Source organism: Anastrepha ludens, chromosome 6, assembly GCF_028408465.1.
Source record: "Anastrepha ludens isolate Willacy chromosome 6, idAnaLude1.1, whole genome shotgun sequence".
Taxonomy (NCBI): domain Eukaryota; kingdom Metazoa; phylum Arthropoda; class Insecta; order Diptera; family Tephritidae; genus Anastrepha; species Anastrepha ludens.
Window position 1 is genome coordinate 88,719,677 of NC_071502.1, and position 144,179 is coordinate 88,863,855.

The 144,179-nt window shown below is 36.7% G+C and overlaps 7 protein-coding genes across 13 annotated transcripts; 3 read left to right on the forward strand and 4 right to left on the reverse strand.

Annotated features, from left to right (window-relative positions):
* Positions 1-5,052: 5,052 nt before the first annotated feature.
* On the reverse strand, positions 5,053-11,785 carry LOC128866814 (serine protease grass-like). The gene is made up of 6 exons (XM_054107803.1): positions 11,608-11,785; positions 11,412-11,545; positions 10,939-11,348; positions 7,310-7,491; positions 5,572-5,676; positions 5,053-5,507 (listed from the first exon to the last, which is right to left on the reverse strand). Exons 1-6 carry the CDS (start codon positions 11,681-11,683, stop codon positions 5,173-5,175), a joined length of 1,242 nt encoding a protein of 413 aa, XP_053963778.1. The 5' UTR covers positions 11,684-11,785; the 3' UTR covers positions 5,053-5,172.
* An 11,583-nt stretch (positions 11,786-23,368) lies between these two features.
* On the reverse strand, positions 23,369-25,399 carry LOC128866536 (perlucin-like). The gene is made up of 3 exons (XM_054107352.1): positions 25,113-25,399; positions 24,878-24,986; positions 23,369-23,751 (listed from the first exon to the last, which is right to left on the reverse strand). Exons 1-3 carry the CDS (start codon positions 25,308-25,310, stop codon positions 23,483-23,485), a joined length of 576 nt encoding a protein of 191 aa, XP_053963327.1. The 5' UTR covers positions 25,311-25,399; the 3' UTR covers positions 23,369-23,482.
* Positions 25,400-31,691: 6,292 nt separating this feature from the next.
* Positions 31,692-33,543, forward strand: LOC128866162 (probable phenylalanine--tRNA ligase, mitochondrial). The gene is made up of 2 exons (XM_054106683.1): positions 31,692-33,038; positions 33,104-33,543. Exons 1-2 carry the CDS (start codon positions 31,776-31,778, stop codon positions 33,269-33,271), a joined length of 1,431 nt encoding a protein of 476 aa, XP_053962658.1. The 5' UTR covers positions 31,692-31,775; the 3' UTR covers positions 33,272-33,543.
* Positions 33,544-34,211: 668 nt separating this feature from the next.
* On the forward strand, positions 34,212-36,637 carry LOC128866163 (GPI mannosyltransferase 2). Of its 2 annotated transcripts, none has more exons than XM_054106684.1 (3): positions 34,212-34,340; positions 34,466-36,056; positions 36,135-36,637. In XM_054106684.1, exon 2 carries the CDS (start codon positions 34,608-34,610, stop codon positions 35,988-35,990), a length of 1,383 nt encoding a protein of 460 aa, XP_053962659.1. In that variant the 5' UTR covers positions 34,212-34,340; positions 34,466-34,607; the 3' UTR covers positions 35,991-36,056; positions 36,135-36,637. The 2 variants fall into 2 exon arrangements, with proteins under 2 accessions (XP_053962659.1, XP_053962660.1); XM_054106685.1 differs by having other exon boundaries at positions 34,469-36,056.
* Positions 36,638-47,331: 10,694 nt separating this feature from the next.
* Positions 47,332-87,205, reverse strand: LOC128868648 (cathepsin L). The gene is made up of 5 exons (XM_054110961.1): positions 86,921-87,205; positions 84,128-84,233; positions 51,035-51,249; positions 48,309-48,418; positions 47,332-48,228 (listed from the first exon to the last, which is right to left on the reverse strand). Exons 2-5 carry the CDS (start codon positions 84,218-84,220, stop codon positions 47,630-47,632), a joined length of 1,017 nt encoding a protein of 338 aa, XP_053966936.1. The 5' UTR covers positions 84,221-84,233; positions 86,921-87,205; the 3' UTR covers positions 47,332-47,629.
* Positions 87,206-92,214: 5,009 nt separating this feature from the next.
* On the forward strand, positions 92,215-113,304 carry LOC128868928 (uncharacterized). 6 transcript variants are annotated; one of them, XM_054111546.1, is made up of 5 exons: positions 92,215-92,374; positions 100,725-101,308; positions 108,761-108,931; positions 109,053-110,179; positions 111,753-113,304. In XM_054111546.1, exons 2-4 carry the CDS (start codon positions 101,251-101,253, stop codon positions 109,331-109,333), a joined length of 510 nt encoding a protein of 169 aa, XP_053967521.1. In that variant the 5' UTR covers positions 92,215-92,374; positions 100,725-101,250; the 3' UTR covers positions 109,334-110,179; positions 111,753-113,304. The 6 variants fall into 6 exon arrangements, with proteins under 6 accessions (XP_053967521.1, XP_053967525.1, XP_053967526.1 ...); XM_054111550.1 differs by having other exon boundaries at positions 92,215-92,344; XM_054111551.1 differs by lacking the exon at positions 92,215-92,374 and adding an exon at positions 92,401-92,654.
* An 11,847-nt stretch (positions 113,305-125,151) lies between these two features.
* Positions 125,152-133,538, reverse strand: LOC128867911 (uncharacterized). The gene is made up of 2 exons (XM_054109524.1): positions 133,321-133,538; positions 125,152-126,202 (listed from the first exon to the last, which is right to left on the reverse strand). The coding sequence occupies exons 1-2, from the start codon at positions 133,441-133,443 to the stop codon at positions 125,282-125,284; spliced, it is 1,044 nt and encodes a 347-aa protein (XP_053965499.1). The 5' UTR covers positions 133,444-133,538; the 3' UTR covers positions 125,152-125,281.
* Between the last annotated feature and the right edge of the window lie 10,641 nt (positions 133,539-144,179).

The window sequence follows — 144,179 nt, forward strand, 5'->3', positions numbered from 1 at the left end:
GGTGAGTGATTGATAGTTAAAATGCGATTTCTAGTCAACAAATCAGTCACAAGAGTGCACCGATGAGATGGTACATTATCATGCCATAAGCACCAGCTTCCTTCTTCGCGGTATTCAGGGCGAATTCGACGAATGCGATGATGCAAAAAACACTTCGAAACGCCAAGATAGAAAATTACATTGACGGTTTGACCCGTTGGCAGGAATTCCTTGTGGACAATTCCCTTGGCATCGAAAAAACAAATGAGCATCGACTTGATTTTTGACTTCTCCAAACGCGATTATTTGGGTGGTGGCTCGTCTGGGACCTTCCATTCGGCACTTTGACGCTTAGTTTCACGTTCCTGTTAGAAACACCACAGTTACAATATTGTAAAGCAAGTTCTCGTCTTTTCTCGCCTCTTTAATGAGGTCTTTCGAATGTTGAATTTTGAGCAAGTTTTGGTTCTCAGTTAACTTGTGCGGAATGAAACGTGTACAGACCTTTAGCAACCCCAAATGATGAGTTAAAATGCGATAAATCGATGTTTTGGAGATATTCAACTCCAATTCCATGAATTTCAACAAAGATTTCGGTTCATGTTTGATAATTTTCAGAAGATTTTCTATGGAGTTTTCGGTGATTACTGATTTTGGGCGGCCCGTATGTTTATTGCCATTTATGTCCTCACAACCATCTCTGAAGCATGTAAACCACTCATGAAGAGAGATAGACGAGATAGACAATCATCGCCATAAACTTTTTTCATCAATTCAAATGTTTCAGATTTTAAAACAAAATTTGATATTAGTTCTTTGTTCGAAACCCATATTTCTACCGATGACACAAGCACACTCACACTTTAGTCACAATAACTTCACTTCCACTAAGCCGAATGTCACCAAGCTTTCACTGGAAGTCAGCTAAGGATGTAACTTCCAACGCACTAACCCATTAAACAGATGGCGACATCAAAAACATTTTTATGACGGCAGTCTTTTTTATTTTGGACTTCACCTTGTAACGCTTGCATTGAAGAAAGAAAATTACGATCTATGAGGAATTTTTTGGAATGTTATACAATAGAAAACTGCACAGTTTCTTTGAAATAAATTTTCTTAATACATTATACTCGTATTACAGTTTTAACTAATAGAGAAAATAAAAATAATACAAAAACACATAATAATCAAGATCAAGAGGTTTCTGGAATGTATTCAGACATTTCAAAATACAAGTTTATTCCTCAAAAGTTATTTGATCGCCTTCGAAGTACTCCCCACTATCTGTAACGCACTTATACCAGCGGTTGATCCAGCTCTGGAAACATTTCTGCTACTCTATTTTCAGGATAGCCATCAGACTTTTGCTCGTCTCAAATCTAGCAATAAATTGGGTGAACTTAAACAATTCTCTTCCATGCAGAAGATAAATATTATATTAGTATTATTTTTTTTTTTTTTAATTTTTTTTTTTTTTTTCTTCATACTTTTAATAACAATGTGTATAAAGGTATGATTACCGCTCTAAATTTTAGAGCATTGACCATAAAATAATTCTGTTCGATTTATTAAAAAGTTAGCCTAACCTAACTTAATTTTATTTAGTCATTCAGCAGACAAAAATCTAATAAATATAACATTTTTTATTAAAAGAAAATAATTATTTTACTGTTCTTGTGGATTAAATACCCAATAAACTTAAATTTTATTTCATATTTGATGTATTTTTTGATTGAAGTAATAATTAGTTCCTTTGAATACTTTTTCGCAAGAACGGAAAAACCTTTTCCCTCTATCTTAATCCTTCGTAAATGCAACTCTTTATAAGGGAGTGTCAAAGTTCCCTTGTCATTATTTACCTAACCTTCTATAACACTGTGGAACAAATTCAGGTTAGCAAAAATTAGGTCCATTCTGAGAGTGGCGGGTGAAAATAGAGGCGAAATTAGAAGACCCGTATCGCGCCGTTTTTTTATGTTAGTTCGAATTTTTTTTTAATCGGCCTTCGAAGTTCGAAATCGGAGCAAAATTGTTTATATGGTTTTTTGGCTATAACTCGTCGACTAATTGATATTTTTTCAATCTGTAAAAGCCAAATTATTGCTAGAGACCTGTGCAACAATTACAATTTTTGAAAAAATTGATTTCGAAAATTTTTGTGGTACTTATGAAACAATATACTGAAAATCGGCATTTGACTGCAAACTTCGAAGGCCGATTAAAAAAAAATTCGAACTAATACGGGTCTTCTAATTTCGCCTCTATTTTCACCCGCCACTCTCAGAATGGACCTAATTTTTGCTAACCTGAATTTGTTCCACAGTGTAATTGAAGTTTTTTTATTTTCATCCCAAGAATGATAGAAACAAGATGGCGCCCATTAGAAAGTGCGTGACGTAACGTTTGCCGAGTTGTGCATTGTTGCCAATCATTTGCTCTTCGCAATAAATTTAGTGCTTTTTTATACCCAAGGTGCGAAAATTTTTAAATGGGTGTTTCTTTCTTTTTTTTAATTCAAAGCTACCGAAACTATAAGTTAAAATAAAACTGGATTATTAAACAAAAGAAGATTAAAAAAGGCCACTCTGAGAAGATTTTAGTCATAATGAAAATTTGTTGATTCTTATAAAATTTGATATTTTGAAAGTGCAAATTTAATTTTTTTCTTCTTTTAAGGTTATGCAAGAATATTAAATCTTCTTCTCTCAACTCTTCTTAACATTGAAAACCTTTTTATACATTTTGAAAAGCGTTTGAATTTACTGAATGCGAATTAAGACCACATAGAGGTGTAATCGTTTCGTGCGGTCCTCAATCCTTAGTGGTGGATAGGGCATCAAGAGGTGCATTCACAGTGAAAATAAGCAAAAAATACCAGAAAATACTAAAGAAACCATAACGACATTTTTACAAAAAGAGTGCCGTATTTTGTTACATAACCTGACATATAGCAAATAAGTAATTCCCTTAACAAAAGAGTTTCTTTTAACGAAAAACTCATAAATTAAATTGTACATAACCATAAGACATTTATTAAAAAAGGCCCACATTTTAAAGACAATTCATTACGCATACAAAGTTGTTTAAGTAATTCAATAAAAATTTGGTGTTTTATTTTACTTAAATGGGCAGTTTACTGCTGAGACCAGAAGAACACCAACAACAACTGCAATCGCGGGCAATGCGACCAGATGTTAAAAAAAGTAAAGCTAAATAAAACTGAGTGAATTATTGAACTAATTTAAAAAAAATATATATATATTTTACAAAATTATAAACATTACATTTCAATTAGAACAGGCTAGAAAAATGTCATGAAGAAAGAACTAAAACTCCGAGACTAAATAACAAAAAAAATGCTAAATCAAGTTACGAAAAGGGTTATCTAGCCATACTGGTGCTAAACCACGTAAACCAAGATTGGTCTTGTAAGAGAACACAGTGTTGAGTTCAGGGTTACGATTAGGAGAATTAAAAAGTATTAGGTCAAGTAAGAGGTGGCACTTGATATTATTCCTAGCTATGACTCTTACCGATGATATTATTCTTCCCATTTCTGGAAATACTAATACAAGACATCTACTTTTATATGCAGACGAACTACAAGGCCAACGAAGTTAACGTGAAACGTTTCTAAACCTTCCCAAATCTTAATGAGAAATCCATAAATTCGTTCATAGCGTTCTTATATTTTCTTTTATTTTACAACGATTTCTTTGCTGTTGGGCAAAGTGTAAAAATTCATTAGAACTCTTCGATAGAACTCTTTCTGTTCCACAAATCTATGTTATTGTATTTTTGAATTATTTAATTTTGTAATAGTTTTGAGGCTTAGAAATGCAATACCCAGGAGGCAAAAATCAACATTTTCGACACCTGCACTTCTTTGCTTTTCAACGAGGTCAAAAAGCTGCCAAAGTAGGCCGGGACATTTGCAACGTGCAGGGAGAAGGTATCATAGGCGAGTCCAAGGCATGGAAATGGTTTGCAAAGATCAAAAATGGCGACTTTGACATGTCCCTCAGCGGAAGGCTTTCTGAATTCGATGAAGAACGTCTCTAATCACTTTCGAAAGTGAACGGTCACCAAATGAAAAAATGAACTGTTATCATAAAACATTTTTCAATCACCTTCATTCAATGGGATTCACAGAAAAATTGGGGGCCCGGGTGCCTCACGAGCTCAACGAAAAAAAAAGAAAGTCGTCTTCAAATTGCGCCTCAGCATCTCGCCCGCCATCGAGCAGCCGGCGGTCATAAACACTGCCTTTTGTATCGAATCGTCACGGGAGATGATAAAAGTTGTCTATACATCAATATGAAGCAAAGAAAGGAGTGGTTGGTCAGATCTTCATCCACCCGAAGATCATGATATGTGTTTGGTGGGACTGGGAGGGTATGGTGCACTGAGAAATGCTCGGAAAGAATGTCACGGTCAACAAAAAGCTCTGTTCAGCTACACCGCGTCAATGAGGCTATTCAACTGAAAAGACCTGCTCGGCATGGTCAAACCATACTCCTTCACGACAACGCCAGGGCCCATATTGCACAAGGCGTCAAAACTGTACTCTAAGAGCTCAAATGGGAGGTCCTTCAGCATCCGCCGTATTCTCCGGACCTTAGACCGACGATTACCAGCTTTTCCGCTCCCTTTCCATCCATATAGAGGACATTACCTTCGATTACAAAGAAGTTACTGAAAACTGGATCAAAAACTTCTTTGACACCAGACCAGGCGATTTCTGCCGGAACGGCATCAGCAAATTGGTCCAGAGGTAGGAAGAGGTTGTTAACAGCAAAGGCAAATATATAATTGATGAACTTATTAACATAATTATTGTTTTTTATTTAAATAAAAGTCTTCGGTAAAAATGATAATTTCCCAATCTTACAGAATGGATCCGAGATAGTGCTGCAATAGTCGAGGCTTGATCTAACAAGAGAAAAATACAAATTCTTCAGAGTAGTAAGATCCAGGAGTTCCTCTGAATTCCGTACTACAAAGCCGAGCATAAACCTAGAATTGGCAATCATACAAATTTTTGTATTCTTTTTACATCTTCTTTAGAAATATGAAGCAGCTATGATGAAAATTATTTTATTAAAATACTATTAAATTATAAAATTATTTTTCTAAAATACTTTTAAATTTCAACATTTTTAGTTTTGATAGCTTTTTCGAAAGCCCCTTTCAGTTCAAAATTGTGTGTGTTATCCATGCCATGGAGTTTGCGACACTCTCAAACATAAACGGCACATTAGTGAGAGAACCACACTCGTGCATATAACCAAAGGAAACTAAACCAATTTGCGTGTAACGTTCTCTATAATAGCCCCGAATCGTGCGGTGTCGGGCTTTCCAAAACAGTGGACCACCAGAATCACCGCCACAGGAAACGGAGTTGTTTACACCGGCACGGGTGCAAATTTTTGAATCATCAACCGAATACCTCGAATATATCGCCTTACAAACATTCAGTGCCTCGGGTTTCAGTAGGCCCTTCTGTAGAATATCAGCTGATTCATCTGAATATATGGAATGGAAGTGTATTTTAAATAAAATATTCAATGGAACGTAAGCAACACTTACTGTTTTCTTTTAGCCCCCAGCCAGCAATGGTTAAATCGCTATTCGGCAGTATTTCAAATGCCTCTGGTTGCGTTGGCAAGCAAATAGGTTTGATGTTGACGGTAGCTTTGGAAATAAAACAAAAAATAAAACATATAAAAACAGTTTAGAGATAATAAGTAAGACACGTGGATATCGTGGGTAATGAGACCTCTGACTCCTTAGCTAAGATGGGCTCTGAGGCCAACTTTTTTGGCCCAGAGCCCGTTTTGCCACTCCCTTCTGCGAATCAGGTTTGAGGTCTTTGGCACTGATGTGTTAAGAAGCGACCATCGTGGCTCCTTGGCACCACAAGATCTATTCAGATTTCTTCGGTAGATTTACAGAAAATTAAAAAGGAATCCAAGTGTAGTACAATGGACTTGATTTTTTTGTCTGAGTGCTGCACTTGCTAGTTGTCCCGACAAAAAAAAAAAATTGTAAATAGAAATCAAAAACATGTACATACTTAAAATTTCATCAGAATTATATATATATATATAATTGACGCGTACACCCTTTTTGGGTGTTTGACCGAGCTCCTCCTCCTATTTGTGGTGTGCGTCTTGATGTTGTTCCACAAATGGAAGGACCTACAGTTTCAAGTCGACTCCGAACGGCAGATATTTTTATAAGGAGCTGTTTCATGGCAGAAATACACTCGGAGGTTTGCCATTGCCTGCCGAGGGGCGACCGCTTTTAGAAAAATGTTTTTCTTAATTTTGGTGTTTCACCGAGATTCGAACCTACGTTCTCTCTGCGAACTCCGAATGGTAGTCACGCAAGTCTGGGGATCTCCCTCAGTTTTCAGCTCCCCATCTACTGTAGTGTCTTTCAGGCTGAACTGATGGCAATAATGAAAGCTGCGACACTGATACAGTGTGATGCGATATCCGTAAATGATATCTACATTTTCACTGATAGCCAGGTGGCGATGTAATCCCTCACAGAGCGGTCGACAACCTCCAAGGCAGCCACGAAATGCCGCACATCTCTTAACGAGATGGCTAAGTCATTCAACCTCAAGGTAACATGGATTCCTGGCCATCGCGACATTGAGGGTAACTGGAGAGCCGATGAACTAGCGAGACTTGACACCAAATGGACCGACGAGTACATAGACAGTAACATAGCCATACCCTTACAAACATGTAAGCTACTCATCCTTGAAGAAATTGTAAAGAAAGCAAACGAAAGATGGCGTAATGAAGCCCCCTGCAAAATCGCCCGTCAACTGTGGCCGACAGAACCCACAGAATCTCTGCTAAGCCAAAATAAGCACAGTCATAGCGCACTGATCTCAGTCATAACGGGGCGCTGCCTAATAGGTAGACACGCCTAAAAGATGGGTGTGCAAACATATGTCTTCTGCAGAACTTGTCTAGATGAGAACGAGGAAGCGAGAATCTCGCACCGACTGTGCCACTGTCCTGCTCTATCCAGACGCAGGTTTACTATTCTGGGTAAACAATTTTTTAATGCGATGGAAGATCTCAGTTCTACAAAAATCAGAGTTATTCTAAACTTTTTGAAAAGCACACACTGGTTTTAGCAGAGTTAGGGACAAGCTCCCCATGCGGCATAACAACGGGCTATGAGCCTGAGTGTGTGCCACAGGACAACCGCTTCAACCTCACCTAACTTAGTATAGTCAAAAATATAATTTGTGCAAAAGTATTTTAAAGTCTTCTAAACTTTACGATATTTATAATTTACTTACCTGCAAATGTAACAGTTCCATTAAGTTTGATCAAAGCGATATCTTTGATGTTTTCCATATAATTGTAGTTTGGATGCTTGAAGGCTTTTTCGATGCCAAATTCCTTGTATGTGACACACAATCCATCCGCTATGCAATCGCTTTCAGTGGACACTGTGTGTTCTCCCAAGCGCACGATTTGTCTAAATATTTTAATAAATAAAAAATAAATAAATAATATTAAATGAAATTTCGTTAAAAAACGCATTTTTGAGTACCTAATAATATTTTGTGTTGGTAAGAAAGTAATTTCCCTATAAACATTTTGGTTCGATCGCAAGTTGAGAAGGATTTGATAACTAACCATTTTCTCAAATCTCAAATGTTAGTTCTCAAACGTTTCTAAATTTACCGTTCAAGGCGTTCTCAATTTTTAATAGGGCACTTCTCAGTTTTAATAGGGCAGTTTCATTAGTTCACAAATTGAAAAAGTACAACTCAAACACGAACGGAATGGAAGCGATTGTTCTCATATTTACTTAGTATTTGCAGCCACAAGCGCCGATCGAGAAAGAATTAGAAAACAGAAAATCTAGTCCAGGGAAATGAATGTATCGACCTGATCCATGCCAAGACTAATTGGAGATGATCTCCATATGAGAACCTTCCGTCGCTCAACGTGAAGAAAATTAGGCTCGCGGTCAACGGCTATGAAAATATTTTTGATGGGATGATTTTCACAGATGAGAAAATTTTCACTTTTGAAGAAATTTTTAATAAGCAAAACGACTAAATCTATGCTAAAACTTCTAAAGACGCCTCTAATGTTGTTCCAATGGTTCAGCCGCCAACCAGTCTGCGTAAGGGTTTGGTGGGCAGTGTCTTATAAAGGCATTACATCTCTTCATTGCCCCGAAAAAGGGGTTAAGACCGAGGCAAAAGTATTCCAGGATAATCTCTTAGAAAGCGTGAGAATTGGAGGACAAAGTCTGTCGAAGACGTCACAGAAATTTGGAGAGTCTCAACAGTCTTTGGTTCGAGCAGCTGAATGGCCTAATCGTTTGAAGGCCTGTGTAAAATCAGATAGCGACCATTTCGAAAGAAAATTTAAAATGTTGTTTTTAATATTTACATAACTGAATAAAACTAACTTCATTAAAAAAAGTATTACAATTTCATATCTACATTCTGTCAAAAAAAGTACCGGGAATTGTTCAATAAACCGCAAAATAATTGTTTAGTCATCAAAATGTATTTTGTCGCCTTCAAAATAGGCTCCATTCGAAGCAATACACATATGCCAATGATTGGTCCAGTCCTCAAAGCGCTTTTTAAATGCGTTTGAAGAGATCTTCTTCAGGTCCTTAAGAGAATTCTCCTTAATGGCCCCTATCGACGAAAAGGAAAAAGTCACAGGTGGCTAAATCGGGTGAATACGGTGGTTGTTCGATGATATTTGTCGAGTTTTTGGTCAAAAAAGTGTGCCTATATATGCCTTGTGAGACGGTGCGTTATCATGGGGCAAGATCCACGAGTTTTCTTTCCACAAATTGAGCCGTTTTCTACGCACATTCTCTCTCAAACGTCGCGTAATTTCCAAGTAATATTCTTTATTAACCGCAGAACCATTTGGAATGAATTCCGAGGGCACAACACCATGACAATCAAAGAAACCGAGTAGGATGACTTTCACTTTTAACCGACTTTGACGTGGTTTTTTGAATTGGGGCTCATATAGATAGCGCTATTCAGCCGCCTGTTGACTGGTTTGCATGTCAAACTCATATACCCATATCTCATCACCTGTTATGATGCGCTGAATAAACGTTCGGCATGTTTTCAGCCACCTTCTTCTGATGAATTTTTTGACGTGATAACGTCTTATAATTCGTTTTAACAGGCTGCACGCACGAAAAAATGTGTCGTTACCTTGCTCATTAGTGTTACCTTGCTCATTGCCGTTACCTTGCTCATTTGTCGTTACCTTGCTCATTGCCGTTACCTTGAATGAACTGCAAGCGAAAGCGGAACGAACGACAAAGCAAACGAACGGCAACGTTCGACATCTTGCTCTCTCCTACTTAAGTGAGCGTATATATGTATGTATATGCGCATATGTACATATATAAAATCAGGTATTTGTATTTGCATATGCCTTCTTATTGATTATTATTAATTTGATTTACTTGAAGAATTTAAAATAAAACCAAGTTTGTTAATAATACCTGTTGTTTTAATGTTATTATTATTTGTTGACGTGATAACGTCTTATAATTCTATGTAGCCGGCTGCACGCAAAAAAAAAATGCGTCGTTATCTTGCTCATGCGTCGTTACCTTGCTTGAACAGCATGCTATGTTATGTTATGATATGTTATGTTATGTTATGTTATGTTATGTTATGTTATGTTATGTTATGTTATGTTATGTTATGTTATGTTATGTTATGTTATGTTATGATATGTTATGTTATGTTATGTTATGTTATGTTATGTTATGTTATGTTATGTTATGTTATGTTATGTTATGTTATGTTATGTTATGTTATGTTATGTTATGTTATGTTATGTTATGTTATGTTATGTTATGTTATGTTATGTTATGTTATGTTATGTTATGTTATGTTAGGTTAGGTTATGTTATGTTATGTTATGTTATGTTATGTTATGTTATGTTATGTTATGTTATGTTATGCTATGTTATGTTATGTTATGTTATGTTATGTTATGTTATGTTATGTTATGTTATGTTATGTTATGTTATGTTATGTTAAAGTATATTATGTTATGTTAATGTTAACTCATTCTCTATATCCATACAAAATATCTATCAAACAAATAAAATTAAAATTTTCTTTTGAAAAATGCAACCATTCAATCAGTATTTTCTTATGACGTTATCACGTTAAACTATCGTCAGTAAACCGACTTTACAGACAACCTCTTTTTTTACAAAAATTCAACTCTCTTGGAACGAGTCGAGCAGCCACGCGTCTCATGCCCAATTGGTGGTGTAAAATGTTGCGAGGTGATTTGTGAGACACTCAAACTTAAGTGATGATTTTCCAGCACCATTTCCTTGACTTTGTCCATGTTTTCATCCGTTGAAAACGTTGATGGGCGACCAGATTGGGGCAAATCTTCACGACTTCTCGGCCCTCAGCAATAGACTTATACCACTCATAGACCCTTATTTGTGATTAATCACACTCGCCATAGGCTTTCTGCAACATTTTCAACGATTCGGCATACGAAATCCCGTTCAAAGCACAAAATTTAAGACAAATTCTTTGTTCGATATTTTTATCCATAGTGAAAATCGCAGAGCACACCTGCGGTTGACTGATATAATTAAATGCCAAAAACAAGCTAGTTGACAGATCAGGCTCAAACTCTGCGACACTATAGAGGACAGTTGTACCAACATCCGGCAAAAAAAATGTGTACTTATGTGTAACGCGCGCTTTTTAAATGAATTATTCCCGATATTTTTTTAACAGAATGTATATGGGATTTTTTAAACAACTTGTCATACTTTTAATATAAAAATGAATATTCACAAAAATCACAAAATAAGATAGTCAAAATTAGCCAAAATGTTTATGGACTATTATTTCGCACTGAGTTGTATAACTTTAAGGCCAATACTCACAGATCATCCTTAATGCAATGCGCCGCTGTTAAAACAAAACGTTCCGTTATTACTGAACCACCACATCGAGGTTTCTTGTTGGCATAGAGTAACATTGCGACCCATGGAAATTCATCTAAAGCAACACTCGTACCAAATGCTACGCGATCGGTCAGGACTCTTCCACATTTTTGCTTATTCAGTAATGCCAAGCCGTCAGGATGAAAATTAAGCAATTCTGAACTCGGGGTATTGGGTGTAGCTATGGGTAGGCCAAAGCGTGAAGGCAACGCAGCTGCTGTTGGTTTTGCTGTTATTGTAGTTGTAGTGGTAGGTGTAGTTGTAGTGGCAGGTGTAGTTGTAGTTCTACCGGTAGTTGTACGGCGTCTACTTTCAGTTTTGCTGCGCGGACAACAGACAACTACACCAATCTATGCAACAAATTATCAGTTACTCTTTAAGTCCTTTTAAACTTTAAATAAGAAATTTCTTACAAGTCCCGAATTTGCACAGTCCTGATTATTCAGCAAATCCATATATAACATAGTATCTCGTAGCGCTGGACAGTTTTCAAACAAGTCACAGTGACCGATCGTTCTTGCTGCAGTTCTGCATCGAATCCTGCTAGCTTGAGAGTATTTCTTATATGAGTTAACGCGTTTTATTAATTTCAAAATGCACACAACTTACCAACTATTATATTGCTCCAATTACAACAACAAATTACTACGAAAAATATATACAAAGTAATATTAAGTCGCGCCATTGCACTGCCGCTTAATTCAAGTACTCAATTGCAACTGCGTTTATTTGCTATTTAAGCAGCCACCTAACGTAATCCACTGAAAGGCAGATCCCCAAAATCCACAATTCGCGTAAAATACAAATAACGAGTGTAAAACGGCTGGCATGCACTTTATATACCCAGCGCAAGTTTTAGTGAAATGCCATTCAGGGAACTGATTAAGATTGACGAAGCTGATACCACAACTAAGGCGTTACTCACTTAGTTTAAGTACGAGAGCGGTTCAATAAGCACCCGTGTTTGAGAACAGTGGGCGTTCCTGAGGAAAGTTGGTGTTGGCATCGTGTGGTGTCATCTATCAAACGACGGCAAAACAAATTTCAGACTGATTAATAGGTTAGTTTGGATTTGGCAGCTATTCGAGCAAGACATGTTTTGTGATTTTCGCTAAGATGGAAAAAGAGCAGAATCGTTCCGTAATTCGCTTTTTGTTTTTAGATGGGAATAAATGCGAGGAGATAAAAGCAAAGTTGGATGCTGTCTATGAGGATGAGGAATGCCCAGGATCCCCGGCAGACGTGGTTACCGAGGAAATCATTCAAAAAATCTACGACATGATCGACGAACGAAAGTGCGCGAAATAACAAAGGGCATAGGCGTGTCGATCGAAACGCAATTAATATGTATATTACATGATAGGTGAGGTTGGAATGGTTTCCCAAGGAATGAGCACACTTGGACGAAGGTAAACGGACTCGTCCTTTGTGATACCATTTGAAAGAGGTGAGGTGAAAGAGAAAGCCGATGCGATGAAAGCAGAGGGCGGGGAGAGGTGGTGGTGAGATGTTTAGGAGGATGGGTGGATTATGAACGATGACTGTGCAGCGTTTGCGTCAACCGCTTAGTGCTGCTGAACAAATTCATCAAATTTTTAATGTCAACGCCAGCTATATCAGCAGGCAAAGATGAAAGAGCCAAGATGCCTAGATCTTAACCCCGCCAGAGCAAGGCAGCTAAAGAGAAGGTGCTGAGATGATTCCTCTATACGCAAAAGGGACTCGAGATAATTCGAAGCCTCACAGCATGCATTCCTCGCGCATAGTGTCCTGTAAGAAAACCCACGAGATTCGAGAGCTGATATTTTGTCAACCTCAGAATCTCGAGTGCCCCCGATCTACACGTGGCCAGAAGGATTTCGCGACCTTACAAGTTTGTGTACTTGCCCAACGCTCGCCGAGTTGGCGTGAAGCCCATATTTCCAGGAGCAGACCGCAGGTAGTCAGGGGGATCCCAATTCTCTCCCTTCGCGGGAAATCACCTCACATGTCCCTTGTCTGGTCTCATCGTCTCAAAGTTTCCTGCAATGTCGCTGTGACAGGAACCCAGATGAGGCTTATGTCAAAGAATTCGGACGCAGTCGCAAGTGAGCCCAGGCATTCCCTGACCAGTTTCGAATGCACCGTCATTGACCCGAGGGTCCTTATTGTCGCTTGACTGCCGGTGTAAACATTTACTTCCTTAACTGTTAGTACGTATGTGAGCAGCCAATCAGCTGTCTCCTTGATTGCGGCATTTTGCATGATAAGTTGGCGATGAAGAAATTGTTGAGCCGATGGGTGCCGCTATTGCTCATAAACAACAACAAGCGGATGCGGCTGTTAATTTCGATGCGGTGATTGGAGCAATTTAACCGAGATCCGAAGTAATTTTTCGTCAGTTGTCACCGGTGAATCTGCTCCACAGAAGACGAAGATATCGCCATCGGCCGGAAAGGTCATGGCGAGGATTTTTTGGGATACGAACGGCGTCATCCTCATGGATTTTTTAGAAAAAGGAAGAACGATCACTGGGCAATACTACAGTGAGTTATTGGAACGCTTTTACAAAAAATTGAACGAGACACGGCCGCATTTGGCGATAACGCACCAGCACATTCATCCGGAGTTGTCGCCGCCAAACTCCCGGTATTGCCTTATGAATTGCTGCCGCACCATCCGTATTCACCCGATCTGGGTCCCTGGGACTTTTTCTTGTTCCCCAACTTGAAGAAATGGCTCACGGGGAAAAAATTAATTCGAACGAGGAAGTCGTCGCCGAGACAGAGTCGTATTATGGAGAGTTTGACAAATCGTATTTAAAAAGGCTTTAATAATATGACCGGAGCCTTGCGAGAAGTGTATCTTTCTAAAAATAAACTTTTTTTTCATTTCTAACGCGGGGACTTATTGAACCCTCCTCGTACATGTAATTCTGACGTAATGAGTGATCACGGCGCAATGCCTCTATAACATCTACCTCAGCGAGAGATGTGTGTCTCATGTCAGTTCCTATACTATTACTTCCTTAAATGTTTTAACACCCTGTATATGCCTACACACAGTTATATCGATTAAAAAGTTTATGTGAACAATTTCGTAGGTATGAAATCGTTTGGGTATAAAAATGAAACTTTCTCAGAAGAGATAAAGCATTTTCTCAACCCGTCAGGAGTATGCATACTTCATGTTGTAGAAATGTGTATTAATTTACGCTGAAATATAAATACCGAGTGGTAATACCCGCGTAATCTTTACTAAACTTGCACTCCTCATGGAATAATAGAGATAAGCAGATTTGAACTGTGAAAGCCACACTTGCATCAGTTTGCTTCCATTTTAGGATTCTATGTGCATCATTTCGCCTGCAATTGGAACAGCTTAGCCCATGAAAAATTATAAAACTCATCGATCAATTCTAGAGCCTCATTTATTTAACCTCTGAAGCATTAAAATTCTTCGGCTAACTAAACAACTATCGATGCCACCGTCTGCAATGCACCTTGCGATCTAGTAAGCGATCTTCTCCAGAGCCAGTTTTCTCCTCCCTACACCTGGTCTTCTTACAATACCTAAATTTTTTCCCAAAAAAACAAATTCTCGGAATTTAATTGCCCCACCTCGCGCTTATCAGAGTAGCGCTCATAAATAAAATACTGTCTTCGGAAAGCTTATCAGCCCCAATACGCCGAAATATGTAGATAGGACGAATGCATTTGAATTTCGTGCATAAAAACTTAATTACGTTTAAAAAGAATTTACTTCTGGTTACATCTGAAAAAAAAATAAAAACAAAAAAAAAAAAAAAATATAAAAGTAAATAAATTAATTCTTTAATAAACAGTCCCTGTAAGCATGCCCAGCAAAATTCAAACTTAGAGTTCCGTTGTGCAAAAACATTAAATATTGCTAAATATCCCTAGTCTAGCATAAATGCACTAGCCTGCCATCCCACAGGTTGTGGGTTCGAATCCCACGTAAAGCACGGTCCTCGCACTTTTTCAAACTTACCTACTTTCCCTGTTTCTAAAAAAAAAAACAAAAAACAATCATTCCTCAAACTCTTAAACCCAAAAACGTATCCTAGTCGGCGTATTATTTGCATTGTGGCTGATAAAACAAGCAAAAAACAAACAAAGAAAAACACACAGTTACACATTGCATCAGTGACGCCAGCAAGAGGAAGCGGGCAGCCGCGGTAATAGCGCAGACACATCACTTTAGCGAAGTCCTCAACCATTTGTGTGATCCTTCCGGTAGAAAAATTTGACACTCAGATGGCGCTCCGAGCAGCAAGAAGGCGTTGTTCCTAAGCAACGACAGGTGAATATTCCCCCTACTTAGGACTGATAGCGGCAGCGGAAAAAAAATATTCCTTATGATGCTTATCCATTTCGCAATACGCGTTGTGGAATTTTTTAGCGTACATTTACAAAATGAGTTCCGCGTATGAAAAACGATTTGAAGCTGTGCTCTTGACACAACCTAAAGATCCAAAAATTTCAGTTTCATCTGCAGCAAAATATTTAAAGAAGTCGATGGAGATGGAGTTCTTAAATAAATGAATGCGACGGTACAAATAAATAAATATAAATAATTGATGTGCGTTTTGATGTTTTTCCACAAATGGACGGACCTACAGTTTTAAGCCGACTCCGAACGGCAAATGGCTTTTTACGTGGAGCTTTTTCATGGCAGAAATACACTCGAAGGTTTGCCATTGCCTGCCAAGGGGCGACGGCTATGAGAAACAATATTTTCTATCATTTTGTTGTTTCACGCACGCAGATTCGAATCTACGCACTTCCGAATGGTAGTAACGCACGAACCCATTTGGTTACGAGGGCCACAACGGGTGCAACGGTATACTGAAGTTAAAAACCTTAACGACTTTCTCGGATGCAGGCCATCAGAAAATTCCTCTTCAAAGTAAGATAAGAAGGTCATTGATTCATTTGTGACAAAGCCGACTTATCATTACGTGGAGCTGAATCAATTTAAGGAAGAGTGAAATTAATGTATCCAAAAAAACGAATCGAGGACGTTTACCTGCAAAAGACCGCAAGTTTCGAAGCACATTAAAAAAAGACTTGCATAAGCTAAGTCAAATTCTGAACAGGATTGAAGAAACGTAAGATTCAAGAATGAATCTTCCTGGTGTACTACTGACAATCGAAAACTTCAATGAACTGTTAAGCATCCAGTTAAGGTTCATGTTTTTGGCTGTTTCTCCAAAAAGGGATTTGACCATTTATTTGTGTTTACCGAAAATTCGAATGCATTTCTGATAAATAAAGTTTACCGGAAAGTCGCCTGATGCTAACACTAGTGAAAATGTTTCGGCATAAATGTTTGCGTTAAGCAAAAGCTCAAAGAATAACAAGTATGGATGGCCAAACAGTTATCATGGCAAATATAGTTTATTAGAATCAAATTGGTGATCTCAGCTCAGCTGTGGGCACTTTTTGCGGCTTATGAATCTTTAAAATATTTGTACTAATGTTTATGTACAATGACATCTGACTAAATTCTTTAAAACCTGTGTTTTGGACACATTTTTTTATTTTTGTTTTTGTAATAGGAACCTGAAAAACACGTTTGGTTGTCTGTTTTTATAAATAAATCATAAGGAAATGTTAGCAAATTATTTTCTTCTTGCTTAAGGGGTTATATACAGTTAGAAGGCCGAAAAAAAGCGAATTTTCCAGAATTTTTTCTGAGAAAAATTTTAAATTTATTGATCTAAAAATTTGTACACATATTATGTTATCTCTTAACTGTATTTTAAGACTTAGTATTAGTAAAAATATTTATTTGGAAAGGAGCTACAGCTGATCTCCGGGAGCTTCTCTCAAAAAAGACGTTTTGCGGTGACCACTATATCTCTGAACTGGATCCTCTGAAATTAAAAAAACAAACAAATTTCGTGAAAGTAATGTTAAATCTAGTAAATAATCGAAGGAATAAGCAAAATAAATTTTTTTGATAAAATGGCGGTTTCTCAAAAACAAAAAAAAAATCAATTTTTGACCAAAATTTCGGCCTTAGAGCACTCTGAAACGCCTTTTCAAATTTGCGTGTAACTTCGAAAACATTCACCGGAATGATATTAACTTTTCTGTGTGTATTCTTAAATATATGTACATTAAGAAAAAAAAAAAAAAATATAAAAAGTCGATTTTTTGAAAATTTCCACTTAAGTGTTCATAACTTTACATTTTCTATCCAATTTTGATCAGTAAACTCACTTGACGTCCATAAAAGACCTGTAAGTAAAGGCATTATTTTATTAGGTGCGCAACTAAGTTCCCGCTGTTTGTCAATAGATGCCGCCAGCAGTGTGTGCTAGTCGATTCTAACATAACCTAAACGTCATAAACCAAGCTTAGACATATGGTAAACAAACTGTTTCGACACATTAGTGATTTTGTTTTAGAATCATAAACTTTTGCTTATTTGAAAATGTCTGATTTTGTGCCGAATAATCGTCATTTGTGGGAAGTGTTGATTCGGAAAAACCGGTGGCTGAAGCGCATCGAGAGCTACAAAAAGTTAATGGAGATGCTGCTTTAAGTGAAACAACGTGCCGAGTTTGGTTCCGTCGCTTCAAATACGGTGATTTTAATGTTGACGACCGTCCGCGTGAAGGAAGACCAAAAACCTTCGAAAACACTGAATTGGAGGCATTGCTCACTGAGGATCCGCCCTGAGGAACGCAGGAAGATCTTGCTTCCGTATTAGGAGTTACCCGCCAATCCATTTCCAAGCGATTGCATGTTTTGGGAATGATTCAAAAATAGAGGCTTTGGGTTCCTTATGAGTTAAAACCAAGGGATGTTGAACGTGGTTTTTTCGCCTGTGAACAACTGCTCCCGCAGCAAAAAAGGAAGGGTTTTCTTCATCGCATCGTGACGGGTGATGGAAAATGGATTCATTACAGCAATCCAAAGAAAAGAAAGCCATGGGGACTGCCCGGTCATGCTTCTACGTCGGCGCCTCGGCAGAATATTCACGTTGCGAAGGTTATGCTATATATTTGGTGGGACCAAGTTGGTGTTATTTATTATTAACTGTTAAAACCAAGCGAAACCATCACTGAGAATCGGTATCGACTTCAATTGATGCTATTGAGCCGAGCACTGCGCTAGAAGCGGCCGCAATCCGCAATACACGGAGAGGCATGAAAAAGTGATTCTACAGCATGACAACGCTCGGCTTCACGTTGCCAAATGGGAAATCCCACCCGCCATATTCTCCAGATATTGCGACGTCCGATTATCACCTGTTTCGATCGATGGCACATGGTCTAGCTGACCAGCAGTTCCATTCATATGAAGACATCAAAAAATGGCTTGATCCACGGATATTCTCAAAAGATGAACAGTTTTACCGCGACGGTATACAAGATCCACCAGAAAAATGGGAAAAAGTAGTAGTCAGCGATGGGCAATACTTTCAATGATTCACTTGTAACAGCTTTTTTTGAATAAAGTTGTGTTTTCATAAAAAAAAACAGCGAGAACTTAGTTGCGCACTTAATAATACAACCTTAATTTGTTGAAACTAATGAAAAAAGTCTCTGTAAATTCATAAATTCATCAGAGGAACATCATTGTTGTTGTCGTTCTAGTGTAGTAGTTCACTTCGGTTGTATGCAATCTCATATATAGGGTTTTTCAGTAAGAGCGCTTCAACTTTTGAACTTTTTTGAATAAAACACAAACGGTTTGACTTTTTTAACTAATTTTTTTTTATTATCGAGTTTGAACATATACATTTAAGTATGAAATTCGATCTTTTGCATGACCACCGCGTGCACGTTTTACGAAGTCCAATCGTTGAACCCAATTTTCGACCACTCTTTTGCATAAATCGGCCGAAATTCCAGCAATTTCGCGTTCAATATTGGCTCTGAGCTCACAAATCGTCGCCGGCTTGTTACTGTAGACCAATGACTTCACATAACCCCAAAACGGGACGGCCTGTTAAATGGACCGTAAAATGGCCGTAATGCTCTTAAAGTAGCAGCAACAGAACGATTATTTTCATAAAAAATTTGCACGATCTGCAATCGTTGCTCAAGTGTGTAGCGTTCCATGATGAAATGTATACTAATGAAGTTTACAAATGACAAGCGAAAAATAAAAAATATTGCGTCGTTCGCCCTCCCTATCGGAAAAAAGTTGAAGCGCACCTATTGAACAACCCTATACTTCATTGCTGGTACATATTTGAGAAAACGATTGATTTTAAGTAGCAGTATCTTTATAAAAAAACTTTGTGAAATAGGTCAACAAGTTCAAGTTTACGTTTCATATATTCCATTTTTCCAGGTTTCTTGCCGAAGGCAAATTGTAACAGATTTTGTCGAAATAATTGTATCGAAAGCCTTTTTTAGAAACAACGCTACTAGAACAGTCCTCTCGCAGGGTCGGTTTTGGTTAAGTCTGCGGATTACCTGGGTGTTAATGACGGTGAATGCCGTGGTGGTGCTAAGCACTCTTCGGAAGCTATGCTGGTGGCAGGCTGGGGTCAGGTGGCCATAGACAAATTGAAGACCGTCAGGGCCAATGGCTTTAGATGGTTTCATATGGTTGATGGCCCCTTGAATTTACGGTTACGTTATACTAGACAGGGTTAGTTTACTGGGGTGGCAGCCCAGAAAAACCCGAGTCATTCCGGTAACGTAGAACCGCCAACGATCGCCTGGTCTGGTGTCAAAGAGGTTGATGAGCCAGTTTTAACGATATCTTTGTTATCGAAGGTAACGGGAGGAGCCTTCATATGGTTTGACAGAGAGCGGAAAAGATGGTAATCAGGCGGTGTATGGTCCGGAGAATACATCGGATGCTGAGGGACCTCCCATTCGAATTCTTGGCTTTGACAACTTGTGCAATATGGGGCTTGGCATTCGGGTGAAGGAGTATGATTGACCATGTCGATCATGTCCTTTCAGGGGAACAGCCCTCTGTAGCTGGGCAATGTAGAGCTCCTTGTTGACCGCGGCATTCCTTTCGAGCATTTCCCAGTGCACCATGCCCTCCCAGTCCCACCAAACCCATATCCCATGATCTTCGGATGGATGAAAATCCAGCTTGACTCTTGACTTTCACGTATCTCCTGAAGCCACCCACTCCTTTCTTTGTTTCATATTGATGTATAGCTACCATTTCTCATCTCCTGTGACAATTCAGTACAAAAAGCGAGACGCATTTTGAAGGCGACTTTCTTTGTTTTCTCCGTTGAGTTCGTGAGGCATACAGGCTCCCATTTTTTCGGTGAATCGGTAAATCCCATTAAATGAAGGTGATTTAGAATCGTTTTATGATCGCAGTTCATTTTTTTTTTGCCAATTCACGACTGTTTTGGCGACCGTTCCCCTTCAAAAGTGATTTGAGATGTTCTTCATCGAATTCAGAAGGCCTCCCGCTGCGGGAATGAATGCGAAATATTATGGGGGGAGTATTCTGGAGGTTGCTTTGAATCCGTGGGCAGACAAACATTTCGATGGCAGACCATGGACGTTTCAACAGGACTCGGCACCGTCTCAAAAAGCTCGAGTGAACCAAGAATAGTTAAAAAACAACATTCCGAACTTCTTAACGTCCACACAATGGCTCTCAAATTCACCAAATGCGAATCCGATGGATTATTCTCTTTGGGCAATTTTGGAGAGCAGGGTCCGAACTAGAAGATCCATCAGTCTCGAAGCGCTGAAAAAAGCCATTGCCCGCGAGTGGGCCAAAATACCTGCAAGTCACATTCGGGCAGCTTGCGATTCGTTTCTGGACCGTCTCACTAAATTGGTTCTTAATTTATATTATTTTCACACGTTTTTTACTTTGAATTTAATAAAAGTACTTTTCCAAACTAAATTTATGGCCTTTTTAATTGGTTACACTTCTACTGCCGGACCCTGTTAAGAAACACATAAAAACGCTATGAACTTATTCCCCAAACCTATATGTATATATGTATGCAGTGTTATCAAATTCTGTTTCACAAAATTACATTTTTTTATAAATTGAGCCGCAGTTAATATCCAAAATTTCTTGGTTCTCTACAAAAATATGGTATAATCGCAACTATTTATAACTACGTAACTTAAATTTCTGCTTTATTCGCAATTTTTATCCCACAAACTTCCCACTTCTACGAAATCATTCAGTGCAGCGCTAAGTATGCGTTAAGTTTTCGCTTAAGTCCAGTAAACGTCAAACGATGTTTGCGTAATCGTTTCGTTGCTTTGTCTATTTAATATAATGTAAGTGGATGGCATTGTCCGTGCACTGCTTGGCAGAAGAAAGCATAAAAATATATAAGAGAAAGGACATCAAAAAAAAAGAAAACAAGACTAAGTTACAATACTACAAAGCACTCGAACATGTGTATGTACGCGCAAGCTGTCGGAAAATGTACAACAATTTTATTAAGTGCGTGTAACCAACTTGAACAAATGGCTGTCATCAAGCGAGTCCCATGCAAGAGTATATATGTATATAAGTTCATATAAAAAGGCGGAATAAGGAGTTAGCATATTATTTTAATATCCACCTACAAATTCAAATAGATCATGGGTCTTGGTCTTGCTATTGAGTCCATTGGAATGTTTATTTCCTACCCGAATAAGTGAATCATAAGAAGTATGGCAGTTCGCCCTTAAGATCTCTTGTACCCCTTTACCTAACTAAACCCAGAATTAAGCTGGGTTCGGCTCAGCGTATGTGCCTCTCCAAGCCGAGAAGTCTATTCCTTCATCTCGTTAAGGTTTCGAAATCGAAAAGTGGGCTCAATGGAGTTTCTAGAGATTGATCGCATGAGCGACAGGAGTCTGTGGACCCAATCCCTGTGCAAATAGCTGCGCAATCTGCAGTGACTTGTGAGAATGCAAGTGAATATTCTAAGTTTGCCCTTAGGGAGGCTTTTTAAAAGCTTAACAAACATAGCATAACAAAATCCTGCCCTAGTATAGAGGTGATTAAGGATTCAATCAAGAAGCTGAAGCTCAACAAAGACCCATGCGAAGATAGCATACAGCCAGAACTACTGATCGCACATTTTAGCAAAAATGTTGCATCCCTACATCAGAGTCATCTGGGGCAATGAAAAGCTGCCTTCGTCCTGGACAAAAGGCATCATCGTGAAGCTGCACAGGAAAGGCGTTTTGCGTGACTGCGGCAAATGGCCAGTAGTAACCCTGCTCAACGCCACCTACACAATTCTGGCAACGTTCATACAAGGCAGACTCCAATGTATCGAACGCTCCCTAAGGGATGAACAAGTTGGTTTTCGCTCTCACCGAAGCCGTGTTGACCAAGCCAACACTCTTCGCATCATAGTAGAACAAACAATCAGTTAAGTGCCAAGTTATGAGCCAATTGACCCTGCACAGAAGAGGCATCGTATGGAGTTCCACCAGACATCTTGAGGACCTGGACTCTTACCTCATCTCTCACAAATTCACTGACATGCAAGCGAAGGCGAACAGACTAGTCGGACTGGAGGTCAACATCGCCAAGACAAAGGTCTCATAGCCATAGTCAATCACAATAAAACAAAAGCTATAATAGTTGACGGGTGTCCGGTGGAATTTGTCGAAAGCTTCTGCTAGCTCGACTGCATTATCACGACAAGCGGCGGAGCAGATGAAGATGTCAACTGCAGGCTAAACAAAACAAGTTCGGGTGAATGCATACGGTATGAGTGAGTTCGAGAATCTCCAGGCGCACTAAACACCGAATATTCAGCTCAGGTGTGAAGTTTGTATTGTTGTACGGAAGTGAAACATGGCTGGTCCCCAACACCATCACACAGAGGCTACAATCTTTCGTCAACAAATGCATCCGCATCATCAGTAAAATATTCTGACCGAACACCATCAGCAATGACGCGCTGTGGAGATCAACGAATGAGGAGCCCATCCTATGGTAAATGGATAGGTCACACGCTTAGAAAACCGCCAGATAGCATCACGAGAATGGCACTGGACTGGAACCCGCAAGGGAGAAGAGGTCGCGGTAGGCCAAATATGACTTGCGCGCGTTAGCAGATGCCGACATTACATAGAACGGCGAAAAAACAACAGCCCAGAACCGCCAACGATGGAAGAGTCTTGTTGAGGTCATATGCTCCCGAGCGGAGCACACAAGGATGTAAAGAACAACTGCTTAGAAGAATGCGGAGAGAGCTTCTGAGAAACATTCCTTTTTTCCATGGAGGGAAAGATTTTCTTGTTCAGTTGCCTTCGGAGTCCAAATTCGTCTAGGCACAATTCCGATAGGTTCTTCCTGATTATAACATTTGCTTAGATCCATTGTGAGCTTTAGGTATATAAAACGATATTTTTTTAACTTTATTAATTAGTTCAACAAAACTTCCCAGCATCAGAAACTTCATTGAATGACTTTAATAGTTCGAACTTAGCTTACGATACAAATTAATAAAAAAGTACTTCAACTATTTAAATAAGAATACGTGGTATAAAACTCGTATTATCACCAACTCTTCATTTTCGAGTATAAATCGACGAATCATAACTTGTTAATGTACAGCGCGTTTCGCAAATGAAGAAAGTTTCGAATGTGCAACTCCTATCATTCCATCGACCATCGGGTTGAAACGTGATACAGTTTTCCTGACCTCCCGCATTATTAGGTTCACCTATACGCCAATTAAAATAGGAGATTGGACGACCTGTATTGAACCAAACCCAACGGTTGTTATCGGCAAGTCTAGAACCGGCAGTCCAAAAGATCTCCCCATTCGCATTGAGCCCTGAACGTTGGAAGAGAGTTAAGAAAGAATAAATGATGTAGAATAGAAGGTAATATATAGAATATATTTATACAAGGTGGAGTAAAATTAAACACCCTATCGGAAGGTTTATAATTATTGCAAATGGCGTCGTACGTCAGTTATCACTTTGTCGTATGCCAGTCATATTTGACACCTGGGAACTAGACAGCTATGATTTCGAGGTTGTAAAAGGCTTCGTTTAGTTAGGAACCAGCATTAACACCGATAGCAATGTCAGCGTAGAAATCCAACGGGGAATCTCTCTTGCCAACAAGTGCAACCTTGGACTAAGTAGGCAAATGAGTAGGAAAGTTCTCTCTCGACGAACAAATCTAACACTCTACAAGGCTCTTATCAAGCCCGTCCTAAAGTATGGCTCAGAAGCGTGGACAATGCAATATCCGATGAAGCGACGTTTGGAGTGTTTGAGCGAAAGATTCTGCGCAAGATTTTTGGGCCTTTGCAGGTTGGAAACGGTGAATATCGCAGGCGATGGAACGATGAGCTGTATGAGCTTTACGACGACATAGACATAGCGCAGCGAATAAAGATCCAGTGGCTACGTTGGTTGGGTCACGTCGTTCGAATGGAAACAAACGCTCCGGCTCTGAAAGTATTTGTTGCGGTACCAGCTGGTGGTAGCAGAGGAAGAGGAAGGCCTCCTCTGCGTTGGAAAGATCAGGTGGAGAAGGACTTGACTTTACTTGGTATGTCCAACTGCCGCCGGTTAGCACGAGAAAGGAACGCGCGTTTTTAAATTTTGTTAAAAGAAGAAGGACAAGCAGTGGGGCGCGTAAAGATTTCTATCACTCAAAATATATTTTTTTATAGAGTTCCAAGAAAAAAAACTTATATAACGAGCTCCTATTCACAAATGGGGGGACTTACAAGTTTAAGCCACCTCCGAATGGCAAATGGGTTTTATAAGCAGGTTTTTCATGTCAGAAATGTACTCGAAAGTATGCTGTCGCCTGCCGAGAGGCGGCTGCTATTAGTAAAAAACCTTTTTAGTGTTTCATGTCCACATGCCCGGGTCCTACCAAATTAAAGTCACTCCCAAACCCAAATTAAAGACAATCTAATGGCATAAAAAATTAACTCTTACCAGTTCGTGTTAAATAACTTAGCAGCGCATCATTCTCTGCTTTGGAATTTATGCTGGCCAACGAGAGTCCTTGATAGCCACATATCTCCTGAGCTTTAAACCAGTTAGCCTTGAAAAGATATACGATTTTAGTAAGAGACCACAGAAAGGCGTGGAATTTTTTATGTCCCGATTAAATTTTTGGTTTCCTTTTATGTTACAACAACAACTCAAATGGTGTTCACAAACTACTCACTGTTGTATAAGCCAACACTACGAACATTTTCTCATTTTGTTGTGCTGGGAACGCGCGATAGTTGGACTCATCCAATGCCTGAATGGAGAAGTTCGGAAATATTAAATCCGAATTCGAGATTTCGGAGTCATTTTCTGCTTGTAAATTATGCCATGAGAAACACATAAAAAATACTACAAACAAAGCGTCTTTCAACATTTTTTTGTTTTGTAAAATTTAAAACTTTTAATTTTCGTGAATAAACCCTCGCTGCTAAGGTGTAAAGTTAAACTGCTTACTTTCCAAAGACTTGAGCGGCTTTTAATATACCAGGGTCCAAGTTTGCTCGATGTTAATCAACGTGTCACATGCGACATCACTCATTGCAATGGAGCTGCTTTCAATAACTTATCAGCAGCATTCTGAAAAAGCTGCCGGAAAACTCATTAGTAAAAGTGGTAATCAATGAAATAATTAGTAAAATTAGCTTCATTAAATCTAGTCACGTGTAAACTACAACAACAAATCACAGAAGAAGAAATCTATACAAACAAAAAATAATGTAAACTAAATATTATTAGCTTGGGCTGAAGAAAAGGTGATTTAAGTTCCGAAGTTTTGAGAAAGACGAGTAAAAACAAATATTTATAAAAAGAAAATGGCCTTAATGCCCGTTCACAAAATATAATTTGTGAAGCTCGCTGCACCTTTCCACATGATTGAGTAAAATTTCCAAGTACTTTTGCACTCTATTTGAGATAACTCCAAACTTTGTCGTTCGAAAGCTTCAATGATCTCACATTTGTTTTTTTTTTTTTCAATTTTTTCTTTAATGTAGGCTATAAAACTGCAATTTTTTTTTTAAATTCTGATTGGAAAATTGAACGATTTGTTGAATTTTTTTTAATGTGTAAAATTTTTGAGAATTTCGTGTAACGTTTGGAAATTTGCTTTACAAGTTTTTTTATTTTTACAATGAACTATAGGCAAAAAAAGATTGAACGGCTTATTAAAACTCGCGAAGACATGCAATAAGAATTACATAAAATAATATCTTCGACCCCCAATTACATAGCAGTGACAAAACACTGGACCCTAGAGATTTAAGTGAGATCTTTTTACAGGGCTACCTACCTTTTTACGATACTACCTATCCTAACCTATAGATAGGCAGGTGAAGTGGTTGAAGTACCACTCTGGTACTCCCCAAGTAGCCTAAGTAGCACTAGAGCGCCATTTTGATACCATTATGAGACCTCCAACAGCCAGATATTCATAGCCAGCCCGGGCATCAACAGATGTAAGATGGGATTTAGGTTGGTGCACTGCCCCAGGCTATCGAATAATCGAGCACCCAGTGACCTTAATCGTCTGGCTACCAAACCAGAACGTTTACAGAGAAAGTGCTCAATAGCTACGAGTTTGGAAATTGAATGGCGTGGAGTCGCCAATACTTTCTGAGTCCTGCGTCTGTTGCACTGTAGCTAAAAGGTTTTCGAAAAAGCACATGAAGAAATGGAGCTCCATCTTTTCTGCGCTTTCTTCAGAAATAATTTCTGCCCTTTAACAACTGTCAGGAGAACGCCGACGACCGGGTAGGAAGTCTCTGAGGCCAATTCAGTCCCTTAGGATTGACTATGACTACTATGTGGACGACACAGGGCGTATATACGCGCAATACAGAGTGTTCTTCCAACTCCATAGCCTCCACTAAGCCAAGGCTGTTAGTGCGTGATAAAGAATCACATCCACCTATAGGACGGTGCATCCTCGTCCGGCTCTATACGTAGCTCTATAGAGAGCCTGTTGCTGGGTGAAAATGAGCTTGGCTCAGTGGAACCAACGAGGGTAATGGAGATGCAGGTGACCCCTGCAAACCCTTTAGCTGATCCTGGGGAGCCTGCACTAGCTCATTTACGTCTCAGTGCTGTGACGCTTTCCTCTACGGACGGAAATAATGTGGTTAATTTGGATGCAAATCCAATAGGTACCATTGCAATAACGGCTATAAAAAAAGCGTCTGATTCGGGAGGCAATTTGGAGGGCGCAGACGTGATCGCAAATCCTCACATAATATTAATTCAAGAACCGTGGGTGTCTAAAGGACAAATACAGGGTTTGGGTGATATAAAGTGGGGGGCTATCCTTTATAAGGAGGGAGAGGTCCGTCCGCGTACGTGTATTATCATGGCGAAAGCGGTTGAGCGCACTTTGTTAAGACAATTCTGCTGTCAAGACTTAGTTGCAGTCAAAATAAAGCATGGATTAGAGGGGAAAAAAGTAGAGACAATTGTCGTCCCGGCCTATATTCCTTGCGACTCCATTCTCCCTCCCCTTACGAGGGAGTTTATGGAAGTTGTAAGATATGCTGAATCCATGGGATTAGGTCTAATTGTGGGTTGTAACGCAAATTCACAGAATACACTCTGCGGTAGCACAAAATGTTACTTCAGGTGGCATTAACTCGTGGACTTCATTCTGTCATCTCGCTTGGTTATACAGAACGTTGGCACCAGCCCGACTTTTGTGACCAGCAGAAGGCAGGAAGTGATTGATATGACATTATCCAACGATAAAATATCAGATCATATCACTGGTTGGAAAGTACTCAATAAAGATTCCCTGTCGGACCATAGTTATATAGAGTTCAGGCTTGCGGCTAAGACAATCTCGACCCCAGCAGGCCGGAATCCTCGAAAAGCGGATTGGACACGATATGAGGATCTCACTAAAGAGAAAATCTTTAATGTTCCGAAACTCCGAACAATAACTGCGATTGAAGAAGCCATAAACTCATTGGGGCGAACTTTGATCGAGTGTTATAATAAGGTGTGCCCAGAACGTAGGAGAAGAGAGGGTAAGACAGTCCCTTGGTGAAACGCCGAACTCTCGAAACTCCGGAAAACTTCCAGGAAACTTCTTAACAGAGCTCTTAAAACTCAGTTGGAAGGAGATTGGACTGCCTACCGAAAACTGAGGAAGGAATATAAAAAGAAAATTAGATCATCCAAATTGGAATCTTGTAGAACCTTCTACAGTGAACTGGAGAACGGAAAAGTTCAGCGAGGCTATGCAAAGACCTCCAAAGAGACCGGAAGGCTAGGCTAGACTGACTGCTCAAACCAGATGGTAGTTATACGGACTCAAAATCAGAAGTGTACGATGTTCTCTTTTCAACACATTTCCCTGGCTCCACGAATGTTGTTGGTCAAAGCTCTATCGATCAATCTGATCATGTCAATATAATTACCAGCAGACGTGATTGGTTTATTGCATCCACGATAGTTAACGATAAGGTTCGCCTTCTTGTCATTCGAAAACTTTAAGTCCCCAGGACCCGATGGCATTTACCCAATCATCCTCAAGCGGGGCGGAGAACAACTAATGAAGGCTTTGAAAAGAATCTTTACGACATGTCTTGCGCACGCTTATGTTCCACAATTGTGGCGTTTGGTGAAAGTTGTATTCGTCTCAAAGCCAGGCAAGGACAGGTACGCTTTACCAAAAAGTTTCACACCTATAAGCCTGACATCGTTTATGCTTAAGGATCTGGAACGTACGGTGGAGAAACACATTAGGAAGAAGGTTCTAAGTCGAAACCCTCTCAACGTCAGACAGAATGCTTACCAAAGTGGGAAATCTTGCGGATCGGTTCTGCACGAGTGCGTTAGCATAATCAAGAAAGAGCTGAAAACAAGAGGGTACACTCTTGGTATATTTGTGGACATTGAAGTAGCTCTCGACAATGCTAGCTTTGACTCTATGTGCTCTTCTATCAGAAGTTCTAGAGTAGAAGAAATCATTGTCAGATGGATCCACTCAATGTTACCCAAAAGACTGCTTACCATGAATAGAGCAAGCGTTGAAGGTGTCAGGGTTGAGGTTAATAGGGGTTGCCCACAAGGCGGTGTACTCTCTCCTCTTCTCTGGGGCTTCGTGGTGGACTCTCTTCTTAATGGTCTGCAGGAAATTGGACACATCCAAGCCAAGGCAGACGATGTGTGCGTATTAATCTCAGGACGATCACTTGAAGTTATATGCAATAAAATGCAGGTAGCTCTAAATAAGATTGAGCATTGGTGCGAATGGCATGGACTTTCGGTGAATCCTATAAAAAGTACCTTAGTGCTTTTCACTAGGAAACGCAGTATGGAAGGTCTGTCCCTACCTACATTGAAAGGAGTAACACTGCAACTGTCTTCTGAGATTAAATACTTAAGAGTAATCCTAGATAGTAAGCTTACCTGGAAGAAGCACGTCGAGCAGAAGGTCTCTCGAACAGTAAAAGTCTTCTGACAGTGTAAGAGAACCTTTGGCAAGACATGGGGTCTAAGACCGGCGATAGTACACTGGCTGTACATCACCCTGATTAGACCCATTATTACATACGCCTCTGCAGTATGGTAGAAGGCTACAATGGTTAATTCCCGAGTAAAACCCCTAAACAGGCTACAGAGAAGTGTGTGCTTGGGTATCACAGGTGCCATGAGTACGACATTTGGTGATGCCCTTAATGTCTTTCTGAACTTGCACCCTCTAGATCTTCCAATTCGAAAGGAAGCAATGAAGGCGGCTTACAGGCTCAAGTTAAATGGAGTCTGAGGAAATGAAGAAAGCACTGCCCACTGTTAGATATACCACCAGTTGTGGGAGCGGTGCACACTGTTCTCGTTGTCAGGGTACAATCGGGTGTCTATCGTTAGCTTCGGTAGGAAGTATGATATTTTGCGCCTAGATAGAGATCAATGGTTAAGTCCAGAGAACCTATTAACGGGATATCAGCACACTTTCTACTCCGAGGGATCCAAAGCCTGTAATGGTAGCGGATCTGGATGGTACTTAGATGAAGGCATCAAGTACTGCTGCAAAGGAAGTCTATGCCTACATACTGGCTGATTGATAAAGTCAGTCAAGCTGCACTAAGAGCCATTGCTAACCCACAATTCTCTTCATAATTAGTCGGCGAGTGTAAGACAAAACTGAACAGTGTTGTAAAACACAGCAAAGTTAGTCTTATTTGGGTGCCTGGGCATTGTGGTAAAGGGTTTTTCAATAAGGGCGGGTAGATGTTGAAATGGAGTAAAATGGCGTTTGATGTGTGGCACGTAGCGCCGTCCTGCTGGAACCACATGTCGTCTAGGTCCATATGGTTCAATATGGGCCATAAGAAATTGGAAGGGCCACCACGTCTACCGAAAAATGGGCGCAATGCGCGCAACGTTTGCGTTAATGAACACTCATTTTGATAATAAAGTTTTATCATTTGAACGTGCTGTTCAATCGTGTAACTTGCCATGATGATTTGGCATAAACAACTGAATAATAAACAAAAGATTTGACAGATATCACCAAAACAAAATGTTTTATTACAGAGAACGAGTTGGCTGATAAACTGGCTAATGAAGGATCTGAAAGTATGCCACTGGGCTCTAAACCCTTTCTAGGTGTCAATTATGCATCATGAGGTTTACCCATAGAGGATGTTGGTCTGGGTTAAACTCGTGCAGAGTTGCCAAGTGCTTTGTAAAAGAATCAAACAGGAAAATAGCGACCTTGCTCCTGAAACTTATTAGGAAGGGCTTGTGGGTGTAATCACAGGGCACAACGCCTGTGGTCAGCATATGGCTACCATGGGAATCATCGACGACCCGATATGCCTATCCTGTCTTGAGGATGACGACACTGCAGAGCATTTTCTCTGTAGCTGTCCGGCTGACCTTGAATGAGTCAGCATGTTGAGAACTCGAGATAGAGGTTAAAAAAGCTATGTTGAAATAAAAATGTCAGGCGCAAATATCGAATTTCCACTGCTAAAACATCTATGTCGGACTTGAAATGTCAACACTGCTGTGTAAATCTGAACTGTCATTCCATAGGTAGAAATGTCAGTGGTAGAAAGAAAAGCTCCTCGCACATGGTTCGTTATTTAAAAAAGAGTCTCTGTAAATTTGTAAAGTAAAAATAAAACTTTATTTATTAGACCCGTTGTTATTAGCAGCCAGTTTTTGTTTTGATTAGCAACTAACCGACAGCTCATTTTCCTTTGATTAGCACATTCCATTTTATAAGAAGTAAGTCAGCCAGACTGAGTAAACATACGTTAACCACACATTAAGAATTCACTTTTTTCGTTCCCTCCCAACAGTCGGTTCTACGTTACCAGAACAACCCACATTTACTATATATCCGGCCTAGGACTGTCACTCCAGCAGTTATAGCAACAACAACAGCAACAATTCACTTTTTTAACCATCTACCGATTAAGTTCGTTCTAAGCGCTTTATCCAGTGACAACATATCCGCTATGAGCTCATGAAGAAATTAATTGTTTCCTGATAAATGTCAATACTCTAGTCCGCAACAGAAAATAAGGAAGACATAAGTAAAATTACTTTTATTTAAATTACACTTAATTATGGCAAATTGCAAATTCTTTAATTAAAAATAACGGAATATGAATTAAAATTGGTGTACCCATGAATTATCAAAAGCATTTACGCATCTACTAAAATCCACTCATTTGCTCTCAAAAACTCCTCAATATGCCTTTCACATCTGAGTACATCGCAGGCAACAGCTGATTAGATTTGTCAAACAGATGACACACAGAGCAAAACAAAAAAGATAATTTGTGAATGGTGGCGTTCATTCTTTTATAATAATTCGTTGTACGTAATTTTCGCTATGTTAATTTTACGCCAATGGCGCCAAGTGATTGGAGGAGTTTCAACCGTATCCAACATACGCTCTTGTATGCCGGCAGGTCAACAGATCTGTAAAGTTGACATATGCCGGCCTCGACATAATCACACCCGACATATAGCCACCAGTATTGGCGCGGCAGACATTAAAGATGGCATAGAAATCAACGGCAAAACTTATCCCACTGACAACTGGACAAATGTGACGCCAAAAATACTTTCGTACCTGGGTGCTAACAAACATTTACAAACTAACCATCCACTTTCTATTATCCGACAAAGGATTGTTAATTATTTCTATAGCACCTACAGAAACTCTCACGGCAATCCGCTATTTTCCGTATACGATCGACTGAGTCCTATTGTGACAGTGGAACAAAATTTTGATAACCTACTGTTTCCTGCTGATCACGTCAGTAGAGCGAAGGCAGATTGTTATTACATCAATCAAACCCAACTACTACGTGCCCACACCACTGCACATCAAGCGGAGTTGATAGCATGTGGATTGGATAACTTTCTGATAACAGGTGAAGTTTATCGTCGTGATGAAATTGATTCGACACACTATCCAGTATTCCATCAGTTGGATGCTGTGCGACTGGTAACGAAAAGCACGCTTTTCGGGCGTAATCAAGATTTGGATATTTTCGAAAAGGATTGGCAACTAAAAGATAAAAACTCTGCGGCACCATTAACATCCTCAAAGTGTTTGGATGAAACGAAACAAACGTGTCATACTCTTGAAGCGGTAAAATTAATGGAGCACGAAATGAAAGATGTATTGGTGGGACTTGCCCGCGATTTATTCGGCACACAATTAGAATATCGTTGGGTGGACACATACTTTCCTTTTACACAACCTTCTTGGGAGTTGGAAGTCCTGCACAAAGGTAAATGGCTTGAAGTACTGGGTTGCGGCATTATGCGGCACGAAATTCTGCAGAGATCAGGCGCACATAATAATATAGGCTATGCCTTCGGATTGGGATTGGAACGGTTGGCAATGGTGCTTTTCGACATACCCGATATAAGGTTGTTTTGGTCAAATGACAGTGGTTTTTTAAATCAATTCAACGAGGAAAATCTGTGCAAGTTGCCTAAGTATAAGCCTATTTCTGTGTACCCGCAGTGCACGAATGATCTGTCATTCTGGTTGCCACAGGGTACGGAAGTGGACGCTGGTTTCGCTTGCAACGATTTCTACGATCTTGTGCGTTCAGTAGCAGGTGATGTGGTTGAACAAGTGAGTGCTGGAATTTAGTTTGAAGTTTACTTTATTTTATTGAGCTATTCACATATTTTATTTAGATCAGCCTAGTCGACCGTTTTAAGAACAATAAAACAGGTAAATCAAGCGTCTGCTTCCGCATTGTCTACAGGCACATGGAGCGCACTCTGACGCAAGCAGAGGTCAACAAGATACATAAACAGATAGCAGACGCTTGTGTGCAGGCGTTTCATGTGGAGATTCGTTAAAATGGATGTATGGAAAATGCTGCAAAACGTTGTTCTTAATTGTTGACAAAAAATAGATTTGGTCTAAGAAAATTTGTTTTGGTTGCGCATACATATGCGACCAAGGGTGCTGGCGCTATGGTTGATGATTTATCATGGCCCATAGTCGTAGTTAAAGCGGGTTTTAAACATTGTTAAAAAGGCTATATACAGCTTTTAGTTTGTTCATGTTGCAGTTACTGAATTAGTTTCAAATCTAAAATTAAAGAGTGTTCCAGCAATTTACAAAGTAATATTTTTTTTAATATTGGTTGCCTAACAATTGGCTGGAAAATTGAATGACCCCTAGAACTGCAATAAACCAAACATTTTTGAAAAAAGTTGTTTCTATTTGACTAACCAATCACTGACATTTTTTGTCTGAATCCCCACACAGTTTTGATTCACTTGAAACGCTTGTATTTAGCTGATTACTAAACCTTCGAAGCAATAACAAGACCGCGGATATGCCCAAGGAAAAAAATGTCGCCTGTGTAATCGTGTGCCATTATGATGGTCCTGGAAAGTTTTGACTCTCTATATAACCCTCATCTTGCACATTTGGAAACATCTTCAGGAACTCTTGTCAGATAAATAAAAGCAATAATTTACTTTGTTGTTAATACGGACGGAATTGAGCCTAGAAAATAAAAATATCTTAAATAAATATTTGTTTAAATCTCTAAATAGTTTATATCATTTTCATTTAAAATTTTTACAAAAGAGCCTAGAAAATAAAAATATCTTAAATAAATATTTGTTTAAATCTCTAAATAGTTTATATCATTTTCATTTAAAATTTTTACAAAAGAGAAGAGGAATTACCGTGGAATATTAAAAATATTGAAATATTTCAAATAATAAGGTGGCAAAGCCAAACTTTTCGTGGATGAGGTGAGGCGCAAACGTCACTTGCTGAAAACCGGCTGAGACATTTGTTGTGGCACCATCCATGAAAAGGATATTTGTAAATTATTAATTAAATATACGACGGAGACTTGTTAGATCCAAATAAGGATCTCCACTTCAACGCCAATCGTTCAGGGGCCAGGTATGTACTTTACACGGCACTACCAAAAGCTGGTACTCTCAGCTTATCGCCACAAAAAAAAAACCTCGACCAGCTGACCGGCTTCATTGTAATACTAAATTTCTACGAATTTTGTGCATTTTCAGTAGCTTCAATATATTTGGGCCTCAGTGCAACGCAACGACCATAACCTTAAATGAACCGCAACGAAGAACTGAAAAAGTAATAACGTCATCAGCAGTATCGCACAGTAATCGCTTTATCATAGCAATAGGCCACATTGCTAGTATGACTGAGAAAATAACAAAGTTAGCTCTAGCTAGCCGTGTGATTATTTTAGCACTACAGCTGCTTGCCAACCACCTGCTGCCCGATCACAAGCCAGATGTATTTCGTGCACCGATTGCACAACAAAATCTACAACATACAACAAATCTAGATACAAACGAATTTAGCACAGCTAATGCCACCAACACTTCATGGCTTGATCGCACGTTTCAATTCTGCCTTGGTGGTATGCGTCACTGGGATGGAGAATATTTCCTACACATTGCTGAATACTCATACTCTTACGAAAATACGCTCGCCTTTTATCCACTTTTTCCGTTAGTAGTGCGTGCCGGTGCAAATGCACTTTACGCCCTCAATATGGGTGTATCGTTGCGCAGCTGGTGCTTGGTGATAGCGGTGCTGGTCAATGTTTTCTGTTTCTGTAAGGCCGCCAATGCTCTTTACGCACTCACACAGCGTATATTCAAGGATCCGAATAAGAGTTGGAATGCGGCATTGCTATTTTGCTTCAATCCGGCTTCGATATTCTTTACGGCCGCTTATTCGGAGGCACTTTTTTGTTGGCTATCGTTGCATGTGATGTTGGAATGTGTTTCCGAGTTTCGTTTTGTGCGCACAACTATTGCTCTCGCACTTTCAATAGTTAGCCGTTCGAATGGTCTGCTAAACGCCGGTTATCCCATTTACTTCATGCTCCGGCACAGCATACTTAGGTCATATCATCGCTGTTTTGCCACATTAAAGCTATCGTTTTGTCTAATCGGTGCACTGTTGCCACTCACCTTCTTCTACTTCTATGCATTCGAGCAATTCTGTACGCCAGATCGCACAGTGGCTCATATGCCTGCGGTGCTGGATTATGCGCGCAAGAAAAATTATGTATTGGCTGGTCATCGATTGGCGGAGAATTCGCCGTGGTGTGACAAAACATTTCCACTCCCCTACTCGTACATACAATCACACTACTGGAATGTGGGTTTCCTACGATACTACGAACTTAAGCAATTGCCAAACTTTTTGTTGGCGTTGCCGGTGCTAGCGTTCCTGCTCTACCACTGCTTCAAATACTTCAAACATTTTCTACGCACACTACTGCCACATTACCCTATTGTGCAGCTACTGAAGGAATATAAATCTCTACCATTCGTCCTGCATGCACTGCTGCTCACATTGTTTTGCACTTTTTTCGTGCATATACAAGTATCAACGCGCTTATTATGCTCGGCCACACCATGTCTCTATTGGTTTGCAGCCGATCAGTTCCCAAAGACATTTGATCAGATCAAGCTGCGATCGAAAGCCGGCTCTATTCTAGTTTGGTTCACCAGTTACTATTTAATTGGCACAGCACTCTTTTGCAATAACCTGCCGTGGACGTAAGGTAACAGGTGTATAATAAAACTGAAGCGTGCTGCTAGGAAATAATTAGATGGCAGTGAACAGGGTGTAAGTAAGAAAATGCATGCATAAATATGTATGTACAATATGAGGGATAATTGTAATAATTGTATTTGTATATTGCAGATTGAACTTTGTAGTTGGATAGCTTAAGTGACGGATATACTCGGCGCTCGACATCTTCATTTCATCATTGGCACAATTTGTGGCACATATATATATACATCGCTTGACACATAGCTGCGCCGTTAAACCAAAAAGCAATTAATACAAAAATTACCTATCAATCAAATTGTCTAATCAAATTAGCGATTATTTCTACGTTTATCTTAATTAATTTATTATATTTTAAACTGCATTGTACGTGCGTGGCCTTACAATAATGTGAATGTATGTATCTAAAAATAATTCGTTTCCAACGAAATTTGACTAGCAAGACTGCGTACAAATGTACATGAAACGCCAAAAAGGAGCTTTTCAGCGCAAATAAGTTTAGAATTGAAGATGTGCAAGATAAATCTTTGAGATTCCTTGAAGTGTACGAGTATAGTGAATTTTCTACACATTTGAAATGGCCAAGTAATATTTTTTTTGTCACTTTTTTACGAATAGAATTGGTTTTGATTAAATTGTCTGAAGAGTTTTCATTTATTATGGTGTTTCAGAGAACATATCGTCCCATTCCCATTGGCTTAAACTATTAGATTTAAATGAGGTTTTAGTCGCGTAGTTTTTAATAAAAGTTTACTGAAATATGTATACATGTATGAATATTTAAATTCTTAAAAAAATAAAAAAAAAATTGAAAATTTTATGAAATCTATTTGTATAAATGACGCATTTGTTAATATACAAAATAAAACATGGAATAAACTTGTTCATAGTAGATGAGTGGTAATTATACCACACTGTCTCGTCCTCGATATCAATACTTGTAGTAACGTCAGTTGCCAGATCTAATCACAACATTTCACAATTCTAAAAGAATTTTTCAAAATTTCGCGCCAGATGGCCCCCCTGTATTCAACCGCCCTCATGTTTCTCTTCATTACGTTTTGTTGTGCAGATCAGATCACACGTGCTTTTTTTTATTACTCAAGTGATAATTAAAACTTTATTAAATTTTTCATAAAAAAATTGTTTGTGGAAAAGAAAATGGATGCTTCACAAGCAATTTTAGATGATGCTCTGCGTAGAATTGCGCAATTAGAGAGAGACGTGGAAAGTCGTAGAAACGATTTCCATGAAAAGCGTCGAAGCCATCAAACGAAGCGGCAAAATCGGCGTTCCGTTATTCGAGACTACAGTTCAAGCAGTCGCTATACGATGCAGCAGGCAAGCCGAGATTCTCGGTATAGAGGCTATGTACGTAGGCGTTATTCATCATCATCCTCTAGCACGGATACTACCCGTTCTTCACGTTCAAGAAGTGGCGAAAAGTCTATTAGAAATTCTGAGCATAATGACGGTGAGCGTATCGCGAGACGAACGACACGTCAAGAAACTAATCCCGGCGAGCGTCACCCGCGAGGTACGACACGGGAGTCAGGCAACTCACCTGACAATATTAATAAAAGCTCAAATTTACCGAACGAGTCACCAAGCGGCGCAGGCGTACAGCACGGATACTCGGGTACATCGCCAATGTCTCCAGGCCCAGAAGAAGGGTTCCCTGATTCTATGTTAGCGTACATTGGGCCAAACATTACAGCACTTAGTCAAGGGTTAAAAATAGGTCAACCAATTGCTGATAATTGGCTGGCGCTTGCAAGATCAGGACTGTCAAAAGAAGACGTTGATGAACTTTTAGGAAAATATCCAATACCAGAGAACTGTCCTGGTTTGGGCGGTCCAGCATTGAATCCGGAACTGAAATTAACCTTGGCGGCTCAGGCTATCAAAAAAGATAGCTATCAATTAGCGCTTCAAAATCAACTGGGGGCAGCATTGAGTGCTTTGGGTCAAGCATTTTCGAAAACATTGAAACAAAACCCAGAAGACGAAACAAGCAAAGCCATCAATGCAGCTCTTGGAGACACTGGCAGAATTTTAACGGATTTACATTATAAATTATCCACAACCAGACGCTCCTTTATCTTACCTGGCCTAAATTTGCTATCAAAAAACGTTGCAGCAGAGGGTCCAGTTGACACGCTACTATTTGGCGAATCGTTTACTGAACGAGTCAAGACAGCGTCAACGTTAGAGAAGGCAGGCAAAGATATGCTAAGACCGGCTTCAGGTAGCACAAAATCAGTAGTTCCGAAAGCAGCGTCGGGGTATACTCAGAAGCAATATTTAAACTCGAAACCCCCTGTCAAGAAGTACAACCAGAAGAAGAGTTACCAGACAGGGGGCAATTTGCCTCGGAACAAACTAAGTTACCATCAGGACAGCAAACACCGCAGCAATCACCCGCGCTAGATAAGGTAAGCAATACGGCAGGACGACTTAGATTTTTTATAAACCAATGGAGGCAACTCACCTCAGACGAGGCGATACTCCAAGTCATAGCTGGATATAAAATTCCATTCTCCTCACCAGTAAAACAAGAACAGGCACCCAAAGTACCTGATGTTAAGAGTGAGGAAATTTCTGACTATGAAGCAGAAATTAAACGTCTTCTTAAAAAAAAGGCAATAAGTGAGTGTATTCCAAGTGAAGGCCAATTTGTTTCACCGTATTTTTTAATTGCAAAACCAAACGGGGGAAAAGGTTTATTTTAAACTTGAAAAAGCTGAATGAATTTATGGTTGCTCCTCATTTTAAGCTTGAGGACTGGAAAACGGTAACACAGATAGTATCAAGAAATGCCTTTTTAGCTTCAGTCGACCTTGAAGATGCATATTTTCTGATACCGATTCATAAAGATTTCCGTAAATTTTTGAGATTTATTTTCGCAGGGCGACTGTTCGAATTCAATTGTTTGCCATTTGGCTTATCAGTGGCTCCTTATATATTTACCATGGTGATGAAGCCAGTCGTCAAAGAATTACGATCGAGAGGTTGGCAGTCAGTAGTGTATCTCGATGATATGCTGCTGTTAGGTAATTCAGAGGTGCACTGTAGGGACAACATTGCAGAGACGACATCACTCTTGCAGTGGTTAGGTTTCAAAATAAATTGGCAAAAATCTCAATTGACACCGTCCCCAACCTGCAAATTTTTAGGCTTTATAGTAAATGCAGGCAACTTTTGTATGAGTCTTCCACTGGAAAAGCGTGAGAAAATCAAAAAGGCAGCGGAAAAATTAAAAATGATGCCTAAGGTGAAAATTCAATTTCTGGCCCAGTTTGTAGGTTATCTTGTTGCAGCTTGTCCTGCAGTTCAGTATGGAATGCTTTATACCAAACAGATGGAGAGACAAAAATTTTTGGCGCTCAGAAAAAGCGGTGGAGATTACCACCATGAGGTGCATATTGATTCGTATATACAAGTAGACCTAGATTGGTGGATGAAGAGTATTGATACAGCTTATAATCCTATCAGAGAAGGAAAGTTTGCCTTAGAAATTTTCTCCGATGCGTCGCTTTCTGGCTGGGGAATCGCGTGCGGAGGAAAACGTTCACATGGTTGGTGGAATGGCAGGGAAAAAGAAAGCCACATTAACCTGCTTGAGTTAAGGGCTGCCTTCTACGGGTTAAAATGTTTCGCAAAGGAGAGCCGGTCCGCTGAAATATTACTCAGAGTAGACAATTCAACAGCGATAAGTTATATAAATAAGATGGGTAGTATACAATACCCAAAGCTCTCGGCACTTAGTAAGGAAATCTGGCAGTGGTGTGAAGAAAGAAGGTTGTGGATCCAAGCAACGTACATAAAGTCATCGCAAAATGTTGAGGCAGATGAAGAGTCGCGCATAAAGTCAGATGAAACAGAATGGGAGCTTGCGGATTATGCCTTTAATGAAATTGTATTGAGGTTGGGTCAGCCAAGGGTCGATTTATTCGCAACTAATGTTAACACCAAATGTTCAAATTTTTTTTCATGGTTTCCAGACCCGGAGGCTTCCAAGATAGATGCCTTTACAGTAGATTGGGCTAATCTTGAATTTTATGCGTTTCCTCCGTTTGCGCTAATTCTACGAGTCATTAGAAAAATAATTAACGACAAAGCTGAGGGTATCTTGGTAGTACCAAATTGGCCATCACGACCGTGGTTTCCACTTTTCAATGAGTTGATTATAAAAGAACCTATCTGCTTTGAAAGAAAGATTAATCTTCTACGTTCTCCTTTCAGGGAATACCATCCCTCGTGGAAATCACTAAACCTAATTGCAGGCAGATTATCAGGGAAGCTTTTATCAAAAAACAAGCACCAATAGAGTCTTTATCATATATTTTAGCATCGCTGTCTGAAGGCACTCTGAAGCAATACAATAAACCAATACTAGCATGGTATGAATTTTGTCAAGTTTAAAACGTTTCCCCTTTTGACCCAACTGTGGCGGCTGTGTTGGAATTTTTATCACCGCTTGCAACAGGGGAGAAAAAATATGGAACTCTTAATAGCTATAGATCGGCTATCTCATTATTGTCAACGTGGGATATTGGCAAAGATCCTACAATAAAAAGGTTTTTCAAAGGGCTATCAGTGCTCAAACCGCAACGTCTCAAATACAATCAGACTTGGGATCCTAATATTGTTTTAAAGCGCTTAACAAGTATGGGACTAAATGAGGAGTTGGACCTTGAAAATCTATCAAAGAAGCTGGCTATCTTGTTCGCATTAGTGACAGCACAAAGAGTTCAAACCTTATCAAAAATAAAAATTTCCAATATAAATGTTAAAACTGGTTTATTAGAGATAAAGATTCCAGATAGAATTAAAACCTCGTCGGTTGGCAGCATGCAACCTAATTTAGTCATTCCGTCGTTCACAGAAAATGAGAAAATATGCCCGGTAAGGACTCTGCAAACATACCTAGGAAAAACTAAGAGCTTGAGAAGTCATGGTGAAGATAGCCTGTTCATAACGTTTAAAAAACCTCATCGGGAGGCATCATCGCAAACAATTAGTAGGTGGATAAAACAGGTTATGCGAGAGAGCGGGCTGGACATAAATCAGTTTACGGCGCATAGCACACGTCATGCAGCTACTTCGGCAGCATTAAGAAATGGTGTAGATGTGGAAACCATACGTAAAGCTGCAGGATGGACGAAGGACTCGGAGACTTTTGCCCGTTTTTATCAGCGACCAATAGTGGAGGAAGCTAACTTTGCATTTTCCATTGTTAATGTAAAAATGAATAGCTAGTTTGGAGTTTAATAAAAAAAAAAAAAAAGCTAAGACAAATCGCTAGTGTTTGTAAATAACTACAAGTATTGATATCGAGGACGAGACAGTGTGGTATAATTGTACGATCAAACGAACTTACCTGAGTGAAGTTCGATCGTAATTATACTAGCTGTCTCGTCCGAAGATATCAAACCCTCCCTCCCTAAAATTCGTAACGAGGAAATGTTACTCCTTTATAATTTTAGTAAGTCCCTGGTCGATTTGTCGTAAATTGTAAAATTAATGAAGAGAAACATGAGGGCGGTTGAATACAGGGCGGCCATCTGGCGCGAAATTTTGAAAAATTCTTTTAGAATTGTGAAATGTTGTGATTAGATCTGGCAACTGACGTTACTACAAGTATTGATATCTTCGGACGAGACAGCTAGTATAATTACGATCGAACTTCACTCAGGTAAGTTCGTTTGATCGTACAAATATATCTACAACATTTACCTTGCAGTTATACCATCCATGCTATTGATCCCGGCCTGGTATGGCTAAAGAAATGCGCGTACGCTCGGCGCAACCCGGTTATGCTTCCCGACAGTCAACAAATTAAGGAAGCTAGGCGTATACCCGAATACGTCTCACCAATATTACTACTGCTACTAATTCTTAACGCCACCAAAGCGAGTTTATTAAAGGTGGTGGCACTATGTCAACAACAACATTTTGTGCATTAGAATGCCATGTCAAAGTAGGAAAAAAGGAGGAATCTATTTGTGAAGGTAAAATAGAAACCCACAGCCAATTTATTTCTCGTGCTTAAATTGTTTTAAAATGTTCATAATAAATTTATAGATATCCACATTTTTTTTTTGTTTTGGCGGTGAGGTTGGGTTAAAAATGCCTTCGCACTATATAGTAACCGACGTGTGTGGTGATTCCACTCAAAATATCCCTCCTCTTCTCTTGTATTTTTCCCTCCACCCCGGGACTGCTTCCGCATTGCTTCGAGGTAGATGGCCAAGACGGCGTCCTAATAATGCCACTTACTTACTCACCCTGCGTCCAGGGTCGTCTGTTGTGAGAACCCTATTCCCAATGCTCTTCAGCATAAGCTTCCATTTCACGTTTCTTTTTTCGGATAATATCCGCCACGAAATTTGCGAAGGCATTCCATTTATCTTCGTCTATCGTCATTTTCTCGATTATTTCTTCAGGTGTAAATACACCAATAGCTCGTTGCAGAGCTGTTCTCTTTATATTCCACTTCTCGCATTTAAAGAAGGCTCACTTTTCGCATTCGCCACAAATACTTGCGAAAGGACCCATGTACGGACAAAAACTGTGTGAGGTAATAGTTAACTTCACCGCGCTTTCTTTCCACGTACTTTATGGATCGGGTGTTGGCAAAATAGAAACCTTTGTCATCGGGAATATTTGACAAGAGGACGAACTATGTTCCACAGCCGGTGTGCAGTTAGAGTTGGAACCAGACGATGATGGAACGGCTTTTGTCAGTAATTTGGGCTTTATACCTGAACATACCACATCTGCACGTGAAAAGTGGTCACAGTAAATGAAATCATTGCCTTCAAGTTGTGTTCGGTATGTTGCTGTTGTTGTAGCACCATAAACATTCTCCATACACTCCATACATATACGCGGAATGCTGCTGAGGTGGCAATCATTGGCCGGATATAAATCCGGGTCGTTCCGGTTACGTAGAACCGACTGACGTGGGCATGTTGTGTTCGGCATGATTTGGACCACTTCAACCGTAAAAAAAAGACGAGGGCTGGACGTCTTTTTTAGGACAAAATGCGCACTCTCGCATTATTTTATTTGTTTATAAAAATCCCTTTAAACTTAAATTCATTGCAAAATTTGAATTATCAAATGACATCTTTGAATGTAAATAATCCGTTTCGTGTTTGAATTTTGTTTTGACAGCTGAATATAGACGGCGCAAGAAAAAAAAAAACAAATCAGCTGAACTGCTCAAGGCGAATTTATTATTATTTATTAAGGGTTTATATACAGTTAGAAGGCCGGAAAAAAGCGAATTTTCCAGAATTTTTTCTGACAAAACTTTTAAATTTATTGCTCTAAAAATTTGTGCAAATATTATGTTATCTTTTAACTGTATTTTAAGACTTAGTATTTATTTTGTAAAATGTATTTATTTGTAAAATGTGATACAGCTGATCTCCGGGAGCTCCTCTCAAAAAAGACGTTTTGCGGTGACCACTATATCTGTGAACTGGATCCTCTGAAATTAAAAAACCAAACAGATTTCGTTAAAGTAATATTAAATCTAGTAATTAATCGAAGGAATAAGCAAAATAAATTTTGTTGACAAAATGGGGGTTTCTCAAAAAAAAAAAATAGATTTTTGACCAAAATTTCGGCCTTAAATTGTTTATAAAAAAAATATTTTTAACGATGAGAAAAAATCTTCGATTAATTACTAAAAAATACATTTAAGAAGCTCTTGTTAAAATTTGAGACTAATCGGTTTAACCGTTTTCGAGTAATGTTGGTCACCGACTTTGAAAATACCATTTTGAGAAAAACGCTTTTCAAGTTTGCCGTATACTTTCAAACACTTTGAAACGGCTTTTCAACTTCTGTGTGTATTCTTAAATATAGGTACATATGTACATTAAGAAAAAAAATCGAGTTTTTGAAAATTCTTACTGTATATAACCCCTTAATAAATGCACCTTGGCCCTGCTGCTACCACCTTCAATAAATTCGCCTTGACGCAAACCCTCACAAAATCCTGAATTGAATAAAAATGCAAAAAAAAAAAAAACGGTTGAGTGATCAATGACAAAATTAAATTCATTATTTTCATTATTAAGAATTTTAGCATTCTTATTCGAAGCCCTACCTATACTAAACCATAGTGTAGTATGGAGAAGGGGGGAATTAAATTTTTATACAGATGGTTTCAAGCTAGACGATAAGGTTGGTTATGGAGTTTTCTCGAAGGAATTAGGACTGGAACTATCCCTTCGACTACCAGACTACTGCAGCGTCTATCAGATAGAAGCTCTGTAAAATAAGTGGCTACATATCTAAATACGCATGCCGCAACAAAAACGACTATAAATATATTATCGGATAGTAAAGCGGCCACCAAATCAATAAATGCGATTATGTTATACTCCGATCGAAGGTTGCACAGGAATGTCGGCCAACCCTAAATGATATTAGTGTCGTATTCAAGGCCAGCTTTATTTGGGTTCCGGAGCACAGAGATATTGAGGAAAACTGTAAAGCTGATGAGCTAGCCACTCTAGTCTTCTTCTGAGCTGAAAAGCTAGCCACTCTCTACTACTCTTCAGCTGCTCAGTGATAGAAGTACCATTTTATTACCTATGGCCACGTTCAAGTTAATAATTAAGAATAACATCAGCCAAGAGGCCAACAGGGCATGGAGAGATGAAGATACATGTGTAACAGCTAGGCTACTATGGCCGCAAATAAACAAGAAAAGGACAAAGGAATTGCTTAGTCTCTTAAAAAGAGACAATATCTCGAAGGTCGTGGCTTGTTTAACCGGTCATTGGCTTTTTGGCAGGCATTCCTCAAGACTAGGAGTTGTCTCCCATGAATATTACAGAAGTTGCAGTGATGAGGAAGAGGAAGAAACAGTTGAGCACTTCCTTTGCAATTGTCCAGTCCTAGCTAAAATCAGAGCAGGTTGTCTCGCTAAATACTTTTTTAATTCTCTTACAGAGCAGCTGGCGTGGGGCTGGGATCAATTCTACGTTTCATAAGAGTCACAAAATGGTTCCACGAATGAAGGTAAATGGGATTCCCGTTGTTGTTGTTGTTGTTTTAACAGTAATAGAAGCCCCGTCAGTGTAGGGTATATCACCGGTCGTTTTCGTCTGGCTCATCTAAAGGTAGGCCCAGGAAACATGCTGTTTCGACGGGTTGGGTCCGGACGGAGAGGTGTGTTAGATGAGTCGGTTTTAGAGGGCATGTGAAAAGGTGGTTAGTGTCGTGCCGGGTGCCTTCACATGCCGGATATATGTTTGGTATGTCGGGGTCAATTCTGAATAAGTAGGAGTTTAACCTGCTACAATATCCAGAACGTAATTGTGCCAGTGTTACACGTGTCTTACGGGGAAGTTGGAGCTCTTCATTTGCTATAGGTGGTGGTTGGACTCCGATTACGGCATTCACAGGACGGGAGCTTAAGAAGGTGGTATCGTTTATTGACTGTCTAAACACTGTCTGGTCCAGTGGATTTCTGTCAGTTTTATCCTGGAATGGGGTTCCCGTGCACCACAGTGGTATCACAACGGACCTGTAAGGTCTAAGTGAGCTGGTCGTGCAGACCGACTACCACCATAACCTAACCTAACCTAGGGTTTATAAAACTTGCGTTCGAACACTAATGACGCATATGGGTATGTTCAACAATGCATTATAATGCGCAACATACCATTTCAGAGTGAGCAGTGCGTTCAAAAATGCAAATATGGCAGTACTGCAAATGCAACGCGTTCTTAGACGTCATTTTTGTATCAAAAGTCGTGCATTATTTGCAGCAAAAATTTTCACACTGCCAATAAATACGCTAGTACAATGTCTGATGAAAAGTGGGTATTTAATTATTTATTTTAGCTTTTAATACAAAAATTGATGAAAAATACGATATTTAAACTTTATTTTGGGGTGGGTATTTAATTATTTATTTTAGCTTTTAATACAAAAATTGATGAAAAATACGATATTTAAACTTTATTTTATTATACTTTTCTTGGTTTTAGTGATTACTTTAGTACATCGGAGATAAAATTACTGCTCAGAGTCCGACTGAGCATGGAGAACGAGTTCACATCGGGAAGGAGGAAAAAGAGCGTGCTCTGGGCTAAGGTCGTAGATGAAGTAAAAAAAAGTTAATAAAGATTTAAAAAAAGATAGCAACATCGCCCAGCGAAAATTTTCTAATTTACTCATCACATATAAGCGAATAAAAAAAAGATATTAAACTTTTGATATTAAACTTTTGACAAGATATGTCCTTCTTTTAAGATTTACACGGTTTTTTTTCTTTCTTAAATTTAATAAAAGACTATCGTTTTTTTCTTCACATACATCGTCCATGACCAAACTTAGTAAAAATTCCATTTTACTGCACAGCGCGTTCATAAATGCAACAAATCTATTTGCAATTTTTCAACAAATCTATCAGTTGCATGAATTGTCACATTGACAGTGCTTCCAGCGCTGCAAGTACTGCGCATTATAATGCGTTTCTGAACATAGCCTATCATTGAGACACGCTACAGAACATCTTATCTCAGCTATCAAAATGCGAACACTTAGAGCTATAACCGGTCATACTCTACGAGATCTTATGATGAATGAGGAAAGCATAAGAGAAATGTGTGCAATACTCGATATATATTAGTAAAATGGAGCTACAAAAGGAAAGCAAAAGCTTAATTTTTTCATTTAATACGAGGTAGCTCAACTGAAAAAATTTTAATTTATATGATTTTACTGCCAACAATTTAATCAGCTGTTCTTAAAATTTGCAAATTGTTACTGGATTTTCATTCATGTGCCTTCTTTGATATTTTTCTCTTTGAGAGCGAATTCTCTGCAGAGCTTTCAATTTGACGTCCATTCGAGCGGTAATGCTCTTCGGTTAGTTGACGAATTTTTTATTTGGTTGCTAAGGTTTCCCTATTTCCCCATTTTATCCAGCGCTAGGTTGTGCAGTTCATGGAAATTTATGTCTTTCATTTGCTGATCGGAGACGATTCGACGTCAACCTCAGGCTCGTGTGCTAATATATTTATAGTAGGGTTGTCAATAGTAGAATTAGGTGGCATTTTAGATTGCCGGCCTCCAGCTGGTTTATTAAATTCTTCTTAGTCAAGCACTTCCAATGTCCAATCTTCGACGTAACTATCCTCATTATGACTAACGTTATTCCGTTCATTAACCGCTGCTAGTCAGCCTACAAACGTGCGATATTGCACTCAGCGAACGTTAGTATCGAATGTGTTAATTTTGAATTGAACCCATAAAAACCGTAACTTAAAAATTTATTATAAAGAGTCAAACTCAATCAAGATTATTTTTTTTGGATTTTTTATTTATACATTTTTACACAACTATTATATAGTACGATTCATACATTCATATACTCGTATATACTATTGTATATTGATGGCGGTGAAGGTGGTGTATGTTTTGTTATATATATAAGTCCACATATTCAACAAAAAATAAAAACTCTTAAAAAGTGACAAGTTCATTTTTGAATACAAAAAAAGTAATTAGCATACTATAAATCTTATATATACATATTTTAGAATTTAATTTGAATTTGGTTCCTGTGATGTTAGAGGGAGATGGCCTACGACCTAAACCATTGGGTAGCTAGAAGCGGAAGCAATACCGCATTGATTTTTCTTGTTGCGCGCCATCTTAATGTAACCCTTGTCGCCCCAGGTGGTGCCCCAAGAATTCTTCACCAGCCAGTAGTCCTGACCGCTGGGATCGGTACCATAGCCAACCACCAACACACCATGATCCAATTGTTCTGCATCGCACAAGGGCTCCACGTAAACACCTTCCGAATAGAATTGGAATGACTCATGCGACGCATCGATGGCTACCGAAATTGGACCAATGGTGGCAACAGCTTGCTTCATTTTCTCCTCATCACCGGCAGGTATGTCGACGAAACCGCGATCGGTAGCGCCCACAGTCGATGGATTGTAATGGCAGGAGTCATCAATGCCCTCATAGGGATAGGACTTCTCGGTATCAATACCACCATTGTCCTTAATGTAGCGGAAAGCGTTGTCCATCAGACCACCATTGCAGCCATTGTTACCATATTTGCTAGAGCAGTCGACCAAATTTTGCTCGGAGAGTGAGATCAGCGTATTTGTTTTGCGGAAGTGTTGACCCTCGAGTGCGCCAGTGGTGGAGAAGGCCCAGCAGGAACCGCAGTGACCTAATGGATTGAAAATCCGTATGTTAGCATTTTAGAAAAAAAAAAATAAAATATTTGTTTAGCCAAATAGTTTGCAATACCTTGATCCTTAATATCGGTAACAGCGCCGTTATCTCGCCAGTCTACAGATTTAGGTACAGTGACGTGGGCAGGTGAAATGAAAGTGGCGCCGCTGAATTTACTAATGCCGCTGCGAAAAAAAAAATTAAAAAAATAATAATATTAGGCAAATCAAGTTAAAAATTATAAAAAATACGTTTGAAAGAAATAAAAAACAAAAAATACATATAAGAGCAGTTCATAATTGAGCGGAAACAGCCTGGCATCATGGCATGGCAGTGAATTACCATAGCATTACCATAGAACAACAAACACGCATACGTATGTACAGTGACGAGCAAAACTGAGTACACGATGATGTTTTTTATATTTAAATTTAATTTTTCGAAAAAATTTTTTTTTTATTAATTTTTTTACATTTTTTTTTAAATCATTTTTTTTTATTTATTACCTATGTAAATCAAATTTTCAAAGTTTATAAAGAATTTACAATGATTCAAAAAAATTGTAAATTTTGAACTTTTTAATAGGACTTTGTTTTTTTGAAAATTTCGAGTATGCAGTTTTGTAAGAGTTTTATAAAAAAGAGCAAGTTTTAAGCGGCTAAAGAATTGTGTTGATTTTAAAACAATTTTTTTTTTTGGTAACAGCTCTTACGGTTTTATTTTTCATAGTTGAATCTTCTTAATGATTTTTTTTTGCAAACGGTTTGCGCATTCATCTTCCACAAGAAATAAATTCTTATATGAAATGAAGTGTGCAAGTCCATCAGAAAAAAATATCAACAAAAATTCAAGCGGTTTAAAACTTGCACTTCATGACCCATATTGAATGAATGAATGTCTGAGAATAGGATTTGCTCTTCGGCCGCACTGTTGTTGTTGAAGCAGCTAACTGGGACCTGGCAGTGCGGTGTAGTCGCCGCTCGTCATCATCTAACTCATCTAACGGTAGGCGCTCTAAACGTGTTTTTTCGACCTCATGGTCTTCATGGAGCCCTCAACTCGTCATAGCACCTCAACCAAATTCAAACCCAGTAACCTTGAAATTTAAATTTGAAAAGTCGAGCCAAGAAGCACTGAGAAATTTGGTAACTCCTAAAACACTCAGGTCCATAATATTTAGAGATCTGGAAAGTAAAAGAGTAGATAGTCAAAGGGGAAAAGAGAGATGGAAAAAGATAGGATAGAATAGAGAAATAGAGGTAGTTACATCCGTGAGAATTTTCCAGATGCTTTGGTAAATCTGAAAATATCCTCCAGTTTGAGAGAACAAATTTACTCGTTCTCATGACATCGAAATCCAAAATTCAAAGCCTTGCTCTGGCAAATGCGGGACACCCACAGAGAAAATGATCAGTGCCATCCGCCTTCTCTAAGCAAGATAGGCAGCAAATCGGGTCCTCAATGATTTCAATGGTGATCATATGCTGACTCCATTGATTGTTTCCTGTAACAATACCGACCATCAACCGAACGTTTTTTCTTCCAAGTTTTAGAAGAAAGTCCGACAGTTTTCTCTTCGAGCTTGTCACAAAACACTTTGCAGTTCTGCAACGTTCTGGACCTGACCATCGCGCTTTATGTCTTGCAACAGAATTGAGCTTCTTCTTACATTCTCGAACAATCGTTGAGGTTTCCTTTGCATTCTCCAGAGCCTTTAGTGCAGCCTGACTGCCACTAAAGACTCCAATCTGTTTCCGGCTCCATCTCTTCTCAATAATCCATTCTGCTACTTTCAGAATAGCAAAAAATTTCCGTTTAGAAAATAGTTGCCGTTCCTCTCATAGCGTAATGATATTTATATATTACTACTTAACCTTAACCTTAGTGACCGATGTTACTGCATACCCGAAATTTTTCTAAAAATTTCAATTTAAAATGTTAAAGCGTAGATGAAAATTTGCTAGACTTTCCTAAATGTTGTATACAGCTTGAAAGTTTAATTTATCTATATGGTTTTGGTTAAAAAAAATGTGTTTTCTATATAGAAAAAAAAATTAAAAAAAAACAATGTATAACAAAAAAAAAAACTAAAATTATAAAAAAAGAAAACAAACTTAATATATAAAAAAGGGGGGAAAAAATGTATACCAAAAAAAAAAAAATTAAAAAGGAAACAAAAAACAAAAATTATAAAAAAGAGAAAAAATTAAAAAAAGGGGAAAAATGTATAATAAAAAGAAGAACAAAATTATAAAAAAAGAAACACAAGAAACAAAAGAAAACCAAAAGAGGAAACAAAATTTAAAAAAAGAGAAAAAATTTATAACAAAAAGAAAAACAAAATTATAAGAAAAGAAAAAAAAAAACAAAAATTAAAAAAAAAAGTATAAAACAAGAAAAAAAATTTATAACAAAAAGAAAAACAAAATTATAAAAATAGGAAAAAATAAATAAAAAATTAATAAATATTACAAAAAAAAATTAAAAAAAGAGAAAAAACAAAAATTATAAAAAAGAGAAAAAAGTTATAAAAAAGAAGAAAAAAATTACAAAAAAAAAAAACACAAAAAAAAGAAAAAAAATTACCAAAAAAAGTTATAAAATATTATTAAAAACATCATCATGCACTCAGTTACGCTCGCCACTGTATATCGTATTTCTACATAATTTGTAAATGTCACGATGCCAGGACATTTGCACTAAATTCAAGCATTTTTATTAAACACAAAATTTTTTTTTGTATCAAATTTTACCAAGCACACAATCGTCTTTTGATTTTAACACTCCTGCTTTGTACTTACAGCATCTGCTTTCTCAATGTGTTGTTGAAGCCGTTCATGGTCTCACGGAACTCAGTGTGCAACATGTCGGAATATTTGTTTACTCCCATTTTGAATGGAACTTTGCCGGCAGCATACAATTGATTATGTTTGGCGATCTTCAATTTGTTCTCATTGAAAATTTTAAGACGGAAACGCTCCTCCACTTCATTGGAATAGCGCTTATTGTGCTCCATCTAAAAGTGAAAAAAAGAAAACAAAAAAATGATTCAATTAAAAAAATAAAGTTCAAAAATGAATATACGACTTTTTTTGTTTAAGACATTTTTCGGTAAAATTTAAAAAAGATATGCATTAAATCAACACTCCAGTTGATTAAACAAAAATAAAATAAAAAATTGGGAAAATCGGGAATAGGGCTTAAAAAATTTAATAAAAGCCCTTTTCGTACGTTCTCGCGCAGAGAATCAATAAAATTGTGCACATAATTTGGGTATCCGCTTAGAGTAGACGCTTCCGCACCTTATTGTGATTGCTCTTTTTCTTACGAGTACAACAACATAAGACCTTTTTTATAAAATTTCGGTGACGGGCCCGAAGTGGCAGTCTTTGGCGGCTATAAATAAATCCGGGTTGTTCCCGTGGCGTTAGGCTTACTACCGCACGAACGAACCTTATTATTATTGTTGTTGTAGCAGTTAACTAGGTACTGCCAGTGCGGTATAGTCACCGATCGTTACCGTCTAACTCATCTAACGGTAGGCCACGCACCATACTATTGTTCTTCTTATTGTTATTTTTATAAAGTGCAATTCATGTTTGTCTTTATTAAGTGATGCATTCGACGTCGTTTAATAGCGAATCTCGGAAACGTGTTTTATTGCTGTTGTTGTCATTGTACTGTAAATCACCGGTCGTCTTCGTCTAGCGGGGGTCGGCAGCTTAAAAAGATGGTGAGAGTCTCCCAATGAATGCCATTTATTGTCTGTCTAAACACTGTCCGGTCCAGTAGTTGTGGATTCGTTTTGCCCTGGATCTCGTCGGCATAGTTGAAGAGGTGCCTCCTGACGTGCTTGGGGCTCCGGCTTAAGCAGGTATCTGCATGGGTGGGAACTGCGGTAGCACCCTAGCAGAAACTGTTTGCTAATGAGTTTGGTGTGCTCCTTTACAGGAAGCAGCTGTGCCACGTTGTGTAGGTGTTGTAGAGGGGATATCTGGAGGCATGCCCTCGCTGTCCGAATAGCAGTGTTTTGACAAGTCTATAGCTTAATCCACTGCGTGTCACTAGTTCCAGGCGACCAGACAGACGCAGCATAGTTTAGAACCGGCCGGCCAATTGCTTTAAATGTCGCCAGCAACATTTGAGCACCTTGTTGCGATTTTGGACGTTAGTGGCGATTGCGGTTGTGTGCGCAGAGAACGAGAGCAAACTGTCAAAGGTTACATCCAAAATTTTGGGATCGTCAACAGTCGGAATTGGTGTGTCATCGACTCTGACCTTGAGTTGCAATTTGACCTCTTTTGCCCAGGTGGTAAAGAGGGACGCCGTGGACTTTGTGCGGGAAAGTTGTAGATTCCGCGCAGTGAAAAAGCGAGAAAGATTGGTGAGGTAATCGTTCACATTGGCGCACAGGCCATCATTGCCCGACGCCATTATTGTGCAATCGTCAGCTTAGGAAGCCAAGGAGACTCCCTCTGGTGGCTGGTGGAGCTTCGATATATAGAAGTTGAACAGTAAAGGTGAAAGGACACCACCCTGCGGAACAAACCTTGTAATGTAGCATCCTTGAATAAAATCAACGAAGCTGGCAAAAATCACTTTTTTTTATTTACAGGGGCAAGTTATCTTTTTGGCCTATTATTCGACCGCCTTAGCCGGATGGGTTTCTGTGTGGCTACCATTGGGTAGAGCCCACAAAATGTTTTTCCTAATATCTAATCTACATATTTTAGTATGATATGCACACACACACACACAACTCGATCCAAAAAGTAAGTACAAGTGGTAAAAGTTATCACAGGATCAATAAAATATTTGGAGAAACAAAAGAGAGGTCAGAATTTCAAACCATTTGCTATCGACTGGCATTTTCAAGTGTTGTTGCTACTTTTAGCTGAAAATAAATAGACTCCGTACTTCTGCTATATTTTTCCTTTGCATCGCAGATAAGCAGAGACCACCTGCAGCTTTACGTTCGAGCGATTGCTCCTAATCAAGAATTCTGCACACCCATATATTCTAATCTCTCGCTGCCAATAGGCATCGTAAATACGCCAATTCAGTAAAGAAGACAAAGTGTGTTGGAATTTCATCAATCAAGATTAAACGGCACACGAGAGTACGTAGAGCAATTCACAACTGCAGCCATAAATGCAAATATCGCAGGGGTACCGATTTGGGGATTTCGTAGCAAATTTCGACAGCTTTAGATGCACATTTGCACGTAGCAACAAAGCATTTTGAGTTTGCAAAAATACTTCCGACTTGTTTTAATTCATAGTGCCACCATTTTCGATACAAAATCCAAATCAAAAGCATAAGTGCTGTGATTAAAGCAATAACTGCACAAGTCGAAAATCATGTTGTCGAAAAGTAGAGCACTTTTATATGCGTACACACCTCGGTTATTATATAACGAGACTAAAGCTGCAATAGAAAAAGTGCGCATGCGTCTACGACAAACGCAAAGGCGTATAGCGTGAAACCTACGCTTTCGAAAGGTTTCATTTCTGTAAACAAGTCGTTGAGTTGATTTTTCGTTTTGCCGAAAAAATTTCAAGTGTACATACTTATAAATATACATAGTAGTAGTACATAGCTTGTACAATATTATTTCATTTTTAATAAAAAAAAACCCAAAATTGTTTTCAATTCTGCAAATATTATAAGAAAAATTGTTTAGTCCTCTGAAGCGATTAAAATAATTTTACTCATAATCTAACATCAATTTGATGAAGAGAAATCTAGCATAGCAACTACTTCCAAAGTAGCTAGTTGCAAACTGGTCCATTTTAACCTACTGTAAAAGCACTACTTTTAAAGTAATTAGTTGCAAACTGGTATATTTTAACCTACCTTAGAAGCATTTTTTATAAAAAAAAAATCGTTTTAAATTCTGCAAATATTATGAAAAAAATGTTTAGTCCTCTGAAGCGATTAAAATAATTCAGCCCTACGATTTTACTCACAATCCTACATGAATTTGACGAAGAGAAATCTAGCTTAGCAACTACTTCTAAAGTAACTAGTTGCTAACTGTCCATTTTAACCTACTTTAGAAGCACTTTTTATAAAAAGTAAAATCGTTTTCAATTCTGCAAATATTATAGCAAAAAATGTTTAGTTCTCTGAAGCGATCAAAATAAACTAGTCTTATAATTTTATTCACTATTTTTAAAGTAACTAGTGCAAACTGGTCCATTTTAACCTACTTTAGAAGCACTTTATATAACAAAAAATTGTTTTCAATTCTGCAAATATTATGAAAAAAATGTTTAGTCCTCTGAAGCGATTAAAATAATCCAGCCCTACGATTTTACTCACAATCCAACATGAATTTAACGAAGAGAAATCTAGCTTAGCAACTACTTCTAAAGTAACTAGTTGCTAACTGACCATTTTAACCTACTTTAGAAGCACTTTTTATAAAAAATAAAATCGTTTTCAATTCTGCAAATATTATGGAAAAAATCTTTAGTTCTCTGAAGCGATCAAAATAAACTAGCCTTATAACTTTATTCACTACTTTCAAAACAACTAGTTGCAAACTGGTTTATTTCAACCTACCTTAGAAACACTTGTTATAACCAATATTTAAACTAGTTGCAAATGGATGCATGACGATTTCCTCTAAACGCGATTTTTATAACCAGTACTTAAGCAACTTGTTGTAAATTGGTTCATGACAACTTAACATAGAAACATTTCTTATTGCCAGTGTTTGAACTGCTATGTACGAGGAAAGGCACAGCAACAGCTGATTCGATTGATTTTTTAAGCAACAACAAACTACACATCATTATGGTTTTTGCTCTACTGCTATGATCCCTTGTAAATATGCCTTGATAAAAATAAAATAATTAATTGGCGCTTAAATCCATTTTAGATGTTTGGCCGAGCTCCTCCTCCTATTTGTGGTGTGCGTCTTTATGCTGTTCCACAAATGGCGAGGCATACAATTTTAAACCGACTCCGAACGGCAGATATTTTTTGAGTTGCTTTTTCATGGCAGAAATACACTCGGAGATTTGCCATTGCCTGCCGAGGGCGACGGCTATGAGAAAAACATTTTTCTATCAATTTACTGTTTCATGCATGGAGATTCGAACCTCTGCATTGCCGAATGGTAATCACGCACCAACTCATGCGGTTACGGCTACTTGATATGAGGTGTAAATATAGGGGGTTTCAATAGATATTTTTTATATAATATTTTTTTCTCTTAAATTAATTAAATAGCTTTAAATAAAAGAAATGTTTAAAAAACAGATCGCAATAAAGAAATGTACTTGGAAAAAAAGAAGAAAATAATAGAAACTTAAGATAACTTCTGCACATCTCAATCGGAGAAGTTGCAGCGCTTCAAATCATCTAGAGGCTTTCGATTCTGGGACAACCCGGATTTATATCTGACCAAAAACTGGCACTCCCGCGGCATTCCCAAAACACTTATGAGAAACTTACAACAACAACAAGGTTTATTTATTCAGTTTATTAAATCTTGTAGAGACCTAAGTCAAAATCTGTATCTATGGAAAACTCGCCAGATGGCCCGCTTCTCATTCCCTAAAAAAGAAAAGGATTGAAGCAAGTTTTTACGCATGTTTACGCGAGTAAAAGAGGCAAAGAGAGAATACGCGGATTATTACTCTTGTGATCGTGACATTAAATAAATAAGTATGCAAATTGAATTTGTTTCATTTCCACGAAAATTCATAAATATTCATAAGAGCATCACCATACTGAATGTGCCCCTATAGTCACGGTTTACAATTGATATCTATCAGAATTTACATATTGCTTCATTTAACTGATTTTTTCACTTCTGCAATGCTGTTCTAGTTTGCTGATCCATTCGAAGAATAGGATTTGTCCAAGTCTGAAAAATAACCGTTCATTTCTGCAATCACCTCCTCGTTTGAATAAAACCTTTTTCTTGCCAGACATTTCTACAAATTGGGGAACAAATAGTAGTCCGAAGTATCCGAGCGAGACGAGTCTGTAAAATAGAGAGGATGTAAAACGACTTCGAATCCTATTTCCATTCATTTTGCGACTACAACTACTGAGGCGTGAGCTGATACGTTGTCGTGATGGAAAAGGAAAATCACTCGACTTCCTCGATGCAAACGAAGGCCAAGCACAAAAAGATATACCGATCTGGTTGAAATATCGTGTGTGTTCGTCGTCTAAGAGATGCTACTAACTGTTTCTGTTTAACTTTCGATACGCGCCAGTTTTTTTTTTGTTTCCTTGTTTACTTCACTCGGGAGCATAGAGCCTCGACAATACTCTTCCATCGTGAAATTCTAGAATTCCCGTTACATTCTGGTATTGACTGGGCATAGAAGAAATTAAGTGTACGTTTGTAGCTTCAAAGTTGTTATGTGCCTATTTAAAACCCGTTATTTATATGCCAGGTAGTGCAATTTATTGACGGCTAATTAAAAAATAAGCCAATTCTTGGAAAAACGAGCAAATAAGTAATCAATAATCATCTACATATAAAAGCTTTTCCTACAGGTACTGTACTTATACCTGATTATCTAGCATGACTTATCGTGTAAATGTTATTACGTTAATAAAACGCGCATTTGTTGCAGATATGCACTTTAATTAGTAGGCGACTGATGAATTTAGCGACTTGTGTGTGACGAAGGACCAACAACAACGCCATTGCGCACTTGGAACGAAAAATACTAGCAAGCGTAAAGAACTGAAAGCTCACATACACCCATCACTCCCTCCCTCCTCCTTCGCTATTCCTTTCCTGCCCGACTCTAGACTCGCCTTGCTAGCCTGCCACGCTTAATTCAATTTAAAACAATTTGATTATTTCAGTGCCGAGAACGCAAAAGAGCGTTCGTGTTCGTCTTTGTGTATGTGTATTGTGCATGTATGTGTGTATGCGTTTAACACAAAGTTTATCAAGTAGTTGAGTGATTAATATTGCTAATGCAAGTAGTGACACCAAACAAGTCAATCGATTGAAGTGATTTTTCCACTTCACAGCAATGGATACTTGAAACGCTGAGTGCAGACAGTCGATTAAAGTGCAGTGCAAAGTATTTTTTACAAAGTTACGTGGTTATATGCTCAGGATTAGCATTTTCGAGATCGGTATGGCAAGTAAAAGTGTGGAAAGTGTCGTACGTAACGCGTGAAATCTGCATACAGACACACATGCATACCTGCTCTGTATGATTATCAGTGAGCGCGCCTTATCAAGATTGAGTAGGCGACGGTTTTATTTGTACTTAGCTTTGTAATAAAAATTCTAGCCTTTTAAATTACTAAGGCAAAAAACAAAGCACGACACTATCGTGCTTGTTCATTTTTGAATGGTCAAGAGATTAGATTAACACAATTAATGAAAGATTACAGGTTAATGCAGGGTGGCCCATCTAGCGTTTGGAGTTTAATTCGGTAATACGAGTATATAAAGGATGCGTGCATATTTTTCTCCTGACCATTTTTTTATTTTCTTTTATTGGAAAGAGTAAAACCTGCCATCAAGCATGATACGCAATTTCAAGACTGGTTTTAAATGATTTTTCAATTCATTTTCGCAAGATTTCAATTTTCAATTGTTAAATTGTCTTCGATAATGGGCGTAGCATTTATCCTCAAAGCCGTCCCACATAAAATATTCTAAATTTAAGTCGCAGCTTCCAGACGGCCAATTGACGTCACCATTTCGGTTGATTATTCGATTTGCGAAGACAATACGCAAAAGATCAAAGGTAAGGTTGGCTGTAGCCCAGACCTGTTGAAACCATTTTTGTTGTTGTTGTAACAGCATAAACGTTTCCCATAAATATTAAGGGAAATCTGCTGGAACAACAGTTCTGGGCTGGATATAAATCCGGGGCGTTCGAGTAACGTAGAATCGACTGTCGTAAAATTCTTCAGTTTGATGGGGAACTTTTTTGTTCGTTAGCATGGGACCATAGACGATAGGCTGTAATGACGGTTTCGTACTAGTTTACAAACAAAAAATTACAAAATAAGATTAAAAAGCAAAAACGAAAAAAAAAACAAATAAAAAAACATATAAAAGCAAAAACCACAAATGAAAAAAATAAACAAAAACAACAAGCACAAAAAAAAAACAAAAGCCATACGCCAAAAAACAGAAACACAAATTAACAAAAAAAAAAAAAAAAAAGCAAATAAAAGAAAAAAAAACGAAAAAAAAGCAAATAAACAAAACACAAAAATGAAAACCAAACACAAATGAAAAACAAATGAAGAAAAACACATATGAAAAAGAAAAAACACAAATGACAAAGAAAAAAGAAAATGAAAAACAAAAAAAATAAAACAAACGAAAAAAAACAAATTAAAAAAAATAAAAATAAACACAACTGAAAAATCAAAAACCAAAAAAATATGAAAATAAATTCTCAATGCCACTCGTCCAAAATCTGCAGTAAGCAATCGCTGGATGTTAATGTATCTGCTTCTCCATGCACTTCCCTCCCTAAATACTATGATTATGTTCTGTATGAGCCCTTAATAACCCGGAAGTATTTCCAGTTTACTTCCCACCAGCACCAGTCTATTTTTCACACTGAATTTTCTTTTAAAATATAGAAAAGAAGTATGTAGGGTATGTAGGGCCTTTCTAAGCATTTTCACGTTCTCGAAACAGAAAAAACGACGGCAAAAGATTACGGAATAAAGTTCGTTGAAACCAAATTTACGGATGTGAACTAGTACAAACAATGCAGAGTCATAATAATAACAACAATAAGAGTCATAAAAATAATAAACCAATATTTCACGCCATATAGGCGGTTTAGGCTTAAGATCCGATAACATGAGCTGCACCTGAAAATATGACTTTCAGTAAAAATTACCACTCTTTAGTCCAACTTTGTGCCCTTTATTTTAGTAATTGTAACGCTATATGGACCACCCTGTATAAGGAAGTCGGTGTTAACGAGTTTATTTACATTGATTTATAACAGATTAACAGCTTCTACTACTGTTGTGCTACTTTGATAATGATTCGATTAAAGAATAGTAAATATTTAAGCCAACACCTGTGAATCGACTTACGAAAGGCTCACATGATTGTCTGAACTATAGATTTACTACTTAAACTCCACAAATATACGTTTATCAATAAATATTAAATACAAACAATAGCCAGCATTACGACACGAAGGGAATTTTGCTATGTAAAAGCTCCTCATAAAAATATCTGCAGTTCGGAGTCGGCTTGAAAATGTAAAACATTTTTGGAACAACATCAATACGCACGTCACAAGGAGAAGGAGATTTCGCCAAACACCCAAAAAGTGGTGTAAACGCCAATTATGGTATATATACGAGTATATTACGTTGCGTTACGTTTATCTTAGAGCTTTCCTACAAAATTATCAATTCATTGGTTACAGGAGGAAATACCCACAATTAAAGCCGGATTCGAACAATAAAATGAATTCTCGAATTCAAGCCTTTTCTTGCCGTTTTCAGAACCAAAATGGTGACTTGCTTTCATGCCTGAGATAAAAATCCAAGATTGTGATTCGAAGTATGAAAGGGTGAAAATGTTTTAAAAATTGTCTATATATTATTAATGCAGTAGTAGCAGATCAGAGCTTTAATACCGATATAATTTTTTGAGCCAAAAACTTTGCAAGGAGAATGCTTTTTAGTAAGCGTGTCAATTTAAAGAAGCAGTCAGTCATTTCCCAAAAATTGTATTGCAGTTATTTTTCTGAAACCAATTTTTTTTTTTAGTTTTGGCTTAAATTGAACTGCGACTGAATGATGCATTTGTTGTTGCTTTGCATTTGTCATTCGTTAGGCACACCCATAATTTGTACAATGATTGAGATGAAATGAATTGCAGCTACAATAGAAATTATGTAAATAGAAAATTAGTAGGCAAAGTTCACTACCATAGATTTGCGATTTGAAAACGATAATTTTTATTGAAAATTTCTGCTCATTATTCTTTGGAGCAACACAATTGTGTATGCTGCTCTCAGCATAGAAGAGAGAATTTCATCGATCATTTTATTTGCCTAAAACTTGAAGAGTCCTACTTACTATTCAAAATTACTGCCCAGTTAGACGAATCGACGGTAAGAGAAACTAAAATAGGCTAAAACGGTTAAGCTGGAATTCGTCACTAAGCTCTCAAGCTGTTGTAGCCTTCAGCGTTTTAATCAGCTAATAGATCCTAAGGTGAATAAAAGGTTGCAGCAGTCAATGTCTCAATAGTATTAATAGTATTTTTGGTCGGAAATGCATAGCTTTAGCATTAGTAATAAGTACCAGCCGTAGCCGAATGGCTTGGTGAGTGACTTCCATTCGGCAGTACGTAGGTCCGAATATCCGTGCATGAAAAAGTTTTTTTTCAATAGCGTTCGCCCCTCGGCGACTCTCCTAGTACAATGAAAGAACCATTTGCCGTTCGGAGTCGGCTTAAAAACTGTGGAATAACATCAAGACGCACCACACAAATAGCAGGAGGAGGTCGGCCAAATATCCAACAGAAGTGTACGCGCCAATTATTTACGTTTTTTTAAATACAATATAATATATACCAGCAAGATGGTACCACATTCCACATAGCTGAGCGTGATCTATGAAAATCGACATTCGGCAAAAGTATAATCTCTTAGAAAGGGGTCTGGTCTGGTGTGGCCTAATGGCATCCTACAATTTTATGCGATTTAAAGCTGTTGGATTTATTTTTATGGGATTATATCTCATTGGTTGTAGATGAATATTAGTGGGGTTTAGGAACAATATCAACGTTCCGGCCTATAGGTGTGAAAGAGTAATGTAAAACGGGTTCCAAAGCATCACACGCTGGAAACGTATATGCGACCCCGATCAGTATGAATGAATGAGATATTCTGCGTTTTATTTAAATACAAAATGGTTTTTGTTAGTGTTGAGAAATCCGTTATATTTCACACTCTTTTATTAGAGAAAAATTGTTTAAGCCATATTACCCCCTACTTAGCAATACTCTCTAGGGAAAGAAAACAGAAAAGAACGAAAAAAAAATTCAAACTTACCGTGAATTTCCATGTGAGTAAATATTCCCAAATTGCAATACAATACAAGAAAAAAATTTCCCCCTCTTTTTTCTGTTTTAATTTTTTTTGTATATGGAAATTCACGATAAGGTCGATTGGTTCTGCAATGTGGGGAACCATTTCTTTGAACCTTTTTTTTAAACGCTTCATAACTTAAGTCGCTTAAACCAAACATTTTAGATTTTTTTCATAAACCCAAAAACACACTTTTCTGAAAAAGGAATATTTCTGAAGTGTTTTTCTTTTCGTTTAGAGATGAATGTTACAGATGTTTCAACTTATGTAGTTAAGTACGCATGAATCTTAAGTGGTGCCTATGTATGTGTGTATGTACATATATTCTTATAAAGGGTATTTCAAAAGCGAGGTCTAGATGTCAGTAGCGAATAATTCCTACACGATACCTTTTTTATGCCATCTTTAACATTTGTCAAGTAAAAATTCATGCGATTAACAACGCGTTAAAATTATTGTAACTTATTACTATAGAATTAGTCGATTTTTAAGATAAAAATATTGCAAAATTTGTGAATTCGACAATTCGAAGGTTGGTGAACAGATTACAAGAAACTGTTTCTGTCGAGTATAGCATAAAACTGGCAGACCAAAAACTGGGTTTCTGTTGCTGCTGTAGCGCAAAGTGTTGCTGAACAACCTTCAACATCGATATCTCGAAGTTATCAACAATTAGGCATTCATGAATCGATTTTTTGGCGTATTTTACCTGGTGGACATTCAAATGATGTCGCTTTTCACATATATTTGTTAAGAGCCGTATTTTGAATAAAACTAGTGAAAACTGAAAGAATCTAAATTACGTTTTATTAAAAAAAATATCTAGGCGCATTTTTTGAAAGACCCTTTACATGTTTACATATATTTAGGCGTATCACCAAAAAAAGCAACCGTTTTTCCTACTGCATCACAAAAAATATTTCATTACTTCCATAAAAAAAAATTTTTTTTTTCTTTCAACTCAGGATTATTCGAGAGCTGAGCCGCGTTCAAAATGCATTCGAAAATCAAGCTTTCCATAAAAAAATATATAAATATTTTTATATTAGGAGAATTCTTTATTAGGTGTAAATATTCTGGCATTATAACACTTAAAATGATGCAAATATATAGATTTTGTTGTTGCGTTGTCATGACAGGTCGATTATCAGAGCACAGTCTTATTATCAGCACTGAGGACTAATTCTCTGTTGAGTTAAAATATTTTGATGCAAGTCATGAAGAAATATACCAAATTTTATGGATCCTAAAGCACTCTAATTACATATAGTAGCGATCAAAATAATAGAAGCGCGATATATTGCCCAGTTTTGTTTATTTAGTTTTTCTTATAAAAAAATATAGTTTATCCTACAACAAAAACCATACAATTGAAAGATTACAACTTTGGAAAAAAATTAAAAATATTTTCAATAAAATTTAAAACTTTTTAGTGAGAATATTTAGAAAAATTCTGCTACAACATTGTGCAAGTTAAATTTCAAGTGTCTCAAAATTCATGTTTGTGTTTTTTTTTTGTTGTCCGTGCTACAGAATTTTTTCCGTATAACAAATGTGGGAAGCTTTTCTAAATTTTATTTACATTGCTTGTTAAAACCCAGTTCATACACGGCACCTTTGCTGCTTCAACTTGAAACTTGTTGGAGTGGAGGCGATTAGGAAAGTTGAAGAGCACCGAATTGCTTGTGCTCGGGGGCCGCGCTTTCTGTCTAAGCAAAATCTAGGAATAGTTTACTGCTCCGTTATTGGAACGGTCTGAACTTGTATATCCGGCAACATTCTCCAAAAATGTAAATGGAATGTTTTATGTTGCTACCACAACAACAAATGGCTAATAGTTCAAAATTGCATTGGAAGCCTTCAATTTTAGTGCTCGATTGGTAGCGAGTGCTACATCGACTTAAAAAAGTGTTTATCGAAAATCCACAATATCCAACCAAGAACTGTCATTCCAGCAGAATTCGCCGTACATGTAAGTGCCCATTTACACGATGTCTCCTCTGGAAGGGAAACATTTTGTTCGGGGGTGAAGGACGGCCGCGGAAGAGAGAAGGGAATTTGTCTCCTGTACTGGCGACACGCTTTGTGCTTCTTATTCGTATTTCCAATCTTAAAGCAATTTTTGACAGTTGCTTCATTCGTTTTCTTCTTTCGTGGAAGAAAATTCTAAGTTATGTGTTGGTTTTCAAGCAAACGGAAGATAACAACGATGACAAACATACGAACGCTGCTTGGGAAATGCACAATTATTTTTGCTAGTAAAGTAATATAGTATAATTTAAAATAGTTATGGGACATGTTTATGTTGATTTCTAATTTTTCCCTGCATTTCTAGATACTCAGTTTAATTTTAAGTTAATTATTTACATATGAAGTATTTTTAGGGAGAGGTACTAAATTCTGCTTTTCAAAATTCTTTTGGATGAAAATTCTGTAAAAATCAAAAAAAAAATTCTGTCCAGCCTAAATTCTTTTGGTTCAATATTCCGTATTTAAAATTCTGTATGAACAAAATGATGGAGAACTTAAATTCTGTATATTAAAATTCTGGAATCAAAATTATTTTCGATCAAAATGCTGTAAAAATATAACCAAATAAGCAGATAACCTGATAAGCACGCTTACCTGAATAGCTCATTTATTTTATGAATAATGGAACTCTGATTTTATAGAAACAATGGTATATATACATACGTCAATTAAAGAAAAATTCAAGAATTCATTCAAAACAAAAGTTATTACAATATAATGGCGAAACAATTATAATATTATTAAATTTTTAGCAATTCACTTTAGAAAAGAAACATGTCTTAATAGAAGCCTTTTTTTGTTATTCTTTTAATTCTGTTGTTTGCTTTTACAGCCTTCTTCGTTTGACTAATTTTGTGACCATTTTGAATTTTAGCTACATAGTTGTTGGCCTGCCACTATCAATAGAACTAATCGAAACTCTCTTTGTAAACTTATTTGACCTGCTGTAAACGAGAAGCAAAAACAAAGGACCGCTGGGTTTGGTTCAGTCGTTGTCGTATTGTGTTTCTATAAATTTTACAAAAAACAAACGTACAATGAAGGAGTGGGAATTGATTAAAACAGTTAGGTATTTGAACGAAGTATACAGAAAGTATTGCAATTATTCTACAATATTTTTTAGCACGGTTGCTCGAATTTCATTCACATTGTTTCTGAAGCTATAAATACATACAAACATATGTGCATTTGCTTTATGTAAATCTGTTTTGATAATATAGGAAACCATATGGGTCAAGCCAAGTCCTGTATTGTCAAAATTCTTCATTGCAAAATTCTGTATTGAAAAATCGGAAGAGCATATGGAAAAATAAAGAAAGTGCGCACTTTTTTTATTTATCCATATGCTCTTCCGATTTTTCAATACAGAATTTTGCAATGCAGAATTTTGACAATACATAATTTTGATTTACAAAATTTTAAATTACAGTGTTCCGCAATACAGAATTTTCACATTACAGAATTTTGCATTACAGATTTTTGAATACAGAATATTGAATACAGAATTTTAAATACAGAATTTTGAACCAAAATCATATTGTACCCAACCCGTATTTTTAATTTAATTTTTTTTATTCAAGTATAAGAATTTATAAATATATTTCAATAAAAAAAACAACAAATTATTTATTATTTAACCAGTTTGCATTTTTCATTCATATATTTAAGAAACTGTTGTCGAACGCTCTCTGCTTTACATGTAAGCGCGTGCTAGAATACATCCGAACCAGACGATGCTAAAGTATTAAATGTCAAAATGTCGCCGAAAACAATTTTGCCCGTGTGTCCGCGAATGAGACATGAAAAGAGAATTTCCAGTGTCTCCATTCCAGATGTCTCCGTGTGTAAATGGGGTGTAAGGGAATGTTTATACTGCTACAGTAACAACAATAACAACACTAACAGCAACGCCTGCATTAACAACAACACCTACATTAACAACAGCAACAATTACATTAACAATAATAACTACACTAACAACAACTACACTAGCTACAATACTAACAACAACAACACCAACTACACTAACGAAAACAACAACTATACTAACAAAAACAACAACAGCTATACTAACAACAACTACTACTTCACTAACAACAACAACAACAACAACAACAACTTTGCTAACAACAACAACAACAATTCGGTCTACTACTTCACTAACAACAATAATAATAATAGCAACAACAACACCAACAACTACACTAACAACAACAACAACATATACGCTAACAACAAGAATAACAACCAAAACTACTACAAAGCAACAATATATGAAAATCCAGAGTTTACAATTAATTTTAGCTATACAAAATTCGGATTCAAATTTGTTGCTGCCACTACATTCGCTGCTGGCGTTACGTTTTCTCAATATTTTTACACAAATTTTCCTATCCAGCTATTAGTCAACTTATGGAGACTTTCCACTCAGCGCAGATTATGCAGTAAATTTACTTCCACGTCACAGCGAAAGCGACATGAATGTCCCAAAATAGCTGCCAAGCATTTCACGCTATGAAGTGAGACATAAAGAGCTTTTTTGAAATAAACAGAAAATAAATATAAATAAAAACAAAGAATACAACGTAATTTTTTATGCTTGTCAACTCAAGCGCATGCGATAATTTTGTTCCAGCTAACCAAAAACACGTGCAATTTGATATTTCTCCGTAGAAAAAAACCGAAGAAAATTTAAGAATTAAAAATTCAAAAAACAAAAACCTGACAGTTGTTTTACATGAGCGGTTGTGCACTACTGGCACACATTTAAACAATTGTATAAATATACATATGTAGATACACGCGCCCATGTGCTAGCAGCGAGCAACCCTCGGTGCTTTGTGGCACAAAAACAGCATACATATGAACATATTCATTCCATAGTACACACGTTATCGATTTTCCGCCAAACAAAAGTATCACAACCGGTCGTCCAACCCAATCACACTGCTATGCTAATCAATCCTTTGCGTTCACAATGAAATTACTTTGAACAATTTTCTTTTTTAATAACCTAAATAAATTGATTTATTTGCTATTAATTTAATCTCCAAGTATGTACAATATATGAAAAAATAGAAAACGTTGGGTGTAAATGCAGCTTGGTGTGTCCATCTGAGTTGCAGCCTTTGCCGTTTTATTGTTTCTTAGTTACTTTTAGGACTGTTCTGTAGTTATTTGTGTACTTCACTTTAGTTTAGATTTGTTGTATTGCATGCAGCATTCGCAATAATTTCATTTGTAGCAGTTTGTTGTTGAGCTCCCGTAATGCACCTGGAGTTTCGCTTACACACTAATCGAAAATCATTATTTGTCTTAACACAAGTGGCGTATTTGATTTACTAATACAAATTTATTTATTTTAATAGCTTTGAACGATTTTCTGAGTTCAGTTCTGGAGCCATCTACTGCTTGAGCTGCTCCATTTCCAGCGTGACAAAACCTTGTGGTGTCGTCGCCGTGCCCGTCGCCTCAGCTGCTGTGTCTGCATCTAGGCACGCTTGGTATATGCTCGGATCTTCCCACACAACACTCTTGCGTTTGTGCATGATGAAGGCGAAGAGAATAGCATTCGCGACGAACATGACCAACAGGAATATGCCGGGTATGACAACGTCCCGCAACATCTGATTGTCATCGACTCCACTATCCGACATCCTGCCTGTTATTTTGTCCTTATATAATTGAGCTACGTGCTTTTTGTGCGCTCCACACTGCCTACGGTGGTGATGTGATGCTGCGTTGTTTTACGTTTGTGCTGTGGTCACTTTCCGCACATTAGCTTTCGTCAATTTCGTGAGTCAACATAGAAAAGAAAATTTGCTTATTTCACAGATCCGCTGTGGTTGGCCTCATCATCGCACTCATTACACACTCACTATTCGCGTGCAACTGTTGTGTGCTATGGCCGTCGAAATACCCGCACGAATAAGCAAACTGCCGGAGCTGCTTCCAACGACGCAGTCGCCTTTCTACTCACTACCACTGCTACCCTGTTGTTGTCGTACCGCTCTCGCTGTCACTCTGCAGCTGCGACGCCGAACGCCTCTCTGCGCACGCTAATCAAATGTGGTTAATTTTTAAAGTAGTTCGACAGCAAACTGATAAACTGATCACACCAGGCGGCACAAACATTTGTTGTAATGTATTTATGTGCATGCATACGTACGCATACACACATATGTGTGCAAGTAATCGCATGCTGCTTTTAGCCGTTGAATCGCCTCTGCAACGAATACCCACTGGCATGTCTGTTCCATTTCCGCTTACTGGATCTGCCGCCACCCTGTTATTACTGCGGCGTTCTTGTGGATCTGCGTGTGTGTGTGTGTGTGTGTATGCATGTATGAATGCGCATGCTAAATATTTGTTTTGTTCATTTACTGTGCTTTTTTGTCATTAATAAATTGTGTTTATCGTTGTTTTCCACCCTTGACCTTTGCTCTTCATGCTGACGATACCACACAGTCAAATTATCTACACTTTATTGTTGTTATTCTGTTTTTATTTCAAAATGGCACTTTTTCCATTATTTCTCAGAATAATCTGAATTTGTGTTGTGATTTTCTTTTATGCTGGAATTCCGCACCAAATTGGCGCTCCGTCGAATTAAGTGCACAGTTGCACACAAACACTGCCGCCACGGACTGGGGGACTGGCCTGAACAAACTCAAGCAATTTCCAGCGCAGCAAATACGAGTAATCATTTTCGGTTGTTGGACAGGTTGCAAATTTATGCTACAGGTTGGAAGGAGTGCCTACATAGGTGCATACCATACAGACATCGGCAACCAAACGGAGCAAAGGCTGTTGAATTTGCACTTTGGACCGACGATGCTGCGATTTGGCAGCTGCTGTTGGCTTTAAAATATTGGATTTATCTCTTTGCCACTTATTTGCCTTCCAGTTGATTTGCCAGCGCAGTGATATGTTAATGCACAAAGTCAATTCGCTACTCGGCTGAAGTTAAAGGCCGTTTGCGCTCTTTCAAAAAGTGTTCTGCTTCAAATAAAAAATGCTGCATTATTCGACTCGATAATATGTAGGAGACTTTCTGCAAAGAATGTCAGCCAAAATTATGCGGGTCTCAACTTTTCTTTTCAGTTTTTATCTCAACTAACGATAGGCTCAGGAAAGGAACTATTTCGACGGATATGGAAAGGGATTTTAAATGAATGTTTTAAGCGCGCATGTCAAGAAGTGGTTAGTGTAATACTGGGTACCTTCACATGCTGAAAAATTAGTTAAATTAATATTTTCGTTAGTTTTAGGAAAAGTTCCCAGTGATGCAACCATTCCTCAACTTTTGCTTTTTAGCTCATGAGATCTATTGTTGATGCCCTCTTAAATCTGTTAAAGGAAATGGGTTGGTGGTAATTTCTGTAAATAATGCGTTTTAGTGCGATTGAAGTCTTATATTGTGTGATGAGACCTGCTTTTGGATTTGTTCACCTATTGTGGGAACTTTGAGATCACGGTAAACTTGGGCATTTGTGATCATTCTGAGAGATTTCATTTGCAATCTTTGGAGTTTTGCGATGTTTCAGTTAGTTGCGGTGCCTCAGAGTTGTACGCCATATGTCCATACTCGTTTTAGGATAGCTGAGTACAGTGAGCGCTTATTCTCGAGGGATGCAAAGGAATTGTGATTTGACAGACAATAAATAAAGACTTCAGAGTTTGATTCCTAGTGCCTTGCGTTTAGTAAAAAATGGGGTTTCCATTTAAGCTTGCAGTCATTCATGAGACATTTTTGTAACATTTGAGATATTTTGTAACATTACTTTGGGGTATGATTGTGTTATTGAGTTAAACGAGTGGGCAAGTGCTTCGTTTAAGGCGTTAGGGCTAGTCAGAATTTTCAAAAAGTGGTATTTTTTGCATTTGCTTAAAGTATAATATCTTAAAAATAATATGTGAAAATTTGAAGCGAATCCGACAAATACTTTTCGAGTTATTCAACAATTAACAAAGGGCGCTTGGGCGCTGCGGTGCCGATAGCAAAACTTTAAATATGTTTTTCTCAAAACTATGTTTTTGAACTGGCGATCACTGTAACTTAAAAACCGCTTGGTGGACTTCAATACAATTGATACTGCTTTTGAAAAACATAAAACACTCGTGCCTGATCGAAGGATTTTTTTTTTTCAAAAGTTAAAATTGGTTTTTTTCAAAAATTTCGATTTTTTTATCAAAAATTTCGATTTTTTTATCAAAAACTTCGATTTTTTTACCAAAAAATTTTTTTTTTTTTTTTTTTCAAAATATTGATTTTTTTTTAACAATTAATTGCCGGAAACAAAGGCTTCGATCAGGCACAAGATTATCTATTAACAAAACTAATTTCTCTTGTCCGACTGATGGACAAGATGAATCTATGAATCTCCAAAGACTTGTGAGGATCACCGCAAGGGACTTCTGAAGAAACGGGCTCCACACAAACAGCGATAACTTTTACAATTATTAATTTTTGTTTTGAATTTTGGTAAAGTCAAGTCGAAACATGACGTATTAATGCTATGCTATTACTAGCAAAAAAAAAAAAAAATTATGGAAAATCATAATTTTTTCAGGCCTCTGACTACCCCTAACCCATTAAGTGTAAAGATTGTGCCTCATTTGATTTCATTTTTTCAGTCTTTGAGCCATTGAGTTATTTCATCAAGCCCTTTTTGGAGGAGGCAGTCAATTGCGAGTAAAGCGGCGTCATCTGCAAAAGTTTCCTCAGTATTTGTTATATCGTGATTGTAAAGCAAATATAAGATGGGACCCATAACACTGCCTTGGGGTACACCAGTTAAACTTTCGCAGAGCTGAGATTGTTCTTCATTTTGCTTGACAAAAAAGTGCCGATTTTTTAGGTAGGATTTGATAAAGATATACTATTGTAATTTGGGGGTAGAGTAGCCTTTATTTTACAAACTAAACCGTCAGTCATGCCAGATACGGTCGAAGGCTTGAGAGTTTTCTGGCAAGTTTCCTGGGCCTAACGCTAGATGAGATAGACGAAGACGGCCGGTGATTTACACTACACTGGCAGGGCAAAGCACACTGCTACAACAACAAGGCTTGAGATATATCGAGAAATGCAGCCGTTCATTACATTTTAATAGTGCGATGAATTTGAGTTAGGATCATCTACAAATACAGCAATTTTGTGGCCTATTGTCAAATTCCAGCTAAAGGAAGATGAAAGAAAACAAGAACAAATACTCAAACTTTGACAAGCAGACACAGCCACCAATCAGCTGATACGCCTACTAGAAGCATGCGATTATCAGAATAAATATTTATCTTCTTAAAACACGTTTTCCATGCAAGTTAATTCTCTGAGACGCACTAGCCGATAAGCCTGAATTCCGCACTGAAAATGGCTATATCAGCTCGCACAATTCGCCACTAATGAAACCCGAAATCATAAACAAATACGGATGCAAATGTAGGACGACGTACGCTTATATCGCGAAGTTAAAGATAACGAAGCCGAGCGTGACTCCCTATCAGTCCAAGTTTGAAACGGTTCGGAGCGACTGTGATATTACCTGAAGAGCCATTTCTTGTTTACGGTTTTTAATGGAATTACCCCTTCAATGTACAAAAGCACTCTGAATAACTCATCTAATAGCATTTACTTTAAGTGCTCATTTATTTAACTTTCTTGCCTTTTCGGGCGCTGCGGTCTATGAATAGGCGACGAATTGAGTTTTCTATTTATTTATTTCTTCGTTTATTTCTCAGTTACATCGTTAAGGCTTCAACATCAGCAGGCGTAATTTGCCATTGAAGATTCAGGCGGTTGTGCTCATATGTGTAGAATTGTGTCTATAGATGAGTGCGGGACAGATAATTGATGTCGATCCCGTAAATACCGAAAGTTACGATTTTTCGATACCAAATCTACTTTTTATGTTGTTTTAGTGGATTTCGTTTTTCTTGTAACCAACATTAGCTGGCTTTTAGCTTAGAAGAAGAAGAACAAAGTCCTTTTTTTCGTTTTGAAGTCAAGCGTCCTTTTCTCAGTGCCTAATTTAACGATTAAGCAGAACTTAATCGACAGATGGGTACAATTTTTTTCTCACTGAATGATTTCTGAAAAATGCTTGACAGAACAAGCCAGATAAAACCACGAGCAATGAATATTGTAACAAAAATCAGCTGATATGCAGTTTTTGCGTAGGTGGGTGAAATGGTTGAAGTGCCAGTCTAGCACTAAAGCGTGGTTTTGATACCATTATGGGACCTTCAATAGGCAGATATCTACAGCCAGCCAGAGCTGTTGATATAATGGAGAAAATTGATGGGATTTAGGTTGGCGCACTGCGCCAGGTTGTCGAAGAAAGGAGCACCCAGTGATCTTAATCGTCTAGCTAGCTGCCACATCCGCACATTTACGGAGAAAGTGCTCAACAGTCTCTCTCTCTCTCTCTCTGAAAGGTCCCCACACCTCTTCTGCAATGGGGGTGAAACGGGGGCTTTTCCGCGTAAGTGCCGATCGTCCAGTGACCGGTAAACACAACTACAAATTTGGAAATTGAATGGCGAGGAGTCCAATGGCTTTCTGAGTCCTTCGTATATTGTACTGGGGCCAAAGGGTTTTCGAAATAGCAGGCGAAGAAATGGAGCTCCATCTTTTCTACGCTTTCCCGAGAAATAATTTGTGTAGTTCCCCTTTAATAACTGTCTGTGGGATGCCGACGAGCGGGTAGGAGGTCTCTGAGGCCAATTCAGTACCCTTCCTGGCAAGCTCATAAGCAATTTCATTTCCCCCTATGTTCCTATGTCCTGGAACCCAGATCAAAGAAATATTACCTGTACACTCAAGATATCTGATCCTCCTTATAGGAGTTTACTAATTTCGTTCTGCATCATGGCGTCGTCAGAGCATTGATCGCGGCTTGGAACAAAAAGCTTAAGCAAGGGCTCAAATCTATTAGAAACATTCAATAATGAGCGCGCGGTCAAGTACAATAGAAAACATTCAACTCTCCGTTGGGCACCGGGTCTGGCTCTTTCGACTTTGGACGTGAGTTTAACATATTTCTATGATAGCTAACGACTTGAGCTTCCACTTGGCTTCCTAAAATTTAATTTTCTATCGATTTTTGGATAGAACCTTTTAAAAAGGATCCACGAACGGAACGAAAAAAAGTTCAAATCCAGGTGCCCAACTAAAGATTTTAAAAAAGGTGTCCAACGGAGAGTTAAAGGTTGCAGTGCACTATGGTCCAAACATAATAGCAATAATATTAACCCTGGTAGCATAAATATTTGCAATTTCTGACTTCCAAAAGCTAACTACTTATATTGTCTGTGATGCGTTTGCTCACGATTTAACAGTTGTAGATAAAATATTCGCCTTGATTCAACGCCAACAAAGCACCTTATATGTGTGTATGTGTGTGTATGTGAATGCGGGTCGCACAGATAAGTTTGTTTACTGCAAGCAATTCTATTTCCTCATGCGCCTAAAAGTATGCTAAGTAATTGTGCAGCTACATGCAGTTATTATTTTCATGCTCAACTGTAGTAAAGTTTTACAGAGCAGTAGTTTAACAACAACAACAAGAGCTGCTGTGTTGAATTTGGCTCTGCAAAACGTGGATGATTGTTGGATGAGCGGAAAATTATTAACGAAGTAATTGTCTATGCGATGGGTATGTAAAAAAATGGTTGTATGTAAATATTTGGGATTTGCAAGTTCGCCACAATAGCGAACTGCAAAATGGCAAGCTTGACAGGTTGAAAGACAATAAGCAGCCAGTTGTTGCCAAACTTACTTGCCAGCCAGAAGGTCGATGTTAGCGCTGACATGCCATGCCACAAGTTTGTTTTGCTTGCGTTTTAGCAATGACATTTGGGAGTATTTCAAATTGTGTTGCATCTATCTATATCATACCAACAGATATTTCAATTGCTCAATAAGTTGGATGAAATTATGAGAAAAAAATTGCGCTTTTAAGGAAACATAACCCCAGAAAAGTAAGGTTATCCGACTTTTGATAACGAATTTGTAAACATGTATTTAAACAAAAAAATATGGAGCATTTATATGGTTTTTGCCATAATATCTGAAAATTCCATATAAAATGAGAATCGATAAATTTGAGGTGGTATAAAAAAAAATTAAAAAAAAAATAAAAATTTAAAACAAATACAAAAATAAATATTACAAAAAAAAAATTCAAAAAAAAAAATTTAAAAAAAACAAATACACAAAAATATATATAAAGGGTTTTTCGCGCGGGTCGATTTTGGCGCCCTGTGGCAGCCATTTTGTTTTGGTGACATCTGTCAAATCTTTTGTTCATTATTCAGTTGTTTATGCCAAATCATCATGGCAAGTTACACGATTGAACAGCACGTTCAAATGATAAAACTTTATTATCAAAATGAGTGTTTATTAAAGCAAACGTTGCGCGCATTGCGCTCATTTTTCGGTAGACGTGGTGGCCCTTCCAATTTCTTATGGCCCATATTGAACCATATGGACACACAGCAAACGCCATTTTATTCCATTTCAGCATCTACCCGCCCTTATTGAAAAACCCTATACATAAACTGAAACAAATATTTGCTAAAATATGTGTTTTTTTACTTTCCTATCAGACTTCTTGCGTCTTTTTACTAACCTATCATTGCTAACCTTGCGTCTTTCTATTAACCTACCTGAGGGACTAAATTTGTTTTCCATTTTGACCGAGGTTAAGGGACACTAAATTTATGCGAAATTGCTGTTTGGTAGTAAAAACAAAACGGAAAAGTTCAAATTTTAAGATTTATTTCGATTTAATTTTTCGCAAAACGGCTTAATCGAATCGATGCATTTTCTTGAAGGGAATAGGGCACTGTGGCGATAAGGCCTACTTGGCCTATTAAAAAAAAAAAAGACAAAAATGTAAATGCTCAAAATTACGAAGGAAATGACTGAATGTCTAAAGTATGTTTGATAAAATGATAAAAAAAGTAATGATTGGCCTTCAGTTAGACTTTGTACTTAGGCCTGCCATAAGTTCTGTTACAAGTTAAGTCCGTTATAGATATGAAATTTTAATACTTTTTCAATGAAGTTAATTTTATTTAATCATGTAAATATTATGAAAAGAAAAAATATTAAAATATTCATTCGAAACGGTCACCATTTGCTTTTACACAAGCCTTCAAAGGATTAGGCCATTCAGCTGCTCGAACCAAATATTGTTTGAGACTCTCAAAATTTCTGTGAGGTCTTCGACAGGCCATGTTCGCCAATTCTGACCACAAACTGTGTAGTCAAATGGATTCAGATCTGGACCTCCACCAAATGGCCAATCTTCTGCGGCTATGAACCCAGGAATATTGTTTTTTAACCAATGTTGGGTATTTTTGCCTTATGGAGTGGAGCGGAATTTTGTTGGAAGATCCAACGCTCTCCATAGAGAGTTTTAAGAAGTTGAATGTGCCTTGGGAAAACGATTGATGGTGCGGTAAACAAACATTCTCGAAATATTAAGTTTTTTCAACAATTTGTAAATCCCACTTCCGCTTTTTCCAAATTTGCCACGAAACTAAGTATAATTTATGAGTAGACAATGCATACGAACAAAAGCAAAAATAACGGAACTTTTTCTGCGAATTTGTTCTCGCGGTATGCATTGTGAAATTTGTCACAGAATTTATGGCAAGACTAAGTACAATCAGCTAAGGGATTTTATTTATAAATAAAATTATATTCGCGAAATTCCACAATGCACAAGATGTCAACGCTACGGGCATACAAAGCACTTTTGCAATCGTAGTCCAAGATGCGTTAAATGCGTTGGTAATCACTTAACCATTGACTGTCCAAAAAGGGGTATTTCAAAGGAAGTTAAATGCGTGCTATGTGATGGTAACCATCCCGCTAATTACAAGGGTTGCACTATTTACAAAGACCTGCAACGAAGAACGTACCCAACGCTGCGAAAAAAAGAGCTGCCAAATGTTGTGCCTAACTCCGAAATCTCGCAACCCGCAATAACAAAAAACACGCTGTCCTACGCGGAAGCTCTGAAAATCAATAATGGAGCACAAGAAAAACCACAACCAACTACTGAAAAAGGTACTGTTCAGAAAGAAACTAATAATGAAATAGAAGAACTGAAAAGAATGGTCAGAACTCTAGTCGAACAGATGGGTACTGTACTCAATCTGCTTACAGCCATGCTTCCGAATGTTCCAAAATGAATAGGCCGCTGCTGCTTGCAATTTGGAATGCCAATGGGCTCATCCAACACCGCTATGAAGTGGAAGTATTTCTAGCAGATAAAAATATTGACATAATGTTAATATCTGAAACACACTTGACAGACAAATGTTACGTAAAAATTCCAAAATATGATTTATACCACACAAATCATCCTGCTGGTACAGCAAGAGGAGGCACAGCCATCTTAATCAAAAATAATATTGCGCATATGGTTCATGGAAACACTAAAAATTACAATCTACAGTCGACTGCTATAACAGTCACAGATGGAAAGAGCTCTCTTGTGATTGCTTCTGTGTACTGCACTCCAAATCAATCAATAAAAAGCGTTGAATACCAAAGGTATTTCAAATCGTTGGGACCTAGATTTATAGCAGGTGGCGACTACAATGCGAAACATCCGCAATGGGGCTCACGCTTAATAACTCCAAGAGGGCGCGAACTCCTCAAAGCAATGCAGGTCAATAAATTATTCCACGTCTCAACAGGACAACCCACTTACTGGCCTAGTGACCCAAATAAAACACCGGATCTTATAGATTTTTGCATATGCAAAGGTGTATCTAAAAATCAGGTCTCCATAGACACATGTTTAGATCTCTCATCAGACCACTCACCTTTGCTGTTAACAATAAACTCTTGTTTTCAAAAAAAGGAAATGACACCAAAGCTACACAATAAAATGACAAACTGGGAATACTTTAAAGAACTAGTCGAGGATACACTGTGCCTAAATATTCCACTAAAATCCAACTCTGATCTGGACACGGCCGTTGAGATTTTCAACAACTGCATTCAAAGAGCTGCGTGGACCGCTACGCCGGAAATTAAGCACACTCACGCTGAAGCGCACATTAACGATCACGTCAAAATTTTAATATCAGAAAAACGCAAGCTTCGGCGCATATGGCAAAGCACCAGAAACAGAAACGACAAAAAAAAACTAAATAAGCTCACAAAACAATTAAAAAACACTATAAGAGACGCAAAAAATTCAGAACTGCATGAATACTTATCCAACTTGTCACCCACGGAAGCTACTGACTACTCACTCTGGAAGGCAACGAAAAAGATCTCACAACCAACGCCTCACAACGCAGCGATAAAAACGTGTAGTGGAGATTGGGCAAAAACTGATAAACAAAAAGCAATAGAGTTTGCCAAACACCTATCAAATGTTTTCCAACCATTTCCGTGTCAAAGTGTGGAGGTAGACTCAGAAGTTAACGAATTTCTCTCAGCTCCGTTTCAAATGGATTTTCCGACTGTACGATTTACCTGGAAAGAAGTTAGATACGCAGCAACCAAAACTCTCAAAACCAAAAAGGCGCCAGGTTACGATCTAATAACTAGTAAGGTTTTAAAAGAACTGCCCAAATGTGGATACAAATTCCTCACCATTATATTTAACGCGATGATAAAACAAGAGTATTTCCCAACTCAATGGAAAGTTGCTGAAATCATCCTTATACAAAAGCCAGGGAAGACCCCGAGCGTGGTATCCAATTACAGGCCAATAAGTCTATTGCCTGTTGCCTCCAAGCTCTTCGAAAAGCTGCTTTTAAAAAGGATAAATCCAATAATTGCGCAAAGAAATCTCATTCCAGCCCACCAATTTGGTTTTCGTAAGTATCACTCCACCATAGAGCAAGTTAATTGTGTGTATGATTTCGCTAGACAAGCACTTGAGAGGCGGCAATTCTGTACAGCGGCATTTTTAGATATAACGCAAGCCTTCGATAAAGTCTGGCATGAAGGCCTGCTATACAAGCTTAAGCAGGGCTTACCGCACAACTGTTATATGCTCATAAAGTCATATTTGCAAAATAGACATTTTCTTGTTAAAGTAAACAACGAAACCACTAACCTTCACGCAATCAGAGCAGGTGTACCACAAGGAAGTGTTCTAGGCCCCGTCTTGTACACTTTGTTCACGGCAGATCTTCCACTATCAAAGAACACATATACAGCCACGTATGCAGATGATACAGTCGTCATGGCCAGGAGTACCCTTCCCTCAATTGCTTCTGATTACCTACAAGAAAACCTTAACAGTGTTAGCGGCTGGATGAAAAAATGGCGCATAAAAGCTAACGAAAGCAAATCGACGCAGATAACATTCACTCTTCGAAATGGCTCATGTCCTGCCGTATCTCTTAACAGCGTTCCAATACCAGAAACAGATAATGCCAAATATTTAGGTATTCTATTAGACCGGCGTCTTACTTGGCGATCGCATATATTTTTAAAGCGAAAGCAACTTGGACTGAAATTGCGATCACTACACTGGTTAATCGGCTACAATTCAGCACTTACACTAGACAATAAGGTGCTTATCTACAAAGCTATTCTGAAACCGATATGGACGTATGGCGTTCAATTATGGGGCTCAGCAGCAAAATCAAATCTAGAAATCATGCAAAGATTTCAGTCAAAGGTGCTCCGCATGTGTGCCAATGCGCCATGGTTTGTACGAAACGAGATATTGCACCGTGACCTAAAAGTTACGACAGTTTTCGAAGAAATAAACAACCTCAGCCAGAGATACAACAACCGACTTGCCACTCATCCGAATAATCGAGCAAATAACCTTTCCAAGATAAGCTACTCCTCAAGATTAAAAAAATGTCAGCCTAACGATTTAATGCAAAGATTTAAACCGTAATATACGTAAATGCAAAAGTTGTAAAATTGTATAATATATGTATATGTTATATGTTGCTCATTATTAAGTAACGAATTCCACTGGGAATTCTTACTCTAAGCTATTCTTATTTAAATTGTAGGTAAAAATAGTACTTATTGTTATTGTTATGACAGATTGTATGGAATAAATGGAGTTCGAAAAAAAAAATTCGCTTGTTGCGACCTTGATCTAGACCTACCATTCATTATCAACATTTCAACCTTACTAAAAACGTTCAATCGAATCTGAATCCCAGTGACGTTGTTGGCGTGAAAAAATTTTCGCCCTATAAAACTTTAATGGTTTGTCTACTGAGGATAGATATTAATAATAATGCATACATATGTATATACTCAAAATATTTCCTACAATACCCATGCTAAATTCGTAAGAGGAAATTAGGTGGTAGTGAGCCTTTTTCCCCCTTCTTTTGATCATATTGAAGTAAGATGTTTTCTTGTTCATGATGAATAAACACTGACGGACCTGCAAGCTCTAAGTTAGTTGGTTATTCAAAGCCGACTGCCACAAAAACTTAACCTAACCTATGCGCGAGTGCTTTGTAATGTTTTAGAAACCACGTAAGGGATGATTCTAAATAATGTAAATATTTTAAACCTGGGCAGATAAAAATGAAATACTCGGTACGTAAGTATTTTTATAAAGGTGCATTGGGCCCAGCTCCACTCGACCTTAAAATACTGCAATTGCTCTTATTTGTGCACAGACTCGGAGCCACTATGCACTTGTGGCCGATAAGCTAATTTTAGTACCGACACAAAAAGGTGTATAGACTTTATAGCTGATAAAACAAATACTTTTAAGCACCGTATTTGTATATAAATTGACACCAATAAATAATAGATTACAGAAGTGAAATTTTTGTTTAGTTTTATTTTTGCAACTGATTGGCTGACCCATTTGAATGAGTAGAACTACAACGCAGTTGCAAAACTTTGTAAATAAAAATAAAATTCTTAATGAAAGCTGTCAAGTGCTAACGAAAAGATCTATTCAAAACTGGTTCCACTATTATTGGTGATTAGTAAAACCATTTTTTTTTTTTCGTATTCGTAACATTTTGTGATAAGAAAATGCTAGACTGTAGTATAAAAACAAGCAAAATAAGAAGACTGATTAAAACCCGCTGCATGGATGAATGCATTTAGGCTTATCCCAGCTGTCATATCAGTCTATGTGACCGGACCGTGTGATCTCTCCGGCGCGTGTTGTCACATTGCAACTACGCAGCAACTAATAAGCGGCGTATAGCTTCTTTAATCCAACAACAATTTGAAGAAAAGTGAGTAGTGTTCCAAAGAAGTGTTGGAAAACAATTATCGAAAGAATTCACATATGTACGCACAAATGTATGTATATATCTGCATCTGCTTATATAATATTTGTACATAGCAAATAATCGCTTGAGTGACTAACTATTGTAGAAACAGAAAATAAAAACAGAGAAGTTTGTTATCTCATTTGAGGGCAATGAATTCAATAAATTAATACGAGAAAAAATTTATTTTGTCATATTTTTTATAATTACATATATATATAATTTATATAAAAAAGGCAGAACTACACTCGGAAGTTTGTCATTGCCTGCCGAGGGGCGAAAGCTATTAGAAATAACTGTTTTTTTTTTCATTTCGGAGATTTGAACCTACGTACTCCGAGTGGTGGTAGTCACGCACCAACCCACTCGGCTACGGCGGCCGTCAATTACTTTGACAAAAATTAAAACAAATACAATAATGGGTTCTATTTGCATATATTATACTTAGTTATGGAAATAGAGATATACGAGTACACTTCGATCTTAAGATCTATCGCATGACAGTTGGAGCTCAGAATACACAAAAATTGGCAACTTTCTACTTTTGCCGTACGGCAAGTGCGGCGAATATGACAACTGTTTGAAGAACAATTTAGTATAGCGGGAATTTTTAACGGTGATTTTTTTTTATTATATCAAATTAAATGCAAAAAATAAATGGAATTTAAATTAAGGGGTAGTCCATGACAGTCCGTTAGGGGCGGTCAGAATTTTCAAAAAATTTGATTTTTTTGTATGCATTTTTTTTTAAATATTGTGTGAAAGGGCGATCCATAAATCGATAACAAAACTTTTAAATGCGTTTTTCTCAAAACTGTGTTTTTTGAATTGGTGATCACTATAACTTAAAAACTGCTTGGTATATTTCATTAAATTTATACTGCTTTTGAAAAACATAAAAAACTCGTGTGAGGTCGAAGAATTTTTTTTTCAAAAATTTCGACTTTTTTTAAACAATCGGTTTTTTTCTCGAAAATCTGAAAAATATTGCCTGATGCCGCCATATTGTTAATTTTGAAAAAAAAAAGCTTCGATCAGGCACAAGATTATCTATTATTGTAGTAAAACTAATTTCTCTTGTACGATTGAGCTTAGATGAATGTCCAGGACCTTGTGATGATCACCAAGGGACTTCTGGAGAAACGAGCTCCACGCAAACAGCGATAACTTTTACAATTATTCATTTTTTTTTTAATTTTGCTAAAGTCAAGTTGAAACATAATGGATTACCCAAGTAGCCCTGATGAATGTGCGTTCTGATCTCAAAGTGATGGTCGCACACACAGTCTACGACTACCATACATTCTTTTAAAACCCCCTTTCGCTTCACTAAGCATTCATTTTATAATATATTTTACAACCAATAAAAACCGAAATATAATATTTGCTTTCACAACAAGAACATCGTTTGCTTTTAATTTGTTTATATGCGGCAATGCTTTCATAGCGGCACCAAGGTACGTTTTACACGACACGTCAGTCAAATGCGTTGCCGCAATAGACGGAACAGACCCATCGTGACATCCCTATTATATCCGGTCAAGGACTGCCATATATGGGGAATGTTTATGCTACTACAACAACGCTTAAAATCTATTATAGTCTCTACTATACGCAACACCTCGTCCGGATCCTTGCCTCTGGGGGCAAGTCACAGAACAGACAGGAACAATTAGTCTATATCCCGAACCTTTGCAGATGACTTCGCAGCCTCTGTTGCCCATGACAGTCCGTTCTACGTCATCGGAGCGACACGGATATATATCCGACCAAGTACTGTTCCCAAATATTTATTTATGGGAAATGTTATGATGTCTAAAAATTAACATCACTAAAACAAAGATAATGTGCGTCAATACCACAGGAGGTCAACTTTTGCAATTATGCGGTACGAAAACCAAAGAAGTAGAAAAATGGTGTTATCTCGGTAGTCTCATCAATAAAGACGACTGACCGGCAGCTCATATACGCAGTCGATTATCGAAAGGTCATGTGGTATTTGGTATGTTGCCCAGCAATTTGGCGTCGGGAGTGGAAATGGGTGGGCCATATTTCACGGAAACCCAATGAATGCATCTGCAAAGCAGTTCTAGACTGGAAAGCAGAAGAAAATCGCAAATGCGGCAGACCAACCAACACGTGGAGGCGACTAGGCGAAGCAGAAGCGTTACAAACAGACCGCTCTTGGCGTCACGTGAAGTTCCTAAATTTATTATTGAGGCTCTATGTTTCAAAAAAAAAATATATATATACGATGTTAAGTAGGGAGGTAGGTAGGTTTGTTTGTTAACAGTAATAGAAGCCCCGCCAGTGTAGGGCATATCACCGGTCGTCTTCGCCTAGCTCATCTAAAGGTGGGCCCAGGAAACATGCTGTTTCGACGGGTTGGGTCCTGAGCAGTTTGTTAAGCTCCATTACAGGGAGCATTTGTGCCTCGTTGTGAAGGTGTTGAACAGGGATAGGGTGGTAGGTAGGTGAAAGGGTTGAAGTACCATTGCCATCACTAAGTAGTACTAAAGATATCTACTGCCAGTCAGAGCTGTTGATGTAATGGGAAAGATTGATGATATTACAACAGCAACAACTTCGCAGTCTGCAGGAGCCAGTAAGAATATCTGTGCGCGTTCGCAGTTTATTCTTATGGAGGGTTTTGAAATATTTAAATCTTCTTCACCCTCCACATAAAGGCTTGCTTTGGCGCGGGCACACGATCTGGTGCCAGCTTAAGTTCTATAACCTCTCCTCTTCACCTATGAGCGCTTCGCTTCCATTATGGTGTGTTGTCAAATCGCCAGGAAAGGCGCAGATAAAAATGCGTCTCAACATTCTCAACAATGTGTAAAAAGGAATTATTTAATTATTTATTATGTTAATTTGTTTGTCAACGAATCGCCATTTAATTTATTGTATTGAATGATTCAACAAAGAAAGTCGTCAAAAGTATACTTTTTTTTTTTGCATTCAATGAAAACTAATAAAAAGAAAATTTAGCAATTTACAACATTTGAGGTGTCAACATTTTTTGGCGTCTGCATTTACGATTAACACGCAGTAGTAAACAGTCCATTCACGTGCATATTGCACACGTACATACATACATATGTATATATAGTTTTGAAACATTGTATGGCAACGCATGCTATAAAACCGTGTAAGAATCGTGCAATCCAGAAGCAACAATTCTATTGACGCCGCAAATTAGTCATTCCACGCAAGCCGTGCCAGTCATTGTTACACCAGTCTGAGTTCGCAATAATTCTTAGCACGTAGTGCCGGCCAACAACAATGCGCAAAAGCAGTGGTCAGTGCATACTGCCAATTATAAAAAAAAACCTTACTAAGTATTAAAACATCTACATACCTACATATCAATAATAATACTTATTTAGGTAATTAGTGAAAATTAACAATAATTAAAGACATTTCTTCGAAGAAATTAAACGGAATACAGAGCCTGTTTCCCCAGAGAATAAATCAAAACCAAGAGCGTATGGCTTTTTATAACATTCCTAAATTAAGTGATGCGAATTTGGAATAATCCTAAAGTAATAACAGCAAAAGTTTCAACAAATTTCAGATTTTTATGCTCTTTGCTGAAGCCTGATTGTGTGAAAACGAAACAGGTAATAATAAGTAAACTCTTTTTCAGGTTTAACAAGGAAGACATTAACTTCGGCAAATAAATTATGAAAATGGTATAAAACACAATTTACTTCTCTTTGCTTGGCTGTAATAAAATCAGAAAATATTTCCACTAAAATGAAATTAGAATTTAGCTCTGACGGTGTTGTTGCAGCAGCATAAGCATTTCCCATACATATATGGCAAATAATGCTGCTGGAGTGAGAGTACTTGGCCAGATATAAATCCGGTAGCAAAGAACCGATTGCCGTAGGAACGACCGGTGCCGCGCTATAGTTGGCTCTAAGCTAACAGACCGACCCCCCGACCGTCAGTTTTACGTTACTGGAACGACCCGGATTTACCATATATCCGGCCAAGGACTCGCCGTACATGTATGGGGAATGTTTTTGCAGCTACAACAACAACCGAATATATAATATATTGGGCCAATAACTCTCACATCAGCAGAATTACGCAAAAATGTATGGGAAATGTTTGATGTTACAACAAAATGTCCCGGCGGCGAGTCTTCGAATCGACATGACATTCGCCCTTATTCCCAGCCAAAGCAGATGATTTCTCAAACTCCGCTGTTCGATAGCTTTTTAAGTTATTAATTATCATTTGGAGTTGAATACATTGTTGAAACTTCTTAGTTTTTGCCACTACAGCAAATACTTTTCTGGCGTTGTTCCATTGTAAGGATCTTTCATATAGCGAATACGGGTTATTCCGTTAATGTAAGCTGGACTGACGTAAAATGCTTCATTTCGATTTTATCCACTTGCATCATGCAGGATTTAGACCAGAATTGACAACTTGCTTGTGACACACATAAATGACTTATTTCATACTTGTATTGAAACTTAAATTCAATTATTAAAACAAACAGTTGAAAATTGAAGAACTTACCTTAAAGGCAAACCACTCTTCTTTCACGAGGTCGCTGAACGAGACCGCACTGGCGTAGGCGAACAACGCCACGAAGATTAATACTGCGCGCATTTTGGCGTTAAATCTGGAACAAATGAAAACAATGAATTATTAACAAATTTAATGGAGCAAGTAAATATTTTTCAATAAAGAAATACACAGAGTTGCATCCTAAAATATCCCAATTTAAACGGGACTAACTTTCAAATACTCAATTGAACTATTCCTTAGAAAGTAGCTTACTATTTTGATTTATAAATTCAACACTTTTAATGGAAATTACAGCAAATTTGTTAAGATAAAAAAGAAACAAAAATTTAATATAGATTTATGGAAAAACAATGCATTTGTGTAAAGCAATTGGTATTTTTCTTTTAGATAAGAAAAACTCCTTAAAATAGTTGCATAAATGTTAATGAAAACATTGCATGTTAATAAATATCCACAATTAAGATCAATTAAGTCCTGCACAAAAATTATGAACTGCAACGGCAAACTAGAAAAAAGCAACGCTGATAAAATCGCAATTAAAATTTAAAAATCTACATGTTTGCAAATAAGTACTCTAATGCAGATCACGAAAACGTTAAGGGCAATGCAAACAATTTAATTGGAATATTTGGGTACATAACATATGTATGTATATGTATATGCACATTTGTAGCTCTTTTGCGAGCGTATATGTGGCCTCAACAGCTGATTATCAGGTAATTTTGTCACGTCAGTGTCGCAAAAAAAAAAGTAAAATAATATAGAAGAGTAAAAATTCAAGTAGAAAGAGAGAGAGAGAGAGAGAGGAGAGAAGCAACTGTTTTTGTTTTATTTTAAATAAAGACTTGTATTGTTGAAAAATAAAGCCATATGGGAGTACGTACCTACATATTTACACAAATGCAAAAAAAAAATTGTATTGAGGAAAAGATGGAATTTATTTATACAAAAATAAAAGAAAAAAAAAAGCATGCGAAAACGAAACCAATAAACCATATAAATAATTTCTATACACAGCCGAAAGTCTCTGCTGTTACCGCTGCGTTTGCTTGAGTTTACTAATAATTTTATTATCATGTAAGCTTAAAAAAAAAAAAATAAAAATAAAAATAAAAAAATTAAAAATATATTAAATAAAAAAAAATTTAAAAAAAAATAAAAAAGTAAATAAAAAATAAATAAAATAAATAAAAAAATGTAAATTCAAAACAATAAATAAATAAATTTAAAAAAATGTCTATACAAATCAAACCCCAATGGATTCACGAAGAAAAATTATCATTCATACATTTAAGCTTTATAACATTGAGTGACTCGTAAGAGGATAGGCTAAACCAGGGTTCTCACAGATAAGCCATTACTCACCGAAACTAGAGAAGCTTTCCTAGCCATTTTTCTTATTATTCTTTGTTATCTTTCTTCTGTTTATGAAAGTAAAAATGTATTGTATTACGAATGGGGTCAAATGAGTCGGATTTGAAACTACTTTAGGTTGAATTTCTAGATAACACCAAATGCCAGCACTAATATAAACAAAGATTAGGCAAAAAAAAAAGAAGAAAAAAACATTTTGTTGTGTCCCCATTTCGGCAAAGAGAGAATTTGTTGAAAGTATTTATTAATGCATTTTAACTATTCCTTTCTATGAATATTTTTAAATATATTACCATACATAAACACAAGTAAAATCAAATTAGTCTCATGAAACATTTCTATATTTCTTTATAACTTTAGCTAGTTTCTAGAACTTAGTTTTAAAATATTTATAAACAACAACAACAAACAAAAAAACATGGTGTTAATTTGCATTTAAAACTAATTCAGCGCTATCATACAAACGTGCAGAGAGAGCAAACAGAAATCAATTAGCACTAAGTTTATTACATACATATGTAGCTATTCAGACGATCATTTTCTATGGATGCCTCCACAGTAAAGTCAACTCGTTTCTCGTTTAGAAAAAAAAAATCACATACTTATACAGGGCTGTCCAAAAACAGGTATCTTTTTGCTTAGCTAAGTAACAGTACTCACGATCCCTTTCGCCGTACGGTGTGCACGACTAGATAGTGGCTGTTCGAGATAGCACAACTCCGTCGAAGATAATTAGCTTACTGCTGATTCCAACAAATCGACGTTTTTCCGAGCCATAAGTTAAACACGTCGGAAACTGAGCTACTTCAAAGCCAGCCTAAGCAGGCGCATGCATGGAATTGAGTCAATTCATCTTTATAATGTCTGTCTCTCTATAAACTTATAATATGCGGAAATAAATGGAGTTCTCTTTACTTCATTTCAGTTTTAATGCGAATGTTTCTGTCTTAACCACCTTGTATACGTAAATTAAAGCAGTTAGGCATCCATACTTATTGTGAAATTCATTGAACAAGGGTATCGTATGTCGTTAAACAAATAAATATGTAGCTCCACCAGCAAAGTCGTTCTGTTTACCAAAAAAAAAAGTAAATTTTTCAGGATCGTTTCGAGTTTTCATGGCACATATTTCGGTTTGCACATATTTATGGACTTGTACAATTTCAAAACTATTATCATGGTTGCAGATTGAGATTAGTAAACAATCGATTACTGCGCAAAACAGATTTTTTTCGTAACCGATGGATCAAAAACTATCAGAAAAACAAGTAACTCATTGGTCTGCAGTCACATGACGAAATTTTAGTCAGTTTAACTAAAATCTAAAATTTTACCGTTCTTTGTGCCCCACTTGCTTAAAATGATTTGCATATAAATATGTATATAATACATATATTTTGTAATTACCTATTTATTGTTTATGCGTATTTCCTGAAGCTGACTGTAAACGCACTGTACTAATGGAATTATGGCAATTGTTTGCTGCCCTCCGATTGTCTCGTCGTTGCGACTCCGGTATTGTAGGCTTTACAAATTCACTATTTAAACCTTTTTCTTTACACTTTCTTTAAATGAAACGATTAAGCAATTATACGTAAGCCCTTTTTAGCTATTTTGTAAGAGACAACCAGTCACTTGCGTTCACAATTTGCAAATAATTTTTTCTCGTCCACTTGCGCTTGTTATATTCGTTGCTAATTCGTTTTTCTGTTTTCTGCATCCATTTTGATTACACTTTCGTGGATTTGTTGTTGTGTTGTGGTGTTTTGAAGGCGAATCGTCTTGGTCATATTTATTTCTTTGTTCTGTGCATAGTTGCCAACTTCATGCTTTAAGCACTTTATTTAGTGCTTTTTTTTAGTTAAAAAAATAATTAGTGCCGAGTCCTCCATTTAGTGATGTTTTTTGCACTCAAATGCAATCTTCAACAAAGCGAATTGAACGCCGAAAGTTGGAGGTAGACGGGACTTTAGAATCCCGGATACTCCACATTTTGTCGGCCGACAATTTAATCTGTATTTCATGAATCGCATAAAGATATTTGTGTGGGTACTACACTAACTTTATGGCCACCTACTAAATGGGGACTCGCATTCACATCACAACAACAAATTTCCATCATTCCATTTTACTGACATTTCAAAATTAAAGGCGAATGGAAAAAGGGCAAATCAACTAATCTACTCACACCACTTTCTGTAAATACTCCTTGGGTTCAAGTAGAGGGGTCAGAACCATACCCACATAAATTAAGCTGATCGAATAAACCTATGCGCTACACTGTAATCAATTAGACGTGACATCACATAATGTCGTAGTCACAACCGTAAACGTTCAAATCAATTGAAATTTGCTTTTTCACCGTACTTATAAACAGCTGATTGTTTATTTGCGGCATTATGGTATTTAATGCCATTATATTACTGAATATATTACTAATTTCCTCGTCACTGCTCATGCTTTTATCTGTTCTTTAGTTTCTGCGCTTTCAAAATCAACAATGTTATATATTTGTTGTATGTATGTAAATATCAGCTGTTTATTGCTATGGCGCCATTAATAGATGACCATAGAGCACTACGATTTAGATTATTGCGTTATGGTATGGCATCTCTAATTAGCCTAAAAACAATTGCAAACAACGGAGTTGCCCTGTGTGAAACAACATGAACAACATTAAAAGAGAAATTGCAAAGTTGAAGCAACATATGTTTCCTTGTGGCCGTGTTCATACACACAAGTTATGATTTCTTTCAATTCTGTGTTGCCCTGTGTGTCGACGCGGTATGTATGAACACAGCCATATGAAGATAGAAAGACAGTGTTGTCGGAACGCATGCAAGACACGTTACTAAAATTTGTATATTAATCCTATTTTGAAACGTTTGAAAACCAAATCTCCATTTGTAATGAGCTACCGCATGCGGACTGTTAATTTCAATTTCAAGAAATCCGTAAAAATCATTCCTAGTATTTTCGAGTAACAGAAGAAACTTCATTAAATGAAAAAGAAATTTAGCCTCTTCGAAATTTAAACGAAATATATCAACTCTTTCACTTTGGTTGGGCTTATGTAGGGTCCGTTACGGGCACAAAAGGCCATGCGATTTTCAGTGAGAAGATTTCATTTGAATTGAAACGGAAAATGGTTCAACGTTTTGATAATATTGATGATGAACTTAAGCAAATTGTTATTCCAAAACGATTGACTGCTACTGTCAAACAAGTTACCATAAGTGATTTCGATACGTCATGCAGCAGGCAGTTTTTTAATTCAATTGTTATGGGTTTCGTGAAACACAAAACGAATGCCGTCGGCATATCTATCAAATTCGCTCAGAGCCGGATAACGGTCTACTCGGTAGTACACCTCTAAAAATCTTTTCACCAAGATTTTGAGGTATTGTCATAGTTGTTGCTTTTACAGTGTAACACGCGGTACTTCATGGTAATTAGTTTGTTTAATTTAAATATTACAAGTTTTAAAATCACAATAGCCGGGCCATTCACTGAATATTTAAAATAAGGAACTTCTTGTCTTGGTTTTTTGCGGCACTGACGTCATCGATTGTCAAATTCCCGACATTTAAAATTGCGGTTTTCGGAAGGCGCCACCTTTTGTATTTTGTACACCGTCTGCCACGCTCTCAAATAACTGAAATTTGAGCCAAACTGGCGAACTCGATCTGTCTGGTGTACAGCACAAAATACGGGGTTTCCCCCAATACTTAATTGTATGTATTTGTATCTAGCATGAAAGGAGACTCCACATAAGTTGACTTCGCCAATGAAGCTGATTTGTTTTTTTTCGATTGTCTGGTTCTTCTAAAGTTTTTGCTAAGCTCAAATTAGTTTTATAACTTTTTTAAAGGTGCATTACCTATAACGAAACATCGATTCCAAACTGTATGTACCTCTTTAGTACCTGACATAATTTAAACAATCGAAAAAGGTTGGCTGAACATTTGATTGTGATTGGGCTACATAGAGGGTCTCCTGCAATCGATTAGGTTTCCCAAGAAGGTTTGAACCTAAAAAACTATACCGACTTACATATATTTCGGAACTACTATAAATTATGAATATCAATGCATCGACATTCCTGACAACATCAACAATGCTATGCCACTATATCAAATCCGAAGCTTGACCAATAACAACAAAACCATTGTGAGCAGATTTGCATATAGGGGAGTACATAGTCCATCCACATCACCTCTTGTTTTGGCTAAGTGTAAGTGCTGGGAGGGTGGAAATGCATGTAGTTGTGCAAAGAGTATGTAACAATCAAAAGTGCAGCGTCAAGAAATTTTAAGCGCCACAACGTCGCTGCGATTACATGGCGATTTCTGCATGCGAGCATTGTAGCTGCCCACACCAATGTAACGGCTACTCATCTAAGAGCGATGATGAGAGAGATGAAACTTTTATGCTTCAAGTACGAAATCACTCTTCGTTGGTGCTCACTTCCGTTTCTTTTATGCTCGGTGTAAATCACTGGTCAAAAAGTCGGTGCTCAGGGTTGCAATGGAGGAAAATATGAAGAAAGGAATGTTTTGACTATTTATTTAATATTTTTATTCTTTTTTTTATAAAAATATTGGCCTGTAGTGATAGTCATAAGTTAAAATATATTTTAATTAAAACTAAATTTTGACTTAGAAGCAAGTTTTATATTTTAGTCAATAATAGACAAAAAATCAAAACCAGGTTTAACTAAAATTATACCGAACAGAGTCACCCGAATGAAAGGAAAAAATTAACCAAGTGCTTGGTAAGAAATAGGAATATTGAAATAAGAAAAATGAAGTGGAGTAGCGAAAAATGAAAATAAATTTGAATTGAGAATGGGAAAGCGATTGAGTAAATATTTTGAGTTTACTGTATGTTTTTATGATGAAATATAAGGGTCAAATATCTTCGTTGAACATGCATGGATTTTTTAAGTTAACCACAAAAGGCTCAATTAAAGCCCACAAGCATAGTTTTGGTAATAAAGTTCAATAGAATTTGAGATCCCATTGAGTTCATGAAGAGGGCGAGCAATTGGGCTGTAGCAGGCGTAGTTTTTTCTGAATACGTTCTTGTAGGGAGAAAAAGGTAATCCATTCTAAAAGCGTTGAACAGTAAATTTCACTCAAACATTAATTATAGACAGTTTTTTGGAAATTGTTTTGAGAGTAGCTTATTATTACTGCATTGTTTAACGACAGAACCATTTAAAAAGCCATTCGAATTGTATAAACATTTAAAATTCCTCGAATACTTTACTTTCTTGCTCTGATTCCTTATGATATAGGTATCATCATCATCATCATCATCATTCCATAGTTTTCGTTGCTTAGCATAGGGCCAAAGTAAAATTTTTCCATTTTATACGATTCCCGGATATATTTTTCACTTGCTGCCAGGTCATTGTTTTGTCCACGGCTTTATATTCCTCTTCGATGCAGCGTCGCCAAGAGCCTCTAGGTCTACCTCTTCTGCGCTGTCCTTGGGGGTTCCAGTCCAGCGCTTTTCTACTGATTTCTGTGCCACCTTTCCGTAGGGTATGGCCAAGCCATTTCCATTTACGTTCTCTTACTTCAGTTGCGATTGGTTGTTGATGGCATCGTCGATGCAATTCGGTGTTAGATATCCAGTTGTCTGGCCACCAAATACGTAGAATGCGTCTCAAGCAGCGGTTCACGAACACTGGTGTGGCAGTCCTTATGATATATGGACCGTTTATATACCATTGTAAGCAGCTAAATAACTTATTTTGAATGACACACAAAACTTTTTCATCGAATAAAGAAATATAAAGTTACGAGTAAGTAAATGATAAAAAAATAATAATAATTGGCGATGACACTTCTGGTAGGTGTTTGACCGAGCTCTTCCTTCTATTTGTGGTGTGCGTCTTGATGATCCACAAATGGAGGGAGCTACGACAGAACAACGCTTCCAAATTGTGAAAACTAACTTTGAAAAAATAAATAATAAATCTCTTCGCGAAGTTGAACCAATGACGGCGTACGAACAAAATTGGACTGGTCGCATAGATGCCGTGGCGGAATATCTCGCTCGTCATTATATTCAAAAAATAAATGGCAGAAAATTATCTTCCAGATTATGATAAAAAAAATTATTTTTAAAAGTTATATTTCTATTTCGTATTATAACTTTAAGTTCTCTTAAAAAGACACCCGGTATTTTTACCGTGAAAGTTAGTTTATTTTGTACGTTTCATTAAAATAATTGAATAATTGTGTTGAATGTATATAAAATATTTCAGAAATGTGTATCTATAAATTCAAAATATCAAATTAAAAATCGTTGGCAGTTATTAAACATTATTTTTATGTACTCATATATGTATGAAATATGAATACATATGAAATAGACAGATAAGAATTAAATAAAACTCAAAAATCGCATTTGAAGGGTGTAAAAATAATTTATTATACTTAAAAAAATTTTTCCATTCAAATACCTGAAATATTAGCATAAATCTATCGCCATAACTGTCCATTACTTACAACTATAGTGTGCATTCAGGCGTCGCTTGGCATTAATTGTGCCGCATACGCCCTGTTAACCGGAAGACACAATCTTATCATTGAAAATTTTCAATGACTCTCGCCATTTTCATACAACCCTGTACACGAATATCGATTGCTGCTGCCGCTGCTGCTGCTTGGCCTATCTGCATGCTGCTCGCTCGCTTGCTCGCTTTCTGTCTGCCCGCCAGTGTTTTCGTATCCAATCACGTAACGTCCTTGCTGGATGGTTTAGCCGTGTGTTTCTGCTGTTGTCATATCGAATAAACGTTTTTACTTCGTTGTCCGGGTGCGAGCTAAATAGGAGTCTGTCTCTTACGTAAATATCTATAAAAAAAATTATTAAACAATTATGAGCAGTGTGTGCTGGCGAAAATTATAAAAATAATTGTTCCTCCAAGAAAATCACAAACAAATGGTTGAAAGTTTAAAAGCGAATAGGAGGCGAGCAAAAAAAAAATCGATTGAAAAAAATTTGCACAATTTTTTTTTTGGAAACCTAAATCGGCAAATGTAGAATGCAACGACGGTCATGACGATTGGAGCGGAGAGCGGCAAGCAGCTAAGACATAAAATTCATATGTAATTGTTGCAAAAAGGTGCAGCGAAAAATAGTACATACATACATATGAATGCTAAAAAGGGCATGAAAAATTGTGCAATCTTTGCCAGAAACAAAAATTCAACTTACGAAAAGACGATTAATATATGTATACATAATGAAGAATGTAAAAAGTGACTTCAAACTGGCACAACTGACAAAACAGTAGAAAATTTGAAAAAGTGCTAATATCACGGTTTGGAAGCGTTTGATGGAATTTTTGGAATCTGTGAAACTTTTCAATTTTTTCGTTTACAGCTAGAAAATATTCTTCATGTTTGACTTTTTTGTTTTGCATTTTGGTTGTCATAAGCCAACGTTTCAATCGATATTTCTATAGTTGGCGGGCCCCCATATCATACCTTTCTTTCAACACGCACACATACACAACACGCACACTTAAACACACGCACATCTATTAAACACTATTCCACACTAATTGGTCGCTGTTACATAAGATGCGTTTGGCAAACTCGTAAACGTAGCGCTGCGAGTGCCAAAATGCAGCAGCGCTAAGTACGAGAAAAGCATTTTTACATTTTTAATAAGCATTTTAGAAAAATTAATTGCAATGGGTTTTTGAAAATCTTTGCAATTCAGCTGAAAAGTGTGAGCCATTGCCAAAGGGGAGGGGAGTGTAAGCGATTTTGGAAATTCGCTCGTTCGTTTGCTCCTTGCTCATTGTGACAGTTACGATTGCTACACTGCTCGTGCGAATACGAATCTGCAATTGAGATTCCAGTATGAGAATCGGTGGTAGAGCAGCAACAGCAACAGCAATAGCAATGGCAGAGGCAGAATCAGAGCCAGCGACAGAGGCTTTCGTTTGTCGGTTTTTCGGTTTTTAGCGCAGCGCAACTTATGTATTTGAGGCTTAACTAGGTCAGTTATTGAATTTTCAAACGAATTGCAATGCAGCAAACAACAACGAATATAACAAGTGCAAAGGCAAACACGCTCAGTGGGATACAATAAGAGACAAAGAGACAGTAACGGCAGCTTGAAGTGTTGGCAAATGAAGAAGAAGAAGGAGAAAAATATGAGAGTGAGAGATGTTAAAATTTAAAAAAAAAAAAAAAAAACGGAAGTGACAGCAATTCAAAAAAGCCTTTTCTCGACCACAAAAAACAACTCAAATTACTTGAAAGTGTGCGCGTGTGTGTGTGTATGAGTTTTTTAGATGCATATCACTCTGTTTTTTCACAAATACCATTTGCCTTTGTTGTACCAGCGAGCATGTTACAGTCAATTTCCATTATCTTCCACTAACATTGCTTGTATGCAACTCGCATTCCTTTCGCGTTCCCTCAATGAAACTTTCTTGCAATATATGGAAGCAGTTCTGACTGTTGTTGTTGGCTGGCGTTGGGATAATATTACTTACATATGTATATATTTGCCTACCTTTCAAAATACACACAAACTCATGTTTCCAATTTTCCTTAAGTTTGTGTATGTGTGTGTGTGTGCTTATATTGCCTTTTGCTCATTCATTTGCTAAGCAACACACAAGCAACTGTTAATAAAATCAATTTCACATCCATTAAGGAGTGGGCAACAATAATCACTGACAGGCCTAACATAGCTACCTTATAATGGATTTACTCAACTAAAATCAACTCAACAGTTCGGGTATGATTATGTGCATATACACACATACATTTATGTATAGGTGTATATGCATATTGGGATAAGGTAATATACCTTTGTGAATGATTCACAATTCAAATGCCATGACATTTGTGTGAGACGGGTTCATGTTGCATGCCATTGCTTATTAATACATACATACCTATATGTATATGTATGAGTGACTGAACGCACACTAATAAAGATAAAAAGAAATGGAATTCATATCCACATTTGCGAGTACATACATGCATACTCATATACGTATATATGTATGTATGTGTGTTATCAAGTACTTTTTCGAGTAGCGTTTGATTTTATATTTTGTCTACCTGTTTCATATTTATAAATAGATAAATCCAATTTTTATACAAAACCGAATCTTATTTCCTTGCATTACATAACAACCGTTAATATTTTTTTCGAAAAATTGGTTTTGTTACAATGCGGGCTATATGACTAACTATTTTTTATTTGCAATTACGTTTTTGTTTAATATAATTCTGTCTATAACAAAAAGCATATTAATCCAAGTTCTCAACTGTGTACAAGATTTTTAAGAATATTACAAATTTTCATCAATATCTCAAACTTTGACTTTTGTTGCCTTTTTCCCCACATAAAACAAATGTATTGAGAAAAATTAACTAGAATTTTTAGTCAGAGCAAAAGTCAGAGAAAAATTAACTGGAACTTTTAGAGCTGTTAAATTGGATACTTAAAAAAAGAATTTTGAATAAAAATTTTCAATAAAAAGTGTGCAATTTTGATGGAAGCGGTATGAAAGTTTAAAAATTTCACTCAAAGTAGGAAACTTCTTATAGAATGAAATATAGTTTTACAAAAAATAATCACAATTGATTTAAAAAAAAAATAGTTTAAAAAAATTCTAAAAAAAATGAGACTTTGATCAAAATTGTATAGAAATGAAAGTTTAAAAATTTTCCACAAAGTTTAAAACTTACGTTTACATGCTTTTTGTAAAAAATATTAATTTGAAAACAAAAAAAAAATTATTTAAAAAAAATTCTGAATAAAAAGTGTGAAATTTTGAGGGAAATTGGATGAATGTCTAAAAATTTTGCACAAAGTTTAAAACTTAGACTTACATGCTTTTTGTTATGGAATAAAATATATTTTTATAGAAAAGTAGAAAATAGTTATTTGAAAAAAATAATAATTTAAAAAAATTCAGAATAAAAAGAGTGAAGTTTTGCTGGAAATTGGATGAAGGTCTCAAAATTTTGCACAAAGTAGGAAACTTGGCCACCACATGGCTTTTGTTATAGAATGAAATATATTTTATTATAAAAAAGTAAATAAAATTAATTTGAAAATAAAAAATGTAGTCAAAACTTATCGACATGTAATAACCTTTTCATTATGCCACTCTCTTTATATGTAAGTACTGTTACTCAATGAGAGAGCACACAGGTCCCAAACAAAATGGTAATACGGAGGAATTTATGACGGTAGTTTTAAATAAACAGCTTTGTGAGCCATGATGGAAAGAATAATGGAATAATGAGATGGCGCTTATCGTGGTACCGTTACTTTGCTCTCAGCGAATTTGACAATTAGTTACGTGGTTTTAGCACCATTTTCGTAACTTGATTTAGCATTTTTTTGTTTTTGCTATTTAGTCTCGGAGTTTTAGTTCATTCTTCATGACATTTTTTTGGCCTGCTCTGATTTAAATGTAATGTTTATAATTTTGTAAAATATACATTTTTTAAAAATTAGTTCAATAATTCACTCAGTTTTATTCAGCTTTACTTTTTTTAACATCTGGTCGCATTGTCCGCGATTGCAGTTGTTGTTGGTGTTCTTCTGCTTTCAGCAGTCAAATCTCTCTCTCGCTACTGCAGTGTTGCCTAGCTTTGGATATAAAAGCGCACTAAAATGCCCATTTAAAGAAAATAAAATACCAAATTTTTATTGAATTATTTAAACAACTTTGTATGCGTGACAAATTGTCTTTAAAATGTGCGTTTTTTTTTAAATAAATGTGTTATGGATAAATACAATTTAATTTATGAGTTTTTCGTTAAAAGAAACTCTTTTGTTAAGGGAATGACTTATTTGCTATATGTCAGGTTATGTAACAAATGTCGTTATGGTTTTTTCAGTATATTATTCTGGTATTTTTTTGCTTATTTTTATTATGAATACACCTCTTGATGCCTAATGTCCCACTTAGGATTGAGGACCGAACGAAACGATTACACCTCTATGGTTTTAATTCGCTCTTTAAAATGTGTAAAAAGGTTTTCAATGTTAAGAAGAGTTGAGAGAAGAACAATTAATATTCTTGCATTAACATAAAGGAGCAAAAAATTAAATTTACACTTTCAAAATATCAAATTTTATAAGAATCAACAAATTTGCAGTAGCACTAAAATTTTCTCGGAGTGACTTTTTTTAACCTTCCCTTGTTTCATAATACAGTTTTTTTTAACTTTCAGTTTCGGTAGCTTTAAATTAAAAACAAAAAGAAACAAACACCAAACTTAAAAATTTTCGCATTTTGGGTATAAATAAGCACTAAATTTATTGTGAAGAGCAAATGGTTGGCAACACTGTCCAAGGGGAAGATTTCCTTAGACCTAACGCGATATGTCTTTAAACTTGATTATTTTTCTAGCGCATTCAATCATCCTTACCAAACAAAGTATGACAAGGTGCGTCCCAGATTCTCGAAAAATGGTTCTCCAAAAATTTGATGCGCATTCTTCGAAGCGCTTGGCGTTCGCGAAAAGGAGTATACTTCTACTGAAAAAATTTTGAAGTATTTTCCAAGCGGAAGTGAAATTATTTTTTTATGGTAGGATAGCCAACCAAAATGAACCGAACTATTCCAGCAAAATGGAACTATGGACGGCCTTTATGGGTCATCAGGGCTTAAATGGCAATGAGAAGGCAGGCGAAGGGAAAGCATGCAACAATACTAGGGTTCTTTTGTAACTGAACTTTTCGCAGTTACTGCCTGTATAAATGTCCGAGCCTTGCCTCCGTTAGAGGTGGAACACTGAGTAAGTGGGTTCGGCAACTAGCGATTGTGAGGAATCACTAAAAACTAGTCAAAATAATGTAACTTACAGAATACAACAGAATAAAATAGAAAATGCCGCATATAAATGTGAAATTCTCCCGATGGTGCGCCCACCCTAGAAGCGAATAATGTTAACATTATTGCGATCTTATTTTTAAGGTCAATCTAAGCAGGGGGAGATTTCTATTGCAAAAGTCACAAAATTTAGCACTCAATTAGAAACTTTCGCTACCGAACTGAAGATTATCAACTTATGCCTTGTTTGCCGAGTATCGTCAACTGCCTATGGCAAGAAAGGTCGGGCTAATGGGAGTTGTATGGAAGAGTTATCGATGGTTGAAAGGAGTTGATAGGTGCCTTCTTGCTCAGATTGACTCACAGATATCACCTCTCTTCAATATGCGGCAACTACGAGTGCCACTGAATTACTTTTTATGATCTCAGCTATAATATTTTTATTATATACTTATATTATGTGGCAGATAGCCAAGAATACCCTATCTCTGAATATTTTATTCCCGGAAAAAAATACGAATATACAAACTTCCATTGTGGAAAATCATCAGAAGAACATCCGCGGCCGGTTTGACACTAAACGAGGTTTCAAGAAGAGAAATTCGCTGTCATGAGATTTCCTTAATTGAGTGGCTCAGTGCCATCCTTGCCTAACCCTCAAAATTTCATATATGGAGTTATTATGCGACACTACTTAGAAATACTCCAAACTATCCGTGCTAAAGTTGCACATCCCTAATTTTTGAACGAGAGAAGGCTGACATCTAATTAAATGATTCAAACCTTCCTAAAAAGCCTGTTTAATTTTTAATTACCTATTAACTTTGTCACTAATTATTAGGAAATGACTAAATTGAGGCTTAGGCAAGGATGGCACTGAGCCACTCAATTTTACGTTGAGGAAGATGGATAACTTTATTTACCTAAAGTAATTTTTTCGGCACTATACTATCGTACGCTGACGATATGGTTGATTTAAAAAAAACCACGTCATGGATGAGTTTTTCCCTCAATTACAACTAAAACAGATTTCAGTTTCTCTTTCCAAAGTGAACTCGAACAGTGCTACCTATTGTTTTTGTTGATCCACCCAGTACACCACCGCGCTCCAATTATTATGGTCTTAATCGCGTTGTTATTCAAGTAATGGCATAAAATATTTCTGTAGAACCAAATTTCCTGGGATCCTGGCCATTCAAGATGGTACCTGCTGTTGATAGCAAGGTAAAGGGGTTTGCGAAGCTTGATGAGTGAGTAATTGGGAAGAAGCAGATCCTTTGTATGCCAATTTTAAAACCTTAGACTCCAATATCGACCCATTAGTAAAGCTCGAAAAGGGCTTTGTGGCTGCATTCCCAACATAACACATTAATTTAAAACTTTTAATCCAGATCCAGGCAAGATTGCCACATTCGTCTCAAACTGTTGGGACCTTCAAGATATAGTCAGTAAACTGCCGGTGCGAACAAAGTCGATTATAACCGGTGAAGGGTGGCCAAGATTTTTCACTAGCCTATGGCGCTAATGCTTACAATGCTCCGGGTATACTCACTGCTAGAGTACGGCTAGATGCCTTAGCTCGGGCCATAGATTTATTGCGGTCGCCGTAGGGGATCAGCGAATGAGTTCCTCTTACAAGCTCTTGATTTTAAGAAGGCAGAAATAGAAAACAATCGTCAATTTTAAAGTTCTTTCGTTTTGAATTTGTCTACTGCTGGACAAAAATTTTTCTAATAGAGAAATCTCCAAGTGCATTTCCACAATTACAAAACTTCTCATAAAAATTGCCTACTATTCGGGGTAAAGGAAACGGGCAAGCTACAAGATGAGCTGTTTCCAAATTCTATGCCTTATACAACAAGTAGATAATATTATTTGAATTTTTTAGCGCTTTTTCGGTGAAGATGGAATGACTAGATTGTCTTTAATATTTGCATAAATTTGTACAATATTTCTCAGTTATATTCATAGTTGGCGCATGCTATCATGTCATCAATCAGTTTTGTTTTGTAATATTTTTTTTTTCGCTTCGATCCACATTAATTGGGTCGTTCATAGCGTCATCTTTGCATATACATAGGTATGCATAGTATGTGCTTATGTACACACATACCTCATGAATGTATGTATATATGTATGCTAGCAACGTGAGTTCGCCAACCGCCCACCGACCCATCAACTACTGCCAAATCCACTTCCTATAATGCTGCCCTTGCCGTTGAACACGCGACCACCCGCTCTGCTATAAACCTACACACTCATAAACTCTCTATTACCTATACTATATACTCGTATGTGCGTTGTCGACGATTATGCAAAATGCAAGCACAGCAGTAGCAACAAAACGTTCCTGCGCAACGTGAGCGCCATCAACGGTACATCATCACATCATCACATTATCGTCATCAACACATCATCATAATCATTCGTATTCATTTTCATTTCATTGCCTCTCAATTCTCATGCACCGGTACTGCTATAAGGTGTGGATGAGAGTTCATGTTCAAGTACTGCAACTGCAAGCTGTCCTGCCGAAGTGAGCGCAGTGAGAGCGAGTGCTTGAGTATGAACAATATGCCAAACTTACATTCATACATACACATATGTACGTAGGTGTGTATGTACTTGAGAATTTTGCGAAAACTGTAATGAAAAATTTAGTTTCCACTTAAGAAACGAAAACGAAAAGTGCAATGAGTTCAATATGAATATGTGCATACGTAAGCATGTCTGCGAAAAGTGCAATCAACTAAAAATAACAACAGCGCAATTCGTTCAATATAAATCATGTAAGAATTGAAAAAAAAAAAATGAAACATGAAAAAAGAAATAATGTGAACAAGAAAGTATTGCAAATGAGGAAAACATGATTGCTGGCATTTCTTGGCACTCAGTTCGCAGCCACAGCCACAACCGCAGCACACAAAAGTGGATTAGGCCAATTACTTTGTGCCACAAACATTCGTCAAGTACGCCAGTCACTAGTTGGTAAACTATCTGTCAAGCAACAACAACAAAGACAGCAACAGCAACCGCCATTGCAAACGAACGAACGAACAAACGAATGAACGACCGCTGGATTTCATAATGGGCACGTTTCTTCCTTATGCCCAGCTGCTACATGCACGTGTGTGTGTATGTGTTGCCCTCCGCCTTCACTTCCGCCTGCACAGCGGCACTATTTAAGGCGATGTCATCTACTTGCATTTGAAGTTCTACCGATTGCCAATGTTTTTTGATTTTATTTTATTTTAATTTTATTTTTTTGTTTTTGTGAAAAACCTATTTTCTGTTTTTCCTCCATTCTGTTTGCTGCCTTTTTCTAAGTGACTTAACCGATTATTTTCTTTCGTTCCCTCAAAATCTTTGCAGTCCAGTGCGAGATGTCGGCATAACAGAAAGTCAAACAACCAATCAGCCAGTCAGCAAGCAAGACAGTGTGAAACGTTCGAGTGATAGTGAGTTGGTGAGTCAGTTGCAGCAGAAGAGTCAGTTAACTAGAAAATCATCAAATCAGCCTGCAAGGCAAAAAGTCCAACGTTGTACCTGTGTGTGAGACGAGCCCCGATTTGTGGTTCTAATTTGTCGTGTTAAAAAAATTGTGGTGCACAGCCGAGCGTCGTTAATTAAGCGAACAGTAAAGAGCAAATAACAGCGAGCAGAGTCAAAAAAGAGTGCAGAGTGAAGCGGAAAAAACAGCAGAAAAAAAAGGTGTACAAGCTAACAAATCGAACCAAAAAATCTTCAAATAAACTGTAAAAAGTAACAAAAGCCGAAACCGAAACCAAAACCGAAGCAGAGCAAAAACAATCGTTTTTATATTCCTCATCAACAATTTCTGTTGTTCTTGTTGCTGTTTATTGTTGTGATTAAATCGATTCTTGTGCTGTATAAAAAGATGTCACCACTGTTGGAACGTACATTGCTATTATTAGGCATACTATGCAGTTTACAAGGTAAGTCAGTGAGGTTTTCGTAAATAATTGCATACCTCCATATGGGAGTGATTAAATAAGTTCCCCTTGCGCTCATTTGAAAAATATTAATACACTAACTTCGAAAAATTGGTATTTAGACAAAGTGCATTCTAAAGAAAGCAGAACTTTTGAAAATTAAGCGCTTTATTGGTCACATGACCGCAGCCGCAAGCCGAGTAGGATTGTAAGGTTCAGCAGTAGACAAAGTTTTGATCTGTCAAAATACTGCCAGCAATATAGCCACGGGATGCCTCCTGATGCTGCCCTCCAAACCTTCACAACGAGGCTTCTACGCTCCCTGTCGACGAGCACAGTAAAATGCTTAGTAAGGAATATCTGCTTGGGTGTTACCGTAGGAGTCTCCCCTGCAGACATTTTCTAGAGCTTGAACCATCTCCCAAGCGAGTCAGGAGACATCTCTTTTTGTTGTTGGTGTAGTATTATACTTTGCCCAGACAGTGTAATGTAAATCACCGGTCGTCTTCGTCTAGCGCATCTAACGGTAGGAAACGGCCCAGGAAATTTTTTGTTTCGACAGGTTGGGTCCAGAGGGAGAGAGGTGTTAGATGAGTGGGTTTAATGGCGCATGTGCAAAGGTGGTTAGTGTCGCGCGGGGTGCCTTCACATGCCGGACATATGTTTAGTATGTCGGGGTTAATTCTGGATAAGCAGGAGTTTAATCTGCTACAGTATCCAGAATGTAATAGACATGCATAACACATGTCCGGCGGTAATTTGCCTGAGATGGCTTCTGACATGCTTCCAACAGCGCTGCGATGGTTCCTGTGAGAGCATCCCCACAACAAATGCTTGCTAAACACGGTTCTTGTCAACAAATTGGTCGCAAATGTCGATTGACGAGCTCCGCTTACTTCTGTATGACGCGCTGACCGATAAGGGTAGTAGTCTGGTCAAGTACTCATTTTTTATAGATATTTTTTAGCAATTTTTTTTTAAGAAAATAAAATGCGATCGTTTTGGTTTTATAGTATGTTATATTATTATTGACGATAGTACACAAAAACATGTTTTTTTACATATTTTTTTGTAGTAGTGTGGCACTAAAGTAAAAAAAAAAAAATAATTGGCGCGTACACTTCTGTTAGGTGTTTGGCCGAGCTCCTCCTCCTATTTGGGGTGTTCGTCTTGATGTTGTTGCACAAATGGAGGGACCTACAGTTTCAAGTAGCACGGCAGATATTTTTATGAGGAGCTTTTTTATGGCAGAAATACACTCGGAGGTTTGTCATTGCCTGCCGAGGGGCGACCGCTATTAGAAAAATGTTTTTATTAATTTTGCTTTCACCGAGTTTCGAACCAACGACCTCTCTGTGAATTCCGAATGGTAATCACGCACCAACCCATTTGGCTACGGCGGCCGCCATGGCACTAAAGTAAGCGTCTTAAAAAAAAAGATAGTTTGCTTGTCAACAGGATTCAGATTGTAGTATGGAAAGTTAAAGCTGAGAAGAAACGAAAGTATTATTCAGTTAGCGTTGACTTCTTCTAACGAGATTTATTTGGGTCTCGGCTCACATGGTGCCGTCCACATAGCAATTCTGCACCGAATTTTTGTGACACGTTGAAAATAGCGCGTTTTATTACCAATCGCCAGGTGCTATTTTCTGAAGGAAGGTTTTGCCCTTTTCGCTTCCTAAATGATGTTTGATCGTCCCACAAGCTAAAAAACACTTTTCGTTAATCCAAAAAACTCAGTGAGAGTATGTAAATTGTTGTTTTTGATAGACTGACCAGACAACTAAACTACAAAACGGCGGAGTCCGGATACCGGTCGACCACTATGCGGCTGCCGCATGAAAAAGTTCCTCCTAAAAACCATTTGCCGTTCGGAGTCGGTTTAAAACTGTAAGATCCTCTCTTGGTGGAACAACATCAAGGCGCATGCCACACATAACTCGCCCAAACACGCATGGATTTACACTCGTATGCAGTCTTCTTACCGTTTTCGAGTTGTGTGTGTGAATAATAGCTTTGGAAGTCCTGCTAGACTTGTGTACATAACACAAATGACTCATCGCTCCTATTCAGTATAATTTTAGTAGCCATAAATAGACGGAAAGCTTCTCATCAGTGAGGCTAAATTACGTTATAAAATTTATAGAAAAGAATATTACGGAAAATACTTGCCTCGTTTAGGTAACATTACAACAATACTATTATAAGTACTTTTCCCAAAAAATAAATGAGGCACATTTTCAATTGAAATGCTATGAAATGTATTAATCTTATTTGACCTGTCAACAAATTTTGGCAAACGAACAGATTGATTGAGATTTGCATTTTTTGACAGACCAATACATATTTTTTTGTATACTGTTGCCTAAATATCCATATATTGTATTTGTATGTGTGCATGCCCACTCATTGGGGAATACTATAATATATATGTATGCACGTATCAAAAGTAAATGCAAACAAATTGTACATGCACACACGCACATACAGACGTATAGATACATATTCTTATCAATACATGTTTGAATGCAGTAAGTGCCCAAGCAGTGCAACGGCGAATCACCATTGTGAGTAGAAATGGCAAATGAAAATCGAATACAACACGCCGGGCTCCAATCAAGATTAAACCCAATAGCTTTCAGTAATGTAAAGTAGGTCTTGTAACTACTGCAAGACAAGCTAAAGTGCCAGTTGTGTTGTCTATTTTTAGCAATCAAAATTGTGTCTCATGACGGAATTGAGAAAGTTACGGACATCTCGCGGGAAATGAAAAAGTGGTATTATGTCAAATTAAATGAAGATTTCGAATCAATACTGAATCAATGATGTATAACTGGCACAAAGTTGCATGTCCTTTACAGCGCAATGAATACTATAAGTACACCTATGTGTACTTGCATGCGAGTATATAAGTACATAAGTGCACAAGTATATAAGTATTGAAGTATATAAGGGTATAAGTATTTAAGTATGTAGGTATATAATTATATAAGTATATATGTAAATATACAAGTGTGTAGGTACATAAGAGTATAAGTATGTAAGTATATAAGTACACAAGTATATAAGTATGTAAGTATATAAGTACACAAGTATATAAGTATTTAACTATAAGAGGGTATAAGTTTGTAAGTGCTAAAGTGTATAAGTACACAAGTATATAAGTATTTAAGTCTACGAGTAGATAAGTATTTAAGTGTGTAACCATATACATACATAAGTACACAAGTAGGTAAGTATATAAGTATTTAAGTCTACGAGTAGATAAGTATTTAAGTGTGTAACCATATACATAAGTACACAAGTAGGTAAGTATATAAGGTTATAAGTATGTAAGTATATAATAATATAAGTATATAAATATACAAGTATGTAAGTACATAAGAGTATAAGTTTGTAAGTATATAAGTACACATGTAAGTATTTAGGCAAGTATATAAGTTATATGTACGTATATGTAAGTACAAAGTAAACAAGTATGTAAGTACATAAGAGTAAAAGTATGTATGTATATAAGTGCATAATTATATAAGAAAATAAGTATATATTTATATAAGTATACAAGTATGTAAGTATATAAGTGTATAATTACATAAGTATACAAGTATGCGTATATAAGTATACAAGTATTTAAGTATATAAGTCTATAAGTGTATAAGAATGTAAGTATATAACTACGAAAGTATATAAGTATTTAAGTACATAAGTATACAAGTATGTAAGTAAATAAGTATATAATTATATAAGTATGTAAGTATATAAGTATTTAAGTATAAGTAATAAGTATCATCATCATCATCATTGTTTCCTTGAATTCCTAGCGAGACATACAGTTGCGGACAAAAATCTCCGTACGACCCCTTTTTTCTTAATTTCTCCCGATCTAAAGCATTTAAAAGGAATATAATGATGCAGTTTTCTTTTAAGTCTATAATAAAATATAAAAAATATCTAAAAAATTTATTTTCAGTATTTACTTTAAAAGTTATTCACGAAAAACCAAAAAAAAATCACTGATAAAAGTGTGCATACGAACTTAGAAAATAAGAATTATCTATTATCTATCCGATTACTGGATAACGCCTTCATCTGCTTCCAGCTTAACCCGAGTTGAGCCGTCTCGCAATCCACAGTTATTTCCCTTGGCCTACCCGGCGCTCTTCCTCTTACTGTGAGTGGGTTCCATTCCATTATAGTCTTCGCTATGTTACCGTCGTCTTAGGGTAAAATGTGACCAATCCGCTTCCATCTCTGTCTTCTAATCCAAATATCTAGAGGCTCCATGTTTGCTTTTTCGGGCCAGAAAATTCGGAATAAAATCCTTAGAGAGCGGTTGACAAAACTTGTAAGCGACTGGTTGAACTACCGTACAGCAGTACCGACCGACCTCATTCGACTTGAAGAGCCTAACATTTAAACTGGAGCTCAGGTTGTTGTTTCACCACTTAGGGCATTTTTCGATGATAATTCTGACAGCGTTTCTATCTAATTTCAGCTCTTAGTATTTGGAGTATTTTATCATGCACACATTGGTTGTTCTATTTGTTAGAAATATACATTAACTTGTGAGGTGCTATTCGTTAAAAACTTAGACTAACATGTCATCTTATATTTTGAATAGTAAAAAAACGTAACTTTTTTTGGAAACGTTTGTCATGAATTGAATTAAGTTCAAACAAAATAAATTGACTTCATATAATCCATATAATCAATAAAACGTACATGGGCCATGTGATAGGCCGTGCTTCCAATACTGATACCACTGACTTTATCAACTATTAGATATATAATTGGCGCTCACACTCTTTTTAGATTTTGTTTGTTGAAATTAATAATTAATTTTAATTAAACTTCAATTACATTTCTCTTTTTCCTCACAGCTTTGCCGCGTATGTACATGCGTTCGCACATATACAATAGGATTCATTCTATTCTTCCGATTGTTTACTAAGGCATATTCAGTTACTAAGTGTGTACGTGTGCTCTGCGTAGCATTACTCAAATAACGGAGCCTACATTTAGGCAATCGCCGTCCCAATGTTATCGAACAAACTACCAGTTAGGGAGTGAGAGATGTTACACGTAGTCAATGTGTATGTGCAAAATTTACTTCCCAATACATTCAAGCAAATATAGGTGTACATTACACATACCAGATAGAGTTGTGATTTAATTAGTTTAGTCACGCTGGGAATACGTAGACTTTTTGGAAGAGGAATACACGTTTATTTAGAAATCACAACAATAAGCAAATTCGATAAAAATTTTAGTTAAATTTCGATGATTCGAGTGTTTGCGGTGTATCTTGCACTTCACAATATTTTTTTACACCTAAAGAAAATAGTTAAGGTGCAGCCCGCGACAAATGATAGCACCTCATTATTTTGACCAGCTTTCTTTTTTTTCTTCACAGTTCCACGAATTTTAATATAATTATAGTCTCCTGACAAAGTTAGCTATAGTCTTCCTATACAGTTTTATAACTTATTATTGTAAATTCTAATTTAAATAAAGTGAAATTTTGAGGTTGCTAAAAATATTGTTGATATTTTCCGAGTATATCTGGTTTTTTTGACGGTGTTGCGCATTTTTCCCATATATAGCAAAAACCATTTCGTATATTTGCTTCTAGAAATTCCATGGAATTGTGATGCAAAGTTTTGTGGAAGTTTTTCAATTTTTTATGCAGTTCGAAATTTGGCTTTTATGGACAAAAAAAACCTTAATGATGAACTATAAAAAAAGACTAGTAAAGGTTAGGTTAGGTTGACTTGGCTGGCTGAAATCCATCACATAGACCTATTGGTTATTAATGGTACCAAACGGAGCTTGACCTTTACGCTTCCTTGTAGTAGGTTTCTTGTAATAAGCCTGCGTCTTTTGCGAATCTAAGTAAACTCTGAAGCTCTAACCCCGAGAGACATTCTAACCTCTCATATTGTAAAGCTTGTAAACATTTCATTCGGGTTCTAGCTAATGCAGGGCAAGAACATAGAAGGTGTTCGATAGTTTCCCTCTCTTCAAGAGGTGTTCAAGAGTTTACCTCGTTCATTGCAAGGACTAGTAAAAACTGACCAAGATTTTGAGGTGCTATCGTTTTAACGTAGGCTGTACAAACTATCACATTAAGTGGAAAACATTGATTTAGACCTCTGGTGGATCACTAACTGCTTTCCATAGTTATTTATCTTTGCTTTTATTCTTTTCGTGTTACATTTGCGAGCGTCTTGCACATTTTCTACAAATTAATCGAGTCGAATCTAGACCTTAGCTTTAATTTAAATTTTATGGTGGGACTAACTCAAAAGAACTCTCATTAAACCTAAGCCCGTGACTCCCAGATCATTGTGCGTAGTTCATGCTAAGCTGTGAGCAATAGGAAAACGCTATTTGACAGTTAAGCCGCGCTTAAATCTCTGTAGTTTATAATAACAGTACTCTCTCGAAGGTAGCAATTAAATACAGTGCTCTCTAGAGCCCGATGTTGACTGAGCTCGTGGTGACAAGACCGTCTGCGAAAACTGCTTTGCAGTCAAACTGACATGGCAAGGGATCGAACTACTGTTGGGAACTCTGTGAGAATTGCACAGTATTCTGCCACGTATTGGCTTGGAGTAGATGTATATAGAGTTATGGCATAATACGTGTCTCTTTCAATTTTTTGAAAAAGCGGTAAAATAACTCACTGTAGTATTGCTCAGTGATCGTACCTCCTTTTTCTAAAAAGTCCATGAGAATGACGCCGTTCGCATCCCAAAAAATCGTCGCCATGACCTTTCCGGCCGATGGGACTGTCTTCGCTTTTCTTTGGAACAGAGTCACCGGAATAAATCTATTGTTTTGATTCTTGCTTAGTTTCTGGTGTGAATTCAAGTTTCATCAACGGTGACAACTCGACGCAAAAATTCCTTCGGATCTCGTTTGAATTGCTCCAAACACTCATTAGAAATTAACAGTAGCACCCGCTTGTTGTCCACCGTGATTAATTGCGGCACCCATCAGGTCGACAATTCTTTCATCGTCAACTTATCATGCAAAGTATTAATTGCCGTTCTGGTCGACCCGCCTATGGCCTCGCGCAATTTCGTTCGTTGAGCAAACACGGGTACTTATTGAACCGCCCTCGTAATTTTATTGAAGAGCGGAGGAGTTACAAGGTTTTAGGTTGAACACATTAATGGTTTTAATGGGATTTTGAGTGTTTCTGTTAGATTATCGCCAAACTCCGACGTAATAGAATTAAACCGAATACGCTTATAATCCATGAGTTATGGCTCACTAAATAGATATACCTCAAAACACTCAGAACTTTTTATTTCATCTAACATTACAGCGAATTATAAAAAAAATGTCAACTCTTTACTTCAAAAATCTTCCTCAAATACTTTAACCACTGTAACTTCAAAAATCTTCCTCAAATACTTTAACCACTGTAATATTTATTTTCCTTTCCAGCAACTACTGCGCTGATGTGTTACGACTGCAATAGCGCCTACGATCCCAATTGTGGTGATCCATTCGAACCATATACGCTCGGCAAGGTCAATTGCACTCAGCAAGAACCGCTAGAACATCTCAAGGACAAATACACCAAACCAGTACTGTGCCGCAAGACCACACAAAAGGGTGAGTAGCATTCGTGCAAGAAGCGTGAATATTATAGTTTGAGCCTTTCTTTTTCTCTCCTTATCTCGCTCTGTCTCTTTATCCCGCTCTCTCTGTCTTTCTTTATTGTATCCATTTCCAGTCTATGGCAAAGTGCGCGTTGTACGCGGCTGCGGCTACATACCCGATGAGCGTACCGATGATGGCGCTTGCTTGAAACGCTCCGGCACACATGACGTGCAAGCCATCTACTGTGCGTGCACATCCGAACTCTGCAATCATGCCGCCTCCACATTGTATCAGAGCAACAATCATCCCATAATATCGGCACTACCCTACACATTAGCTGCGTTCTTTGTTTGGTTCACTACATTTTCGAGTCATTTCAATATCAATACTTTTGGCGCTGTGCAAAATTCATAAATACGAGATATACAAAAACTTAGACACATACATACATATACTCGTATATATATAAAATAAGAACATACATATGTGTATATGTGTATTACGGAAATTAAGGCGAGAGATTTATTTTTCAATTTGGAGTTGAATTGTCATCACAAAAACCATTCAGTGGAATAGAAGATAGTGCGGAAAAACAAAAACAAACAACAAAATACAAGTAAAGGTTGGAGAAAAAAAAAACAAAAACAAAGAATGGCTTAAAACCAGCAGCTGCTGACTAAAATTAAACAGTAGCATATTGGAGATACCGTGAGGGTGGGGGAAACTGGAAACATTGAAGAGCAGCCTGCATGGAGGAGAAGAGAATGTTGTTTTAAGGAGAGCTGAGACAGCGTTTAATTGGTAAATTTAAGTGGAGCGATACATGAAAGAGCTACATACCTATGCCGGATTTATAATGATTTTGCTGTAGTTGCTGAAAATAAGTTCATTTGTTAACTTTTAGTTTGGCTTATTGGAGTGAAATCAACAACAACAACTATACTGCATAACACAAACAACAAATATTAAAAAAGGGGGAACAAATTAAAAAAAAGGTTTTTGGTTATTTCATAATTCCATCCACAACCGAAACAATAACATTCGCATAAGTGAAAAAAGATTAGTTTAAAGAATTAATAGATTATGCGCTGGTACTACCAACAGCCAGCAAGCAGTATTTTAAATTTTTTGCTTTGCAATTGCGCTCGGCTTGCTGACAGTAAATGATTCAATAGGCAAAAACAACTGAAATTATGCTTTGTTCATCAAAATACATAGCAATTCACAAAGGACTGCAAAAAATTGGCTGTCAACAGGCAGGTATGCATTATAGGGTTAGGGGTAGTCAGAAGCGCGAAAAAATTATGACTCTCAAAAAATTTTTTTTGCAAGTCAGTTGCTTTATTTTACAAAAATAAAAACATAGCAGACTGTAGCAAAACTAAAAGAAAAAAAAAATAATAATAATTGTAAAAGTTATCGCTGTTTGTGTGGAACCCGCTTCTCCAGAAGTTCCTTGCGCTGATCACCACAAGTCCTTGGAGATTCATCTAAAATCAATCGGACAAAGAAAATTAGTTTTGTTAATAAATAATCTTCTGCTGATAGAAGCGTTTTCTTCAAATTTAACAATATGGCGGCCTCGGGAAATATTTTTCAGACTTTCGAGAAAAAAAACCGACAATTAATTGTTAAAAAAAACGAAATATTTGAAAAACAAAATCCTTCGATAAGGCACGAGTTTTTTATGTTTTTCAAAAGCAGTATAAATTTTAATGAAATCTGGCAAGCGGTTTTTAAGGGGACAGATCCCTGTAAACGGCCATATTTTCCCTGATTTTCATTAAAATTATTTAAAATGAAGAAGTTAATATATTTTTTTCAAAATTGGCATACAGTTTATTTTTACATTAAAATAATATAAAAATCTTTTTTTTTATTTTAATCATTTAAAATGGCAGATGTACACTCAATTCTTCCAGAAAGGTTGCAGCGGGGCTTCTCAATCGGCGGGCATTGTAGTATCGGCTTCAGTGACCTGAATACAAAAAACCAACATTTTTTTTGTTTATTAATGTCTTAATTTCTATATGAATTAAAAACAAATGAAAAAAACGCGGAATAAAATGCTTAAAACAAAAAAAAAAATATTTTTTCGAAAATTTTGCGAAATTGTTGATTCACATTGAAAGAAATATCATAAAAAAGATGTGTGCAAAATTTGAGCAAGAGCGGTCAAAACCTTTTTGAGTTATCGTGTACGCTAATTCGAAAAATATAGATTTGAGAAAAACGCGTCTAAAGTTTGAATACATAACTATACCTCTCCCAGCGCTCGAACGCAAAGAATAGAGACGTCACGGTTGACGATCTATAATATAAGAAATACTTAAATTTAAATTCTAAAATTTTTTTTACATATTCTTAAAGGATTATATTAACATTTTATGAAAAAAAAAAATTCCAAATTTTACAGGTATCTGTCCCCTTAAGTTACAGTGATCACCAGTTCAAGAAACATAGTTTTGAGAAAAACGCATTTAACGTTTTGTTGAGTTATACAAATTATTTCAATATATCGATTTGCTGTTGCCTACTTAGCATTCTACCTTCTCGAGTGTTATTGTTAGCGCGCTTATCTGCCACTTTCATACTTGCAGCATCCATTTTTTCAGCATACGAAGCGCCCGATCGCTCTTCGTTAATTGTTGAATAACTCGAAAAGTATTTGTCGGACTCACTTCAAATTTTCACAAAATATTTTTAAGATATTATACTTTAAGAAAGTGCAAAAAAAATTAGTTTTTTGGAAATTCTGACTACACCTAACCCCTTAAAGTAAAATAAATAATTAATTTTTCTCCGTCAATTAATAAATTTCTCCTTCTTATAGGTTATATCACAAAGCTTACCAAGCTTGCACCCGATCAACCACGCGCGTTGTTATGTGCGTGTGCATGTATGTAGATGATAATTAGCATGCGCTTACATATATATACATATGTATGCATATATATAGAGTTAATTTACTTATTAAATGTGACATCTAAGACGTTAGGAACACATAATTAAAACAAACACAAAAACAAAAACGTCAAGAAAAAGAAAAAAGTACTGCCGTCATATGTCTTGCAATGAAATACTCGTACATAAATTTTAATAATAATTTCACGATGTATATATGTATGTATGTGTACTCTAGTTCTAAATCCATCTACAAGTGCATGGAGCCACTATATATGTAGTTACATATGCGAGCTGCCAGTTTAGCAAAACACTAGAAGTCACAGAAAATAACAACAATGCTGTGCTGACGATATACGTATGTATGTATAAGTATATTTAAATTTCGAATTGAAAAATTGAAAAATTGCGTTTTGGCAGGCACAACTTTTTGCTTGCATACGTCAATATTTTTACGAAATACTAGCGCTTTGTGGTTGTACAAGTGTAGGGAATGAAATTTCTTGTGTAGGGAATGGAATAGTATATATGTATGTATGAATTTTCTAAACAACTCCATCACGATGAAGTTATATAATAGCTGCCAACTTCTGTTGTATATTCTAACTTTTAGAAAATGACACTCATGCACACAAGCTAAGAAATAAACACATATACTAACACACACACACAACCGCCATCTTTAAAGCACTTTATATTGAAAGTAACTCCCAAAGCAATGCAACTCTTTTAAATATACGTGAAAATAGTAGGTAATAACTTAGTTCAACGCTAACCTGGCAGGGCAGGCAAACAAAAATAAAAATTTAAGTACTTATAATTTTTGGAAAATTTAAACATATTCATGTACAGTGTACGCGTATGTGAAAGCAGTATTGAACACCAAATGGTAGGTGATCGAATTAAGCACGAAAATGTCTCAGCAACAGGCTGATCTTAGTGAAGTAAAGCAAAGTAGTGAGTGGCAAGTGAAAGGTGTGAGCGCTAGTGCGCATAGAAATTTGTAAATTAATGAAAAATAATTAAAAGAAATAAAGGAAATAACTACGTAAAATAAACAATACTAGGATTCATCGCAAATACAACGCATACAAACAAATTATGAAGTTACAATTAGTTTAAACACATAAAAATACGCTCAATACAGAAGAAAAAAAACCAAAATACACACACACATACACATTAATAAAGGAAAAGTAAAACTAAAAACTCAGCTGACTTACCTACATATTAAACTATGTACATTCACATATAAGTAGTTACATATACATACATACATACGTACATACTCAACTTTCACATGCATGAATCCGTACTTTTGTCCACAAACGAGCAGTCAAAAGGCAAAAAAGTATATAAAAAATTTAGTTAATCTGTACCACTTTAAATAAAAGAGGAAAAAAAAATCATAAACCCATTAATAATTTCCATAAAAAAAATAAAAAGTTAGTTAAAGTAAGATAAATAACAGAACAAAACACCCAAATTATAAACAGCAAATAAGCAATGCTGTGCATAAAATATTTCAAGTAAACTCATCGAAAAAAACTAAACTCAAATTAATGGAATAAGAAATTTGCAACAATACAAAAAAAAATTTCAAATTCTTCCTAAATAAAAACGTATAAATAAATAATAAAATTATATTTATAGCGCATAGTTAAAGAAGTGTGAAAGTAAATTCTACTACTTTTCTTTCACATATCCACAAGCGCAGCATAAATACTCTAATTTGCTGTCAACCACAAAAACGTCCACATCGCTATTTTTCCTGAACGCGCTCAGCAAGGAATCCAAAGTATTTTGTAAATTCAGTATATCAGTGTACACCCCCGAATACAAGCGTATGTGTCTACATGCATACGCGTACATATTGGTGATATTTTAAAGTAGTAGTGTACATTTATTTATTTTTTTTTCTTATTTTCAGTAACTTTTAATGATTCATAATTTATGCATAAGTTCCACATGCATTCCCGCTTAGAAATAATAAAAATAAAAAAAATTAAAAATAAAACACTTTGAATTGGCGAATATTTGGGTTGTGAAGTATTAAAATAAATTTTTTGCATATCTCAAAAATATTTGACTACACCCAACCAATCGCAAGGCAAAAAGCAATACTCTCTACAAAACTAACTGTGTTACAAACATAAATTTAATGTATGAATTCCAATTCTCTGTGCAAATTTACTGTAAGTGAAAATTGTATAACTTTAAATAGTTTCAGTATTTTCATTTTCTTATTCTAGAAATTCAGTGATTTTCAAACAGATGTGTGATAATTATGTAGTCACGAGTTTATTAACTGCGTAGAGCTAACAATGGTTTTGATATTATTTATATATATTTTAAAATTTTTACAAATATTTACTATATTTCACCAAATTATAAACGTAAGCTTTTATTATTTTAAGCTCAGCTGATATAATTAGTTTTTTAAATCTTTAAATTGTTTTTAAATTGCATATTATTTACACATAACTGTTATTTTTTACTATATTTCACCAAATTATAAACGTAAGCTTTTATTATTTTAAGCTCAGCAGATATAATTAGTTTTTTAAATCTATAAATTGTTTTTAAATTGCATATTATTTACACATAACTGTATTTTTTTACTATATTTGACCAAATTATAGAAAAAAGCGTTTATTATTTTAAGCTCAGCAGGTATTATAAGTTTCTTAAATCTTTATATGGTTTCTCAATTGCATATTCTTTACACATGACTGTTATTTTTATATAAAAATTCATGTAGGCGTATTTAATTTTATAATAAATGAGCTTTTATTATTTTAAGCTTAGTAGTAATTGTTAATACAATTTTATTTGCATACATTTTGCAAACACTTGCCCGCTTTACCGTCGCATTGTTTAAATGATTTCAAAATATTGCATGCCTTTTTGCGCTTTATATACTTCTATGTGATAAGAGACTACATTTTATTATATCCTTGTTTACTCAACTCGATGGCATAATGCCTCGACAAGACTCTTACATCGTACACAGTTCTGGGCTGTTGTTTTCGCGCCGTCCTATGTGATGTTGGCATCTGCTAGTTCGCGCAACATCGACCTTCACCAAGTGATCGTTGGCCGACCGCGACCTCTGCTCCATTGCGGGTTCCAGTCCAGCGCCATTCTCTTGATCAAGAGATTACACAACTGATTTGATATTTGTTGTTTTTTTTCTCCTTGTCGACTCCACTCGGGAGCATATGGCCTCGACAAGACTCAGTCTGTCGTTGGTTTCGTTAATCTATTTTGATTTCTGACAGGGTAGGTGATTAGCCTGCCTCTAAATATATAATTTCATTATTTTTTCATAATTTATATTTAACCTATGCAATTATATTTGACATTTGATTTAATTTTGAATTTTTTAATTCACTTTTCGGGAAATAAAATAAAATATATAAATTAAATTTAAATAATATTAAAGAATTTAAACGAATTTGCTCAGCTTAAAAATGATTTACATGCACTTGAATTTACTATTTGAATAGATTGGTCTTATTTCGTGTTACTTTAATGACATTTTTATTGATCTTCGCCCCACAGTATCGTAGAAACAATACCATGCAAAATGAAAGTTATTTATTTTATTTTTAAATTAATTTCTCACTTAACTCTAATTTGTGTAAACATATCTTACATAAGTGTGTTGATTAATTATTTTTAATATTTTTAATTAAAAACGATCGCCTAATGACATATAATTTCACTTACCTTAATTTGCATTATTACTTTGTATACTTTTATTCTTTTTATTTCTCTTAATTTATTTTAAATTATACATTAAATATTGATGAATTATTTTTAATTAAAACTGTTCGCATATCATGCTTTAGTTTGCGCTCATAATTTTTTTCATTTTATTTAAATTAATTTACCTATATTAAATCTTGCACACTTCTTCTCGCAAACTCATGCGAAATGATGCTCGTCAGATAAACTGACTAAAATGTGCTACTTTCAAGCTTTCCGTTTAATTTTTGTGTGTGCCTGCTATTCCAAATCTTTACGTGTGCTCAGAAATTAGTCACTGCATTTAAATATGCAGCCAATGCACGCACACTTTACAAATTTTATTTTCCTGCAACCAAATAATTTATCTACCGTATTTAGTGGTTTAATTAAATTCGAATTCAAAATACATGAATGCAACCGTATGCCCATCGAACTCGTTAGTTTGGCGAAAGCTGCCATATTGTCGCTAACAAACTTGTTTTCATAGTCGCGTTAACCTAACAAAAGTAATTTTACAACAGTTGTTTACCATTTTAACTTTTGCCGTTGAAATTGTCGAGGCCAACATTTCGATGGCTTTTAACTGACAGCTTATGGAGTTCACAAAAATAAAATGTAAGTAAAATACTGTTGTACCAAGTTGCTAGAAAATTGCTGAGTAAATATGTAGGCATTGGCGAAAAATATTAAATTTCTAGTTAATATACTTATAAAATTGGCTTAAATTTTTAATTTATAATTGCTGTGGAAACTGCTGTATTGTTTAAATTTTTTGGGGGGTTTTCCAGTTTTTTTTGCCACTCTCATTAATATAACCCTGTCGGAATTGTAAAACAGCATCAAATAAAATATGTGCTTGAAAGCATACAATTAAAACTCTAAGATTTTTTGTATGTAGGCGTTATATGAAATACAAACAAACAAATAAAGGAAATGCGTTGAGGGCTTGAGAAAAATAATAGGTATTGATTATAAAGAAAATATTTACATATATGTGTTAAAACACTTAATTAACGGAGGTCTTTTTATAAGCGTTTAAGCTACTAAACACGCCTTTACACATAATCACACGATTCACGCGTTCTAATACATACTAAACACACCTAAATCACTTCAAAATTTTATTAAATACTGTCAGACACTCATAAACACATTTGAACTATGATTAAGAAGAAATATACGAATTATTCCCATAAAAAATAATAAAATACCGAATGGTGAAAATGGTGCAATTGGTGGCCAACCGCTACTACAGATTATATGAATTTCATTTGTGCGAAGGTGAAAAATTTTAAACCAAACATCGTTACACCCGATTCATAGCCGTATAGAAGATGTGTTAAATTCAAATATTCTAAGTACATGTGTTTACCACTATATACATGCATACCAACTATATATGTATATATATATACACACACACCTATAAAAGTATGTTTAATTCAATAATTAGTTAAACACTGAAAAACACTTAATAAACCAATGATGAAATTGAAATTAAAGTAAACACACACAAAATGAAAAAATGAAAAACAAGAAGCTAAACAAAAAAAAAAAAAAAAAATGAATAAAATTAAAAACAAAACGAAAATATTAATATATTTAATAAATTTGAAATTTATGTAGATATACTATCTAATTTTAAAAATTAAACTAAATTTAAATCAATAAACGAAATGATAATAAAACAAAACAAAAAAAAACTTCAAGAAACAACAAACACTAGCCGACAAACAAAACAGAAGAGAAGTAAGAAGAAAACAAAAAGTAAAAAAACTTTATTTAAATAAGAAAAAATATAAAGCAAAACGTAAAAATATAAGAAATTATTAAGCATAAATAATAATTATTTAAATATGTAATAGAAAACCAAAATCATTAACTAATTAAAGGCGTACAGCAAACAAAAAGTAAGCAAAAACACAGCAGAAGCGCTTAAAAAAGTGAAAGCGCGCGAAACGCAAGCAAAGAAAAAAATAATTATTTAGAAGAAAACAACAAAAAAAAAACTCTAAAGCAGAACTATAAATTAAATTCTTACATTTAGATAAATTAATACAATTTATTTATTTAAATAATTAAAGCGATTGCAGTAGTAAAAGAGGTAAATCGAGTTAGTAATGCAAACTTGAAGAGAATGCAAGAAGTTTAGGAAAATTTTATGGCGAGCCAAGGATCTACATACAAAATATATTGTGTTAACACCCTTTACCATGCAAACATGCATACTTACCTACCAACATTCGTGCCACACAAAAGTTGCAGTACCAAAGAATGCATAAAACAATAAATATTTATTAAAAATTTATTATAATTGAAGAAAAAAACTTTTACAAAGCAACAGGGCAACCACCGTAATTCAGCAAAGACGGCAGCGCCAACAAGATGTTCGTGTGATAAACGCGTGCTTCGGCAAACTCCATTTTCGTTGAATGAGTGCTGTCGTACTTATTCGCAGACAACTTGCGCTGTATCGTTGTTGTTGGAGGATATATACGTACGAAACGTGTATTTCGTTATTACCAAATTCAAATTTGTGCTAATAAGTTGTAAATCGTGGATACTAAAGTTTTCTTTTGTTATTAATAGAGAAAATGCTACATAGAAATCAGCCGTTTGAAATAAGAAATGCAAGTTCACTGCATAAATGCTGCCAGAGATGGATTAAAATGGGTTAGCTAAATAAAGTTTGCAAAGCGTAAATAAGTTTTCAAATGCAGTAGTAGCATAAAGAAAGAGAGGAGAAAATTGCAGGCATGTGTGAATTGAGTAAATTTGAGTATAAAGTAAACTAAAAAGTATTTAAGCAAAACTAAATGCGCCTAGTTTGGCGCATGTTGTGGTAAAGTTTCTTCTGAAAAAAGTTACTCATAATGAATACACAGCCCATAAGCCCATGAGCTAAACTTTGGCGCTAGCAGTGAAGGTTCAAGGGTACAATTTACAGACGATAATTTACCTGAGCTTAAAAGTTTCTGTTGTACCGCAATTATCTAGCACACATGCGAACTTCAAATTTCACTTTAATAAGACGGCAGTATGCCAAATACAGGGCAACAACCGCAGAATTCTCGTATCCCTGTTAATTAGAATGGGGCGCATGTAAAAGAATTTTCTGAAAATGGAGATTTGACTTCAATGAAAGTAATAATTCATGTATGTTTCAAAATTTTAATTAAAAAACCTGTGTGAAAGTGCCTCAAATTCAAAAATTGCTGAAAACCTTCGCTTCTACCAAGATTAAGTTGCGAAACACAAAGCAGCGGTTGACAAATTTGGTTCATTCAATTGGTATCAACTGGTTCGTATGCACTTAAGTGCAAAACTCATCAGAGCTTTTGAACTTGCATTCTATTGAAAATCGAGAGATACAAAAATATGCGTATATTATTAAGTTAATGGCATTGGAAGCTAAATAAAACAAAAATTTGTCTGACTATAAAAAAATCTTTGTTGGATCAAGGCCGAAGCACATAATATGTGTCGTAAATAATAAGGAACATCCGAAAAAGTATTAATCAACCGTTAATTTTAATTTTTTTTTAAATTATTATTTATTTGCCTTTACGTAATTACATCATTCTTGCTGTGAGATCGAATTGAAGTCAGGCTGATTTTTTATTAAAAAAAAAAATTTAATTAAATAATTATGAAATTTAAACTTTTGAAACTATTTTAGAATGTGTTAAAACTTCGTAGATAGTTGACCTACATTAACTAAGCCTCATTTATTCACCGAAAGTTTAAGAAATACCACGCAAAAGTTAATCATACGAATAACCCTGTGACGCATATAATCTGAGCATATTGGGATCGGCTTCGTCTTCTTCAAAGTTCGGCATCGAAATTAAGCGCCCTTGATCAGCACATCAAACATGGCGGTTAGGCATGGTGGTTGCGTGGCAAAAAATAAAATAAAAATAAAACATATTTATTTATGTTTTCGTTTACTAAACCAAGTACTTATTTTTTTCATGTCTTCAATATTTAATCAAATAAAGATTTGTGTTCCACAAAAATGTGTCCGTGTTTTACATGTAGCAAGCAGCATATCACAAGCTTTTGCTTCAATCAAAATTTAGGCAAGGATATAAAAATAAAAACAAAAACAAATAAAAGGAATACAAAATATTTATTAAAAAAAAGTTTTATTTAGTAAAGTAGACATTTTCGGTTATAGAATATCTAAGTTTATTATTAATATGCAAACGAATGCAGCATTTTTAAAAGTTTTTGCTTGAAAACAGTATTTATTTTTTCAAAATAGCAACTAAAAAAAAACATACACGAAGCATTATTGTATAAAAAACAAATTTAATTGTAGCAGCGTGCAGCATAATTTGTGGTGTATCCAGTTAAAGGAAGCAACAGATGCTGCCAAAATCAAACTGTTTAATAAAAAAATGTAATAATGGCTATTAACGCTAATAATGACACGTTAGATACATACATATATTCGTAAATTGATACATTTATAAAAATCATTTGTTCTAAATGCAATTGTTTTCTCATATAATTGGTATACATACGTATATTTTTTTAACTGATTTTCTTTCTAAATACAACGACTTCCTTGCAAAAAAAATCAATTATTTTATTATTGTTTTATTGATTGTGCGAACAAAACCTTCAAAAATGCTCCCAGTTTCCCTTCTGTGTAAGATTTTTATAGTTAGTATTTTTATTTGATTTCCAAACAGTGGCCTTTGCGCTGCTTGAAGTTTATTACGAAAACATGAGAAATACATAGCAATACAGTAATTGTTCATCTCCAAGCGAAAAATGCAATACCTATAAACAATTTGTTGAAAATTAAATTCTCATGTGCAAGAAGCGGAAAATTAAATAAAATTAACTCAATGAAAATAATGGAGAAAATAATGTTGTTGATAAGTTTATCAATATTTTGTTAAGTGATTCTGAAGAAATTGTTATTTTTTAGTAAATAAGTCTGTAAAGCTCCGCTTGTAGAAGAAATCAATAAATAAATTAAATACAGAAACAAAATATGCATTTAATTAAATTTGAATGCGATAAAAACGGGCATACCCTATGACCAGAAAGTACCGGAAATGTTTAAATAAAATAAAACAGAGTTAAATTTCAGGCAAACTTATTTTATCTCCTTTAAAATATGACCTGTGTGAAGCAACACACATGTGCCAACGTTTAGTCCAGTCTTCCACGTACCCTTGGTAGGCGGAAGAAGGGATGGTCTTCAGCTTCTTCCTCGCATTCTCTTTGATCCCTTCTATCGACTGAAATCTCCTTTAACTTGGGAAACAAAAAGAAGTCGCACGGGGCCATATCAGGTGAATACGGCGCTTACACGATAGTATTTACTTGGTGTTTGGTCAAATAATCCAGTACAATTTGGGCTCGGTGCGATGGCGCATTATCATCATGCAAATTCAAGAACTGTTTGCCTATGTTTCCGGCCGTTTGCGACGTACAACATCTTTCAAACGTTTTAGAACGCTAAAGTGTGGCAGTCCTACCAACAAAAGAAACAAATTTGGACCGGTTCCCACGTGCGCGGTTCGTTTAAATTAAACATTCCCGGTACTTTTTAATTTTCTGGTCATGTTATATCATACTACACATTGTACAAAAATATATTTACCAAAATAAAAAAGAAACCAAAAAACAATATTTGTTCATACTTCGGGACAATTGAAAACTACTTTTTCAGAAAAAAAAAAGAATTAAATTAAAAAAATTGACCACTTTTCGAAATTATGCAGCACTCTAACTTAACCGTTCTCCTATCGGAGGAGGACATAGACATCGCATTGACACACAAATCCAGAGTGCGGAGCACTGAGGTAAGCGGTTTCACTCTTAAAAACTACAACTTGTATTGTAAGCGGACCCAGGGTAATCTGCATGTATTGTAGCAAAGCAACATCTAAACATATTTGTAATCCCATCCTATAGATCATCGGATGAGACGGTTATGGAAATGGAAGCTGATGACGGCGTCAGAATCAAATTTGCCTCCCTCCGTCCATATGGCACATGATCACCAGCACCATCTGACGCGGCTTGTAGGCTCGTGCTGGATAGCAAAAAACTATCCCGCTGCTAGAATGTGACCCAACACCAGCCACACCTTATGGGGAAGTACCGACGACAAGGTGAGTCCTTATATGAATTTATCAATAATTCTAGCCTAACAATACCTGTTGTATACAGGGGTAATACTCCGACTTCGCTTAACTTTGAGAGCACATTGCCCCACCCAAGGGGATAGGATTTATTGCTATATTTAATTGGCCGCCGTAGCCGAATGGGTTGGTGCGTGGCTACCATTCGGAATTCACAGAGAGAACGTAGGTTCGAATCTCGGTGAAACATCAAAATTAAGAAAAACATTTTTCTAATAGGGGTCGCCCCTCGGCAGGTAATGGCAAACCTCTGAGTGTATTTCTGCCATGAAAAAGCTCCTCATAAAAATATCTGCCGTTCGGAGTCGGCTTGAAACTGTAGGTCCCTCCATTTGTGAAACAATATCAAGACGCACACCACAAATAGGGGAGGAACTCGGCCAAACACCCAAAAAGGGTGTACGCGCCAATTATATATATATATATAATACTCAGACTTTCCTTTTTCCAAGCACGGAATGCTTTAGAGAACGGGTGGAAGTACTAGACTTAACATTACTGTCTGAAGGTAAAAAAATTGGAGGGTCTCAAGCAAAAAGTTTTTTTCGAACCATGGATGTGGATCCTATATCACCTGAATCTGGAGATAGATCCATACTTACCATATCGTAATCCACTTAGAACAAATTGGAGTCGATTCTGTAGTTGGGAACAGGATAGGAATGATTCAAATCCATTCAATCACACTCACAGAAAACATTGAGAGTCGGGTTATAACATTCGAGAAGACGTTTAGTAGGGGTTGCAAAACGTTGTGTCCAATTAAATATAGCAATAAATCCTATCCTTTAGGGTTAGTACAATGTGATCCCAAAGTTAAGCGAAGAAGCCAGACCAAATTTTAATATCAGCTACTCAACAGATAATTGGAAATTGTACGGAGAGAGTACAAGAAGCCGTCAAGAAAGAGAGCTGGAGAGATTTCTATTCTTCTCCTTCGAATCTACCGGAGATTATGTAAGGCTGTCACAGTTATGTAAGTTAAGGTGTCCCTTCTGACCGATCAACCTTTTACTTGCATTTGTATGCTGGGTTAAGTCATCGCATCAGATTGGATGCTGGGTTGGGCGGTAGAAGTTTCAATGCGCCTAGCAACACCAATAGTGGAATGCAAGTGCAATGTCTTTGCACTAATAAAACAGCAAAGAAACAAATTGCCCATACCGCTGCCTATTGTTCATAGTGCCAGCAGTTATGAAGATCACCTTTGCAAGAATAGCATAGGTCAGTTGAAGGTGAGACTAGCAAGAACCAGTTGTGGGTGCTGGCATTGTTGTTGGGACATGCACGCTAAAAATTGCAAAGCAACAGCAATTGCGGGCAATGGGAGTTGGATGGTCAGCGATCGAGCAGTACAGAAGTGAACGTACGAAAGGCGAGTCGTATCGCTTAACATTTAACTTTAGATTGTGCTCAAAAATTAAATAAAGTATATTGAAATACTAAAAACGAGTATAATTAATTTGTATAAACAACCGATGAAAAAGGAAACGATTTCCCATTCCCTCTGTGATTGCCCGCTCTATGGAAGGAGAGAAGGTCAACCCCGAGCAAATAATGGTCCAAATGCCATCCCGGTCAAGCACCATTTTTAGATTTCGTCGGTGTGAAATTTCTTATTAAACTCCGTAAGAGAGTGCCTCGATCTTCACAGCTCCTTTGTAGGAAAGCTAACGACATACTTTCTTCCAAAAGAGACTCCAGCTATCAGTTCTTCTTTCGGTACTAAACACAATTTTTTGACAACCTTTTACAGAACTCCCTGTGCCCAGAACTCCAATCGTTGTGTCACAATCCATAAGAATGCAGTCGACACCTCTTTCCTCTTGAATCGTTTAGTCCAAAGAAACCAAACGCTTACGAGGTATCAGTTATTGATATATTTAAAATTTTGCTCATAAGAAATAGAACTCAATCCTCCAGAAATGTTTAAGCAAGGAAAATGATTAAAGATACCTTTCCTATTTAGCCCTAAGAGTTATAAGAATTTAATAAGAATATTCAATATCTGTATTACGCATAAATACAGGGTGATTCATATAGTGGGTTTTGTTTAATATATTTGTTATGTTGATAGTATCGTGTTGAACAACGTTGGGAAATATTGTAAATTTATTTTCAAAATCAATTTTGTGTAGTCTAACTAGTCAGTTTACCGAAAAGAATATTTATTGATGAAGCGCATTTTCATATCGGGGGCTATAATAATAAGCAAAACTGCGTGAGACTCTATCAAAAAACGAGCAACCACTAATGCTGTTGAACGGAAATGCCAAACCATGCAGCAGTGGCCAAGCCGATGAGACACTGAATCGAGTGGCAGATAGACGGCGAAGCTTATTCCTAGAATAGGTAAATGGGTTCTAAAGAACTTCGGGGAAGTGGGCTATTTTATGACTCAGTTCCTCTCGGGCCATGGATACTTCCGGAAATACCTATACCGCACGGGTAAGGTAAGTGACCCCAGGTGCACATACTGTGAAGCACCGAGCGATGATGCCGAACACGCGTTCTTTAATTGCGGGAGATGGCTCGTTGAAAGAAATGCCCCGAGGGAGGGGATTGGCGACAACACGCCGACCACTGTGAGCGGCGTGATGGATGAACCCGAGGGTAACTGCCATACGGGTAAAAGATACGTTGAAGAGTATTACGTTGAAAAAAGATAGACCTCGACGCAGTATAACAAAGTGCATCCTTACAGACAGAGTTATAAAAAGACGAGCCTATAGCATGAAGTTGAACGTGTTCTGGGCTCTCGAAGTTATGCAGAAATTAGTTTTAGTGGCCACACACACGACGAAGTAGAGGACGGTCGCTGTAAGTGCGAAGGCATTGTGAATCATACCTCACTTACCAAAAAAAAAAAAAAAAAAAAAAAAATTACTGCCATATGTGGAGATCGGAGAGCCCTCACGTCATCGTCGTGAAACCTCATGCATCCTCAGTACGTGACAGTTTGGTGCGGAGGTATCATTGCCCAATTTTTCTTTAGATATAATAAAATTTTATATTTTTCTGAAATTGTTCAATGATATAAGATGCGTTATTTTGAAATGAAAATCTGCTCAACCGGTCCATATTCTCCACCGTATTGAATATTGGAATCGTCATTTTGAGTAAAAAAACTGACATTAAATTCGTAATAAGCGGCCTTAAAGATTCCAGCGTAACGAGTTTCAAACCTAACCGATACTTTTCTTTTGTTTTTCAAAATTAGACGCGATAATTGGATCTATCATTTAGCGATTCAACAGTCTCCGATTAACAAGTTGTATTAACGAGGCCATTATAATGGGTAAAAACATCGGAATCAACGTGTTTTATATACATGAAATACCCCTTTTAACTAAAGCACATATCAAATTTAGGGAAGAACTCATGAATCCTCTTTTATAAAACAACCGCTTTAAAAATAATAATTATGTATATATTTTATTTGCGTATAAATTCCACAATTATTGTAGCATAAAAAGTTATAGAAAATTCCTTAAGCCTTTTTACTCCAAATCATTTCAATTCCTTTCTTCGCTGCTCTTTATGCTCCCAATGCAGTCGGAAATAGTGCTGACTTAGCCAATGGTTTGGACGTATCGCGTAGTATACGTATGTAGCCATTCTCGCCCCATGTTGTGCCAAATGAGTTCAGCACCAACCAGTAATCGAGATTGGTAGTTGTATCTGTGCCATAGCCAATAACTGTCATATAGTGTGAGCCACCATACGTGTGGGGCTGTTGGAAAATACCCGAGCTGTAGTGCATAAAAGCGAAAGAGGTGGGATCGAATTCGATAACAACCGGAAATCCATTGAAAACATAGTTCAACATAGTGGCATCATCGGCATCGGTAATACGTGCATATGAGGCCAAATTGATGGGTGTGCCGGTGGTTGTGGTTGGCTGCACACACATACCCTGCACTTTCAATAGATTATTGTTTTTATAATCGACTTTGGTATACAATGGTTGATTGTACACAACGAGATAATCAAAAGCGGTTTGCGACACTTGTTTCGTACAACCGGTACCCGATCCAGCGCAATCAATCAAATTCTGTGCGGAAAGCGGTGTTGGTGTTGCCACAGCATTTTCATTCGCCGCAAATATTTCAACAGCCTTGGCTGTAGCGTAGGCCCAACCGCTATTGCAAACTGTGCCTTGATCTTCTACTTCTATCGTTAAGCCAAGATCCGTTATGGGATCGAAAGACGTACCAGCAGCTTGGACTGCGGGTGGTGTGGTCGCAGACGATGTTGTCGGTTGTGTAGTTTTCGGGAATAAAGCTTTGAAGTGTATGAGGCGCATGTCGGTGAATTGATTTATAGCCAAACGGTAAGTACTTTGTCCGCGATCCGCTAACACATTATGGGAGTTAATTAACTTCTTGTTGTAGTTGTAATAGAAAAGCGCATACGCTTCAGGAGTAGAGGCACTCGTGTAGGTCTTGCTGTATTTCGTCTGAAAATATTAAAAATAAGATTTTAATAAATATCTATTCAATATTTTAACTTAATATATATGTAAGTGGATCAGCAGCGCATTCGGCTACGGCGACCGCACTTAATACATTGATCGCTTAATATGAAATTATCGTTTTCCCCATTATTTGAAGTTGTGCGTTCAGTGGGATAAGGTATTTAAATCATCTTCCTACAGCTTTCGGTAACTTTATAATTTAATTTTAATTAATTTTACGTTACTTAGTTACAAACAGCGAATATAAGCAATAAAAGGCAATTATCTTGCAAAGCCATGCACAACAGGAAGAGTAGAGATATGCTGCAGTACTCTAAGAAGAGTTAAAACATGGTTAAGGACGACGATGAAGGAAAATCGCTAGAATGGTATGCGGCGACTCAATCGTCATACAGATTTTTGAGAGTAATTGCTTGTGACATGTTAATATTTTTACACAATTGGTACTAAAGGCTCCTTAAGAGACGACCTAGCTGGTTTTCGCGTTCACCGAAGCTGTGTTGACCAACACACATCGGATTATAAAGGGTTTTCCAATAACAGGTGTTACTTTGAATATCCCCATCGGTGGATGTCACCTTTGAAGCTGCCATTTTTTGATATTTGACAAGTGGAAACTACGCCATTAATAAAAATGGAACGATACATGCTTTAACAGCGCATTGAAATTATTAAAATTCACTATAAAAATGGTGAAGATTTGGCAGAGACGGTTCGTAAAACTTGAACATTTTTGAGTCATCGTCAAGCACCTTGTCGGACCGCAATACAGAAATTGGTGAAAAAATTCGTTGAAGAAATGTTGAAGAAATCCCAGGTTTGTCCATTCCCCGTCATTTTTTGGAATGAGGCATTCCACAAACGTCATTACACCGTATTTTGCATAAAGATTTGGGTCTTAAGGCTAATAAAGTCCAGTTAACACAGTCAACACAACGTCGTGTCCTTGCTGATTGGGTTGTCAAAATGCATGATCTGGAATTCCATCGAAAAATCATCTTGAGTGATGAAGCCCATTTCCAGCTCGGTGGCTTCGTCAACAAGCTAAATTGTCGCATCTGGGGTTCAGAAAATGGTGCGGTTTATGGTCCGGGGGAGTCATTGGACCTTACTTTTTCGAAAATGAAGCTGGAGCAAAAGTTACGGGGAATGGATTGCGCTATCGAGAGATGATTAACGATCTTTTATGGCCGGAATTGGATGGTTTTGATCTGGACAACGTTTATTTTCAACAAGACGGCGCTACGTGCCACACAAGCAACGAAACCATTGATCTTTGATCAAAATAACACCTCTTATTGGAAAACGGTAGTAGAACAGTCAGTTGAGAGGCGCTCCCCGCTCTACATGCATGTTTAAGAAGGCGTTCGACAATATCAAACAATGTGCAATATGGCTGGCACTGGGTAGAAAGAGAGTACCCACTAAGATAATCCACCTCATCAATACCCTCTATGAGAACTTCGAACTGGCTGTGCTTCACAAATGCGATATCAGCGATCCGTCCACTACCAACACAGGCGTAAGGCAAAGTTGTCCCCTGTCTCCCTTTCTCTTCGCCATTGTCCTTGATGACATCATGAACCAACTGACCCTGCACAAAACAACCATCGTATGGAGTTTCACGAGACCGTCCTCTCTCACAAACTCTCTGACATGCAAGCGAAGGCGGACAAAATAGTCGCTCTGGCACGCACTATCGGACTGGAGGTCAACGCCGCCAAGACTAAGGCTATGAGAGTTAACCACAATAACGAAAGGCAGATATTGGTTGACGGATGCCCGGTGGAATTCGTCGAAAGCCTTCGCTACCTCGGCTGCATCATCACGGCAGATGGTGGAGCTGATGAATGTGCCAACTGCAGGCTAAACAAAAGCAAGGGCGGCATTCGGGCGAATGCATAATTTATGGGGAGTTCGCAAATCTCCAGGCGAAGTCCGTATTGTCGTACGGAAGCGAAGCATGGCCTCTAACACCATCACACAGAGGCTACAATTCTTCAACAACAAATACCTCCGCATCATCTGCAGAATATTCTGGCCAAACACCATCAGTAACGACGCACTGTGGAGATTAACGAGCGAGGAACCCATCCTATGGAAAATCAGATGCAGAAAGTGGCGATGGAGAGATCACATACCAGATAGCATCTCTAGGATGGCACTGGACGGGAACCCGCAAGGGAGCAGAGGCTGCGGTCGACCAAAAAATATTTGGAGAAGGTCGATGCTGAGCGAACTAGCAGATGCCGACATCTCATGGGACGGTGCAAAAACAACAGTACAGAACCCTGTACGATGGAGAAGTCTTGTCGAGGCCCTATGCTCCCGAGAGGAGTTAACAAGGAAACAAAAAAAAACTAAAGGCTTCGGCAAATATAGTCATGGAACGATACTCAGTTGAACAGCGCGAAAAAGTGATCGAAGCGTATCATGAAAACGATTGTTCCGCAAGAAGTGCCGAATTGCGTGATTTTTTCGGTCAATTTAAGTAGCGGAAATAGAGGAACTTGAAAAAGAAATTGAATGGGTTCACAATTTATCTAAAAAATCAAATAAGAATAGAAAATGGGAATGTCAAGAAGAAAAAATTATGTTGCTAGAGATTCGACCACCGCCAACAATATGAACAAATGCTAAATAAGCCACCAAAACCTTCAAAAGGCACTTAAAGATAATGCAAGTAGCTATTTTTTTACAAAATTAATTGCCATATAAAACATATACAGAAGAGGGAGTACTTTTGACTAGACTAGATACAGGGAGTACCTTTGACTAGACCCATATATCCCTATGTATTTTGATGCGCTGAATCCGAATTCGGTGTCCGTTTTGCCCGTACACCCCCAAAATTTTAAGTAAATAGCGAAAAACCGTGAAACCCCATGAAAAATCGCTGAAAATCGCATTTATAGACGTTTGTCAATTTTAAAAACTTTTCTTATGAGTGTATTATACCTGATTTCAGTGTATTTTGACGCACTGAATCCGAATCCGGGGTTTGTTTTGCCCGTACACCCCCAAAATTTTGATTAAATAGCGAAAAACCGCGAAAAACCGTGAAAAGCGGCAGCACTCAAGAGGAAACACTTGTTGGCAAATGGAACAACTGCTTACTTTTATCGTGATAGAGAGAAGAAGTTTAGGAAATTTTTTACAAACGATACAGAAAATTCACTGGTATATTGTTCAGATGTTAAAGGATTGGTGGACGAAATAAAACCAAATGTATATGAAGATGAAGAATGGAGACTCTTTATTGATTCGTCAAAACGAAGTCTGAAAGCCGTTCTTCTCCATAATGGTAATACATTTGCACCAATTCCAATAGCCCACTCAACAAAGTTAAAAGAGACTTACGAAAACTTAAAGATAGTATTGGATAAGATAAAGTATTCAGAACACCAATGGCAAGTTTGTGGTGATCTGAAAATTTGCTACTCTGCTTCTAGGCCAACAATCTGGTTATACCAAAAATCCCTGCTTTTTGTGTTTATGGGATAGTAGAGACAGGATAAATAACTATGTAAAGAAAGAATGGGAAAAGAGAACTAACTTTATTCCGGGATCGAAGAACATTCTACACAAACCATTGATAGAACCATCAAAATATCTGCTACCACCACTGCATATTAAACTAGGACTTATGAAACAGTATGTTAAAGCTTTGGATAAAGAGAAAGACTGTTTTCGATACTTGCAAGAAAAGTTTCCCGCAATAAGTGATGCTAAGTTGAAAGAGGGTATTTTTGATGGTCCACAAATTCGCCGACTTTTTGAAGATGCCAATTTTATTACAAGCATGGACAACACTGAAGAAGCAGCTTGGCGAAGTTTGAAAAATGTTTCTCAAAACTTTTTAGGAAATTCGAAAAGTAAGGATTACGAGAATATAGTTGACGGGTTACTAGAAAATTACAAAAACTTGGGTTGTTTAATGAACTTAAAATTGCACTTCTTACACTCTCACCTCGACTACTTTCCTGAAAATCTAGGAGATTACAGTGAAGAACAAGGTGAACGATTCCATCAGGACATAAGTGAAATGGAGAATCGGTATCAGGGAAGATGGGATGTCAACATGATGGCGGATTTTTGCTGGATGTTACAGAGAGACGACAAAAAGAAGAACAAGAAGAGAAATAGAAATCCATTACATAGATCGTTTGAAGAAAAAAGAGTACGTTACAAAAGAAGAAGAACAGTGTAAGAGCAGCATTTCTCACATATTTTTCCATCTCTATCATAAGCACTCAATGAAAAATAAATGAAAAAAATTTATCATTTTCTTTATGCAATCACAGGCGCATATGTACAGTTTATGCAAAATCTGTAGTTAAAAGCAAAACGAACACCTAACTCGTATTAGGCACATTAAAATGAACTAAAATCATGTATAATACACTCACAAGAAAACTTTCGAACATTTACCAATGTCTACAAATGCGATTTTCAGCAATTTTTCACGGTTTTTCGCGGTTTTTCGCTATTTAATCAAAATTTTGGGGGTGTACGGGCAAAACAAACCCCGGATTCGGATTCAGTGCGTCAAAATACACTGAAATCAGGTATAATACAATCATAAGAAAAGTTTTTAAAATTGACAAACGTCTATAAATGCGATTTTCAGCGATTTTTCATGGGGTTTCACGGTTTTCACGGTTTTTCGCGGTTTTTCGCTATTTAATCAAAATTTTGGGGGTGTACGGGCAAAACAAACCCCGGATTCGGATTCAGTGCGTCAAAATACACTGAAATCAGGTATAATACACTCATAAGAAAAGTTTTTAAAATTGACAAACGTCTATAAATGCGATTTTCAGCGATTTTTCATGGGGTTTCACGGTTTTTCGCTATTTACTTAAAATTTTGGGGGTGTACGGGCAAAACGGACACCGAATTCGGATTCAGCGCGTCAAAATACATAGGGATATATGGGTCTAGTCAAAAGTACTCCCCACTTTTTTTTTTTTGTGTGCCGGTGTTATTGGCGAGGATTTCATCGCGAAACACTGTGGATTACGGTTAGCAACAACTAAAGGTCGGGAATGAAAAGCAGCACAACAATGTGGATGCGAAACAGGCAATCCTACCTACTAGAATTTTCAAAAAATCGATTTTTTTTTTTTTTTATTGTAGTTTACATATATTTAAGAATACACACAGAAAATTTAATACAATATTTTCGAAGTTACACGCAAATTGGAAAAGGCGTTTCATAGTGCTTTTTAAACTTTAAACGCGTTTTTTCAAAATGGTGTTTTCAAAATCGGAGACCAACATTACTCGAAAACGGCTAAACCGATTAGTCTCAAATTTTAACACGAGCTTCTTAAATATATTTTTTAGTAATTAATCGAAGATTTTTTTTCACGGATAAATATTTTTTTTATGAACAATTTAAGGCCGAAATTTTGGTTAAAAATCGATTTTGTTTTTTGAGAAACCACCATTTTGTCAAAAAATTTATTTTGCTTGTTCCTTCCATTAATTACTTGACTTAACATTACTTTAAGTGTTTGGTTTTTTAATTTGAGAGGATCCAGTTCAGAGATATAGAGGTTCCCGCAAAAAGTCGTTTTTGAGCGGAGCTGCCGGAGATCAGCTGTAGCACATTTCCAAATAAATATTTTTAATAATACTAAGTCTTAAAATACAGTTAGAGGATAACATAAAATTTGTACAGATTTTTAGATCAATAAATTTAAAAGTTTTCTCAGAAAAAAATTCTGGAATATTAGCTTTTTTCGCCCTTCTAACCCCTTAGGTTAAATGCCAATAAATTCAGAAACGTTTCAAAAATGTGCAGCCTCTGCAGTCTGAACGAAGAAGAAAATTCGAAGCATTTTATTGGAAGGTGTCCTGTACTCGCTGAGTTAAGAAGTATTTTTTTAGAAAAATTAAAAAAAAGGGGGTAGTCAGAATTTTAGATTTTTTTTACATTTTCTTAAAGTATAGTATCTTAAAAATATTGTGTGAAAATTTCAAGTTAATCCGACAAATACTTTTCGAGATATTCAACAATTAACGAACGGCACACCGCTTGCTAGGTTTCAATAAAATGTATACTGCTTTTGAAAAACATAAAAAACTCGTGACTGTTCGAAGGATTTCTTTTTTCAAAAATTTCGTTTTTTTAAACAATTAATTGTCGGTTTTTTTCTCGAAAATCTGAAAAATATTTCCCGAGGCCGCCATATTGATAATTTTGAAAAAAACAAAAAAGTTTCGATCAGGCACAGGATTATTTATTAATAAAACTTATTTCTCTTGTCCGATTGATTTTAGGTGAATCTCCAAAGACTTGTGATGATCACCGCAAGGAACTCCTGAAGAAACGGGCTCCACACAAACAGCGATAACTTTTACAATTATTAATTTTTTTTTGAAATTTTGCTAAAGTCAAGTCGAAACATGACGTATTAATGCTATGTTTTTATTTTTGTAAAATAAAGCAACTAACTAACAAAAAAAAACAAATTATTGAAAATCATCATTTTTTTGGGCCTCTGACTACCCGTAACCCCTTAATGCTTTCTGCGAGAGATATTTTTTTTTTAAACGTTCCAGTACTTCCGGCGATTATCCTTTACATGCAAACAAAAGAAAAAATTTCCTCTGCATATAGCACAGCCCATAGATTTATAACCAACTATGATATGAAATACTGCAGCAATGGTTCACACGAGCGCATTCTTTATGACAACCGGGGTTTTAATAGAGCTGGGCTGTATTACTTGGAAGTTTTGAGGTTTTCATTTAATTCACTTATTTCACTTTCAATTTTTTGTTAAATTTCCTGCCTTTATATAGACGCTGGATATATTTTTTAGAAACAGGACTCGTAGCGCTTCAATTAGCTTATTATTCCTACGCCTTTCTATTTGAAAACAAATTTCTGGTTGTAGTTTTTTCCAAATTTTCGCTACCATTTTTGTTATAAAATCGTCCTTTTCTAATAGTTTTGTCCTTTTTAGACCCGTTATAGTTTTAATCAAAAATGCACTTCCACATTATAAAATAGTGCAACTCAGCCTGAGGCAAGGCTTTTTAATATCTTAATATTATTTCATTTTTTATTTTTTCACTCACAACACTACCTTATAGTCAGCCCATTCTTGGGAATTCAGCGTGGCTTTGGTCACTTGATGAGAATCAAAAATTTGAATTCCCAAAATAGTTGCGAACAGGAGCGCCGCACACAGCTCCTTGCTGCTGTACATTCTGAAAGGCTGCTTCGTTGTAAACTAAACTTCAGTTAAGTACAAAAAAAAAAAACAAAAAAACACTTGTTAAAAAAACGTATCCAAGGAGGACGTTTACGCACAACTAATGCAAGATGTTGCAGATTATTGGTTTTTATACCGCAGCAAAACATTCTAAGTGAAATTTCTTAACACACCTCTGTATATTTGATTAACTTGTATGTAAAAGTTGGTAATATTTAGCACATAGATAAGAATACTAATCTATAAGCACATATATATGTGCATGTATATGTGTATATGTATGTTTGTTTTGATGGTCTATAGAATTTGTGTCTTCTTCGTAGGTAAACATTAAGCGTTTGGCGCTGCGGTTCTAATCTATTTTGCCATTGAAATCACACCACAATTCTGCCGGTAAGTTTTTATTGGAGTTCACGATAGTGCTGTGGTGTTAATTATTGTGTTGACAATACTTTTTTTATGCAAACATACGAGCATACTCACATTTGTAGATATTTATGCACATACATCTGAGCAAGGTCGGACCACCTGTAGGGTGCCCTTGGGAGGTTTTCGTTCAATAACTGATAGGTGATTTCTTTTCTTCAAAATTTCACAATATTACCATATTATGATATCAGTTGTGCAGCTTTTATTTGTAGAAATACCCAAATGAATCAATTTAATACCTTATTCATGGGGCTGCACCATCGCACCATCTACAAAATTCGAAAAAAATATTACAGAGATTACTTTTAATTTATTAGATTAGGACCACTAAAAAGCCATTAAAAATAGATGCTCAGGAAGAAGAACTGAAGCAAAATTTTAATTAAAAGGTTTGCAAAAAAAGTTCTGAGACTTAATCATATATCAGCAACCGATGGCATCATCTTTTGGGTCTAACCATATGATTATACGTATATTTGATCCTTTTATTCCTGTATGGAAGATAGGGCCTCAAAGCCAAAGCCTTTCTGAGGGCGCAGCTGCACAGCAACGAGTTTGAAAAGCGAAAGGCTAGAGGTCCAAAGAACTTTCTGAGTCTTTTGTATATTGGGGCCAAAGGGTTTTCGAAATAGCAGGTGAAGAAATGGAGCTTCGTCTTTTCTACTCTTTCGTAAGAAATAATTTGTGCAGTTGCCTTTCAACAACTATCAGGGGTGGGAGGTCTCTGACACCAATTCCGTTCCCTTCCTCAACTAGTCCCCTTGCAACCTCAACTAGTAAGAATAAAAACCGGTCCTACATCCTACATAAAAATTGCATGGCATTTGATTTCATAGAAGCTGAGTAATTGCGTCCTAGGCGACAGAACATTTGAACTGTGGGACGAAAAATTAATTTTGATCAGAGAGTCAATAATAAAGTTCATTTAAAACTAAACAATTTTTGGTGGCGAGTTTTTATTTCATGCCTCTATTGATGAGTTTTTACTTCTTTTTAGTTGTCTTTTGGAATACAACGCAGAGTTGGGGGACCCATACAAGTTAGCCGTCCAAAATTATTTTATGTTTTTTAAATTTTAGAACGAATAAAATGCGAAAACAATTTTTTTGCTATGGCGGTATATTGCACACCGCATGTGCGATAGAGGGATAAAAGTGGTATTTTTGAGGTTTCTTCATTTAGTCCAGCGTATCTTGTAGGCAATTCCACCAAATTTATTTTAAACACAACGAATTTCTTTTAATAACTTTTCAGATAAATAATAAAATAACTTTTTGAACAGTTTTATAATTGATTTCTAAATATTCATAAACTCCATTGGGGATACTGAAATAATTTTAAGTTCTATTCTACAAAAATATGTTTCTGATATATTTGCAACTCTTGTCTATTTTTATAAGATTTACTGAAGCAAAGTCATGTGCCTTATTATATAATATTATTTTTCACCATCAATAAATCGATCAATAACTAATAACGAACTCAATTTATTTGCAACCATGCGAAATCATAGCACTGACTGTACGTACTCTATTTATAGAGCGAAATAAGAACAAAAAAAATACTAAATGGAATCACTCTCTCTCTCTTTCTGTCTTTCTGTTCTCGGCAAGCCATGATCAATGTCATTGTTATTGTTACATCATTAATACAACTGTATGTAGTCTACTTTAGCAAAATGTGTTAAGCATTTGTTGTTCTTTTCTATGCACATTCAAATGTGCATATATATACTTGTCTGTAAAATCATCATTACGTGCACTTTCAACAAAGACTTAAGCAACAAACTTGCTTAACACTCGCAAAGTAATGACCTTTATATTACTTTGAATGCATTGATGCGAACTCCTGCGAAGCCTCAGCTCTTCGGATATGTAAAGTTAAATATTTGCGGTAAACAATATCAACAATACAGAGTGGTGTAACCTTTTAGATAGCCCCTCGTTATATAGAAGTTAAAATATTTCTTGCTAAATAAAATATTCATGCAGTATTACCCGCTCCGGACCTCGATAGCAAAACTTTAAATGCGTTTTTCTCAAAACTATGTTTTTTGAATTGGTGATCACTGTAACATAAACACTTCTTGCTAGATTTCAATAAAATTTATACTGCTTTTGAAAAACATAAAAAACTCGTGACTGATCGAAGGACTTATTTTTCAAAAATTTTGGTTTTTTTAAACAATTAATTGTCGGTTTTTTTCTCGAAAATCTGAAAAATATTTCCCAATGCCGCCATATTGATAATTTTGAAAATAAAACAAAAAAAAAAAGCTTCGATCAGGCACAATATTATTTATTAATAAAATTAATTTCTCTGGTCCGATTGATTTTAGATGAATCTCCAAGGACTTGTGATGATAACCGCAAGGGATCAGCGATAACTTTTACAATTATGAATTTTTTTGTTGAAATTTTGCTAAAGTCAAGTCGAAACATGACATATTAATGCCGTGTTTTTATTTTTGTAAAATAAAGCAACTGACTAGAAAAAAAATTTTTTTGAAAGTCATACTTTTCTCGGGCCTCTGACCACCCCTGCCCCTTCCCCATACCCCTAAGAGAACTAAGAGTAAAGTATCTGAAATATCAACTAGATCAATAAATCCATAAAAATATTAGAGACCAAAATAATGCATTCAAATAAAAATTCGAGATTTCATTAATGTCGCGAAAAACTCGAGCAATAAGCGCATTAGACTCGAATATTTTGAGCTAAAAAGAGTGAGACCTTCGTAGAGTTCTCACCAAAATGGGAAAATGATAATGCGTTGCAACAGAAATTTGTAATAAGTAACACCTTGAAATAATTTCAACACAAAAGTCAATGGCTGAATCGACCACAATCCGCAATCAAAAGACCTTAAGTTGATTAATAACAAACGGTGACTATAGGTGGGAATTGGGATAGACAAGTTTAAATTTGCCAACATCTTGTTTACTTTCCGGGAACTTTTGCGAGAGAATTTGCACATGGTTGGTATAAAAAGTATCCGTCGAGAAAAAATGCACAAGTGTTCCAAATATTGGAGGTCCAGAGGTTTTTCATGGTATATAACCATTTAAAGGTGACAGACAATATGCTTCGAAACAAGTTCTTCAATATTTTTGTGTTTGGTAAAGTTAGTTGTTTGGTTACAGCGTCCCAAAATAAAGGTAAGCAAAAGGGAAAATTTGATAAATTCTTCAGTGCCACCACAACTAAGGTGGATTGTCGGAGTTGGCGCCGAAAAAAATGTATTCTATTATTGAACCCAATACAGCAACGAATTCAACAACGCAGTGATTCAAACAATTCTGTTATGGTGGGCCGGTCTTCGAAAATGTTGATATAATCATGGAATGATTTCCAGTCGCATCGACCTGTGAGCATTTATTTTATTGCCCAGAAGTTTAAGAATAGCCAAACAACTATTTGTAGCCTTTTGTCTAAGGATAATTACAACTATGTTATACCTAAATCTCTTTTTACAGGATAGATACGTTCCCTAAAAATTCGTGTAAAAAGATAATTACGTGAAAACAATATTAAATTAATTATTTTTAGAGTTAATTAAAAAATCGTGCTTACACATTTTAATTCATTAAATATATTTAAAAAAATAATTTATTAAACGCCGAGAGTAAAATCTACCGAGTTTCAGAGACTTTCCCTGAGGCTTATTTAAACGCTTCGTACACGCGTCGAAAATTATCACTCTATTTGTTATATTAGATTCAAGATAAAATCATAAAATATTGAAAATCGAGTTAAAACAAAACAACTCATGTAAAAGAAGGTTTTTGTTTATTTAACTCATGTTGAATCAAATTCGTGTAAAAAAAGAATTAGGTACAATTTCAACTCAAAATAAGGAAAAAAATAACATTGAGCGCTTTTTCCTTCATCTAATATCACATACAATATTTTTTATCGTCTTCAATCTGATCGCCTTATTCAATTTTCCATAAATCTTTCGCTCAAACTTATTTGGCTATCAGGTCTTTCAGTGAAATCGCCTTCTATTTGCTCTCACATTAGATAAGTTTAGATTTGTGGGGTGTTGGACAAGTCCAAGCACTCAGTCAGAAAGACCACTGTACTACACTCGGATAGATTAGATTAGATTAGATAGGATAGATGCAGACAGTATGGATGGTAAGACGGAGAAATTGGTTTAAGGTCACCCTTTAGCGAATCTTTTGGATTCATTGATGAATCTTAGAAGATCCGGAAAAGAAAGAGTGTAAACTTTATCCATACTCAGATCTTCGCATCCCAATAGCCTAAGTCTGATTCTAGAAAAACGCCGGACAGCTAAAAAGAAAATGCTCTGCATTGTCGTTATTCTCGCGGCAAGATAGGCATACTGGGTCATAAATGATTCCCATCATAGTCATATGCTGACCACAGGCGTTGTGCCCTACCAATAGTTTAAGGTCCTTTCTGCTAAATTTTAGAGCAAGGTCGCTAATTTCCTGTTTGGTTCTTTCACAAAGCACTTGGCTATTCTGAAAGAGCCCAACTCAGACCAACGTCTTCTATGAGTAGACCTCATAGTCTAACCATAGTTCAACCGATGCAGAATTGACCGCTAGGAAGGATTCAGGGCCCAATGGTATGCTTGCAGTGCCTTCATTAACCAGTTTATCAGCGTTCTTTGTAATTCCGCAGTGTCCAGGCACCCAAATAAGACAAAACTGTTCAGTTTGGCAGAGAGCAGGAAAAATTTAGTTGGGTATTTTCAGCTGAGTTTCATACTTGGTCAATACCGTTCATTGAGAATGCAGCCAAAAACTCTTGCGCAACAAATTGCTTCTCCAAAAGTGTGGCACTGTAATTCTGAAATAATATTAAGTATTTACCAATTGAAAAAAGTTTACTTGACTCTTCTGTGATTTTAATTAAATTTTTAACAACTTCATGCAGTTGACTAAGTACTTGTTTGCTTTTCATGTTCGTAAGCCATAAATGTGAGAGCCATGGAGCTTACTAAACCATATCTTCAGTGATATGTCCTCGATATGTGATATTATGTTTTATAACTCGGTACAGTGCTTGAAATTACAAAATCAGAACACTTTTTCCACAGAATATACCAATAATGCTTTCCCCTAAATTACTATACAACGAAGTTGCTTATGCAAGAATAAAATAACTTACTTTTTACATTACCAAAAAAGTATAATAAAAACCGTTTGAGCTGCTCCTCCAATAAGAAGTTTGAGAGTACGCCAGTGCTCGTATGTAGACGTACATATTAATGGCTTAGAATCATACTAACGGTAAATGTTAGAATGAGCAGGAGGTAAATAAGCCACACAAATCATAGGCATACAAGTACTCCAACATGTGTGTGTGTGTATGTACGTATGTATGCATGTAAATAGCCATAAATGTTTGCCTTTTTTCAGAGGTGTTAATGAATGCGTTGCTGCTGCAGAGATGATTGCCCTTCGTAGCACCCGTCACACCCACCAATTCGTTTATTTACTCTTTGATTCAGTATACTCCGTCTTGTGAAGTATCTATGCTGGCTTTTCAACTAAGTAAATGTGTATGTACGTATATAAATAGTTGCTAATCAACTTAATAATAAAATAATACAATTAAAATGGAAAAATATAACACATTCTAAAGTGAACGTGCCTATGGCGCGTATCTCATTCACGCCTCTTGTACTACTAACCTAATTTTTAAAGTAGAAAAATTGTGAAATTTAAAAAGTGGTGTTATAAATATTCTTTGAGTTTGTGGGAAAAGAAATCCATGATTTTTCCGTAAAACTTTTGCGCAAATGGTTTAAAACTGTTTTATGGCCGATGTGTAGCTCCTGGGTGATGCTATGGCTACTAACATGCCGGTGGACTTCCATTATTTCTGTGATTTTAGCGGAATTTTCGATATTTTCTTTAACATCAAAAATGCCTGAATGGAATTGACGAAATCAAAATTGCCCCTAATTAGCTGTTACAGTATCGGCACCATAAACACCAATCACAACTTCAGCGGCCTGGAGTGCATTTCGCCAATATCAAAGAAAAACTGTAAAATTAATCGAATTTCCCTTTGTTGACTTCCATGTCAACTTGACTTCAATGTCACCTTGACAACGAGCATAAACTTTAAATCACAATCGATCACTACAGACATCTATCGAGAAAATAATGGATTTCTTTTTCCCCAAAATTTATGCATTTATATTTTTTGCTTATTTATGTATTTTATACTGATTCTGCTTATTTTTATAAAATGTAGTTGTACACGGGTAATATACGCCTACAGAATACCCGCGCACTAAATATTAACCTCGATGGTTGTGTGGAAACTGAAAATGCCCAATTTTTTGTTTAAAAGATACCCATTCAATGTTTCTTCCGGTGTGGCACCACTGACTAAAAAAAATAAAAATAAATAATTGGCGCGTACACTTCTGTTAGGTGTTTGGCCGAGCTCCTCCTCCTATATGTTGTTCCACAAATGGAGGGACCTATAGTTTCAAGCCGACTCCGAACAGCAGATATTTTTATGAGCTTTTTCATGGCAGAAATACACTCGGAGGTTTGCCATTGCCTGCCGAGGGGCGACCGCTATTAGAAAAATGTTTTTATTAATTTTGCTTTCACCGAGATTCGAACCAACGACCTCTCTGTGAATTCCGAACGGTAATCACGCACCAACCCATTCGGCTACGGCGCCACCACTGACTAATGTTATAAAAAACGCACATTTTTACAGCGCTCTCACGAGAAAAAGAGCTTCGCATCTAGTCATCTATGTTCTGAACAACGACTGATTGGACGAGTGTGTGAATACGTGTGAAATGATCGTGCAGTATTCGACTGCAGAATCTCTCAAGTAACGTGGCAGCCAAAGTTCTCCTCACAATTTTTTTTTCACCACGGCTAAATATCGTTGTGAGAGTAACTTCACCTGCCACGTCACCCGGTACTCGCCAGCCGAATTCGGCTCGCTCATCTCACACGGATTTACACATTCGTCCAATCAGTCATTGTTTAAATTGTGCTGATTTTTTTCATATATCACCAACACAATCTCAGTTTTTACATAAACAAACCGTTTGCTTGACCCTGGTTACGTTAACTAATCAGCTGATTCCTTCAAAAGAGCCGGTTAACTGTCTGATATTAGCCACACCTCTGCATTCTGTAAATCGTGGCTTTTCTGCAAATCAGGCATTCGGATCTGATTTGTTTGGCTTTAAACGTTTGCCTCTCTTCTTTGTAGCATTACAAACTGCTCAACGTTTTCTTATTAGTTTTCCACCTCTGCGTGGCATTTCTCTCAGGAAATGATTTGATTGGGATCTGGTCAAATATGGTATCCCGTTTGGTTCTGGACTCTTACAGTTTTTCCCTGTCTGCACTAAAATCAATAAGCACCTCACACTTTTTTCCATAAATCCTCGTACTTGCTCATCGATGATATAAAACTATATTCACCAAAAAAAAATTAATATAACCACAAAATGTCAGATATAAGTACATAGAATACACAAACAGAGGCGGACCATATGCCATGAAAAAACTATCACTGCATGCGAACAATGAATTAATTAAATGTTTTTAAAGTTTGAGTCTGAAATTTTTTAGTGGGGTCAAAATTTATTGAGGTATCAAACATTTCTCTTTGGTAATTTGGATTATGGAGAGACCATTTTATAACATATTAACACTCTAACTCTCACAACACAGGTTTATAATGATATTGAAGTGAGTAGTGTTAAGCTCACTTCTTCCCTATAAGTTTATCGTTTCATTTGTCTAGCAAATCGCTGCATTTCTCAACTGTTTTATGATATAATCGATTGAAAGCGTATACTGCAAGCATACTACCATTCTGGACACAACTTGGGATATGGGCCACCTCTTAACACGATATCAAATAATAATTATCACTTCAAAAAAACGAATACTCAATAATATATAAATAAAAAGACTCGATACCCAAAATATCAAATACCAAATACCAAATTCACAAAATGACGGTTTCAATTTTCCGTCGGTTTAGCAAAGTTTTTCCCCCAATAATGCCACAATAATTTTTAGAAAGTAGTTCTTCTTCTTAGCCGCATTGTTAGCTATCTTTTCCCCGGTGTGGTGGCCGCCGTAGCCGAATTGTTGGTGTGCGACTACCATTCGGAGAACGAAGGTTCGAGTCTCCGTGAAATACCAAAATAAAGAAGAAGTTTATTCTAATAGCGATCGCCCGTCGGCAGGCAATGGCAAACCTCCGAGTGTATTTCTCCTCATAAAAAATATCTGTAACTGAATCTGTAGGTCCCTCCTTTAAAATGAAACATGTAAACAATTTAGATACAGGTTGTTGGCTTAATCACATAGGTTAGGTTAGGTTTTTGTGGCAGTCGGTTTAGAATAGTCAACTCATTTAGACCTTGCAGGTCCGTTGTCGTCAGTGTTCATTCATTTTGGAACCATTTAGACGGTCTTATGAAGCGTAGAATAGGTTTTATCCCAATACCGGATAGTTCCGTAAGAGAGTCAATAGAGTATTTTCCTAACAACCTTGCCCTACTCCTAGCTAAGGCTGGACAATTACAGCGAAAGGATTTTTTTCTTGTTGTCGGACAACTAGCAACGACAGCGCTCAGACAACATTAAGTCCATTGTATTGCACTCAGGTTCCCTTTTTAATTTTCTTTAAATCTACCCGGCCTCCGAAGTAATCTGAGTAGATCGTGTGGTGTCAAAGACCTCAAGCCTGATTCGAGCGAAGGCCGGGCAGACCCCCATAGAAAGAGGCCCGCCATCAGTCCAACCAGCTGCATTCTACCTACTGGCAGGAGGATATGCGACAGTCGGTCGGACATGGCAGGTAACATCAGCTTTTTCCATCTGCAGCCTCTCTCAGTCTGCCAAGCTCGCTTGTGGGTTAGAGTAACCCGCTTGCTAACTGTGGCTTTGATGGCTGCAGAAGGGAGTGGTAGCATGCGCTCCGGGTCTCAAAAGTTGGCCGCAGAGCCCATCATAAATAAAGAGCTGCGATACCCACGTGTCCCGAGACCCATGTTAGCATCAAGCTATTTTGTCCACCGACATAGTTTAGCCTGGATTTACAGGGTTCTACTACCCTTGAAGTTGTTGGAGGGCTGTCTAAGGCCATGAGTGCAGCTTTGCTGTCACTGCAGACGCACATAGATCTTCCTCTCCATCTGTTTTCCATAACGAAGTTCATCGTTTCTTGAATAGCACACACCTCCGCTTCAAACACAGATGCGTATATTCCAAGAGCAAAGTGTAGTTTTGTCCAGCTGGATTCCACGTAGAAACCAAAATTATAAAACTTGAAACAAACTTCAGCGAATTGTTCATAACTTTCTGCAGAGTAGTTGGTGTTGTTGTAGCAGCATAAACATTCCCCATATTTACATACGGGGAATGCTACTGGAGTGACAGTCCTTGGCCGGATATAAATCCGGGTCGTTTCGGTAACGTAGAACCGACTGTCGTGGAAACGTTCTGCAGAGTAGTAGTGGTGCTTGCCTCAATAATTGACGGCGTTATAATAACCGCCCAAAACCCGTTGTTGTTGTTGTTGAGCTAATTTTATCGTGAAAATTTTGCATCACCTTTACCATTACAGACCTGGCAGTGTGAACTTTGTCTAACTTTTTGACACAACACACCGATGAGAGACATTGAGATCATTGTAAGAATGAAGTTAATCTGGGTTTTGTCCTCTTCAACCATTTGAAAAATTCTCTGGTGAAATTTAAATCATTTTCTCAAGTTAAGAAGGCTAAATCAGCCTGTTGGAATCCATTTGAGCAGATAAAAAAATTCCTTTGGAAATGCCCACACTTACCTTCATGGTAATAAATGACCATAGCTATAGCCATTGCCATACTCTTCAGCAATAATTGGTTCCTTTGTCTGAATTGTGAAAGCCTTATCAGTCAGTTTTTGGTCCATCTGCCAGAAACGTGTCGAGGCCCCCTTGGACGGAAATTACCAATTCCAGTGTGTGATAGTGACTCATGAAACAAATACGCATCAAAGCGTCGAATTTTCTATATTTATTATATAATTATATAAATCTAATTAGTAATCTGTAAATCAAAAATACTAAGACAAAGTTAGGTTAGGTTACGATAAATGGCCACCCTTGCGAGGGGCTCACTTGGACAAATATTCAAAATTCGTACGTTGTGATACCATACAGGGGAAAGAAGAAGGTAAGGAAACAGACAGGTGGAAAAAAAGAAGAAGAGGCCTTGAAATTAGAGGATGAAGACCAACAGTGGCTAATTTACGTTCGTATTAGCCACTTCAAGCTAC

Bases quoted from the DNA above. Each gene is read 5' to 3' on its own strand.
- LOC128868928 (XM_054111546.1), top strand. From the start codon at position 101,251: ATGTCACCACTGTTGGAACGTACATTGCTATTATTAGGCATACTATGC. The intron at 101,309-108,760 runs GTAAGTCAGTGA...TTTCCTTTCCAG, and splicing joins CATACTATGCAGTTTACAAG to CAACTACTGCGCTGATGTGT. The intron at 108,932-109,052 runs GTGAGTAGCATT...ATCCATTTCCAG, and splicing joins CCGCAAGACCACACAAAAGG to TCTATGGCAAAGTGCGCGTT.
- LOC128866162 (XM_054106683.1), top strand. From the start codon at position 31,776: ATGTTAATTTTACGCCAATGGCGCCAAGTGATTGGAGGAGTTTCAACC. The intron at 33,039-33,103 runs GTGAGTGCTGGA...TATTTTATTTAG, and splicing joins CAGGTGATGTGGTTGAACAA to ATCAGCCTAGTCGACCGTTT.
- LOC128866536 (XM_054107352.1), bottom strand. From the start codon at position 25,310: ATGTTGAAAGACGCTTTGTTTGTAGTATTTTTTATGTGTTTCTCATGG. The intron at 24,987-25,112 runs GTGAGTAGTTTG...TATCTTTTCAAG, and splicing joins TAGTGTTGGCTTATACAACA to GCTAACTGGTTTAAAGCTCA. The intron at 23,752-24,877 runs GTAAGAGTTAAT...TCCAACGTTCAG, and splicing joins AAGTTATTTAACACGAACTG to GGCTCAATGCGAATGGGGAG.
- LOC128866814 (XM_054107803.1), bottom strand. From the start codon at position 11,683: ATGGCGCGACTTAATATTACTTTGTATATATTTTTCGTAGTAATTTGT. The intron at 11,349-11,411 runs GTAAGAAATTTC...TTTGTTGCATAG, and splicing joins ACTGTGCAAATTCGGGACTT to ATTGGTGTAGTTGTCTGTTG. The intron at 7,492-10,938 runs GTGAGTATTGGC...TAAAATATTTAG, and splicing joins CATTGCATTAAGGATGATCT to ACAAATCGTGCGCTTGGGAG.
- LOC128866163 (XM_054106684.1), top strand. From the start codon at position 34,608: ATGACTGAGAAAATAACAAAGTTAGCTCTAGCTAGCCGTGTGATTATT.
- LOC128868648 (XM_054110961.1), bottom strand. From the start codon at position 84,220: ATGCGCGCAGTATTAATCTTCGTGGCGTTGTTCGCCTACGCCAGTGCG. The intron at 48,419-51,034 runs GTAAGTACAAAG...TTTTTTTCGCAG, and splicing joins ACATTGAGAAAGCAGATGCT to CGGCATTAGTAAATTCAGCG. The intron at 48,229-48,308 runs GTATTGCAAACT...TCAATCCATTAG, and splicing joins TACCGATATTAAGGATCAAG to GTCACTGCGGTTCCTGCTGG.
- LOC128867911 (XM_054109524.1), bottom strand. From the start codon at position 133,443: ATGTACAGCAGCAAGGAGCTGTGTGCGGCGCTCCTGTTCGCAACTATT. The intron at 126,203-133,320 runs GTAGTGTTGTGA...TAATATTTTCAG, and splicing joins AAGAATGGGCTGACTATAAG to ACGAAATACAGCAAGACCTA.